Genomic DNA, 113,582 nt, shown 5'->3' with positions numbered 1-113,582 from the left:
AAAACTAATTTCACTCCCAAAGCTTAGCAAGCTGTGCAGAAAAAGCCCTTCATTTGAACACCCTCGATATCAGTTCCTTATTTCTACTTAATCCACGGCTGCAACCCCCAACTTGACGACATCAACGCTACTTAACAAGCCAGGATAAAGAAAATAAATAAAACAAATGTAAAAACATGGTTTTTTTTTAAGTCAAAGGGTGAAGTCGGCCCCAAATCCCTACTAACCCATCCCCCCCCTCCCCTCCACAAGGTTACACGCCGAGCCCGCAATGTCACCGCCCGCAAAACAGCGCAAAACGCACAGAAAAACAATAAAACAGAAACCGACACATAATCCATGCACGTAAAAAAAAAAACGGGGTCCCATCTCCCCCCCCCAAAAAAAACAAACAAAACAGGCTTTTACAAAAATCCCATCCACTTCCTTGAAAAGAGCAAACTTTTTTTTTAATCTTCTTTTGTGCCGTGAATATTAAAAAGAAAAAAAAAACACGACGGAGTCTCTCTATTTTTTCCCCCGCTGGAGGAGATCGATCCAGATTTTTTTCCCCTTTTTCAAAGAAAATTAAAAAAGTGTAAAAAATCCGAGGCGGCGCTTCTTCGTCGTCGCCGACTGCCACGTTTTTCCTCAACCATTTTTTCCTCCAACATGTCCGACTGCACCCTCCCCTCGCCAGCTCCGTGGGTGGGGGGGGGGGCAGACACGGGCATCACATGGTCACGGCCCACGGTGGGGGAGAAGGAGAGGAGGGAAAAAACCACACCGGCCAGGAAGCCATCCGCGTTTACTGTCCCGGCAACACCACGGCCAGGAAGCGCCGCACAACGTGGCAGATCCACGCGAAAAGATACCGGCCGCGAAACCCCGTGGGCCCGGGCCAGACACGCGGCCGGGCCTCTCTAGATCGAGACATGCACCTCGCTGCCATTGTGGTTTTTTATTATTATTATTGTTGTTGTTGTTTTGTTTTGTAATCCTCCGCTCTCTCCGGACATCTTGAATCCCGAACACGTCACACGCCTCGCCGGCCCTCCCCACGCCACGTGACGTGACGTGACGCTGCCCGGATTTGGCGAGGCGAAGGGAAATGGAGACGGAAAAAAAAACACAACAAAAAGTGCGCCACAGACGGAAGAGAGAAAAAAAAAACATTTTTTTGTCCTGCGACCCCGCGTGTTAATTCTCCACGGAGCGGCCGGCGATCTCTCACCCCACCCGTGTTCTTCACCCGCACCCACACCCACTCACGCACCGACACCCCCCCTCTCCGGCAATACGCGCCGGAGCTGCAGTCAGTGCGCAAACAGCGTGTGCGATTCTGAGAACTCCTCGCCCGCAGGGCTGGAACAGTGTTTACAAAATGTGAGCAGCAGGCTGTACTGTACACAGAGAGGGGTGGGGGCGGGGAACAAGCTGGATGAGCTCCTCCAGTCAGGACAGGAGGCTCTACTGTACACAGAGGGGGGCGGGGGTGGGGAACAGGCTGCCCAGCCCTGTGGTTGAAGCCGATACCCTGGCTTCTCTCCAGACACAGCTGGGTGAGCTCCTCCAGTCAGGACAGGAGGCTCTTCTGTACACAGAGAGGGGCGGGGGTGGGGAACAGGCTGCCCAGCCCTGTGGTTGAAGCCGATACCCTGGCTTCTCTCCAGACACAGCTGGGTGAGCTCCTCCAGTCAGGACAGGAGGCTCTACTCTACACAGAGGGGGGTGGGGGTGGGGAACACAGTCTAACACTACAGTCCAGAGATCACCGGTCCAGTCTGGGTCACACTGTACCCCTACAGTCCAGAGATCACTGGTCCAGTCTGGGTCACACTGTACCCCTACAGTCCAGAGATCACTGGTCCAGTCTGGGTCACACTGTACCCCTCCAGTCCAGTCTGGGTCACACTGTACCCCTCCAGTCCAGTCTGTCACACTGTACCCCTCCAGTCCAGTCTGGGTCACACTGTACCCCTCCAGTCCAGTCTGTCACACTGTACCCCTCCAGTCCAGTCCGGGTCACACTGTACCCCTACAGTCCAGAGATCACTGGTCTAGTCTGGGTCACACTGTACCCCTACAGTCCAGTCTGGGTCACACTGTACCCCTCCAGTCCAGAGATCACTGGTCCAGTCTGGGTCACACTGTACCCCTCCAGTCCAGAGATCACTGGTCCAGTCTGGGTCACACTGTACCCCTCCAGTCCAGTCTGGGTCACACTGTACCCCTCCAGTCCAGAGATCACTGGTCCAGTCTGGGTCATATTATAACCCTAGTGTGTTAATGGATTGTTGTACTATTGTATTAATGTACTAATGGATTGCTGTGTTAATTCTGGATTATTGTGTAAATGGATTGTTGTGCTGTGGGGTTATTGTGTTAATCGTTGTTGTGCTGTGGGATTGTTGTGCTGTTGGATTATTGTGTTAATGGTTGTTGTGCTGTGGGATTATTGTGTTAATCGTTGTTGTGCTGTGCGATTGTTGTGTTAATGGTTGTTGTGCTGTGGGATTGTTGTGCTGTGGGATTATTGTGTTAATGGTTGTTGTGCTGTGAGATTGTTGTGTTAATGGTTGTTGTGCTGTGGGATTGTTGTGCTGTGGGATCGTTGTGTTAATGGATTGTGCTGTTTGTGCTGTTTGTAGGGGCCGCTTCACGGAGCTGATCTGCTCTCGGCCGGGCGAGGGCGCCTGCAGGGCCGCCGCCGCGCCGCTAGATGTCGCCCTCGGCCCGGCCTCGGCGAGGGCGCGCTGTCGATCACAAGGCTGATCGACTGATCGATGACGGAGCGCCTGCTCGGGGCTCTCTGGACCCGCCCGGACCCGCCCGGACCGGAGTCCTGGATTACAGGTGAGGACATCCAGAAGGAGCTACAGGTACAGGGTGATCTACAGGTACAGGTACAGGGTGATCTACAGGTACAGGTGCAGGTACAGGGTGATCTACAGGTACAGGTACAGGTACAGGGTGATCTACAGGTACAGGTGCAGGTACAGGGTGATCTACAGGTACAGGTACAGGGTGATCTACAGGTACAGGTGCAGGTACAGGGTGATCTACAGGTACAGGTACAGGGTGATCTACAGGTACAGGTGCAGGTACAGGGTGATCTACAGGTACAGGTACAGGGTGATCTACAGGTACAGGTTCAGGTACAGGTACAGGGTGATCTACAGGTACAGGTACAGGGTGATCTACAGGTACAGGTGCTGCAGGTACAAGTACAGGCGCTCCTGGTGTTGCAGGTTCGACAGCAGTCAGGAAGAGGGGGTGCCCTTGTGCTCAGAAGAGGGGGTGTTCTTGTGCTCAGAAGAGGGGGTGCCCTTGCACTCAGAAGAGGGGGTGCCCTTGTGCTCTAGAAGAGGGGTGTTCTTGTGCTCAGAAGATGGGGTGCCCTTGCACTCAGAAGAAGGGGTGTTCTTGTGCTCAGAAGAGGGGGTGCTCTTGTGCTCTAGAAGAGGGGGTGCCCTTGCACTCAGAAGAAGGGGTGTTCTTGTGCTCAGAAGAGGGGGTGCCCTTGTGCTCTAGAAGATGGGGTGCCCTTGCACTCAGAAGAGGGGTGTTCTTGTGCTCAGAAGATGGGGTGCCCTTGCACTCAGAAGAGGGGTGTTCTTGTGCTCAGAAGATGGGGTGCCCTTGTGCTCAGAAGATGGGGTGCCCTTGCACTCAGAAGAGGGGTGTTCTTGTGCTCAGAAGAGGGGGTGCCCTTGCACTCAGAAGAGGGGTGTCCTTGTGCTCAGAAGAGGGGTGTTCTTGTGCTCAGAAGATGGGGTGCCCTTGCACTCAGAAGAGGGGTGTTCTTGTGCTCAGAAGATGGGGTGTTCTTGCCTGCAGTTGGAGGGGGTGCAGTTCCCGCTGGGCGCCACCAGGGGGCAGCCGAGCCACGCGGCTCCCAGCGGCGCCGAGCAGCGCGGGGGGGTGGGGTGGTTATTCCACGCAGAGACTCTACACACGCGTGGACGCGGCTCAGTCTGGGGGCGAGGTGGCAGCCCCAGCTCCAGGTTGGGCGACCTTGAGTCTCCCCGAAAGCACCAGGTACCAGGCGTGCGTGTGTCAGTCAGGACAGGAGGCTCTTCTGTACACAGAGGGGGGTGGGGGTGGGGAACAGGCTGGATGAGCTCCTCCAGTCAGGACAGGAGGCTCTTCTGTACACAGAGGGGGGTGGGGGTGGGGAACAGGCTGCCCAGCCCTGTGGTTGAAGCCGATACCCCGGCTTCTCTCCAGACACAGCTGGGTGAGCTCCTCCAGTCAGGACAGGAGGCTCTACTGTACACAGAGGGGGGTGGGGGTGGGGAACAAGCTGGCTGAGCTGCTCCAGTCAGGACAGTGGGGGGTGATGGGAGTTCTGGCTCAGGCTCAGACAGACCCAGGAGTCAGCTGGTTTCTCAGAAGCCTGACTCAGCCACAGCAGAACAGGACCGAAAACCAAAAGTAAAAAACGTCAGGGACTTCCCAGCATTGAGGCACGCAACTGTACACACACACACAATACACACACACTCGTAAACACACACAATACTCACACACTCATAAACACACACAATACACACACGCTCGTAAATACACACAATATACAAACACTCGTACACACACACTCAAATACAATACACACGCTCGTAAACACACACAATATACACACACTCGTACACACACACTCAAATACAATACACACGCTCGTAAACACACACAATATACACACAATTGAACAGCTCAACCCCCCCCCACTGAGGCAGAGTGAGCCGGGCACACTGGCACGCAAACACACTCTCATACACACACACACAGAGGGACGCTCTCTCAGCGGGTGTGTCCTATCTGTTGTTTTCGTCCTGGGGACTTTCACAGAGCCGTTGGAAATGAGAGTTGGAGAATCTCTGCGCGGGCCAGTCTCTGATTGTCAAAACCCCCGAACTGTTGGTCTGCTCCCCTCTATCGAACTGAAACCTGAAGCTTTCTTCACAACAGCGTCAGACTGGGCCAGAACCCCACTCTCTGACCCAGGACCCCACTCTCTGACCCAGAACCCCAGCCTCTGACCCAGGACCCCACTCTCTGACCCAGGACCCCAGTCTCTGATCCAGTTTACCCATGTCTCTGACCCAGGACCCCACTCTCTGACCCAGAACCCCAGTCTCTGACCCAGAACCCCACTCTCTGACCCAGGACCCCACTCTCTGACCCAGAACCCCAGCCTCTGACCCAGGACCCCACTCTCTGACCCAGGACCCCAGTCTCTGATCCAGTTTACCCATGTCTCTGACCCAGGACCCCACTCTCTGACCCAGAACCCCAGCCTCTGACCCAGGACCCCACTCTCTGACCCAGGACCCCAGTCTCTGATCCAGTTTACCCATGTCTCTGACCCAGGACCCCAGTCTCTGATCCAGTTTACCCATGTCTCTGACCCAGGACCCCACTCTCTGACCCAGAACCCCAGCCTCTGACCCAGGACCCCACTCTCTGACCCAGGACCCCAGCCTCTGACCCAGGACCCCACTCTCTGACCCAGAACCCCAGTCTCTGATCCAGTTTACCCATGTCTCTGACCCAGAACCCCACTCTCTGACCCAGAACCCCAGCCTCTGACCCAGGACCCCACTCTCTGACCCAGATTACCTGTGTGTCTGACCCAGAACCCCAGCCTCTGACCCAGTTTACCCATGTCTCTGACCCAGAACCCCAGTCTGACCCAGATTACCTGTGTGTCTGACCCAGAACCCCACTCTCTGACCCAGAACCCCAGTCTCTGACCCAGTTTACCTGTGTGTCTGACCCAGATCCCCAGTCTCTGACCCAGAACCCCACTACCTGACCCAGAACCCCACTCTCTGACCCGGTTTACATTTGTCTCTGACTCAGAACTTGTGACCTGGTTTACCTGAGTCTCTGACCCAGAACCTGTGACCCAGTTTACCTGAGTCTCTGACCCAGTATCTGTGACTCTGGATCTGTACCTGTGTGTCTGACCTGGTACTTGTGACTCTAGACCTGTACCTGTGTGTCTGACCCGGTACCTGTGACTCTGACCCAGTTTACCTGTGACACTGAACCTGTACCTGTGACTCTGGACCTGTACCTGTGACTCTGACCCAGTTTACCTGTGACTCTGGACCTGTACCTGTGACACTGAACCTGTACCTGTGACTCTGGATCTGTACCTGTGACTCTGACCCAGTTTACCTGTGACTCTGGACCTGTACCTGTGACTCTGACCCAGTTTACCTGTGGCTCTGGACCTGTACCTGTGACTCTGACCCAGTTTACCTGTGACTCTGGACCTGTACCAGTGACTCTCGTGCCCGGACAGCGAGCTGGTCTCTGGGCGGGCCGCCATCTTGTGCGAGGCGTGTGTGAGCTGTCTGTGTGCGAGATGGCAGCCTAGAGAGAGAGAGAGGGAGAGAGAGGGAGAGAGAGGGAGAGAGAGGGAGAGAGAGAGAGACCCGCTCCTCCTGCAGGGGGTGTGAGTGGGGCACGCCGCCAGGGGCTTTCTGCTGGGGCGGGTGGTGAACACCAGACTCCCGGCGCGTCACCCTTTGGTGACGACACCAGGCCAGGAGACTCACGTGTCCAGAGCAGAGGAGCTGGAGATCTCTCACAGCACACCTCTGTGTGGTGTTCCTGCGCCGTACTGTGTTTCTACCCTCATCTCACTGGGCTCTACTGTACTGTACTGTGTTTTTACCCTGATCTCACTGGGCTCTACTGTACTGTACTGTGTTTCTACCCTGATCTCACTGGGCTCTACTGTACTGTACTGTGTTTCTACCCTGATCTCACTGGGCTCTACTGCACCGTACTGTGTTTTTACCCTGATCTCACTGGGCTGTACTGTGTTTCTACCCTCACCTCACTGGGCTCTACTGTACTGTACTGTGTTTCTACCCTGATCTCAGTGGGCTCTACTGTACTGTACTGTGTTTTTACCCTGATCTCACTGGGCTCTACTGTACTGTACTGTGTTTCTACCCTGATCTCACTGGACTCTACTGTGTTTCTACCCTCGCCTCACTGTACTGTACTGTGTTTTTACCCTCATCTCACTGCGCTGTACTGTGTTTCTACCCTCACCTCACTGGGCTCTACTGTACTGTACTGTGTTTCTACCCTGATCTCACTGGGCTCTACTGCACCGTACTGTGTTTTTACCCTGATCTCACTGGGCTGTACTGTGTTTCTACCCTGATCTCACTGGGCTCTACTGTACTGTACTGTGTTTCTACCCTGATCTCACTGGGCTCTACTGTGTTTTACCCTCATCTCACTGGGCTCTACTGTACTGTACTGTGTTTTTACCCTGATCTCACTGGGCTCTACTGTGTTTTACCCTCATCTCACTGGGCTCTACTGTACTGTACTGTGTTTTTACCCTGATCTCACTGGGCTGTACTGTGTTTCTACCCTCACCTCACTGGGCTCTACTGTGTTTTACCCTCATCTCACTGGGCTCTACTGTACTGTACTGTGTTTCTACCCTCATCTCACTGGGCTCTACTGTGTTTTTACCCTCATCTCACTGGGCTCTACTGTACTGTACTGTGTTTTTACCCTGATCTCACTGGGCTGTACTGTGTTTCTACCCTCACCTCACTGGGCTGTACTGTGTTTTTACCCTCATCTCACTGGGCTCTACTGTGTTTTACCCTCATCTCACTGGGCTCTACTGTACTGTACTGTGTTTTTACCCTCATCTCACTGGGCTCTACTGTGTTTTTACCCTCATCTCACTGGGCTCTACTGTACTGTACTGTGTTTTTACCCTGATCTCACTGGGCTGTACTGTGTTTCTACCCTCACCTCACTGGGCTGTACTGTGTTTTTACCCTCATCTCACTGGGCTCTACTGTGTTTTACCCTCATCTCACTGGGCTCTACTGTACTGTACTGTGTTTTTACCCTCATCTCACTGGGCTCTACTGTGTTTTTACCCTCATCTCACTGGGCTCTACTGTACTGTACTGTGTTTTTACCCTCATCTCACTGGGCTCTACTGTACTGTACTGTGTTTTTACCCTGATCTCACTGGGCTTTACTGCACTGTACTGTGTTTTTACCCTCATCTCACTGGGCTCTACTGTACTGTACTGTGTTTTTACCCTCACCTCACTGGGCTCTACTGTACTGTATTGTGCTTTTATCCTCATCTCACTGGGCTATACTGTGTTTCTACCCTGATCTCAATGGGCTCTACTGCACTGTACTGTGTTTTTACCCTGATCTCACTGGGCTCTACTGCACTTTACTGTGTTTTTACCCTGATCTCACTGGGCTCTACTGTGTTTTTACCCTGATCTCAATGGGCTCTACTGTACCATACTGTGCTTTTACCCTGATCTCACTGGGCTCTACTGTGTTTTTACCCTGATCTCAATGGGCTCTACTGTACCGTACTGTGTTTTTACCCTGATCTCAATGGGCTCTACTGTACTGTACTGTGTTTTTACCCTCATCTCACTGGGCTATACTGTGTTTTTACCCTCACCTCACTGGGCTCTACTGTACTGTACTGTGTTTTTACCCTGATTTCACTGGGCTCTACTGTGTTTTTACCCTCATCTCACTGGGCTCTACTGTACTGTACTGTGTTTTTACCCTCATCTCACTGGGCTATACTGTGTTTCTACCCTGATCTCACTGGGCTGTACTGCGCTGTACTGTGTTTGTACCCTGGTCTCACTGGGTTGTACTGTGTTTTTACCCTGATCTCACTGGGCTGTACTGCAAATTTGAAAATGAAGACTATGTGGGGACCTGATTTGAAATTCTCAAACACGTTGACTGACAGTCAACCCAGCCTCCTTCTTCAGAACTGACAGTGAAATCTGAACAGGGGAATATGAGTGGAAACTACAAGGAAGGGCATTTCAAACCTAAAACAAGATGCTCTTCTGTACACAGAGGGGGGTGGGGGTGGGGAACAAGCTGCCCAGCCCTGTGGTTGAAGCCGATACCCTGGCTTCTCTCCAGACACAGCTGGGTGAGCTCCTCCAGTCAGGACAGGAGGCTCTTCTGTACACAGAGGGGGGTGGGGGTGGGGAACAAGCTGCCCAGCCCTGTGTATGAAGCCGATACCCTGGCTTCTCTCCAGACACAGCTGGGTGAGCTCCTCCAGTCAGGACAGGAGGCTCTTCTGTACACAGAGGGGGGTGGGGGTGGGGAACAGGCTGCCCAGCCCTGTGGTTGAAGCCGATACCCTGCCGATACCAAACAGGCCTCATTCTTATGCTCTTAAGGTGATGTCCCTGTGTGTCCGACGATACACACAGGGACACAGCAGGAAGAGTTCCAGGTCTGCAGGAATCAACAGAGCCGGTGACACTCCTGCCCCGTCTCTGTGTGTGTGGTGTGACTGAACAGGGTAGAGGCGTTCAGGCGGCGCTCTCTCACAGCGCCGCTGTCTCCCTGCCTAATGCTCTAATACCGCTCCCTCGATTCACGCTTTTAAGGGCGAAAACGCAAAACCTACAATGGCGATATATAAAAAAAGGACCATTTTCAGCTTTTAGAATTGTCCGGCTGTTATAATTTTCCCGGCTGTGAAGTGTCTATTTCTGTGTCTATTTTAATATTCTGTCTCCTTTTTAGTACACGTCTGGTTTCTACATAAAAACTTTTTTTTAAAAGTTATTTTCCACACAGCCGCTCCCGGTTCCCCGCGTCCTCTGTGATCCAGTTCACCTGAGTCTCTGAGCCAGTTCACCTGAGACTCTGAGCCAGTTTACCTGAATCTCTGAGCCAGTTCACCTGAGACTCTGAGCCAGTTCACCTGTGACTCTGATCCAGTTCGCATGTGACTCTGAGCCAGTTCACCTGTGACTCTGATCCAGTTCACCTGAGTCTCTGAGCCAGTTTACCTGTGACTCTGATCCAGTTCGCATGTGACTCTGATCCAGTTCACCTGAGTCTCTGAGCCAGTTTACCTGTAACGTTGATCCAGTTTATCTGTGACTCTGGCCAGATGGGGCAGACAGAGGGACACGGCTGCCACAGTATTTAACACAATCAGTGTTTTGTTTTGTTTTTGAAGATAGTATTTTTAATTCTTGTTATCTCATCGCACGCTGTACGCGCTGGGAGGTCTCTCTCTGAGATCCTCCGATCACGCCCGGGTCTGAAGCCGGCAAGAGTTTCGGTTTCGGTCCGCAGACCTGCGGGACCCAGTTTCACCCGGAGCCCCGTGACGCCGCGCGGGCGATTGGCCGGTACGCTCGCGGAAGCCTATCAGCTCATTTTGCAGGATTTGTTTTTTTTGGGGTGGCGTGTAGCACGCGGGTCACCCCCTCGTCCCGCACCGCGGTTCTCGCGCACAGTCAGACCCTGGGATCGTCTCGAGCGGGCGGGCGCCGTGACTGAGCGAGACGATCGTTAAATGAATATTAGTTATCGATACTTCGCACCCGCCGACATGCTGCCGCTGTTGCTGCTCGCCCTGTGCTGTGCGCACTCGTCCTGGGCTGGTAAGGCTCTCTGTTTTTATCGGTGTTTTTGCTTTCGCGAGTGGAAACGTTGCTCTTCGTGCTGCTCTTCGCTTTAATGGTTTCAGCCAAGTTTAAGGAAGAAACATTTCTCTGTTTTTTGCGTTTTTCATCCCTCGTTGTTTTACGTGTATTTTATATTGTATATATATTGTATAGATTCTCTAAACTCCTTCAGATCCAGACTCCAAACCCTCTTCTTCAGAAAAGCCTTTACTGAACTGGTTCCGTTCTTCACCCCTCTGCTCTTCTTAATACCATCTTCCACGGTCTCCTCTATTGGTATTGTTGTATTGTTGTAATTGTAATTGTGTCCTATCTTGTGAAATCTTCTTATTTATTGTTGTATTCTTCTTGTTTATTGTTGTTGTCATCCTGTAAAGCGCTTTGAGAAGCCACCTTTAAACGGGCTATATACAGTAAAGTTTATTATTAGTAGTAGTATTATTATTATAATACTGTAGCGTTTTGCAGGTTCTTTTTCAGAACTAAAGAACAGTGGAGACGCGATTAACCAAGCACTGGCTTTATTTTACAACCACACCAAAACCAAACACAGGATCTACACACACATGAGGAGACTGACGAACACGTACACACCTTTAGGGTGGTAATTACCTAACAACACACTCTACTTTTACAGGACTACACAGGGCACTAGAATTACTAGGACATTATTTACACAGGTAGGGTCAGCCGCTGGTCATCGTGCTGACCCTCAGACTCTTCCCGGCTACCACTCCCAGCATGCCCAGCGGTACTACGAGCGCCTGGGGCCGCTTCCTCCTCACCGCCAGGCGAGGGCGTTACACTGCCCCCACCTGAAGCGTCTGGCGTCTCGCCGACGTCGAACACCCCCCTCAGGCTGTACTCGTACTCGGCTAACTGCTGTGGAACCCTGCGTGAGCGGCCGCTGCGCCGCGGTGACGGCTGGCGATCCACGGACGCCCCACTATCGGCCGGCTCCGGCCCCGGCTGCTCCTCTGGAGCCTCCCCACACGGCTCCTCCTCCCGGGCCCGGTAGGGGGCCAGGCGGTCTCGGTGCAGGACCACCACTCTCCCCCGTGTTCGCAACCGGACACGGTAGCAGACCTCGCCCACCACCCCGAGTACCTCCCACGACGGCGCCAGCTTAGGACTGAGGCCTTTGCGGCGCTGCGGGTTGTACACCCAAACCGAGTCCCCGGGCTGGAAGGCAGGCCCCCTGCAGCGCAGGTCGTAGTACCGCTTCTGCCGGACCCCCGCCTGTGTCAGGTGGGTCCGTGCAAAGCTGTGCACCCGCTGCATCCGCTGCCGCAGGTCCCACTCGTAGTCCGGTCCAGCCGGCGGTGCCGACCCGTCTCCGGGCGGCGGGCCGAAGACCAGGTCCACCGGTGTTCGCATTTCCCGGCCCAGCATGAGCGAGGCCGGGGTGCACCCGGTGGATTCCTGGACCGCGGTCCGATACGCCCAGAGCGCAAGGGGGAGGTGGCGGTCCCAGTCCCGTTGGTGCCGGGACACCAGGGTGGCCAGCTGGGTGGCGAGCGTCCGATTAAACCGCTCTACCAACCCGTCGCTCTGGGGATGCAGCGGGGTGGTCCGCGTCTTAGTAATCCCCAGGCGCTGGCACACCCTGGCGAAGACCTGGGACTCGAAGTTACGCCCCTGGTCACTGTGTAACTCCTCCGGCACCCCCAGCCTGGCAAACATCCCGTCCAGCAGTGCATCGGCCACCGTGGGGGCACTCTGGTCCGGGAGGGCGTAGGCCTCCGGCCACTTCGTAAAGTAATCCATAGCCACCCAGACGTAGCGGTTCCCGGCCTCGGTGCGCGGAAACGGGCCCAAAACGTCCACTCCCACCCGCTCCATAGGAGCCCCCACCTGGTGTTGTTGGAGGGGGGCCCGAGAGCGCTCGGGGGGACCCTTCTGCGCCACGCACACCGCACACGTTCGGCAGTACCGCTCCACGTCCCGGTGGCAAAGACCCCAATAAAAATGGCCTCGGAGACGCTGCAGGGTTTTTTTACCGCCGAAGTGCCCCACACCCGGTTGGCCGTGCACCGCTCGGAGCACCGCCCCGCGGAGCGACCGAGGCACCACCAGCTGCCACCGTACCTCGCCACTGGAGGGTACCCGCCACCCCCGGCGCAGCACCCCGTCCTTTACCTCCAAGGCCTCCCACAGGGCGCAGAGGGCCTTGACGGACTTCGGGTGCGGGGCGAGCTCCTCTCGTGTAGGCCGCACTCCTGCTGCCCTCCAGCGGAGCACCGGGCCCACGTCAGGATCAGCTGCCTGACGCTGCGCCAGGTCTGGCAGGCCCACCCCCAGCGGCCCCTCCCGGGCCGTGGCCGCGGCGCTCACCCCCGCCACGGTGCGGACAGCCTCCTCACGCTGCTCCCGCCGGGCGCAGTGATGGCGTTCCGCGGCCTCGCAGGGGCGCCGCGAGAGAGCGTCGGCATTGAGATGGCGAGACCCCGCACGGTGCACGACAGTGAAGTCGTACTCCTGCAGGATCTCTATCCATCGCGCCATCTGTCCCTCTGGCTCCTTAAAGTGGAGCAGCCAGGTGAGGGACGCATGGTCGGTCCTCAGCCGGAACCGGGTCCCGAACAGGTACGGCCTGAAGTGGTGGACCGCCGCCATCACCGCCAGCAGCTCGCGATGGGTCACGCAGTAGTTCCGCTCAGGCCTAGTCAGAGCCCGACTATAGTAGGCCACTACGCGCTCCCCATCCGGCCCCTCCTGCGCCAACACCGCCCCCACCCCCGAGTCACTCGCGTCGGTGTCGAGAATATACGGCAACCGCGGGTCGGGGTAGGCCAGCACGGGGGCCCCCACCAGAGCTTCGCGCAACCGGCCAAAGGCAGTCTCACAGCCCGAGTCCCAGTCAAAACGGCGGCCCTTGTCGGTGAGGCGGTGCAGCGGGGCGGCGATGCTGGCAAAGTCCCGGACGAACCTCCGATAGTACGAGGCCAACCCCAGAAAGCTGCGGAGCTCCGCGACGGTGCGTGGAGTCGGCCAGCCCCTCACTGCAGCGACCTTACCTGGGTCCGTAGCCACCCCTCGCGGTCCAACAACATGTCCCAGGAAGGTCACCTCCCGCCGCAGGAGCTCGCACTTGCGGGGGTTGAGCCTCAGGCCAGCACCGCCTGGAGGTTCGTCAAGGCCTGGTCGAAACTCCGTGCATGAACCAGCAGATCGTCCAGATATAACACGCACTGGTTCCGCGGGACCGATGCCAGCACCCTCTCCATCAGCCTCTCGAACGTCGCCGGGGCATTGCACAGGCCAAAAGGCATGACAGTAAACTGCCAGAGGCCCTGGCCGATGGAAAAGGCCGTCTTCGGGCGAGCATCGGGAGCAAGCGGTACCTGCCAGTAGCCGCAGCGGAGGTCCAGGGAGCTGAACCAGGTCGACCCGGTGATGTAGTCCAGGGCGTCATCTATCCTCGGCAGGGGGTAGGAATCTTTCCGGGTGACCTCATTCAGCTTGCGGTAGTTGACGCAGAACCTCCACGAGCCGTCTTTTTTTTTAACCAGAACGGCTGGCGCCGACCACGGGCTCGCGGAGGGCTCAATCACCCCCGCTGCGGCCATCTCCCGGATCTTTTCCTCGGCGGCGGTCCGCTTGGCGTGGACCATGCGTCCTGGTGGGATGCGGATGGGCCGAGCGTCGCCGGTGTTGATCTCGTGTTGGACCAGGGCAGTGCGGGTGCAGTCCTCATCCCTCGCCGCAAAGAGGTCTTCGTTCTGGGCGAGTAGCTCCTGGAGCCGCTGCCGCTGGTCCTGATCGAGGCCCTCGCAGCTCCGCTGGAAGAGGTCCTCAACGGCACGCTTCGCTTCCACGCAACGCTCGGCCCCCGCCGCCGCCTTGTCTGGCCCCCCGGCCGACTCAGGGGCAGGATCCGGCACGCTCGCTCCCCGGCTCGCAGGCCTGGTCTGCCCCGGCGACTGACGCCGCCGCCGCCGCCGCTGCCTCTTGTTCCCCCGGCTCTGGCAAGCCCGCGTCCCTCGGCCTTCGCCGGACCTGCCCTCCACCAGGTGCAGTCGCTCCCCCTGCCACACCAACTCCTGCCGGTCCAAGTCCAACCTGGCCCCCACTCGCTGCAGTAGGTCCAGCCCCAGAATGCAGTCCTCCTGGATGGGTGCAAGGTAGCAGGGGTGGCGCACCGTCGCTGCACCCAGACGGAAGGCAAGCACCCGTTTCCCCCGGACTGCAGCGAGCTGTCCCGTCACGGTCCTCAGCCGCAGGCTGGAGGCCTCCCATCCTGGGGGGTTGGTGCCCTCGGTGTCGGGGAGGACGCCCGGCCGAAGTAGGGTCACTGATGAACCGGTGTCGAGTAGGGCCAGGCAGGGTTGGTCCTCAATCCGGCAGTGGAGGTACAGGCCCCGGCTACAGCCGACTCGCCCCACGGTGGCGTGATCGGGAGCGGGGGTTGAGGTGTTCAAGGGCGGCCTTCCCCGCGCTGAGCCGCCCCGTTCCCGTTTCCCGACGCCGATCGGGGAGAGCGAGGTTCGGGTGCCCGGCAGAACCGGGCTCGGTGTCCTCTTTTCCCGCAGCGGTCGCCAATCAGCGTGCGGGGCTGTTCCCCCGGCGGTCGCTGCACGGGCTGGCTCCTCTTCCCCCTCGCTGGATTCCTCCGTCGCCACCTCGGTCAGCCGGCAGGGCGCACTGCGTCACCCCGAACACTACCTCAGCCCGTGTAGCAAGGGCCAAGGCCTGCTCCAGCGATGTTGGCGCGGCCAGCTGCACGTGGCGCCGCAGCTCCTCGGGCGAGAGGGCCTTGAGAAAGGCCTGGAGAGCCATCTCCCGCTGCGCCTCCCGGGGGAAAGTTGGGTATCCTCGGCGGGCGAGGAACATGACATCCGCGGCGACCGGGCCCAGTCGCTCTCCTGGTCGGCGCCGCCGCAGGGCCAGCCTCTCCCGCATCAAGTCCGGCGCCTCCTCTACACCGAAGCGCAGCTGGAGGGCTGCTGCCAGCGCCGTGTAGTCGCCTCTGTCCTCCTCCGGGACGTCCAGGAGCACCTGGCAGGCCGCTCCTTCCAGCGCCGCCGCCAGGTGGCCGGCCATCTCCGCCCGGCACCAGCCATTCGTCCGGGCCGCGAGCTGGAACTGCGCCTCATAGGTCTCCCAAGGCGCCTCACCATCGTAGCGACCTGGTCGCACCCGCGCCGATGGGTGTGGGAATCGCTGATCGGCTCCGGCAGGGAGGGCATCCTCTCTCCGGGGCGGCCGCCCCAATTCTACTGGCGGGACCACTACTGGGTAGCCCTGGTAAGGGCTGTGGCCACCTGTCGCACCCAGGAGTTGCTCAGGCTCCCTATGTGCGCCGCCGATGGGTTCTGCGGCTTCCAGCGTCAGCCGGTGCTTTATGGAATCGGGTAGTGTCTGCCACAAGTTGTTCATTCTGCCCGCTTCTGACACCAATGTAACGCAACGGGGGCTCAGGCGGGCGCCCTTGCCGCATCTGGTCGGCCCAAAGTATAGGTGGCTCGAACCCGGGACTTCCGCGTCTCTCTGCAGCGACCTAGCCCCGTGAGCTAAAGAGAGATCTCTCTTTAGCTCACGGGGCTAGGTCGCTGCAGAGAGACGCGGAAGTCCCGGGTTCGAGTCTCCAGTCGGGATGGGGCCGACCAGATGCGGCAAGGGCGCCCGCCTGAGCCCCCGTTGCGTTACAATACGTTTGGTGTGTGTGTTTGGCGCTGCACTGTTATTTAATAGGAAAAAGTACATCTCTCGCTGACAACTATACTCGTGCCGGTCTGCGATAGTGTTTCTTTCTCTCCAGGAGATATCGACGTTATTGTACATCGCAAAACCTACAATGGCGATATACAAAAAAAGTACCATTTTCAGCTTTTAGAATTGTCCGGCTGTTAAAATGTTCCTGGCTGTGAAGTGTCTATTTTAATATTCTGTCTCCTTTTTTGTACACGTCTGGTTTTTACATAAAAAGGTTTTTTTAAAAAAATACTCATTTCCCACGCAGCCGCTCCCGGTTCCCCGCGTCCTCTGTGACCTGCGCGTTGCGCCGGATGCGTGTGTGGTGTAGTACTGTTTGTGTCCGCCAGGAGGCGGTGTGGAGTCCGCGCCGCTCGCCAGCCGGGAGCAAACTCCTACTGTAGGGGCGCTGAAAACTGACCCGAGTGCGCAGGGCCACAGGGCCGGTAAAAACCGCCACCTCTCAGATCGGCTCTGGGGAGGCACAGAGACCACACCGATGTGGCAAGGCGCGTCCCAAAGACAAGGAATAAGATCAGAGTGCAGCTTTGAGGAGAAAGACGTTGTCTCTGCAGTCCATGTTTACCTACCTGCTGTGGAACGGAGAGAGGTTGAGGGTCTGTGCGCAGCGGGGAGAAACGCGCAGATCCGGACTCGGGGTGCTCTTTGTGACTGCTGTCTCTCTGTCTGTGTGTTTCCAGTCACCCACTCCCTGCGCAACTTCTTCACCGGGGTCAGTGGGGTCAGGGGGTTCCCCGAGTTCACCGCCGTGGGCCTGGTGGACGGGCAGGAGTTTATCCGCTACGACAGCGACATTAAGAGGGCGGAGCCCAAGACGGAGTGGATAGAGAGGAACGTGGGGAAGGACTACTGGGACAGACAGACTCAGATTGCTGTTGGTACTCAGCCGGTTTTCAAAGCAGCTGTAGTTGACCTGCCACAGCGTTTCAACCAGTCTGCAGGTGAGTACAAACAGCCCTTTTCTTTTCAGTCTCACGCTGACGACGGCCTCTCGGGTGCTGTAGATCGATGTTTTCCAGCACCTCTCAGTGGGTGTTATTCGACGTCAGCTGGGGAGTTCATCACTGGGCTCTGACTGAGGTGTACTGAGGGTGTTCGGTGTCGGCTCACTGTCGGGGGTGAGGAATCACTACGTCACATTGGGGGCGTTATCACAATAACACATCTCCTCCTCCTCTCTGTGGAGTTGATGTTCAGCAAGGGCTCACTGTATCAGGTCAGAGCCCTTAACCTGGCTGTCTGACTGGCTGCGATTCAGCCTCTCGGAGTCCCTGAGGAGAGGGATACTCTCTGTGGGTCCTGTAACAAGGTATCGGCGCTCTGGGGTCCCTCTCTGGCAGTCAGGAGTGTATCTCAGGGCCTCGGATCAGACTTGGCTCTCGTTCCTGGGGCAGGCCAGTCCAACACAGCGCCTGAGACCAGCGGCGTCAGGGCACAGTGCCGTCCTGTGGCTCCAGAGGCGTGTGTCGGCTCTGTGCTCGACACAGAGTCAGATCTCCTGCCCTCTTTTACCGAAACTCAACTTCCACTCTTCCTCCACCTCATTAAGAACTGATCCGGGCTCCTCTCCCAGTTTCAGGATGCTGGTGTCCTGATCTATCACTCCTGCAGTCCGTGTGTCTGTGGGGTCCCGTAACCCCTTGATTTAGGTCAGGGGTCCCCCACACTGGCCCCTCCCGGCTGCTGGGTGACGCACCTCGAGGGTCACTGTCCTGGGTTATTCACAGCAGGGAGAGGAATGACCACACCGCGCCCCTCTGTCTCGTGGATTAACACCGGGAGGGGTGTGCGTTAAATCACAGTCAGCCCAGAACACGTGCTTTCTGCATCCCTAGACTTATATCTTCACAACAGCCATGGACACAGCCGATGAGAGCTGTTTCTGTGCCTCTTCTGTCAGAAATATACCAGCTCCTAATGCCACCCACGAGTGGAAAACATGCTGGATTTAATTCGCTCAATCATACAGAACACCAGCAGCACCATGGAGTTGACCCCGTGTGGCGATGCCTCGAGAGCCGGGGTGTAGGCACTGTGAGGGGACAGGGAGAGGTTGTCCCGCTGGAGAGAGACAGCGTGTGGACTGTGAGGGACAGAGAGAGGTTGTCCCGCGGAGAGAGACAGCGTGTGGACTGTGAGGGACAGGGAGAGGTTGTCCCACTGGAGAGAGACAGGGTGTGCACTGTGAAGGGACAGGGAGAGGTTGTCCCGCTGGAGAGAGACAGCATGTGGACTGTGAAGGGACAGGGAGAGGTTGTCCCGCTGGAGAGAGACAGCGTGTGGACTGTGAGGGACAGAGAGAGGTTATCCCACTGGAGAGAGACAGCCTGTGGACTGTGAAGGGACAGGGAGAGGTTGTCCCGCTGGGGAGAGACAGCGTGTGGACTGTGAGGGACAGGGAGAGGTTGTCTCGCTGGAGAGAGACAGCGTGTGGACTGTGAGGGGACAGGGAGAGGTTGTCCCGCTGGAGAGAGACAGCGTGTGGACTGTGAAGGGACAGGGAGAGGTTGTCCCGCTGGAGAGAGACAGCGTGTGGACTGTGAAGGGACAGGGAGAGGTTGTCCCGCTGGAGAGAGACAGCCTGTGGACTGTGAGGGACAGGGAGAGGTTGTCCCGCTGGAGAGAGACAGCGTGTGGACTGTGAAGGGACAGGGAGAGGTTGTCCCGCTGAAGAGAGACAGCGTGTGGACTGTGAGGGGACAGGGAGAGGTTGTCCCGCTGGAGAGAGACAGCGTGTGGACTGTGAGGGACAGGGAGAGGTTGTCCCGCTGGAGAGAGACAGCGTGTGGACTGTGAGGGGACAGGGAGAGGTTGTCCCGCTGGAGAGAGACAGCGTGTGGACTGTGAGGGACAGGGAGAGGTTGTCCCGCTGGAGAGAGACAGCGTGTGGACTGTGAGGGGACAGGGAGAGGTTGTCCCGCTGGAGAGAGACAGCGTGTGGACTGTGAAGGGACAGGGAGAGGTTGTCCCGCTGGAGAGAGACAGCCTGTGGACTGTGAGGGACAGGGAGAGGTTGTCCCGCTGGAGAGAGACAGCGTGTGGACTGTGAAGGGACAGGGAGAGGTTGTCCCGCTGGAGAGAGACAGCGTGTGGACTGTGAGGGGACAGGGAGAGGTTGTCCCGCTGGAGAGAGACAGCGTGTGGACTGTGAGGGACAGGGAGAGGTTGTCCCGCTGGAGAGAGACAGCGTGTGGACTGTGAGGGGACAGGGAGAGGTTGTCCCGCTGGAGAGAGACAGCGTGTGGACTGTGAGGGACAGGGAGAGGTTGTCCCGCTGGAGAGAGACAGCGTGTGGACTGTGAGGGGACAGGGAGAGGTTGTCCCGCTGGAGAGAGACAGCGTGTGGACTGTGAAGGGACAGGGAGAGGTTGTCCCGCTGGAGAGAGACAGCGTGTGGACTGTGAGGGACAGGGAGAGGTTGTCCCGCTGGAGAGAGACAGCGTGTGGACTGTGAAGGGACAGAGAGAGGTTGTCCCGCTGGAGAGAGACAGCGTGTGGACTGTGAGGGACAGGGAGAGGTTGTCCCGCTGGAGAGAGACAGAGTGTGGACTGTGAGGGGACAGGGAGAGGTTGTCCCGCTGGAGAGAGACAGTGTGGACTGTGAGGGACAGGGAGAGGTTGTCCCGCTGGAGAGAGACAGAGTGTGGACTGTGAGGGGACAGGGAGAGGTTGTCCCGCTGGAGAGAGACAGCGTGTGGACTGTGAAGGGACAGGGAGAGGTTGTCCCGCTGGAGAGAGACAGCGTGTGGACTGTGAGGGGACAGGGAGAGGTTGTCCTGCTGGAGAGAGAGAGCGTGTGGACTGTGAGGGACAGGGAGAGGTTGTCCCGCTGGAGAGAGACAGAGTGTGGACTGTGAGGGGACAGGGAGAGGTTGTCCCGCTGGAGAGAGACAGCGTGTGGACTGTGAGGGACAGGGAGAGGTTGTCCAGCTGGAGAGAGACAGCGTGTGGACTGTGAGGGACAGGGAGAGGTTGTCCCGCTGGAGAGAGACAGCGTGTGGACTGTGTGCAGGGTGTTGTGATATTGTAGTCCGCGGCGCAGCCCTGCCTGATCTGATGAGAGTCCCGGGTCGCTGTGGTAAGCTGTAGTGAGTGTGTTCTGGCGGCCCCGGGTTCGAGCAGCAGAAGCAGGCGGAGCTGCAGTGTGTCCTGAGGGTGTGGCGCTGTGTCCTGCAGGTGTCCATGTAGTCCAGACCATGTACGGCTGTGAGCTGGACGACGACGGCACCACTCGGGGGTTCCTGCAGTTCGGCTACGATGGGGCAGATTACATCAGCCTGGACACCAAGACCCTGACCTGGACTGCGGCCAACCAGAGGGGCATGACCACTAAGCTGAAGTGGGACTCTGAGAGAGCCTGGACTCAGCAGACAAAGGCCTACCTGGAGAACACCTGTATCGAGTGGCTGAAGAAGTACGTGGAGTACGGGCGGGAGACCCTGCTGAGGACAGGTACAGTACTGCTCTTCCTCTTCCTCAGTGCTGGGGTCTTGACACTCAGGGTGGGGTCAGTGTTGGAGAGCTGCCTGCAGTCTCTGACCCCCACCCTCCTCTCTCTCTCTCTCTCTCCAGAGCGCCCCCAGGTGTCTGTGTACTCCAGAGTCTCTGGGTCTCAGGGGCCTGAGGTGACCTGCCTGGCCACCGGCTTCTTCCCCAAGGACATCGTGGTCCACCTGCAGAGAGACGGGCAGGACCTGCAGGAGGATGTGCACAGTGGGGAGGTGCTGCCCAACGGAGATGGGAGCTTCCAGGTCAGGAAGAGTCTGAGAGTGAGAGCAGGAGAGGAGGACAAGTACTCCTGCAGAGTGGATCACAAGAGCCTGAGTCCAGGAGAGGACATCGTCAGGACCTGGGGTGAGAGAGAGGGGGTGTTCAGGGGTGTGGGGTACAGAGGAAGGGAGGTGTGTTCGGGGGCGTGGGGTACAGAGGGAGGGAGGCGTGTTCAGGGGCGTGGGGTACAGAGGGAGGGAGGCGTGTTCAGGGGTGTGGGGTACAGTCCAGAGACACTGGGGACAGTGGGCTGTGTGGGGTGGGGGGTCAGTAGAGACACTGGGGACAGCGGGCAGTGTGGGGTACAGAGACACTGGGGACAGCGGGCTGTGTGGGGTGGGGGGTCAGTAGAGACACTGGGGAAAGCGGGCTGTGTGGGGTGGGGTGTCAGTAGAGACACTGGGGACAGCGGGCTGTGTGGGGTACAGAGACACTGGGGACAGCGGGCTGTGTGGGGTGGGGGGTCAGTAGAGACACTGGGGAAAGCGGGCTGTGTGGGGTGGGGTGTCAGTAGAGACACTGGGGACAGCGGGCTGTGTGGGGTGGGAGCACTGGATCGACTCCTGGTCACCAGCAGCTGGGACCCGTGGCCTCAGCGTGTGTCCTACACCTGTCAGAGTGACTCAGGCTGGCTGTGTCTCCATCGCAGAGCCCCCCAGTTCCAGCCTGGTGCCGATCATCGCCGCTGTCTGTGCTGTTGTGGCCCTGGCTGTGATCGCTGTTGTGGCTGTGGTCCTGGTGCGCAGGAGGAAGAGCTCAGGTGAGGAGAACAGGAGTCAGCACTGTCACTGTGTGTGATCTGTACTGATCTCAGCGTTCATCATGTGTGATCTGTACTGTACTGATCTCAGCGTTCATCATGTGTGATCTGTACTGTACTGATCTCAGCGTTCATCATGTGTGATCTGTACTGTACTGATCTCAGCGTTCATTGTGTGTGTGATCTGTACTGTACTGATCTCAGCGTTCATCATGTGTGATCTGTACTGTACTGATCTCAGCGTTCATCGTGTGTGATCTGTACTGTACTGATCTCAGCGTTCATTGTGTGTGTGATCTGTACTGTACTGATCTCAGCGTTCATCATGTGTGATCTGTACTGTACTGATCTCAGCGTTCATCATGTGTGTGATCTGTACTGTACTGATCTCAGTGTTCATCATGTGTGTGATCTGTACTGATCTCAGTGTTCATAATGTGTGTGATCTGTACTGTACTGATCTCAGCGCTCATCATATGTGATCTGTACTGTACTGATCTCACTGTTCATCGTGTGTGTGATCTGTACTATACTGATCTCAGCGCTCATCATATGTGATCTGTACTGTACTGATCTCAGCGTTCATCATGTGTGTGTGATCTGTACTGTACTGATCTCAGCGTTCATCATGTGTGTGATCTGTACTGTACTGATCTCAGCGTTCATCATGTGTGTGATCTGTACTGTACTGATCTCACTGTTCATCATGTGTGTGATCTGTACTGTACTGATCTCAGCGTTCATCATGTGTGTGATCTGTACTGTACTGATCTCAGCGCTCATCATATGTGATCTGTACTGTACTGATCTCAGCGTTCATCATGTGTGATCTGTACTGTACTGATCTCACTGTTCATCATGTGTGTGATCTGTACTATACTGATCTCAGCGCTCATCATATGTGATCTGTACTGTACTGATCTCAGCGTTCATCATGTGTGTGTGATCTGTACTGTACTGATCTCAGCGTTCATCATGTGTGTGTGACCTGTACTGTACTGATCTCACTGTTCATCATGTGTGTGATCTGTACTGTACTGATCTCACTGTTCATCATGTGTGTGATCTGTACTGTACTGATCTCAGCGTTCATCATGTGTGTGATCTGTACTGTACTGATCTCAGCGTTCATCATGTGTGTGACCTGTACTGTACTGATCTCAGTGTTCATCATGTGTGATCTGTACTGTACTGATCTCAGCGTTCATCGTGTGTGTGATCTGTACTGTACTGATCTCAGCGTTCATCATGTGTGTGATCTGTACTGTACTGATCTCACTGTTCATCATGTGTGATCTGTACTGTACTGATCTCAGCGTTCATCATGTGTGTGATCTGTACTGTACTGATCTCACTGTTCATCGTGTGTGTGATCTGTACTGTACTGATCTCAGCGTTCATCGTGTGTGTGATCTGTACTGTACTGATCTCACTGTTCATCATGTGTGATCTGTACTGTACTGATCTCAGCGTTCATCGTGTGTGATCTGTACTGATCTCAGTGTTCATCATGTGTGATCTGTACTGTACTGATCTCAGTGTTCATTATATGTATGATCTACTGTACTGATCTCAGTGTTCATGATCTGTACCGATCAGTGATCATCACCTGTATTGACCACAGTGCTCATGATCTGTATTGATCACAGTGTTCATGAACTGTACTGATCTCAGTGATCATAACCTGTATTGATCACAGTGTTCATGAAGTGTGGTACTGTGGTGCTCACTCTACAGAACTACGCCTCTGTACAGAGAGGAGTCTGGGTTACTGTGTGTGAGATCTGTATTGTTCCCTGTACAGACAGAGGTGAGAATGTACTGATTCTGTGTCTTATTCACCCACAGGAGGTCAGAAGCCCATCTACAGACAGGCAGCAGGTGAGACAGTTACAGTGTGTAGTTTCTGCGACAATGACAGGTATCCAGTACCTGTCTGCGGTAGTGAGGCCGGTGTGTCAGTTCTCTGTCAGTCTCTGTGAGAATATACTGACTCAGGGGCTTAGACTGCAAGCCCAGGTATCGATCAGACGTGTTCTTGTGCTTTTCCAGGAAAGGAACCAGGTGATTCCTCTTCGAACTCCAGCGCCTGAGGTAAGAGCTGTCACTGTCTCACCCTCTCTTGTCTGTGATCTCCACTTGTGTCCCTGTCTGACTGGCCCCTCACCTGTCTGTCTGACTGGCCCCTCTCCTGTCTGTCTGACCGGCCCCTCTCCTGTCTGTGATCTCCACTTGTCTCCCTGTCTGACTGCCCCCTCTCCTGTCTGTCTGACTGCCCCCTCTCCTGTCTGTCTGACTGCCCCCTCTCCTGTCTGTGATCTCCACTTGTCTCCCTGTCTGACTGGTCCCTCTCCTGTCTGTCTGACTGGCCCCTCTCCTGTCTGTGATCTCCACTTGTGTCCCTGTCTGACTGGCCCCTCACCTGTCTGTCTGACTGGCCCCTCTCCTGTCTGTCTGACTGGCCCCTCTCCTGTCTGTGATCTCCACTTGTCTCCCTGCCTGACTGGCCCCTCTCCTGTCTGTCCACCTGCTGTACCTGTCTGTCTGACTGGCCCCTCTCCTGTCTGTCTGACTGGCCCCTCTCCTGTCTGTCTGACTGGCCCCTCTCCTGTCTGTGATCTCCACTTGTCTCCCTGTCTGACTGGCCCCTCTCCTGTCTGTCTGACTGGCCCCTCTCCTGTCTGTCTGACTGGCCCCTCTCCTGTCTGTCTGACAGGCCCCTCTCCTGTCTGTCTGACTGGCCCCTCTCCTGTCTGTGATCTCCACTTGTCTCCCTGTCTGACTGGCCCCTCTCCTGTCTGTCTGACTGGCCCCTCTCCTGTCTGTGATCTCCACTTGTCTCCCTGTCTGACTGGCCCCTCTCCTGTCTGTCTGACTGGCCCCTCTCCTGTCTGTCTGACAGGCCCCTCTCCTGTCTGTCTGACTGGCCCCTCTCCTGTCTGTGATCTCCACTTGTCTCCCTGCCTGACTGGCCCCTCTCCTGTCTGTCTGACTGGCCCCTCTCCTGTCTGTGATCTCCACTTGTCTCCCTGTCTGACTGGCCCCTCTCCTGTCTGTCTGACTGGCCCCTCTCCTGTCTGTCTGACTGGCCCCTCTCCTGTCTGTGATCTCCACTTGTCTCCCTGTCTGACTGGCCCCTCTCCTGTCTGTCTGACTGGCCCCTCTCCTGTCTGTCTGACTGGCCCCTCTCCTGTCTGTCTGACTGGCCCCTCTCCTGTCTGTCTGTCTGGCCCCTCTCCTGTCTGTGTGCGCAGTACAGTCAGTTGTTCCCCTAACCCTGTGTCACGGCTGTGTTTCTGTGTCCCCAGGAGAGACCTCATGAGCTGACGTCCGCCTGCCCAGAGGGTTGGAGCAGTTCTGTCTGTCTCACACACAATCACTCAATAAAATACTTCGCCTGACTCTCTACCTGTTATTTCACAACTCACAGCAGCAGACGAGGGAGCTGTCTCTCACACCTCACAGACACCGGCCCAGGAGGTCTGCTCCCCTCGCCAGTCCCATTAGGACCATCGTTACTGTCGATCAATCCAGTGACCACTGGTCGAGCCGCCTGGTGTCTCTGCTCCCTTGACTGTAGCTGCTCCTGTAAATATCTCTTCCGGTTTCGCTTGATGAGCTGCTGAGAATCCCTGAGGGTTTATCTGTCCTGAGAGACTCTGTCCCCTGGCGCAGTGTCCGGTGGTCAGTGGAAGGAATATTAACCCTTTCAGGTATCACCGCCCCCTACAGGGGGGGAGCTGAACACCTCCTGCAGGCCCCTGGTCTGCACAGCAGTGTCTCAGTGAAGACCAGACCGCAGGGTCTGATCTCCCAGTACTGGCCAGTCCGCTGGGGGTCTGTCGTCTCCAGGCCAAGGTGGCTGGGCTGTTCTGGGGGTCAGCAGAGGGGACAGGGTCTCAGCCCGTATTCCCGTCTGTTCACACACACGCACACACTTTACAGTCTTCATCACACATCAGCCCTGAGACCCCGGCTCAGACGCAGAGTTGAGCAGCGAACTGGAGTCAAACCGAATCCACTCCAGGTTGTGTTCACATGCGTCCCTGCAGTGCGCTTCACTGTGGACACCAGAGAGGAAGACTGTTGTGACCCCTGAGACACCTGGGGGTGTGTCCTGTGTGAGAGATTGGCAGTTGTTTTAATAATGATCTTTTTAATGTTATGAATTCTATATTTTCCATGATGTGTTTTTAAGGTTTTGCACTATTTTGTTTTAAGAAGCAAGGCTGCACTGAGAGACTGAGAGTCTGTGGAGGTAATTAGGATTGTAATTATAATAAATGGCTTTTCTGTCTTACCTGCTCTGGGTGATCTGTATGGGGAGGGTGGGCTTGTGAGTTAAATGCTTTTAACGTGGTGTGGTTTAGCTCTGGGAGGAGGTGAGGATGAGGAGCATGAGCTCCTGATGTAAATATTCACACCAATAAAAGGAGTTTGTCCTGAGCCTGTGTCTTTGTCAACTGTGTGTGCTGTATGTTCTTCCGTGTGATCATTCTGCAAACAGTAACCCCACCTGGGAGACGCAGGGGGATCACACTACGTTTAAAAGTAGGAGTTTTTCCTGTGGACACTAATAGTGTTCCGTAGCCGAGAATATTCCCAGTCTACTTCAGTACTGAGCCCTGGGATATATCTGGGGCAACAGTGGCGGTATCTGTATCCCAAGACTTTCCATTGTGGCCTGAAAACAACAGCAGTAATAATAATATAAACTGCAGTCATTAATAATAATAAAGTGCAATAATAAAACTTGTATTTTGTTTTATATCTGCCGCTTACTTGAAGTTTAACATTTGAAGTTGGCAGAAACACATTTTTCCGTTTTTAGTAGTGGTGTCGGCCTTTCCCTTGCGGGCGGCGAGTGATGACGTCATCAGGGCGCTGCGGACTGTCATGGCGGCGCCCTGCAGGCTTGTATCCTGACGGGCCGCGATCGGAGATCAGTCCGGTTACTCCTCACTTCACAGGTCTCCTCGTTTTACACTTCTCCTCTAGGCGCTGTGGGTCCAAGTCCTGCAGAACACGTAGCCTTTTTCCTTTTAACTGAAGTCTTACCAGCAGTGTCAGGTTGATAAAGATACTGGTGTTGGGTGTATCTTTGTGTGAGGTCTTGTGAGTTCAGGGTTATGTGCTCCTCCGTTGAGTGCTGTGGGTTTAAATCCTTCTGAGCCCCTAAGCCTAGTTTTCAGTTTAATTCTTGCCCACAGTAAGAGGTTGATAAGTACAGAGATGGAGGCTGAGGTGGGTGTCCCTGTGGTGTGGAGGTTAAGGCTCTCTATGAGCTGAGTGCTCTCTGCTTGTGGGCTCAGATCCTCTTGAGAGCAGCTTGCTTGTAGTTTAATTCTTGCCCACAGTAACAGGTTGACCAGGAAAGGTACTGGCGTTGTGGCTGAGAGGCTCTATAGAGTCGAGGGCTCAGGCTCTGAGCTCCTATCCCTGTAGAGGATGAAATCCCAGTTAATGCGGGAAGTTTCTTTTCACTGGTATTCTTATCAAAGCTAACGTATTGATAAACATGTATACTGGTACTTGGGGAGGCTGGGTCTATAGAGCAGAGGTCTGGGATTCTATTCCTATGTCTGGAGAGTCCTGGGTTCAAATCCTAGCTGAGGCAGTTGTGCTGTTTTCAGTTTAATTCTTCCCAACAGTTAGAGGCTGATCAGTGAACAGATTGGTACTGTGTCTGTGCAGCTCTGTAGAGCAGGGGGTTAAGTTTCTATGCTTATTGCTATAGGGTTGTGTGTTCAAGTTCTGCCAAAGTGTTTTCAATTTCTTACACCCATTAACAGGTTGATAAGTACAGAGAGTGGGGCTGTGTTGTGTGGATCTATAGAGCAGAGGGCTAAGGCTCTAGACTCATAGACACCTGGCTGTGGGTTCAAGTCTGAGAGAGACCTGTTGCTTATTTAAGTTTAATTCTTCCCCACAGTAAGAGGTTGATAAGTACAGAGAGTGGGGCTGTGTCTGTGTGGATCTATAGAGCAGAGGGCTAAGGCTCTAGACTCATAGACACCTGGCTGTGGGTTCAAGTCTGAGAGAGACCTGTTGCTTATTTAAGTTTAATTCTTCCCCACAGTAAGAGGGTGAAAAGTACAGAGACTGGGGCTGTGAGGTGTGTGTCCCTGTGGTCTGGAGGATAAAGCTGAGGACTCACAGCTCTGTGGTTGTGGGTTCAAATCCCACTAAGACTTCAGGTTTGTTTTCAGTCTCTTACCCACAGAAACAGGTTGATAAGTGAAGAGATTGAGCCTGCAGTGTGTGTGGCTCTGTGGAGTGGAGCTTAAGGCTGTGGACTCACAGCTGCAGGGTTGCAGGTTCGTGGCCTGCTTTGTCTTTAATTCTTTGTGACAGAAACGTGTTGATAAGCTGGGGGAGTTGTAAGGGTGGGTGGGAGGCCCAATAGAGGAGAGGGTAAGACACTGGCCTCCTGACTGCAAGGTCCTGGGTTCAAGCCCAGGCAGGAAGGATGCAGGGGGTCAGTGGCAGGGACAAGTAACTAGATGAAGAGAGAGAGGGGTCTGGGATTTACCTTTTACTGAAACGTTTGACACTGTTGGAATTTTTCAGTAAAAGGTAAATCCCAGACCCCTCTCTCTCTTCATCTAGTTACTTGTCCCTGCCACTGACCCCCTGCATCTCTCTCTCTCTCACACCTTCCTGCCTGGAGGCCAGTGTCTTACCCTCTCCTCTATTGGGCCTCCCACCCACCCTTACAACTCCCCCAGCTTATCAACACGTTTCTGTCGAGAAGAATTAAAGACAAAGCAGGCCAGTCTCAGCAGGACTTGAACCTGCAACCACAGAGCTGTGAGTCCACAGCCTTAAGCTCCACTCCACAGAGCCACACACACTGCAAGCTCAATCTCTTCACTTATCAACCTGTTTCTGTGGGTAAGAGACTGAAAACAAACCTGAGGTCTTACTGGGATTTGAACCCACAACCAGAGAGCTGTGAGTCCTTAGCTTTATCCTCCAGACCACAGGGACACACACCTCACAGCCCCAGTCTCTGTACTTATCAACCTGTTTCTGTGGAGAAGAATTAAATTTAAATAAGCAACATGTCTCTCTCAGACTTGAACCCACAGCCAGGTGCCTATGAGTCTAGAGACTTAGCCCTCTGCTCTATAGACCCACACAGACACAGCCCCACTCTCTGTACTTATCAACCTCTTACTGTGGGGCAGAATTAAACCCAAAACAAGCTGTAGGTCTCAGCAGGACTTGAACCCACAACCACACAGCTCTGAGCCCACAGCCCTGACCTCTTCACTACAGAGCCACACAAACTCAGACCCCACCTCTACACTTATCACCCTGTTACTGTGGATGAGTGAAGCCAAATGATTCAAGTACAATAAAAGTCTCACTCTCAGTGGGAACTGAACCCACAGCCACACAGCTCAGAGTCCACAGCATTAACCTTCACACTACAGGACACACAGTAACCAGCTCCCAGTTCTTCACTGATCAATCTATCACTGATACTAACACTGTCTTCAAAAACAAAACTCCTGATTTATTCAGATTTGAACCCACAACCACAGCCATACCAACCTGTAGCCAGATCCTCTGAACTACAGGACCAGACAGCCCACAGCCCCAATCTCTGTGTTTATCAACCTGTTACTGTGGTTAAGACTTCAACAGAGAACAGACCACCTGTCTCAGCCAGTGTTCAACCACACACCCATGTGGCCCTGACAACAGGAACTCGTATTATTTACTCTGTAGGTCGAGACACACAGAAGCCCCATATCCTTTATTTATCATCCTGCAGTTGAAATTAAATAGCACACCTTCTGCCCCAAGATCTGAACCCACAGCCCTTGAACAAGGGGGCCAGAGCGCGTCCCCCGAGCCACAGTGTCTCTGTGGGAGTGGGAGTGGGGCTCCTGTGTTTGCTTGGTCTCCAGGAGTCCTAAACCCTCCAGCTGCCTGATTCTGCTCCAGGGTGAGAAGGAGGCCTTGCTGGGAACCAGCCAGGAGACCGAGGGGCTGGGCTCCCCTCCGGCTCAGGGTTCGGAACTGAATAGACGGTCGACCGGCTCCCCTCTCTCCTGGGGCAGGGGCCTGTGGGGGAGTGGGTCAGGGGCGGAGCTCACGAGTGCGGCCCTGACTGCCGATCTCAGAGTGAAAACAGAGGTGAGAGCATCCCGGATGGGGAACAGAGTTTTCAGAGGTGGGGGAAAAGAGACATTCGAGACACAAACTAGACTTTACTGACAAGTGCAGGTTTATTCCTGCTGAAAAGAGACACCGTTTCAGCAGCACAGCTTTCTTCAGGAGCGTCTGTGCGTTTAACTGTGAACCAATCAGGAGCGTCTGTGTGTTTGTGTTTAACTGTGAACCAATCAGGAGCGTCTGTGTGTTTGTGTTTAACTGTGAACCAATCAGGAGCATCTGTGTGTTAAACTGTGAACCAATCAGGAGCGTCTGTGTGTTTGTGTTTAACTGTGAACCAATCAGGAGCGTCTGTGTGTTTAACTGTGAACCAATCAGGAGCGTCTGTGTTCCACAGCAGAAACGTTCTTTTTTGTTCTCAGCAAATAATGTTACTGGTCAGTGTCCCAAAGGTCAGGAACTAACACTGCCACCAAAGCAGAAGTCCTGCTGTCGGAGCTCAGCTTACCGTCGCCCTCTTGTGGCGACTCCTGGGTACTGCAGGCGACCAGTGGGACACCCCGCTGCAGTACAGACAGACTGGAAGACCGAAACCTCGGGCTCTGCTGATTTCCTTCCGAGACCAGCTTCCCTCAACAGGCGAATTAGAAGACTCCCTCCATCAGGCACCGGGAAACAAACACACAGCAGGGGACTCCAGTTTAACAGATGTGTGTGGGGAGGCGCCCTCTTGTGGCGACACCTGGGTACTGCAGGCGACCAGCAGGACACCCTGCTGCAGTTCAGACAGACTGTCAGTGTCGGCTGCTCCCTCCTGGGTCCTGATCCAGTCACAGGAGACTGATGGGGAAATAATCTGTGAATGGGTGAACGTCACCCCCACAGGAGTCACTGTGGTTCTAATATGAGAGATACCTGGGGCTCTACTGAGAAAACACAGACCCTCCTGACTGGTTCACAGCTAAACACACAGACGCTCCTGACTGGCTCACAGTTAAACACACAGACGCTCCTGACTGGTTCACAGTTAAACACACAGACGCTCCTGACTGGCTCACAGTTAAACACACAGACGCTCCTGATTGGCTCAGAGCTAAACACACAGACGCTCCTGATTGGTTCACAGCTAAACACACAGACGCTCCTGATTGGCTCAGAGCTAAACACACAGACGCTCCTGATTGGCTCAGAGCTAAACACATAGACATTCCTGATTGGCTCACAGTTAAACACACAGACGCTCCTGATTGGCTCAGAGCTAAACACAGCCATTCCTGATTGGCTCACAGCTAAACACACAGACGCTCCTGATTGGCTCACAGTTAAACACACAGATGCTCCTGATTGGCTCACAGTCCTGATTGACAGCTGCTTCCACAGCTGCATGCGTGGAAGCAGTACATCCCACTTCCATAAGACCACAGTGCACGGTAGGAAAACCACACTGAAAAGGGCCGAAGGAAAGCATCATATACGGCTATGGGCGTATTGTAGCGCTGAGCTAGCTTGAGAGTTTATAGACTCTGCTTCTTGAAAAATGGAATTCAAAGAAAAGGACGGAGCAAAAGTCAATCACAGCCTGACAACTCTGGGAATAAGTTAAGCTTTATTAAAAAATCTGCAGAAAGTGCAAACGTCAAAGCCAGCTCACACATGGGCAGGACGGAATTAACTGTAACTGTGAGGAGTTGATGATCCGACTCGCAAACAGTGTCTGATTACACAAAGGACACGCATGTGAGCTCGGGATAGAGACCAGCGCTGCAGTTTCTACACACACAGTGAAATAAGAAGAAGTAAAAACGGCTTTCTCTGCGAGGTGACCGATTCTGGGCCAGAGAGGCTGTGCCCTGTGGTGCTGTGCTGTTTCTCAGTCAGACACAGTCACGGACCGCGAGGGTCACTGGTCTCCGTTCTCCTCCGTGAAGAGCCGCTCCTTCAGCCTGTAGTAGCTCCCCCTGCTGGCCATCAGCTCCTGGTGCGTGCCCTGCTCCAGCACCCTCCCCCCGTCAATCACAATGATCTGATCGGCCCTCTCCACCGTCTTCAGCCTGTGAGCCACAACCAGCACTGTCCGAGAGCAGCCAGAGAGAGCCTGCTGGATCTGAGACACACACACACACAGTATTACTACATACACACACAGTATCACTGCACTGACACTGAGACACACACACAGTATCACTGCACTGACACTGAGACACACACACAGTATTACTACACACACACAGTATCACTGCACTGACACTGAGACACAACCAGCACCGTCCGAGAGCAGCCAGAGAGAGCCTGCTGGATCTGAGACACACACACACACAGTATTACTACACACACACAGTATCACTGCACTGACACTGAGACACACACACAGTATCACTGCACTGACACTGAGACACACACACAGTATTACTACATACACACACAGTATCACTGCACTGACACTGAGACACAACCAGCACCGTCCGAGAGCAGCCAGAGAGAGCCTGCTGGATCTGAGACACACACACACACAGTATTACTACACACACACACAGTATCACTGCACTGACACTGAGACACAACCAGCACCGTCCGAGAGCAGCCAGAGAGAGCCTGCTGGATCTGAGATACACATACACACACACAGTATCACTACACACACACACAGTATCACTGCACTGACACTGAGACACAACCAGCACCGTCCGAGAGCAGCCAGAGAGAGCCTGCTGGATCTGAGACACACACACAGTTTTACTACACACACAGACAGTATCACTGCACTGACACTGAGACACACACACACACAGTATTACTACACACACACACAGTATCACTGCACTGACACTGAGACACAACCAGCACCGTCCGAGAGCAGCCAGAGAGAGCCTGCTGGATCTGAGATACACATACACACACACAGTATCACTACACACACACACAGTATCACTGCACTGACACTGAGACACAACCAGCACCGTCCGAGAGCAGCCAGAGAGAGCCTGCTGGATCTGAGACACACACACAGTTTTACTACACACACAGACAGTATCACTGCACTGACACTGAGACACACACACACACAGTATTACTACACACACACACAGTATCACTGCACTGACACTGAGACACACAGAGAGACACTCGCTGTCACACAGTGGGGTCAGGACAATCACACTGACCGCGTGCTCACTGTCAGCGTCCAGACAGCTGGTGGCCTCGTCCAGGATGAGGATCTGGGGGTCTCTGATCAGAGCTCTGGCGATGGCGATGCGCTGCTTCTCTCCCCCAGAGAGCTGGGCGCCCCGATCCCCCACATCTGAAACACAGCGCAGTGGAGGTGTCAGGTGTCTACATCACTGTGTCAGTGTGTCACTGTATCTATATCAGTACAGTGTCACCTGTGTCGTAGCCCTGCTCCAGCGCAGTGAGGAGTGACTCTACATCACTGTGTCAGTGTGTTACTGTATCTATATCAGTACAGTGTCACCTGTGTCGTAGCCCTGCTCCAGCGCAGTGAGGAGTGACTCTACATCACCGTGTCAGTGTGTCACTGTATCTATATCAGTACAGTGTCACCTGTGTCGTAGCTCTGCTCCAGCGCAGTGAGGAGTGACTCTACATCACTGTGTCAGTGTGTTACTGTATCTATATCAGTACAGTGTCACCTGTGTCGTAGCCCTGCTCCAGCGCAGTGAGGAGTGACTCTACATCACCGTGTCAGTGTGTCACTGTATCTATATCAGTACAGTGTCACCTGTGTCGTAGCCCTGCTCCAGCGCAGTGAGGAGTGACTCTACATCACTGTGTCAGTGTGTTACTGTATCTATATCAGTACAGTGTCACCTGTGTCGTAGCCCTGCTCCAGCGCAGTGAGGAGTGACTCTACATCACCGTGTCAGTGTGTCACTGTATCTATATCAGTACAGTGTCACCTGTGTCGTAGCTCTGCTCCAGCGCAGTGAGGAGTGACTCTACATCACTGTGTCAGTGTGTTACTGTATCTATATCAGTACAGTGTCACCTGTGTCGTAGCCCTGCTCCAGCGCAGTGAGGAGTGACTCTACATCACTGTGTCAGTGTGTCACTGTATCTATATCAGTACAGTGTCACCTGTGTCGTAGCCCTGCTCCAGCGCAGTGAGGAGTGACTCTACATCACTGCGTCAGTGTGTTACTGTATCTATATCAGTACAGTGTCACCTGTGTCGTAGCTCTGCTCCAGCGCAGTGAGGAGTGACTCTACATCACTGCGTCAGTGTGTTACTGTATCTATATCAGTACAGTGTCACCTGTGTCGTAGCTCTGCTCCAGCGCAGTGAGGAGTGACTCTACATCACTGTGTCAGTGTGTTACTGTATCTATATCAGTACAGTGTCACCTGTGTCGTAGCCCTGCTCCAGCGCAGTGAGGAGTGACTCTACATCACTGTGTCAGTGTGTTACTGTATCTATATCAGTACAGTGTCACCTGTGTCGTAGCCCTGCTCCAGCGCAGTGAGGAGTGACTCTACATCACTGTGTCAGTGTGTTACTGTATCTATATCAGTACAGTGTCACCTGTGTCGTAGCCCTGCTCCAGCGCAGTGAGGAGTGACTCTACATCACTGTGTCAGTGTGTCACTGTATCTATATCAGTACAGTGTCACCTGTGTCGTAGCTCTGCTCCAGCGCAGTGAGGAGTGACTCTACATCACTGTGTCAGTGTGTTACTGTATCTATATCAGTACAGTGTCACCTGTGTCGTAGCCCTGCTCCAGCGCAGTGAGGAGTGACTCTACATCACCGTGTCAGTGTGTTACTGTATCTATATCAGTACAGTGTCACCTGTGTCGTAGCCCTGCTCCAGCGCAGTGAGGAGTGACTCTACATCACCGTGTCAGTGTGTCACTGTATCTATATCAGTACAGTGTCACCTGTGTCGTAGCCCTGCTCCAGCGCAGTGAGGAGTGACTCTACATCACCGTGTCAGTGTGTCACTGTATCTATATCAGTACAGTGTCACCTGTGTCGTAGCCCTGCTCCAGCGCAGTGAGGAGTGACTCTACATCACTGTGTCAGTGTGTCACTGTATCTATATCAGTACAGTGTCACCTGTGTCGTAGCCCTGCTCCAGCGCAGTGAGGAGTGACTCTGCATCACTGTGTCAGTGTGTCACTGTATCTATATCAGTACAGTGTCACCTGTGTCGTAGCCCTGCTCCAGCGCAGTGAGGAGTGACTCTACATCACCGTGTCAGTGTGTTACTGTATCTATATCAGTACAGTGTCACCTGTGTCGTAGCCCTGCTCCAGCGCAGTGAGGAGTGACTCTACATCACCGTGTCAGTGTGTTACTGTATCTATATCAGTACAGTTTCACCTGTGTCGTAGCCCTGCTCCAGCGCAGTGAGGAGTGACTCTACATCACTGTGGCAGTGTGTTACTGTATCTATATCAGTACAGTGTCACCTGTGTCGTAGCCCTGCTCCAGCGCAGTGAGGAGTGACTCTACATCACCGTGTCAGTGTGTCACTGTATCTATATCAGTACAGTGTCACCTGTGTCGTAGCCCTGCTCCAGCGCAGTGAGGAGTGACTCTACATCACCGTGTCAGTGTGTCACTGTATCTATATCAGTACAGTGTCACCTGTGTCGTAGCCCTGCTCCAGCGCAGTGAGGAGTGACTCTACATCACTGTGTCAGTGTGTCACTGTATCTATATCAGTACAGTGTCACCTGTGTAGTAGCCCTGCTCCAGCGCAGTGAGGAGTGACTCTACATCACTGTGTCAGTGTGTCACTGTATCTATATCAGTACAGTGTCACCTGTGTCGTAGATCTGCTCCAGCGCAGTGAGGAGTGACTCTACATCACTGTGTCAGTGTGTTACTGTATCTATATCAGTACAGTGTCACCTGTGTCGTAGCCCTGCTCCAGCGCAGTGAGGAGTGACTCTACATCACTGTGTCAGTGTGTCACTGTATCTATATCAGTACAGTGTCACCTGTGTCGTAGCCCTGCTCCAGCGCAGTGAGGAGTGACTCTACATCACTGTGTCAGTGTGTCACTGTATCTATATCAGTACAGTGTCACCTGTGTCGTAGCCCTGCTCCAGCGCAGTGAGGAGTGACTCTACATCACTGTGTCAGTGTGTCACTGTATCTATATCAGTACAGTGTCACCTGTGTCGTAGCCCTGCTCCAGCGCAGTGAGGAGTGACTCTACATCACTGTGTCAGTGTGTCACTGTATCTATATCAGTACAGTGTCACCTGTGTCGTAGCCCTGCTCCAGCGCAGTGAGGAGTGACTCTACATCACTGTGTCAGTGTGTCACTGTATCTATATCAGTACAGTGTCACCTGTGTCGTAGCCCTGCTCCAGCGCAGTGAGGAGTGACTCTACATCACTGTGGCAGTGTGTCACTGTATCTATATCAGTACAGTGTCACCTGTGTCGTAGCCCTGCTCCAGCGCAGTGAGGAGTGACTCTACATCACTGTGGCAGTGTGTCACTGTATCTATATCAGTACAGTGTCACCTGTGTCGTAGCCCTGCTCCAGCGCAGTGAGGAGTGACTCTACATCACTGTGTCAGTGTGTTACTGTATCTATATCAGTACAGTGTCACCTGTGTCGTAGCCCTGCTCCAGCGCAGTGAGGAGTGACTCTACATCACTGTGGCAGTGTGTCACTGTATCTATATCAGTACAGTGTCACCTGTGTCGTAGCCCTGCTCCAGCGCAGTGAAGAGTGACTCTACATCACTGTGGCAGTGTGTCACTGTATCTATATCAGTACAGTGTCACCTGTGTCGTAGCCCTGCTCCAGCGCAGTGAGGAGTGACTCTACATCACTGTGTCAGTGTGTTACTGTATCTATATCAGTACAGTGTCACCTGTGTCGTAGCCCTGCTCCAGCGCAGTGAGGAGTGACTCTGCATCACTGTGTCAGTGTGTCACTGTATCTATACCAGTCCAGTGTCACCTGTGTCGTAGCCCTGCTCCAGCGCAGTGAGGAGTGACTCTGCATCACTGTGTCAGTGTGTTACTGTATCTATATCAGTACAGTGTCACCTGTGTCGTAGCCCTGCTCCAGCGCAGAGATGAAGTTGTGTGCGTTTGCACTCTCAGCTGCTCTCTGTACTCTCTTCAGCGGACAGTCTGGGAGTCCGTAGGCAATGTTGTCCCGGATGGATCCAGAGAACAGAACCGGCTCCTGACCGACCATGGACACCTGAGAGAGAGAGAGCAGCCCTGAGTCACACTGAGGCACAAGTGTAGGACAGTGGAGTATCATTACTGTGGAATAGCACAGTACTACTACTGTCACACAGCACAGTGCAGTACAGTGTTATTACTGTAGTACAGTACAGTATCGGTACCTCGCTGTGCTGTAGTACAGTGCAGTACAGTGTTATTACTGTAGTACAGTATCGGTACCTCGCTGTGCTGTAGTACAGTGTAGTACAGTGTTATTACTGTAGTACAGTATCGGTACCTCACTGTGCTGTAGTACAGTGCAGTACAGTGTTATTACTGTAGTACAGTATCGGTGCCTCGCTGTGCTGTAGTACAGTGCAGTACAGTGTTATTACTGTAGTACAGTATCGGTACCTCGCTGTGCTGTAGTACAGTGCAGTACAGTGTTATTACTGTAGTACAGTACAGTATCGGTACCTCGCTGTGCTGTAGTACAGTGCAGTACAGTGTTATTACTGTAGTACAGTATCGGTGCCTCACTGTGCTGTAGTACAGTGCAGTACAGTGTTATTACTGCAGTACAGTGTTATTACTGTAGTACAGTATCGGTGCCTCGCTGTGCTGTAGTACAGTGCAGTACAGTGTTATTACTGTAGTACAGTACAGTATTGGTGCCTCGCTGTGCTGTAGTACAGTGCAGTACAGTGTTATTACTGCAGTACAGTGCAGAATCGGTACCTCGCTGTGCTGTAGTACAGTGCAGTACAGTGTTATTACTGTAGTACAGTATCGGTACCTCGCTGTGCTGTAGTACAGTGCAGTACAGTGTTATTACTGCAGTACAGTGCAGTATCAGTACCTTGCTGTGCTGTAGTACAGTGCAGTACAGTGTTATTACTGTAGTACAGTATCAGTACCTCGCTGTGCTGTAGTACAGTGCAGTACAGTGTTATTACTGCAGTACAGTGCAGTACAGTGTTATTACTGCAGTACAGTGCAGAATCGGTACCTCGCTGTGCTGTAGTACTGTGCAGTACAGTGTTATTACTGTAGTACAGTATCGGTACCTCGCTGTGCTGTAGTACAGTGCAGTACAGTGTTACTACTGTAGTACAGTATCGGTGCCTCGCTGTGCTGTAGTACAGTGCAGTACAGTGTTATTACTGTAGTACAGTATCAGTACCTCGCTGTGCTGTAGTACAGTGGAGTACAGTGTTATTACTGCAGTACAGTGCAGTACAGTGTTATTACTGCAGTACAGTGCAGAATCGGTACCTCGCTGTGCTGTAGTACAGTGCAGTACAGTGTTATTACTGTAGTACAGTATCGGTGCCTCACTGTGCTGTAGTACAGTGCAGTACAGTGTTATTACTGCAGTACAGTGTTATTACTGTAGTACAGTATCGGTGCCTCACTGTGCTGTAGTACAGTGCAGTACAGTGTTATTACTGTAGTACAGTGCAGTATCAGTACCTTGCTGTGCAGGTAGCTGTGCTCGTACTCCTGCAGCAGGTGTCCGTCCAGCAGGATCTCTCCCTCCTGGGGCTCGTAGAATCTCTCCAGCAGACTCACACAGGTGGTCTTTCCTCCTCCTGAGGGTCCGACCAGAGCTGTGATCTGGCCAGCCTTCAGCTCCATAGACAAGCCCTGTGAGAGCACAGAGGTCAGGGTGTCCACAGGGTGCCTGACTAGCAATGGAGTAACACTTCAGCACTGTTACACTGTTATTACACTGTTATAGACAGTATATAAAGGGTTCAGGGTTACTGGACTGATACAGACAGGAAACAATGTTCAGACTCAGTGCTATCTCTGCAGGGCTCAGCTCCTCAGTCACTGTATAATTTTTGACAGTCTGAGCAGGAAGGATGTGTTATTACATGTGTATTACACTGTTATGACTGTGTTATAGACAGTATATAAAGGGTTCAGGGTTACTGGACTGATACAGACAGGAAACACTGTTCAGACACAGTGCTCTCTCTGCAGGGCTCGGCTCCTCAGTCACTGTATTGCTGTGACAGTCTGAGCAGGAATGAGGAGTTATTACATGCGTATTACACTGGTATTACACTGTTACAGACAGTACCTGGAGGGCCGGCCGGTCGGGCCTGCTGGGGTAGGAGAAGGTGACGTTCCTGAACTGGACGTGTCCCCTCAGAGAGGGGGGCTGCAGGCTGCCCTCCGCACACACCTGGGGCCTCCTGTCCAGGTACTCGAACACCTTGCCGGCTGCGCCCACCGAGTTCAGCATGTCCCCGAAGATGTAAATCAGAGTCTGGGAGAGAATGACAGGTCACACAGGTCAGCGCCACCCGGGACGAGACACAGATCGCAGCGCGGGACTGCGGTCTCCGCCCAGCAGCTCGATTTTAGATGCAGCAAATTCCCACCGATCTCGGATCTGTCCTGGTCTGGCATCTGTGAATCTGTGGCCGTGTGTGTGTGTGTGTGTGCGTGTGTGTCGTGCGTGCGTAGTGTTGTGTTGTATGTCGTACCCTGATGTTGTCGCCCAGGTCCATCTGGTAGAGGAGGAAGGAGACCAGGTTCCCTGTAGTCATCTGTCCCGTCTGGATGAAGAGTCTCCCATAGTAGAGCATGATGACCTGCATCCCCAGAGAGACGAGCTGCAGCAGAGACACAGGGCTTAGACACACTGACTGGACACTCCAGGACATGAACACTGCACTGAGAGAGAGAGGGGTTCATACACACACACTGACTGGACACTCCAGTACATGAACACTGCACTGAGAGAGAGAGGGGTTCATACAGACACTGACTGGACAGGATGTGAGGAGGACAGCGGTCTGGACTCTACCCTGCGGAGGAGCAGGTACACAGCCCTGACGGTGTCTCTCCTGGTCTTCAGGAGGTGAGTGTCCTCCAGCCTGCTGTCGTATCTCCTGGCCTCGCCCTCCTCAGTGTTGAAGCTGCGCAGAGTCCTGATGCCCGACACGGACTCGCCCGCCGCCTCGTTCGCCCTGGCCACCGAGTCCTGCACCTCCTTCGACAGCCTCTGCAGGACACGCGACAGTGAGAGCACAGGTGAGACAGGTGGGATAGTGCCTGCCCTGGGCCGTACCTGGTAGGACAGGTGAGACAGGTGGGATAGTGCCTGCCCTGGGCCGTACCTGGTAGTACAGGTGAGACAGGTGGGATAGTGCCTGCCCTGGGCCGTACCTGGTAGTACAGGTGGGACAGGTGGGATAGTGCCTGCCCTGGGCCGTACCTGGTAGTACAGGTGAGACAGGTGGGATAGTGCCTGCCCTGGGCCGTACCTGGTAGTACAGGTAGGACAGGTGGGATAGTGCCTGCCCTGGGCCGTACCTGGTAGTAGGTGTCGTAGACGTTCTGCAGCAGGCCCGTCACGGGCGTCTCGGTCAGCATGAGCAGGGTGAGCTTCCAGGACAGGCTGACCATGAGGGCCAGCATGCCCACGGTCCTGACCAGCGTCCGGAGCAGCACGTTCACGTTCAGGGCCACCGTCATGCCCATCAGCCTGGTGTCCGTGGCCAGCCGGGAGGTCAGGTCCCCTGCAGGGCACAGCGGGGGCGGGTCAGCGCGAGAGCAGGCCCCCGAGAGCCACGGGCCTCTGTGGCCCCGACACCCCACAGCCCTACAGGTGGGATTCAGGGTTCCCCACAACCGGCTCCTGTCCAGTTACCACCTGCTCGTGCCACAGGGCAGCTCGGCCCTCGGCCCTCGGGGGTCAGAGTTCAGGGGGCTCAGGGTTCAGGGCAGCTCGGCCCTCGGGGCTCGGGGGTCAGAGTTCAGGGGGCTCAGGGCTCTGGGCAGCTCGGCCCTTATGACTCAGGGGGCTCAGAGGACTCAGGGCTCAGGGCTTAGAGAGCTCAGGAGGCTCAGGGGGCAGGGGGCAGGGGTCTCAAGGGGCAGGGGGCTCAGGGCTCCTCTCTCACCTGTTTTGGTCGTTTCGAAGAAGCCGACCTCCTGTCGCACCAGAGCGCCGAAGAGCAGCACCTTGATCCTCCGCGAGAAACCAGCGATGCAGCACATGAACAGGCCCCCACGACACCCTGCACACAGAGAGCTGTGGACACAGGGCACCCCCAGATCAGAGCACTTCTGATACACACAGACACACCCCGCACACAGAGAGCTGTGGACACAGGGCACCCCCAGATCAGAGCACTGCTGATACACACAGACACACCCCACACACAGAGAGCTCTGGACACAGGGCACCCCCAGATCAGAGCACTGCTGATACACACAGACACACCCCGCACACAGAGAGCTCTGGACACAGGGCACCCCCAGATCAGAGCACTGCTGATACACACAGACACACCCCGCACACAGAGAGCTCTGGACACAGGGCACCCCCAGATCAGAGCACTGCTGATACACACAGACACACCCCGCACACAGAGAGCTGTGGACACAGGGCACCCCCAGATCAGAGCACTGCTGATACACACAGACACACCCCGCACACAGAGAGCTGTGGACACAGGGCACCCCCAGATCAGAGCACTGCTGATACACACAGACACACCCCACACACAGAGAGCTCTGGACACAGGGCACCCCCAGATCAGAGCACTGCTGATACACACAGACACACCCCGCACACAGAGAGCTCTGGACACAGGGCACCCCCAGATCAGAGCACTGCTGATACACACAGACACACCCCGCACACAGAGAGCTCTGGACACAGGGCACCCCCAGATCAGAGCACTACTGATACACACAGACACACCCCGCACACGGAGAGCTCTGGACACAGGACACTGAGCACTGAGAGAGACAGACAGGTCTCACCTGCCAATGGAGAAGACACTGAGAGAGACAGACAGGTCTCACCTGCCCATGGAGAAGACACTGAGAGAGACAGACAGGTCTCACCTGCCAATGGAGAAGAGGCCCATGAACAGGATGGCCGTCAGGAAATTGCTCTGCTGGTACTGGGAGCCCAGGATATCGATCACCTTCCCAGTGTAGAAGGGGATAAACATCTCACCTGCCCACAGACACACAGAGTCAACACACCGAGCTGCGGGACTGTCTCCTGTCCCAGTGTTCCCAGTGTGAGAGGAGTGGAATGGGCTGTGTGTTAATCAGAAGCTCGTCAGCAGCAGTGTTCACACACTCTGTACACACACGAGCTGCTGGACTGTCTCCTGTCCCAGTGTGCCCAGTGTGAGAGGAGTGGAATGGGCTGTGTGTTAATCAGAAGCTCGTCAGCAGCAGTGTACACACACTCTGTACACACACGAGCTGCTGGACTGTCTCCTGTCCCAGTGTGCCCAGTGTGAGAGGAGTGGAATGGGCTGTGTGTTAATCAGAAGCTCATCAGCAGCAGTGTACACACACTCTGTACACACACGAGCTGCGGGACTGTCTCCTGTCCCAGTGTTCCCAGTGTGCCCAGTGTGAGAGGAGTGGAATGGGCTGTGTGTTAATCAGAAGCTCGTCAGCAGCAGTGTACACACACTCTGTACACACACGAGCTGCTGGACTGTCTCCTGTCCCAGTGTGCCCAGTGTGAGAGGAGTGGAATGGGCTGTGTGTTAATCAGAAGCTCATCAGCAGCAGTGTACACACACTCTGTACACACACGAGCTGCGGGACTGTCTCCTGTCCCAGTGTTCCCAGTGTGCCCAGTGTGAGAGGAGTGGAATGGGCTGTGTGTTAATCAGAAGCTCGTCAGCAGCAGTGTTCACACACTCTGTACACACACGAGCTGCGGGACTGTCTCCTGTCCCAGTGTGCCCAGTGTTCCCAGTGTGAGAGGAGTGGAATGGGCAGAGGCAGGACTCACAGAGCACGGCGAGGGCCAGGAAGACGAAGGCGGCGCCCATGGGCAGCAGGTCGGGCCGGTAGAGGCGCAGCACCCGCAGGAAGAGCCCCCGGGCCGCCCTCTCGCCGCCCCCCGGCGCCCCGCCCTCGGGGAAGCTGCCCTCCCAGAAGAGCGCGGCGGCGGCCGTGGCCCCCAGGCGCAGCGCGGCGAACCCGGGGCCCCCGGTGCCCAGGGGCCGCCCGCCCAGCGCCAGGCGCCCGCTCTCGTAGGCAGGGCCCAGCAGGCACAGGGCCGCCAGCCCGCGGCGCCGCGCCCCGCCCGCCAGCCGCCACAGCGCGGCCAGACGCAGGCCCGCCAGCAGCCAGAGCTGCGCCAGGCGCTCGGGGGCGAAGGGGCCCCGCGGGGCCGGCAGCAGGATGGAGGAGCCCCGCTCCAGCCCCGCCCACAGCGCCAGGTCGCAGGCCAGCAGCGCCGCCCACGCACACACACCGCGCAGGGCCTGAGGGGGGCCGGGCATCGCACCTGCGGGACAGAGAGAGAGAGAGTGAGCCTGCAGGGCCTGACGTCTACTGTCTGTGTGTGTGTGTGTGTGAGGACAGACACCCCACTGCAGGGCCTGACGTCTACTGTCTGTGTGTGTGTGTGAGGACAGACACCCCACTGCAGGGCCTGACGTCTACTGTCTGTGTGTGTGTGTGAGGACAGACACCCCACTGCAGGGCCTGACGTCTACTGTCTGTGTGTGTGTGAGGACAGACACCCCACTGCAGGGCCTGACGTCTACTGTCTGTGAGAGGACAGACATCCCACTGCAGGGCCTGACGTCTACTGTCTGTGTGTGAGGACAGACACCCCACTGCAGGGCCTGACGTCTACTGTCTGTGTGTGTGTGTGTGAGGACAGACACCCCACTGCAGGGCCTGACGTCCACTGTCTGTGTGTGTGTGAGGACAGACACCCCACTGCAGGGCCTGACGTCTACTGTCTGTGTGTGTGTGTGAGGACAGACACCCCACTGCAGGGCCTGACGTCTACTGTCTGTGTGTGTGTGTGTGAGGACAGACACCCCACTGCAGGGCCTGACGTCTACTGTCTGTGTGTGTGTGTGAGGACAGACACCCCACTGCAGGGCCTGACGTCTACTGTCTGTGTGTGTGTGTGAGGACAGACACCCCACTGCAGGGCCTGACGTCTACTGTCTGTGTGTGTGTGTGAGGACAGACACCCCACTGCAGGGCCTGACGTCTACTGTCTGTGTGTGTGTGAGGACAGACCCCACTGCAGGGCCTGACGTCTACTGTCTGTGTGTGTGTGTGGACAGACACCCCACTGCAGGGCCTGACGTCTACTGTCTGTGTGTGTGTGAGGACAGACACCCCACTGCAGGGCCTGACGTCTACTGTCTGTGTGTGAGGACAGACACCCCACTGCAGGGCCTGACGTCTACTGTCTGTGTGTGAGGACAGACACCCCACTGCAGGGCCTGACGTCTACTGTCTGTGTGTGTGTGAGGACAGACACCCCACTGCAGGGCCTGACGTCTACTGTCTGTGTGTGTGTGTGTGAGGACAGACACCCCACTGCAGGGCCTGACGTCTACTGTCTGTGAGAGGACAGACACCCCACTGCAGGGCCTGACGTCTACTGTCTGTGTGTGTGTGGACAGAACCCCCGCCTGCGGGACAGAGACAGAGACAGGTCCTGAGCCCAGTGTGTCTGTCTGTCAGTACCCATCGGTACCGGCGCCCCGGGCTGACCCGCTTTCCGCTTGCAACGACACCGACACCTACACCGAGCCGGAGCCGCCTTCCCAGCCCAGCCCACCCGCGCTCACGACACCGACACGAACACGACACACGACACACGGGAACACACACACCACCCCGGCCGCCGGGTCAGAACCGCCTCACCTGAGCTCATGTCCGCAGTCCGCTCCGGCACCAGCAGACTCTCACCCGGGTCTGACTCGGGCGCTTGCGCTTTCGCTTTCGCTCCGAGCCGACGGCGGGACTTCCCCGGGCGGAGCTGGGCGGGGGGAGGGGAGGACAGGAGCCTGTTTCAGGGCATCTCCCGGGCCCAGGCAACCGGGCCCGACCAGGACACCAGGGCCCAGGCACATCGCTGAGCTGGGGGGCTGGGAGCCGGGGTCGGGGGGCTGGGGTCAGGGGCCCGGGGGGCTGGCAGCCGGGATCAGGGGGTCTCGCTGCAGCGAGCGGCCACAGTTGCAGTCCCTCATGCGGCCACACGGTGGAGCCCCCGCGCCGCAGGTCCGCTGTGGACGCGCTTCCCGTAAACCGGCCCGCCCTGCTCCTGTTATTTACAAGAAGCCCTCCCTCCCTCTCTTCCCGCGGGGTTCACCGTGGGGATTTCCCGGGCGCCGCTGTGAGCTCGGCCGAGGCCCTGGCCTTGTCCTGCACCACGGTCTCTTCTCTCACGGCTCTGCGAATTAAACACGATTTACTGCCCCGTACTCTGCTTTTACCCTGCACTCCCTGGGCTTGGCTGCTCTTGTCCTGCGTTTCTGTACCTGAATTCGCCGGCTTTTAGTACGTTTAACCGTCGCAGACCGCAAAGGGTTTGAAAAGGTTGAAAATCGCGTCTTTAGCGACCGTGTTTGGATCCGAGCCGGAAGCTAGGACACCGTCGCCATGGCAGCCTATCGGGGGTCAGAGGTCAAGATCGCGCGCGCTTCCGCTTCCGGCGAGGCCAACCTGCCCGGCGGCTCGCTGCCCGGCAACCAGTGACGCGCCGAATCTGATTGGCTGAAAAACGAGCTCTTGCGTAGCCAATAGGAATCCCCGAAATAGGTTTTTTTTTTAATTCGGTATTTTTTGTAGAGAAGCCAGGGTATCGGCTTCAACCACAGGGCTGGGCAGCCTGTTCCCCACCCCCACCCCCCTCTGTGTACAGAAGAGCCTCCTGTCCTGACTGGAGGAGCTCACCCAGCTGTGTCTGGAGAGAAGCCAGGGTATCGGCTTCAACCACAGGGCTGGGCAGCCTGTTCCCCACCCCCACCTCCCTCTGTGTACAGAAGAGCCTCCTGTCCTGACTGGAGGAGCTCACCCAGCTGTGTCTGGAGAGAAGCCAGGGTATCGGCTTCAACCACAGGGCTGGGCAGCCTGTTCCCCACCCCCACCCCCCTCTGTGTACAGCAGAGCCTCCTGTCCTGACTGGAGGAGCTCACCCAGCTGTGTCTGGAGAGGAGCCAGGGTATCGGCTTCAACTTCTGATTCTACCGTCTGCTGGATGAGATCACCGCTTGATCAAACATTTTTTTTAAAAATAAGAACAGTCAAGGAAGCCAAGTGAAAACACACAAAAATATTTTATTCTGAAACCAGAAGAAGACGCCAGAACGATTCTGCCACAGCGGGAAGCCGATCCGGGAGCTGGGGAGGCTCCGCTCGGATCGGCCTGGACCGGGATCACGTGGAGAGACTGCAGGAGCAGGAGACCATCTGACATAACTGAGCAATAAATTACGAGTCGTGAGTGGAGCTCTCCCGCACAGCACGCTGGCACCCTCCCGTGATAATAATAATGATAATGATGATAATAATAATAATATTAATAATGATAATAATTGCTTACACTTATATAGCGCTTTTCTGGACACTCCACTCAGAGCACTTTACAGGTAATGGGGATCCCCTCCACCACCACCAGTGTGTACCCCACCTGGATGATGCGCCAGAACACTCCCCACACAGCAGCTCTCAGGGGGAGGAGAGCAGAGGGATGAGGCCAGTTCAGAGAGGGGGGTGATCAGGAGGCCAGGACTGGTAAGGGCCCATGGGAAATGTGGCCAGGACGCCGGGGTTACACCCCTACTCTTTTCGAGAAACGCCCTGGGATTTGTAATGACCACAGAGAGTCAGGATAATACAGGGAGAGTCTGCAGCTGGTACTGCTCACAGAACCGGGCCCGGTCCTGACCCACAGCACTGTGTCTGCGGCTGGTACTGCTCACAGAACCGGGCCCGGTCCTGACCCACAGCACTGTGTCTGCGGCTGGTACTGCTCACAGAACCGGGCCCGGTCCTGACCCACAGCACAGTGTCTGCAGCTGGTACTGCTCACAGAACCGGGCCCGGTCCTGAGGCGGTCCAGTGGCTCAGAGTGAGTGGGTCTGACTGGGTCCGAGTCTGGGGAGAGAGAGGGGGCGCAGCAGGAGAGCAGGTTCTGGGGTTCTGGGGTTCTGGGGTCACAGAGGGCGCTGGAACCCCTGGTTCTGCTTCTGCACCAGCCCCCAGTACACCCCCCTGCTCTCCAGCAGCTGGGCGTGGCTCCCCTGCTCCACCACCGCGCCCCCCGACAGAACCACGATGTGGTCCGCCTGCTCCACCACCGCCATCCGGTGAGCGATCAGCAGGACCGAGCAGGGCCGCGACCCGTCCAGCAGGGCCTGGTGCACCTGCAGAGAGAGAGAGGGGTTAATACACACTGTACAGAGAGAGAGAGGGGTTAATACACACTGAGAGAGAGAGGGGTTAATACACACTGAGACACTGCACAGAGAGAAAGGGGTTAATACAGACAGAGACACTGCACACAGAGAGAGAGAGGGGTTAATACAGACAGAGACACTGCACAGAGAGAGAGAGAGGGGTTAATACAGACAGAGACACTGCACAGAGAGAGAGAGGGGTTAATACAGAGACACTGCACAGAGAGAAAGGGGTTAATACACACTGAAACACTGCACACACAGAGAGAGAGGGGTTAATACAGACAGAGACACTGCACAGAGAGAGAGAGAGGGGTTAATACAGACAGAGACACTGCACAGAGAGAGAGAGAGGGGTTAATACAGACAGAGACACTGCACAGAGAGAGAGAGAGGGGTTAATACACACTGAGACACTGCACAGAGAGAAAGGGGTTAATACACACTGAAACACTGCACACAGAGAGAGAGAGGGGTTAATACAGACAGAGACACTGCAAAGAGAGAGAGACAGGTTGTGTACCAGCCCTACCATGTGTTCGCTCTCAGTGTCCAGTGAGCTGGTGGCGTCATCAAGGACGAGGACCTGCGGGTGTCTGATCAGGGCCCGGGCGATGGCAATGCGCTGTTTCTGTCCCCCAGATAGCTGTCCCCCCTTCTCCCCCGCATCTGAGACACGGAGACACAGACCAGACTGAGCCCAGCCCAGCAGAGTACACTACAGCCCAGTACAGCACACTACAGCCCAGCTCAGCAGAGTACACTACAGCCCAGTACAGCCCAGCCCAGCAGAGTACACTACAGCCCAGTACAGCCCAGTACAGCCCAGTACAGCCCAGTACAGTAGAGTACACTACAGCCCAGTACAGTAGAGTACAGTAGAGTACACTACAGCACAGCTCAGCAGAGTACACTCAGCACCCAGAGAAACAGAAACGCCTGAGGACAGACAGACGGACAGGTGGACAGGCACTCTCAGACTGGACAGACGGACGGACAGGTGGACAGGCACTCTCAGACTGGACAGACAGGTGGACAGGCACTCTCAGACGGGACAGACGGACGGACAGGTGGACAGGCACTCTCAGACCGGACAGACGGACAGACGGACAGGCACTCTTAGACTGGACAGACAGACGGACAGACGGACAGGCACTCTTAGACTGGACAGACAGACGGACAGGCACTCTTAGACTGGACAGACAGACAGACAGGCACTCTCAGACTGGACAGACAGACGGACAGGTGGACAGGTGCCCTCAGAGTGGACAGACAGACAAGTGGACAGGCCGGACCTGTGTTGTAGCCGCTCTGCAGCCCCTGGATGAAGTCGTGGGCGTTGGCCTGCCGGGCAGCGCTGGTCACGTCCTCGTCCTCGGCGTCCTCTCGTCCATAGGCGATGTTCTCCCTGACCGGGCGAGCAAACAGCACTGGCTCCTGGCTGACCACTGCGATCTGGACAGAGAGAGAGGGGACACACTGACCACTGTGATCTGGACAGGGGAAGAGCGGACACACTGACCACCGCAATCTGGACACACACAGAGTCTGGACACACTGACCACTGTAGTACAGTCCAGTATCAGTACCTCGCTGTGCTGTAGTACAGTGCAGTATAGTATTATTACTGTAGTACAGTGTAGTACAGTGTTATCACTGTAGTACAGTATCGGTGCCTCGCTGTGCTGTAGTACAGTGCAGTACAGTGTTATCACTGTAGTACAGTATCGGTGCCTCACTGTGCTGTAGTACAGTGCAGTACAGTGTTATTACTGTAGTACAGTGCAGTATCGGTACCTCGCTGTGCTGTAGTACAGTGCAGTACAGTGTTATTACTGCAGTACAGTATCGGTACCTTGCTGTGCTGTAGTACAGTGCAGTACAGTGTTATTACTGCAGTACAGTGCAGTATCGGTACCTCGCTGTGCTGTAGTACAGTGCAGTACAGTGTTATTATTGTAGTACAGTGCAGTATCGGTACCTCGCTGTGCTGTAGTACAGTGCACTACAGTGTTATTACTGCAGTACAGTATCGGTACCTCGCTGTGCTGTAGTACAGTGCAGTACAGTGTTATTACTGCAGTACAGTATCAGTGCCTCGCTGTGCTGTAGTACAGTGCAGTACAGTGTTATTATTGTAGTACAGTATCGGTACCTCGCTGTGCTGTAGTACAGTGCAGTACAGTGTTATTACTGCAGTACAGTGCAGTATCGGTACCTGGCTGTGCTGTAGTACAGTGCAGTACAGTGTTATTACTGTAGTACAGTATCAGTACCTCACTGTGCTGTAGTACAGTGCAGTACAGTATTATTACTGTAGTACAGTATCGGTGCCTCGCTGTGCTGTAGTACAGTGCAGTACAGTGTTATTACTGCAGTACAGTGCAGTATCGGTACCTCGCTGTGCTGTAGTACAGTGCAGTATAGTGTTATTACTGTAGTACAGTGCAGTATCGGTACCTCGCTGTGCTGTAGTACAGTGCAGTACAGTGTTATTACGGCAGTACAGTGCAGTACAGTGTTATTACTGTAGTACAGTATCGGTGCCTCGCTGTGCTGTAGTACAGGGCAGTACAGTGTTATTACTGTAGTACAGTATCAGTACCTTGCTGTGCTGTAGTACAGTGCAGTACAGTGTTATTACTGCAGTACAGTGCAGTATCGGTACCTCGCTGTGCTGTAGTACAGTGCAGTACAGTGTTATTACTGTAGTGCAGTATCAGTACCTTGCTGTGCTGTAGTACAGTGCAGTACAGTGTTATTACTGTAGTACAGTATCAGTACCTTGCTGTGCTGTAGTACAGTGCAGTACAGTGTTATTACTGTAGTACAGTGCAGTATCGGTACCTCGCTGTGCTGTAGTACAGTGCAGTACAGTGTTATTACTGCAGTACAGTGTTATTACTGCAGTACAGTGTCGGTGCCTCGCTGTGCTGTAGTACAGTGCAGTACAGTGTTATTACTGTAGTACAGTATCAGTACCTCGCTGTGCTGTAGTACAGTGCAGTACAGTGTTATTACTGTAGTACAGTATCGGTACCTCACTGTGCTGTAGTACAGTGCAGTACAGTGTTATTACTGTAGTACAGTGTTATTACTGTAGTACCTTGCTGTGCTGTAGTACAGTGCAGTACAGTGTTATTACTGTAGTACAGTATCGGTACCTCGCTGTGCTGTAGAACAGTGCAGTACAGTGTTATTACTGCAGTACAGTGCAGTATCGGTGCCTCGCTGTGCTGTAGTACAGTGCAGTACAGTGTTATTACTGTAGTGCAGTATCAGTACCTTGCTGTGCTGTAGTACAGTGCAGTACAGTGTTATTACTGTAGTACAGTATCAGTACCTTGCTGTGCTGTAGTACAGTGCAGTACAGTGTTATTACTGTAGTACAGTACAGTATCGGTGCCTCGCTGTGCTGTAGTACAGTGCAGTACAGTGTTATTACTGTAGTACAGTATCGGTGCCTCACTGTGCTGTAGTACAGTGCAGTACAGTGTTATTACTGCAGTACAGTGTTATTACTGCAGTACAGTATCGGTGCCTCGCTGTGCTGTAGTACAGTGCAGTACAGTGTTATTACTGCAGTACAGTATCGGTGCCTCGCTGTGCTGTAGTACAGTGCAGTACAGTGTTATTACTGTAGTGCAGTATCAGTACCTTGCTGTGCTGTAGTACAGTGCAGTACAGTGTTATTACTGTAGTACAGTATCGGTACCTCGCTGTGCTGTAGTATAGTGCAGTACAGTGTTATTACTGTAGTACAGTATCGGTACCTCGCTGTGCTGTAGTACAGTGCAGTACAGTGTTATTACTGTAGTACAGTATCGGTACCTCGCTGTGCTGTAGTACAGTGCAGTACAGTGTTATTACTGCAGTACAGTAAAGTATCAGTACCTTGCTGTGCTGTAGTACAGTGCAGTACAGTGTTATTACTGTAGTACAGTATCGGTACCTCGCTGTGCTGTAGTACAGTGCAGTACAGTGTTATTACTGCAGTACAGTACAGTATCGGTGCCTCGCTGTGCTGTAGTACAGTGCAGTACAGTGTTATTACTGTAGTGCAGTATCAGTACCTTGCTGTGCTGTAGTACAGTGCAGTACAGTGTTATTACTGTAGTACAGTATCGGTACCTCGCTGTGCTGTAGTACAGTGCAGTACACTGTTATTACTGCAGTACAGTGCAGTATCGGTACCTTGCTGTGCTGTAGTACAGTGCAGTACAGTGTTATTAATGTAGTACAGTATCGGTACCTCACTGTGCTGTAGTACAGTGCAGTACAGTGTTATTACTGTAGTACAGTATCGGTACCTCGCTGTGCTGTAGTACAGTGCAGTACACTGTTATTACTGCAGTACAGTACAGTATCGGTGCCTCGCTGTGCTGTAGTACAGTGCAGTACAGTGTTATTACTGTAGTACAGTATCGGTGCCTCACTGTGCTGTAGTACAGTGCAGTACAGTGTTATTACTGTAGTACAGTATCGGTACCTCGCTGTGCTGTAGTACAGTGCAGTACAGTGTTATTACTGTAGTGCAGTATCAGTACCTTGCTGTGCTGTAGTACAGTGCAGTACAGTGTTATTACTGTAGTACAGTATCGGTACCTCGCTGTGCTGTAGTACAGTGCAGTACACTGTTATTACTGCAGTACAGTGCAGTATCGGTACCTTGCTGTGCTGTAGTACAGTGCAGTACAGTGTTATTACTGTAGTACAGTATCAGTACCTCGCTGTGCTGTAGTACAGTGCAGTACAGTGTTATTACTGCAGTACAGTGCAGTATCGGTACCTTGCTGTGCAGGTAGCTGTGCTCGTACTCCTGTAGCAGGTGTCCGTCCAGCAGGATCTCTCCCTCCTGGGGCTCGTAGAATCTCTCCAGCAGACTCACACAGGTGGTCTTTCCTCCTCCGGAGGGTCCGACCAGAGCGGTGATCTGGCCAGGCCTCAGCTCCAGAGAAACATTCTGCAGTAACACAGATTGAAGAGTTATATCTTTATTACAGTGCTGTGACTAAGCCATCAGCCTCATGGTGGATGAAAATGTAACAGCAGTGTCATTAATTAGAAATCACTCCCTGTGCTATTACACTGCTCCTCCACTACTGCAGTATATCACTATAATTCCTGCCTTCAATACCGCTGTCTAGTATGTTTGTGTTGCTAAAACACTGCTGTGCAGCGTGTACCGCGCATACAGTCTTGTAACAAGGTTATTACATTATTATTACAAGCGTCCGCAGTGTTATTACCAACGTGTGGAAACAACGCTGTCATGCAGTGTGTCTCACACACTATTGTGGCAATTTTATTACACTGTTATTATTATATGAATAATAATATATTGTTATTATATTGTTATTTATAGTGTCATTACCACCTTCAGTATCATTCTCGTGTATGTTTGTACTACAGTAATTGTGTCACGCAGTGTGTCCGCATGTGTGTGAGCCAGTGTGTTATTACAGTGTTACTGCATGTGTGTGCGGTGTTATTACACTGTTATCACTACCTTCAGCCCCAAGGTGTCCAGCAACAACGCCGTCGTGCAGGATGTGTATGACAAGAGTATTGCAGAAATGTTATTACACTGTTATTACCTGTGTCTGCAGTGTTCATACTATGTTCAGTATCACCGTCTGCTAAGTTTGTGCTCAGTAACTGTCACACAGTGTGTCAGTATGTAGGGAGCCAGTATGTTATTACAATCTTATTCCACGCAGTTGTAGTATTATTACAGTGTTATTACTACCTTCAGCTTTAAGGCGTAAGGGTATAACGCTGTCGTGTAGTGTGTGTGTGTGACAGTATTATAGCAACGTTATTACACTTTTATTACATGAGTCTGCTGTTCTATTACCCATCTTCTGTACCACTGCCTGGTAAGTTTGTGCTCAGTAACTGCGTCACGCAGCGTGTCAGCATGTGTGTTTTTGAGCCCGTATGTTATTACAGTGTTATTGCCCGTGTCCGCAGTGTTATTACACTGTTATTACTACCTTCAGCACCAGGGTGTCGGGCCTGCTCTGGTAGGCGAAGCTGACGTTCCTGAACACCACGTGGCCGTTCAGGGCGCGGGGCGCCAGGGTGCCACTGGGGGGCGTGAGAGGGGTCCTGTCCACGTACTCGAAGATCTTCTCCGATGCCCCGATGGCCTTCTTAACGTGGGGGAAGTAATTCAGCATCACCTGGGGCGAAGACGGGCAGGCAGAGTGGGTGACAGCGCCCCCCCGGAAGGGTGACCCCACCACCGTCGTCACGGGAACCCTACCTCGACAGCGGAGGAGAACTGCAGCTCGTACAGCACGAAGGACACCAGATCCCCACTGCTCACATCACCCCGCGTCACCAGCCGACCGCCGTAGTACAGAATACTGACCTTCAGGGCCAGACTGGACAGCTGGGAGAGAGAGAGAGACGCACTGTCACACACACACTCCTGTACAGACTGCAGGACAGGACACAGACTGGACAGCTGGGAGAGAGAGAGAGACACTGTCACACACACACTCCTGTACAGACTGCAGGACAGGACACAGACTGGACAGCTGGGAGAGAGAGAGACACACTGTCACACACACACTGCTGTACAGACTGCAGGACAGGACACAGACTGGACAGCTGGGAGAGAGAGAGAGACACTGTCACACACACACTCCTGTACAGACTGCAGGACAGGACACAGACTGGACAGCTGGGAGAGAGAGAGACACACTGTCACACACACACTGCTGTACAGACTGCAGGACAGGACACAGACTGGACAGCTGGGAGAGAGAGAGAGACACTGTCACACACACACTCCTGTACAGACTGCAGGACAGGACACAGACTGGACAGCTGGGAGAGAGAGAGAGAGAGACACACTGTCACACACACACTCCTGTACAGACTGCAGGACAGGACACAGACTGGACAGCTGGGAGAGAGAGAGACACACTGTCACACACACACTGCTGTACAGACTGCAGGACAGGACACAGACTGGACAGCTGGGAGAGAGAGAGAGACACTGTCACACACACACTCCTGTACAGACTGCAGGACAGGACACAGACTGGACAGCTGGGAGAGAGAGAGAGAGAGACACACTGTCACACACACACTCCTGTACAGACTGCAGGACAGGACACAGACTGGACAGCAGGGAGAGAGAGAGAGAGACACACTGTCACACACACACTCCTGTACAGACTGCAGGACAGGACACAGACTGGACAGCTGGGAGAGAGAGAGAGACACACACTGTCACACACACACTCCTGTACAGACTGCAGGACAGGACACAGACTGGACAGCTGGGAGAGAGAGAGAGACACACTGTCACACACACACTCCTGTACAGACTGCAGGACAGGACACAGACTGGACAGCTGGGAGAGAGAGAGAGAGACACACTGTCACACACACACTCCTGTACAGACTGCAGGACAGGACACAGACTGGACAGCTGGGAGAGAGAGAGAGACACACACTGTCACACACACACTCCTGTACAGACTGCAGGACAGGACACAGACTGGACAGCTGGGAGAGAGAGAGAGACACACTGTCACACACACACTCCTGTACAGACTGCAGGACAGGACACAGACTGGACAGCTGGGAGAGAGAGAGAGAGACACACTGTCACACACACACTCCTGTACAGACTGCAGGACAGGACACAGACTGGACAGCTGGGAGAGAGAGAGACACACACACTGTCACACACACACTCCTGTACAGACTGCAGGACAGGACACAGACTGGAGAGCTGGGAGAGAGAGAGAGAGAGACACACTGTCACACACACACTCCTGTACAGACTGCAGGACAGGACACAGACTGGACAGCTGGGAGAGAGAGAGAGAGAGACACACTGTCACACACACACTCCTGTACAGACTGCAGGACAGGACACAGACTGGACAGCAGGGAGAGAGAGAGAGACACACACTGTCACACACACACTCCTGTACAGACTGCAGGACAGGACACAGACTGGACAGCTGGGAGAGAGAGAGAGACACACACTGTCACACACACACTCCTGTACAGACTGCAGGACAGGACACAGACTGGACAGCTGGGAGAGAGAGACACTGTCACACACACACACTCCTGTACAGACTGCAGGACAGGACACAGACTGGACAGCTGGGAGAGAGAGAGAGAGAGACACTGTCACACACACACACTCCTGTACAGACTGCAGGACAGGACACAGACTGGACAGCTGGGAGAGAGAGACACTGTCACACACACACACACACACACACACAGACAGCCGGTCACTCACGCTGTTGGTCCAGGTGGACAGCGCGTACGCTGCAGCCTCGATGCGGTTGAGGCGATAGGTGTCGTCCAGACGCTGGGCGTAGCGCCGGGCCTCGCCCTGCTCGTTGGCGAAGCTGCGCACGGTCTTCATGGAGGAGAAGGCCTGCAGGGCGATGTGGTTGGCCTTGGCCAGGGACTCCTGCACCCTCACCGACAGGGACTGCGGAGAGAGACGGGGGACAGGGGCTGGTGAGGACAGCAGGACAGACTGAGGACAGAGAGGGACATTGGGAGTCTGACTGACAGCACTGTCACACCTGGAGCGGATCAGACCGCTGCACTGTCACACCTGGAGCGGATCAGACCGCTGCACACTGGGAGTCTGACAGCACTGTCACACCTGGAGCGGATCAGACTGCTGCGCACTGGGAGTCTGACAGCACTGTCACACCTGGAGCGGATCAGACTGCTGCACACTGGGAGTCTGACTGACAGCACTGTCACACCTGGAGCGGATCAGACTGCTGCGCACTGGGAGTCTGACTGACTGCACTGTCACACCTGGAGTGGATCAGACTGCTGCGCACTGGGAGTCTGACTGACAGCACTGTCACACCTGGAGCGGATCAGACTGCTGCGCACTGGGAGTCTGACTGACAGCACTGTCACACCTGGAGCGGATCAGACTGCTGCGCACTGGGAGTCTGACTGACAGCACTGTCACACCTGGAGCGGATCAGACTGCTGCGCACTGGGAGTCTGACTGACAGCACTGTCACACCTGGAGCGGATCAGACTGCTGCACACTGGGAGTCTGACAGCACTGTCACACCTGGAGCGGATCAGACTGCTGCACTGTCACACCTGGAGCAGATCAGACTGCTGCACTGTCACACCTGGAGCAGATCAGACTGCTGCGCACTGGGAGTCTGACTGACAGCACTGTCACACCTGGAGCGGATCAGACTGCTGCACACTGGGAGTCTGACTGACAGCACTGTCACACCTGGAGCGGATCAGACTGCTGCACACTGGGAGTCTGACTGACAGCACTGTCACACCTGGAGCGGATCAGACCGCTGCACTGTCACACCTGGAGCGGATCAGACCGCTGCACTGTCACACCTGGAGCGGATCAGACCGCTCTGGCTGTACCTGGTAGAACTTGCCGGAGATCTCGGGGACGACCCAGATGACGGGCAGCCCCAGCGCGGTGAAGGCGGACAGCCGCCAGGACAGCCCCAGCATGAAGGAGAAGAGGAAGACAACGCGCATGAAGTACCACATGAGCAGGCTGAGCTTCTCGCTCAGGGACTCCGTCATGGTGTTGGTGTCGGTGGTGATCCGGGACACGATGTCACCTGGGGCAGGGGCAGAGGGCGTGCATACTCGTGTGAGTCCAATGTGTGTACAGCATCAGACAGAGTGAGCAGGGTTTGAGTACAGTATGAGAGAATGATCAGGGGGTGAGTACACTGTGTGTGTACGGTATGATCAGTGTGAGTACAGTATCAGACAGGGTGAGTAGGGGGTGAGTACAGTGTGAGTACACTGTGTGTACAGTATGATCAGTGTGAGACAGTATCAGAGTGAGTAGAGGGTGAGTACAGTGTGAGTACACTGTGTGTACAGTATGATCAGTGTGAGTACAGTATCAGACAGGGTGAGTAGGGGGTGAGTACAGTGTGAGTACCACTGTGTGTACAGTATGATCAGTGTGAGACAGTATCAGACAGGGTGAGTACAGTGTGAGTACACTGTGTGTACAGTATGATCAGTGTGAGACAGTATCAGAGTGAGTAGGGGGTGAGTACAGTGTGAGTACACTGTGTGTACAGTATGATCAGTGTGAGTACAGTATCAGACAGAGTGAGTAGGGGGTGAGCACAGTGTGAGTACACTGTGTGTACAGTATGATCAGTGTGAGACAGTATCAGACAGCGTGAGTACAGTGTGAGTACACTGTGTGTACAGTATGATCAGTGTGAGACAGTATCAGACAGAGTGAGTAGGGGGTGAGTACAGTGTGAGTACCACTGTGTGTACAGTATGATCAGTGTGAGTACAGTATCAGACAGAGTGAGTAGGGGGTGAGTACAGTGTGAGTACCACTGTGTGTACAGTATGATCAGTGTGACAGTATCAGACAGAGTGAGCAGGGTTTGAGTACAGTATGAGAGAATGATCAGGGGGTGAGTACACTGTGTGTGTACAGTATGATCAGTGTGAGTACAGTATCAGACAGGGTGAGTAGGGGGTGAGTACAGTGCGAGTACCACTGTGTGTACAGTATGATCAGTGTGAGACAGTATCAGACAGCGTGAGTACAGCGTGAGTACACTGTGTGTACAGTATGATCAGTGTGAGACAGTATCAGACAGCGTGAGTACAGCGTGAGTACACTGTGTGTACAGTATGATCAGTGTGAGTACAGTATCAGACAGAGTGAGTAGGGGGTGAGTACAGTGTGAGTACACTGTGTGTGTACAGTATGATCAGTGTGAGACAGTATCAGACAGAGTGAGTAGGGGGTGAGTACAGTGCGAGTACCACTGTGTGTACAGTATGATCAGTGTGAGACAGTATCAGACAGAGTGAGTAGGGGGTGAGTACAGTGCGAGTACCACTGTGTGTACAGTATGATCAGTGTGAGACAGTATCAGACAGCGTGAGTACAGTGTGAGTACACTGTGTGTACAGTATGATCAGTGTGAGACAGTATCAGACAGCGTGAGTACAGTGCAAGTACCACTGTGTGTACAGTATGATCAGTGTGAGTAAGATGTGAGTACAGTATAATCACAGTGCGAGTACGGTGTGAGTACAGTGCGAGTACCAGTTTGCTCCTTGTCGAAGAACGCAATCTCCTGCTTCAGGACGGAGCGGAAAACCAGGCTCTGGATTCTGGTGTGGATCCGGCTCATGGTCACGTTGTAGATCAGGTCGCAGACGAACTCGCACACCGCACTGAGAGGCACAGAGACACAGGGAGACAGGGAGACAGGGAGACAGGGAGACAGGGATCTGTAGTCCTGCGACAGCCCACTGGAACACACAGCGTACACACTGGGCCCTCTGTGTGTCAGGAGTATGCGAGTGTGTACGTGTGTGTGTGCCTGTGTGTCAGGTGTGTGCCTGTGCCTGTGTGTGTCAGGATCACACTCACCTCATGGCGGTCAGCAGGGTCATGGCAGTGATGGCGTGGGTGAAGGCCTCAGGGGCGTCCTCGTTCATGATCCAGTCCGTCATGCGTCCAGTGTAGTAGGGCATGGCCATCTCACCTGAGCACACACACCCCAGACACTCCTCAATCCACTGTCACACCTGGAGCGGATCAGACTGCTGCACACTGGGAGTCTGACAGCACTGTCACACCTGGAGCGGATCAGACTGCTGCACTGTCACACCTGGAGCAGATCAGACTGCTGCGCACTGGGAGTCTGACAGCACTGTCACACCTGGACTGGATCAGACTGCTGCGCACTGGGAGTCTGACTGACAGCACTGTCACACCTGGAGCGGATCAGACTGCTGCGCACTGGGAGTCTGACAGCACTGTCACACCTGGAGCGGATCAGACTGCTGCGCACTGGGAGTCTGACTGACTGCACTGTCACACCTGGAGCGGATCAGACTGCTGCGCACTGGGAGTCTGACTGACAGCACTGTCACACCTGGAGCGGATCAGACTGCTGCGCACTGGGAGTCTGACTGACAGCACTGTCACACCTGGAGCGGATCAGACTGCTGCACTGTCACACCTGGAGCGGATCAGACTGCTGCACTGACACACCTGGAGCGGATCAGACTGCTGCATTGTCACACCTGGAGCGGATCAGACTGCTGCGCACTGGGAGTCTGACTGACAGCACTGTCACACCTGGAGCAGATCAGACTGCTGCGCACTGGGAGTCTGACAGCACTGTCACACCTGGAGCAGATCAGACTGCTGCACACTGGGAGTCTGACAGCACTGTCACACCTGGAGCGGATCAGACTGCTGCGCACTGGGAGTCTGACTGACAGCACTGTCACACCTGGAGCGGATCAGACTGCTGCGCACTGGGAGTCTGACAGCACTGTCACACCTGGAGCGGATCAGACTGCTGCACACTGGGAGTCTGACTGACAGCACTGTCACACCTGGAGCGGATCAGACTGCTGCGCACTGGGAGTCTGACAGCACTGTCACACCTGGAGTGGATCAGACTGCTGCACACTGGGAGTCTGACTGACAGCACTGTCACACCTGGAGCGGATCAGACTGCTGCACACTGGGAGTCTGACAGCACTGTCACACCTGGAGCGGATCAGACTGCTGCACACTGGGAGTCTGACTGACAGCACTGTCACACCTGGAGCGGATCAGACTGCTGCGCACTGGGAGTCTGACTGACAGCACTGTCACACCTGGAGCGGATCAGACTGCTGCGCACTGGGAGTCTGACTGACAGCACTGTCACACCTGGAGCGGATCAGACTGCTGCGCACTGGGAGTCTGACAGCACTGTCACACCTGGAGCGGATCAGACTGCTGCACACTGGGAGTCTGACAGCACTGTCACACCTGGAGCGGATCAGACTGCTGCGCACTGGGAGTCTGACTGACAGCACTGTCACACCTGGAGCGGATCAGACTGCTGCGCACTGGGAGTCTGACAGCACTGTCACACCTGGAGCGGATCAGACTGCTGCACACTGGGAGTCTGACTGACAGCACTGTCACACCTGGAGCGGATCAGACTGCTGCGCACTGGGAGTCTGACTGACAGCACTGTCACACCTGGAGCGGATCAGACTGCTGCGCACTGGGAGTCTGTAAAACCCGGGGCGGACCAGTACTCACCCAGAGAGGAGACGATGAGGAAGACCATCACGCACACGAACTGCTTGGCGTTGGGGCGCATGTACCCCAGCAGCCTGTGCAGAGAGGGGCCGGGTCTGGGGGGGCCCCTGGAGGGCCCCGGGGCCGAGGAGGGCCCGTAGCGCTGCCAGAGCAGCGAGCTCACGGCCAGCGCGGCGTAGCCCTGCGCCAGGCCGCCCCAGGAGTGCCAGCCCCAGAGCAGGTCCAGCGCGGGGTCGCCCGCCGCGCGGCGCAGGGTGGCGTGTGCGGGGGGCAGCAGGGCCAGGACCGCCACCCCAGCGCCCGCGCCCCGCGGCCCCGACAGCGCGGGCAGGGCCAGCAGCGCCCCCAGCAGGGCCGCGCGCAGCGCGCCGGCCCCCCACACCGCCCACAGCGGGCTCAGGCCCAGCCCGGGGCCCAGCTGGAGCCAGCGCAGAGTCCGGACCGCACACAGGTCAGCGCCGAGCAGCACACAGAGAGACACCAGCGCCGGCATGGCCCTGAACACACACAGAGAGAGAGAGAGAGAGAGAGAGGGGTTAATCCACTCCAGGACACTGAACACTGAGAGAGAGGGGTTAATCCACTCCAGGACCCTGAACACTGAGAGAGAGAGAGGATAATCCACTCCAGGACACTGAACACACAGAGAGAGAGAGGGGTTAATCCACTCCAGGACACTGAACACAGAGAGGGGGGTTAATCCACTCCAGGACACTGAACACTGAGAGAGAGAGGGGGGTTAATCCACTCCAGGACACTGAACACAGAGAGGGGGGTTAATCCACTCCAGGACCCTGAACACTGAGAGAGAGGGGTTATTCCACTCCAGGACACTGAACACTGAGAGAGAGGGGTTATTCCACTCCAGGACACTGAACACTGAGAGAGAGAGGGGACAATACACTCCAGGACACTGAACACTGAGAGAGAGAGTACATTCGTGTTCAGCAGTAACGATGCGAGTCTCCTCACGCACGCTGTGAGGAAACCCCCTCCCCTGCTGGTCTGACTTTCACTTTCCCGTCCGCGCTCACCCGCCCAGAACCGACAGCCGGGCCAGGGGCGGCGGCGAACGGGCCGCGGCGTGGAAAAACCCCACAGAACTCCCGGATTATTTCACGACGCGCGGTTTTAGTCGATGTTGATGTTGTCGTCGTCTCACCTGCCTTCTCGCTGGCTCCTGGACTCGGCGGCGGCTTGGGCGTCACGCAGCGCGCTGTGCTTGAGCCTGTGGGCCGTGCGGGTCGGGGTGCCGGTTCCGGTGTCGGTTCGGGGGAGAGAGAGAGAGACAGAGACTCCTGGAGACGCCGTGTCCAGTGGACTGCGGGGTCGACCGGCTGCGCTGTTGCCTTTACAGCCTCCCGCGAAACCGAAAGTAGGTTTGAGAGGAAGTGGTAACCGAGACAGAATCACAGACACACCCCCCACGCACACACACACTCTCTCTCTGCACACGGACCCGGAAGCCCGCGGCGCGCTCTGCAGCTCCAGTTCCAGCACCAGGACCAGAGAGACGGTGAACTGACCCCACTCCCCACTCCCACTCGCGGACTCTCCACTTGCCGGGCAGAGCCTCGTCCGTGGACAAGAAACACGCGACACGGTCGTGACCGGGCCGGGAGCAGGCCGGACGCACAGCCGGGTAAGACTCCCGGGCCCCCGCGCAGGCCGCGCCGGGCAGGGCGTCCACGCGTGTGGGGGCCGCGCCGTGTGACAGAACCAGGGCACAGGTCAGGCGTCAGGCCCTGCAGTGGGGTGTCTGTCCTCACACACAGACAGTAGACGTCAGGCCCTGCAGTGGGGTGTCTGTCCTCACACACACACACAGACAGTAGACGTCAGGCCCTGCAGTGGGGTGTCTGTCCTCACACACACACACAGACAGTAGACGTCAGGCCCTGCAGTGGGGTGTCTGTCCTCACACACAGACAGTAGACGTCAGGCCCTGCAGTGGGGTGTCTGTCCTCACACACACACACAGACAGTAGACGTCAGGCCCTGCAGTGGGGTGTCTGTCCTCACACACACACACAGACAGTAGACGTCAGGCCCTGCAGGCTCACTCTCTCTCTCTGTCCCGCAGGTGCGATGCCCGGCCTCCCTCAGGCCCTGCGCGGTGTGTGTGCGTGGGCGGCGCTGCTGGCCTGCGACCTGGCGCTGTGGGCGGGGCTGGAGCGGGGCTCCTCCCTCCTGCTGCCGGCCCCGCGGGGCCCCTTCGCCCCCGAGCGCCTGGCGCGGCTCTGGCTGCTGGCGGGCCTGCGTCTGGCCGCGCTGTGGCGGCTGGCGGGCGGGGCGCGGCGCCGCGGGCTGGCGGCCCTGTGCCTGCTGGGCCCGGCCTACGAGAGCGGGCGCCTGGCGCTGGGCGGGCGGCCCCTGGGCACCGGGGGCCCCGGGTTCGCCGCGCTGCGCCTGGGGGCCACAGCCGCCGCCGCGCTCTTCTGGGAGGGCAGCTTCCCCGAGGGCGGGGCGCCGGGGGGCGGCGAGAGGGCGGCCCGGGGGCTCTTCCTGCGCGTGCTGCGCCTCTACCGGCCCGACCTGCTGCCCATGGGCGCCGCCTTCGTCTTCCTGGCCCTCGCCGTGCTCTGTGAGTCCTGCCTCTGCCCATTCCACTCCTCTCACACTGGGAACACTGGGCACACTGGGCACACTGGGACAGGAGACAGTCCCGCAGCTCGTGTGTGTACAGAGTGTGTGAACACTGCTGCTGACGAGCTTCTGATTAACACAGCCCATTCCACTCCTCTCACACTGGGCACACTGGGAACACTGGGACAGGAGACAGTCCAGCAGCTCGTGTGTGTACAGAGTGTGTGTACACTGCTGCTGACGAGCTTCTGATTAACACACAGCCCATTCCACTCCTCTCACACTGGGCACACTGGGACAGGAGACAGTCCAGCAGCTCGTGTGTGTACAGAGTGTGTGAACACTGCTGCTGACGAGCTTCTGATTAACACACAGCCCATTCCACTCCTCTCACACTGGGCACACTGGGCACACTGGGACAGGAGACAGTCCCGCAGCTCGTGTGTGTACAGAGTGTGTGTACACTGCTGCTGACAAGCTTCTGATTAACACACAGCCCATTCCACTCCTCTCACACTGGGCACACTGGGAACACTGGGACAGGAGACAGTCCAGCAGCTCGTGTGTGTACAGAGTGTGTGAACACTGCTGCTGACGAGCTTCTGATTAACACAGCCCATTCCACTCCTCTCACACTGGGCACACTGGGAACACTGGGACAGGAGACAGTCCAGCAGCTCGTGTGTGTACAGAGTGTGTGTACACTGCTGCTGACGAGCTTCTGATTAACACACAGCCCATTCCACTCCTCTCACACTGGGCACACTGGGACAGGAGACAGTCCAGCAGCTCGTGTGTGTACAGAGTGTGTGAACACTGCTGCTGACGAGCTTCTGATTAACACACAGCCCATTCCACTCCTCTCACACTGGGCACACTGGGACAGGAGACAGTCCAGCAGCTCGTGTGTGTACAGAGTGTGTGTACACTGCTGCTGACGAGCTTCTGATTAACACACAGCCCATTCCACTCCTCTCACACTGGGCACACTGGGACAGGAGACAGTCCCGCAGCTCGTGTGTGTACAGAGTGTGTGAACACTGCTGCTGACGAGCTTCTGATTAACACACAGCCCATTCCAGTCCTCTCACACTGGGCACACTGGGACAGGAGACAGTCCAGCAGCTCGTGTGTGTACAGAGTGTGTGTACACTGCTGCTGACGAGCTTCTGATTAACACACAGCCCATTCCACTCCTCTCACACTGGGCACACTGGGACAGGAGACAGTCCAGCAGCTCGTGTGTGTACACTGCTGCTGACGAGCTTCTGATTAACACACAGCCCATTCCACTCCTCTCACACTGGGAACACTGGGCACACTGGGACAGGAGACAGTCCCGCAGCTCGTGTGTGTACAGAGTGTGTGAACACTGCTGCTGACGAGCTTCTGATTAACACACAGCCCATTCCACTCCTCTCACACTGGGCACACTGGGACAGGAGACAGTCCAGCAGCTCGTGTGTGTACAGAGTGTGTGTACACTGCTGCTGACGAGCTTCTGATTAACACACAGCCCATTCCACTCCTCTCACACTGGGCACACTGGGACAGGAGACAGTCCCGCAGCTCGTGTGTGTACAGAGTGTGTGAACACTGCTGCTGACGAGCTTCTGATTAACACATAGCCCATTCCACTCCTCTCACACTGGGCACACTGGGACAGGAGACAGTCCAGCAGCTCGTGTGTGTTGACTCTGTGTGTCTGTGGGCAGGTGAGATGTTTATCCCCTTCTACACTGGGAAGGTGATCGACATCCTGGGCTCCCAGTACCAGCAGAGCAATTTCCTGACGGCCATCCTGTTCATGGGCCTCTTCTCCATTGGCAGGTGAGACCTGTCTGTCTCTCTCAGTGTCTTCTCCATGGGCAGGTGAGACCTGTCTGTCTCTCTCAGTGCTCAGTGTCCTGTGTCCAGAGCTCTCTGTGTGCGGGGTGTGTCTGTGTGTATCAGCAGTGCTCTGATCTGGGGGTGCCCTGTGTCCAGAGCTCTCTGTGTGCGGGGTGTGTCTGTGTGTATCAGCAGTGCTCTGATCTGGGGGTGCCCTGTGTCCACAGCTCTCTGTGTGCGGGGTGTGTCTGTGTGTATCAGCAGTGCTCTGATCTGGGGGTGCCCTGTGTCCAGAGCTCTCTGTGTGCGGGGTGTGTCTGTGTGTATCAGCAGTGCTCTGATCTGGGGGTGTCCTGTGTCCACAGCTCTCTGTGTGCGGGGTGTGTCTTTGTGTATCAGCAGTGCTCTGATCTGGGGGTGCCCTGTGTCCACAGCTCTCTGTGTGCGGGGTGTGTCTGTGTGTATCAGCAGTGCTCTGATCTGGGGGTGCCCTGTGTCCAGAGCTCTCTGTGTGCGGGGTGTGTCTGTGTGTATCAGCAGTGCTCTGATCTGGGGGTGCCCTGTGTCCACAGCTCTCTGTGTGCGGGGTGTCGTGGGGGCCTGTTCATGTGCTGCATCGCTGGTTTCTCGCGGAGGATCAAGGTGCTGCTCTTCGGCGCTCTGGTGCGACAGGAGGTCGGCTTCTTCGAAACGACCAAAACAGGTGAGAGAGGAGCCCTGAGTCCCCTGCCCCCTGAGACCCCTGAGCCCCCTGCCCCCTGAGTCATAAGGGTCGAGCTGCCCAGAGCCCTGAGCCCCCTGAACTCTGACCCCCGAGCCCCGAGGGCCGAGCTGCCCTGTGGCACGAGCAGGTGGTAACTGGACAGGAGCCGGTTGTGGGGAACCCTGAATCCCACCTGTAGGGCTGTGGGGTGTCGGGGCCACAGAGGCCCGTGGCTCTCGGGGGCCTGCTCTCGCGCTGACCCGCCCCCGCTGTGCCCTGCAGGGGACCTGACCTCCCGGCTGGCCACTGACACCAGGCTGATGGGCATGACGGTGGCCCTGAACGTGAACGTGCTGCTCCGGACGCTGGTCAGGACCGTGGGCATGCTGGCCCTCATGGTCAGCCTGTTCTGGAAGCTCACCCTGCTCATGCTGACCGAGACGCCCGTGACGGGCCTGCTGCAGAACGTCTACGACACCTACTACCAGGTACGGCCCAGGGCAGGCACTATCCCACCTGTCCCACCTGTCCCACCTGTCCTACCAGGTACGGCCCAGGGCAGGCACTATCCCACCTGTCTCACCTGTGCTCTCACTGTCGCGTGTCCTGCAGAGGCTGTCGAAGGAGGTGCAGGACTCGGTGGCCAGGGCGAACGAGGCGGCGGGCGAGTCAGTGTCGGGCATCAGGACTCTGCGCAGCTTCAACACTGAGGAGAGCGAGGCCAGGAGATACGACAGCAGGCTGGAGGACACTCACCTCCTGAAGACCAGGAGAGACACCGTCAGGGCTGTGTACCTGCTCCTCCGCAGGGTAGAGTCCAGACCGCTGTCCTCCTCACATCCTGTCCAGTCAGGGTGTCTGTCTGAACCCCTCTCTCTCTCAGTGCAGTGTTCATGTACTGGAGTGTCCAGTCAGTGTGTGTGTGAACCCCTCTCTCTCTCAGTGCAGTGTTCATGTACTGGAGTGTCCAGTCAGTGTGTGTCTGTATGAACCCCTCTCTCTCTCAGTGCAGTGTTCATGTACTGGAGTGTCCAGTCAGTGTGTGTGTGAACCCCTCTCTCTCTCAGTGCAGTGTTCATGTACTGGAGTGTCCAGTCAGTGTGTGTGTATGAACCCCTCTCTCTCAGTGCAGTGTCAGTGTACTGGAGTGTCCAGTCAGTGTGTGTCTGTATGAACCCCTCTCTCTCTCAGTGCAGTGTTCATGTACTGGAGTGTCCAGTCAGTGTGTCTGTGTGAACCCCTCTCTCTCTCAGTGCAGTGTTCATGTACTGGAGTGTCCAGTCAGTGTGTCTGTGTGAACCCCTCTCTCTCTCAGTGCAGTGTTCATGTACTGGAGTGTCCAGTCAGTGTGTGTGTATGAACCCCTCTCTCTCAGTGCAGTGTCAGTGTACTGGAGTGTCCAGTCAGTGTGTATAAGCTCTGTGTCTCTGCTGCAGCTCGTCTCTCTGGGGATGCAGGTCATCATGCTCTACTTTGGGAGACTCTTCATCCAGACAGGACAGATGACCACAGGGAACCTGGTCTCCTTCCTCCTCTACCAGAAGGACCTGGGGAGAAATATTAGGGTGTGTCTGTGTTCCTAGTTGCCTTGGTTTGTATTCAACAGCATAGATTTAAGGACAAATGTATTTAAATTTTTAAGCAGAACATGTATCAGAATGAAATACTACTCACTTAAATCTAGTGAATATCATTTTATAAATTGAATATAATTCTTGAAGAATTATAAGTAGTGACTATTGTCTTTTCAGTACTTGTACATTTTTCTCATTTAAAATTTACAGCACTATAATCACGTTACATTATCCTCACTTCACATCACAGCATCACTATCAGATTCCAAAATTCACTTCAGTTTTGTTATTCTTTCATGATATTCAAGAGAGCCGGAAAGTTTTACTTGAGAAGTTCACTTCTGTTGCTGTAATAGTCATTGATCAGTTTGAGTAGGGAGCTGCGTCAGCATGGGTAGGCTGCAAAGGAACAAGTACAGGTTTATTCCTGCTGAAGAGAGGTTTGTGTTTCCTTCTCTTTTCAGCCTGGGATAAACCTTTACGTGTTCCGTAGTAATGACTCTTTTCACTAAACTGGATGATATGGCCTTCAAACTATTTAAAAATACAAACTAAAAGCAAACAATCCTGACAAGATTTCTTGCTAAAACGTTTGCTCCCGGTCTGTGTTTATGGATTTCATCCCAGACTCTGATTTACGTCTTCGGGGACATGCTGAACTCGGTGGGCGCGGCCGGCAAGGTGTTCGAGTACCTGGACAGGAGGCCCCAGGTGTGTGCGGAGGGCAGCCTGCAGCCCCCCTCTCTGAGAGGACACGTCCAGTTCAGGAACGTCACCTTCTCCTACCCCAGCAGGCCCGACCGGCCGGCCCTCCAGGTACTGTCTGTAACAGTGTAATACCAGTGTAATACGCGTGTAGTAACACCTCCTTCCTGCTCAGACTGTCAGCAATACAGTGACTGAGGAGCTGAGTCCTGCAGAGAGAGCACTGTGTCTGAACAGTGTTTCCTGTCTGTATCAGTCTAGTAACCCTGAACCCTTTATATACTGTCTATAACACAGTCATAACAGTGTAATACACGTGTAATAACACCTCCTTCCTGCTCAGACTGTCAAAAATTATACAGTGACTTAGGAGCTGAGCCCTGCAGAGACAGCACTGTGTCTGAACATTGTTTCCTGTCTGTATCAGTCCAGTAACCCTGAACCCTTTATATACTGTCTATAACAGTGTAATACCAGTGTAACAGTGCTGAAGTGTTACTCCATTGCTAGTCAGGCACCCTGTGGACACCCTGACCTCTGTGCTCTCACAGGGCTTGTCTCTGGAGCTGAAGGCTGGCCAGATCACCGCTCTGGTCGGACCCTCAGGAGGAGGAAAGACCACCTGTGTGAGTCTGCTGGAGAGATTCTACGAGCCCCAGGAGGGAGAGATCCTGCTGGACGGACACCTGCTGCAGGAGTACGAGCACAGCTACCTGCACAGCAAGGTACCGATACTGCACTGTACTGCAGTAATAACACTGTACCGCACTGTACTACAGCACAGTGAGGTACCGATACTGTACTACAGTAATAACACTGTACTGCACTGTACTACAGCACAGCGAGGCACCGATACTGTACTACAGTAATAACACTGTACTGCACTGTACTACAGCACAGCGAGGTACCGATACTGCACTGTACTACAGTAATAACACTGTACTGCACTGTACTACAGCACAGCGAGGTACCGATACTGTACTACAGAAATAACACTGTACTGCACTGTACTACAGCACAGCAAGGTACCGATACTGCACTGTACTGCAGTAATAACACTGTACTGCACTGTACTACAGCACAGTGAGGCACCGATACTGCACTGTACTGCAGTAATAACACTGTACTGCACTGTACTACAGCACAGTGAGGCACCGATACTGTACTGTACTACAGTAATAACACTGTACTGCACTGTACTACAGCACAGCGAGGTACTGATACTGTACTACAGAAATAACACTGTACTGCACTGTACTACAGCACAGCGAGGCACCGATACTGTACTACAGTAATAACACTGTACTACAGTAATAACACTGTACTGCACGGTACTACAGCACAGCGAGGTACCGATACTGTACTGTACTACAGTAATAACACTGTACTGCACTGTGCTGTGTGACAGTAGTAATACTGTGCTATTCCACAGTAATGATACTCCACTGTCCTACACTTGCGCCTCAGTGTGACTCAGGGCTGCTCTCTCTCTCTCAGGTGTCCATGGTCGGTCAGGAGCCGGTTCTGTTCTCTGGATCCATCCGGGACAACATTGCCTACGGACTCCCAGACTGTCCGCTGGAGAGAGTACAGAGAGCAGCTGAGAGTGCAAACGCACACAACTTCATCTCTGCGCTGGAGCAGGGCTACGACACAGGTGACACTGGACTGATATAGATACAGTAACACACTGACACAGTGATGTAGAGTCACTCCTCACTGCGCTGGAGCAGAGCTACGACACAGGTGACACTGTACTGATATAGATACAGTGACACACTGACACAGTGATGTAGAGTCACTCCTCACTGCGCTGGAGCAGGGCTACGACACAGGTGACACTGTACTGATATAGATACAGTGACACACTGACACAGTGATGTAGAGTCACTCCTCACTGCGCTGGAGCAGGGCTACGACACAGGTGACACTGTACTGATATAGATACAGTGACACACTGACACAGTGATGTAGAGTCACTCCTCACTGCGCTGGAGCAGGGCTACGACACAGGTGACACTGTACTGATATAGATACAGTAACACACTGACACAGTGATGTAGAGTCACTCCTCACTGCGCTGGAGCAGGGCTACGACACAGGTGACACTGTACTGATATAGATACAGTAACACACTGACACAGTGATGTAGAGTCACTCCTCACTGCGCTGGAGCAGGGCTACGACACAGGTGACACTGTACTGATATAGATACAGTAACACACTGACACAGTGATGTAGAGTCACTCCTCACTGCGCTGGAGCAGGGCTACGACACAGGTGACACTGTACTGATATAGATACAGTGACACACTGACACAGTGATGTAGAGTCACTCCTCACTGCGCTGGAGCAGGGCTACGACACAGGTGAGACTGGACTGATATAGATACAGTGACACACTGACACAGTGATGCAGAGTCACTCCTCACTGCGCTGGAGCAGGGCTACGACACAGGTGACACTGTACTGATATAGATACAGTGACACACTGACACAGTGATGTAGAGTCACTCCTCACTGCGCTGGAGCAGGGCTACGACACAGGTGAGACTGGACTGATATAGATACAGTGACACACTGACACAGTGATGCAGAGTCACTCCTCACTGCGCTGGAGCAGGGCTACGACACAGGTGACACTGTACTGATATAGATACAGTGACACACTGACACAGTGATGTAGAGTCACTCCTCACTGCGCTGGAGCAGGGCTACGACACAGGTGACACTGTACTGATATAGATACAGTGACACACTGACACAGTGATGTAGAGTCACTCCTCACTGCGCTGGAGCAGGGCTACGACACAGGTGACACTGTACTGATATAGATACAGTGACACACTGACACAGTGATGTAGAGTCACTCCTCACTGCGCTGGAGCAGGGCTACGACACAGGTGATACTGTACTGATATAGATACAGTGACACACTGACACAGTGATGTAGAGTCACTCCTCACTGCGCTGGAGCAGGGCTACGACACAGGTGACACTGTACTGATATAGATACAGTAACACACTGACACAGTGATGTAGAGTCACTCCTCACTGCGCTGGAGCAGGGCTACGACACAGGTGACACTGTACTGATATAGATACAGTAACACACTGACACAGTGATGTAGAGTCACTCCTCACTGCGCTGGAGCAGGGCTACGACACAGGTGACACTGTACTGATATAGATACAGTAACACACTGACACGGTGATGTAGAGTCACTCCTCACTGCGCTGGAGCAGGGCTACGACACAGGTGACACTGTACTGATATAGATACAGTAACACACTGACACGGTGATGTAGAGTCACTCCTCACTGCGCTGGAATAGGGCTACGACACAGGTGACACTGTACTGATATAGATACAGTGACACACTGACACGGTGATGTAGAGTCACTCCTCACTGCGCTGGAGCAGGGCTACGACACAGGTGACACTGTACTGATATAGATACAGTGACACACTGACACGGTGATGTAGAGTCACTCCTCACTGCGCTGGAGCAGGGCTACGACACAGGTGACACTGTACTGATATAGATACAGTAACACACTGACACAGTGATGCAGAGTCACTCCTCACTGCGCTGGAGCAGGGCTACGACACAGGTGACACTGTACTGATATAGATACAGTAACACACTGACACAGTGATGTAGAGTCACTCCTCACTGCGCTGGAGCAGAGCTACGACACAGGTGACACTGTACTGATATAGATACAGTAACACACTGACACAGTGATGTAGAGTCACTCCTCACTGCGCTGGAGCAGGGCTACGACACAGGTGACACTGTACTGATATAGATACCGTGACACACTGACACAGTGATGTAGAGTCACTCCTCACTGCGCTGGAGCAGGGCTACGACACAGGTGACACTGTACTGATATAGATACAGTGACACACTGACACAGTGATGTAGAGTCACTCCTCACTGCGCTGGAGCAGGGCTACGACACAGGTGACACTGTACTGGTATAGATACAGTAACACACTGACACAGTGATGTAGAGTCACTCCTCACTGCGCTGGAGCAGGGCTACGACACAGGTGACACTGTACTGATATAGATACAGTGACACACTGACACGGTGATGTAGAGTCACTCCTCACTGCGCTGGAGCAGGGCTACGACACAGGTGACACTGTACTGATATAGATACAGTGACACACTGACACAGTGATGTAGAGTCACTCCTCACTGCGCTGGAGCAGAGCTACGACACAGGTGACACTGTACTGATATAGATACAGTGACACACTGACACGGTGATGTAGAGTCACTCCTCACTGCGCTGGAGCAGGGCTACGACACAGGTGACACTGTACTGATATAGATACAGTGACACACTGACACGGTGATGTAGAGTCACTCCTCACTGCGCTGGAGCAGGGCTACGACACAGGTGACACTGTACTGATATAGATACAGTAACACACTGACACGGTGATGTAGAGTCACTCCTCACTGCGCTGGAGCAGGGCTACGACACAGGTGACACTGTACTGATATAGATACAGTAACACACTGACACGGTGATGCAGAGTCACTCCTCACTGCGCTGGAGCAGGGCTACGACACAGGTGACACTGTACTGATATAGATACAGTGACACACTGACACAGTGATGTAGAGTCACTCCTCACTGCGCTGGAGCAGGGCTACGACACAGGTGACACTGTACTGATATAGATACAGTGACACACTGACACGGTGATGTAGAGTCACTCCTCACTGCGCTGGAGCAGGGCTACGACACAGGTGACACTGTACTGATATAGATACAGTGACACACTGACACGGTGATGTAGAGTCACTCCTCACTGCGCTGGAGCAGGGCTACGACACAGGTGACACTGTACTGATATAGATACAGTAACACACTGACACGGTGATGTAGAGTCACTCCTCACTGCGCTGGAGCAGGGCTACGACACAGGTGACACTGTACTGATATAGATACAGTAACACACTGACACGGTGATGTAGAGTCACTCCTCACTGCGCTGGAGCAGAGCTACGACACAGGTGACACTGTACTGATATAGATACAGTGACACACTGACACAGTGATGTAGAGTCACTCCTCACTGCGCTGGAGCAGGGCTACGACACAGGTGACACTGTACTGATATAGATACAGTAACACACTGACACAGTGATGTAGAGTCACTCCTCACTGCGCTGGAGCAGGGCTACGACACAGGTGACACTGTACTGATATAGATACAGTAACACACTGACACAGTGATGTAGAGTCACTCCTCACTGCGCTGGAGCAGGGCTACGACACAGGTGACACTGTACTGATATAGATACAGTAACACACTGACACAGTGATGTAGAGTCACTCCTCACTGCGCTGGAGCAGAGCTACGACACAGGTGACACTGTACTGATATAGATACAGTAACACACTGACGCAGTGATGTAGAGTCACTCCTCACTGCGCTGGAGCAGAGCTACGACACAGGTGACACTGTACTGATATAGATACAGTAACACACTGACGCAGTGATGTAGAGTCACTCCTCACTGCGCTGGAGCAGGGCTACGACACAGGTGACACTGTACTGATATAGATACAGTGACACACTGACACAGTGATGTAGAGTCACTCCTCACTGCGCTGGAGCAGGGCTACGACACAGGTGACACTGTACTGATATAGATACAGTAACACACTGACACAGTGATGTAGAGTCACTCCTCACTGCGCTGGAGCAGAGCTACGACACAGGTGACACTGTACTGATATAGATACAGTGACACACTGACACGGTGATGTAGAGTCACTCCTCACTGCGCTGGAGCAGGGCTACGACACAGGTGACACTGTACTGATATAGATACAGTAACACACTGACACAGTGATGTAGAGTCACTCCTCACTGCGCTGGAGCAGGGCTACGACACAGGTGACACTGTACTGATATAGATACAGTGACACACTGACACGGTGATGTAGAGTCACTCCTCACTGCGCTGGAGCAGGGCTACGACACAGGTGACACTGTACTGATATAGATACAGTAACACACTGACACAGTGATGTAGAGTCACTCCTCACTGCGCTGGAGCAGAGCTACGACACAGGTGACACTGTACTGATATAGATACAGTGACACACTGACACGGTGATGTAGAGTCACTCCTCACTGCGCTGGAGCAGGGCTACGACACAGGTGACACTGTACTGATATAGATACAGTAACACACTGACACAGTGATGTAGAGTCACTCCTCACTGCGCTGGAGCAGGGCTACGACACAGGTGACACTGTACTGATATAGATACAGTGACACACTGACACAGTGATGTAGAGTCACTCCTCACTGCGCTGGAGCAGGGCTACGACACAGGTGACACTGTACTGATATAGATACAGTGACACACTGACACGGTGATGTAGAGTCACTCCTCACTGCGCTGGAGCAGGGCTACGACACAGGTGACACTGTACTGATATAGATACAGTGACACACTGACACAGTGATGTAGACACCTGACACCTCCACTGCGCTGTGTTTCAGATGTGGGGGATCGGGGCGCCCAGCTCTCTGGGGGAGAGAAGCAGCGCATCGCCATCGCCAGAGCTCTGATCAGAGACCCCCAGATCCTCATCCTGGACGAGGCCACCAGCTGTCTGGACGCTGACAGTGAGCACGCGGTCAGTGTGATTGTCCTGACCCCACTGTGTGACAGCGAGTGTCTCTCTGTGTGTCTCAGTGTCAGTGCAGTGATACTGTGTGTGTGTGTAGTAATACTGTGTGTGTGTCTCAGTGTCAGTGATCCTGTGTGTGTGTGTCTCAGTGTCAGTGATCCTGTGTGTGTGTGTCTCAGTGTCAGTGCAGTGATACTGTGTGTGTAGTAATACTGTGTGTGTGTGTCTCAGTGTCAGTGCAGTGATACTGTGTGTGTGTGTCTCTGTGTCAGTGCAGTGATCCTGTGTGTGTGTAGTAATACTGTGTGTGTGTGTCTCAGATCCAGCAGGCTCTCTCTGGCTGCTCTCGGACAGTGCTAGTTGTGTCTCAGTGTCAGTGCAGTGATACTGTGTGTGTGTCTCAGTGTCAGTGCAGTGATACTGTGTGTGTGTAGTAATACTGTGTGTGTGTGTCTCAGATCCAGCAGGCTCTCTCTGGCTGCTCTCGGACAGTGCTGGTTGTGTCTCAGTGTCAGTGCAGTGATACTGTGTGTGTGTAGTAATACTGTGTGTGTGTTTCAGTGTCAGTGCAGTGATACTGTGTGTGTGTAGTAATACTGTGTGTGTGTCTCAGTGTCAGTGCAGTGATACTGTGTGTGTGTAGTAATACTGTGTGTGTGTCTCAGTGTCAGTGCAGTGATACTGTGTGTGTGTGTAGTAATACTGTGTGTGTGTGTCTCAGATCCAGCAGGCTCTCTCTGGCTGCTCTCGGACAGTGCTGGTTGTGGCTCACAGGCTGAAGACGGTGGAGAGGGCCGATCAGATCATTGTGATTGACGGAGGGAGGGTGCTGGAGCAGGGCACGCACCAGGAGCTGATGGCCAGCAGGGGGAGCTACTACAGGCTGAGGGAGCGGCTCTTCACCGAGGAGAACGGTGACCAGTGACCACATGGATGCAACAGCCTCCTGTCCAACACAATAGATTCATAACAGGACAAGAGTATCAATATAAATCGGCCCTGTGGTTGAAGCCGATACCCTGGCTTCTCTCCAGACACAGCTGGGAGAGCTCCTCCAGTCAGGACAGGAGGCTCTACTGTACACAGAGGGGGGTGGGGGTGGGGAACAAGCTGCCCAGCCCTGTGGTTGAAGCCGATACCCTGGCTTCTCTCCAGACACAGCTGGGTGAGCTCCTCCAGTCAGGACAGGAGGCTCTACTGTACACAGAGAGGGGTGGGGGTGGGGAACAGGCTGCCCAGCCCTGTGGTTGAAGCCGATACCCTGGCTTCTCTCCAGACACAGCTGGGTGAGCTCCTCCAGTCAGGACAGGAGGCTCTGCTGTACACAGTGGGGGGTGGGGGTGGGGAACAAGCTGGGTGAGCTCCTCCAGTCAGGACAGGAGGCTCTGCTGTACACAGAGGGGGGTGGGGGTGGGGAACAAGCTGCCCAGCCCTGTGGTTGAAGCCGATACCCTGGCTTCTCTCCAGACACAGCTGGGTGAGCTCCTCCAGTCAGGACAGGAGGCTCTGCTGTACACAGAGGGGGGTGGGGGTGGGGAACAGGCTGCCCAGCCCTGTGGTTGAAGCCGATACCCCAGCTTCTCTACAGACACAGCTGGGTGAGCTCCTCCAGTCAGGACAGGAGGCTCTTCTGTAGGACCTTAGGGTTATTTACCTACTAATGAGCAAATGAATTATGTTCTTAAGGGAGACCACACTACACTGGGGTGATGTGACGCCTAAAGAAACTGGAATTAAGCCTGTCTTGTTCCTTTACGGTAAAACTGCTGCAGGTAGGGGTGAAAGGATTGGGGTGTCACTAAAAATACTGCATTAAAGAAAAAACCTATTTCGGGATTCCTATTGGCTACGGGAGAGCTCGTTTTTCAGCCAATCAGCGTCGCCGCGTCACTGGTCGCCGGGCAGCGAGCCGCCGGGCAGGTTGGCCTCGCCGGAAACGCCGAGTTTAACCTCTGACCCCGCCCGGCTGCCATGGTGACGGTGTCGTCCTTTCCGGTTCGGCTACAAACTTCCTAGACGCGGTAGATTAAGACTCCATTACCCAACGATTTAAAATTAATATAGATGACAAATGTGTTTTTTGTGACAATAGCCCCGAAACTATTCAGCATTTGTTTTGGTTATGTCCCAGGGTAAAAATGTTCTGGACTAAGCTGCAGAATTATTTAAAAGAAGAGACGAATATTGATATTTGTTTTGTTGAAAAAGATATTATGTTAAGTTTCAGCCCCAGTGAAAACAATATAAACATTTCTTTTGTAATACATTTAATTATTATATTGGCACGTTATCACATACATAAAATGAAGTGGTCTGGGAGGTACCCTGTGTTTGAGCATTTTAAAATGGAAGTTAAGGGGTATTTGCAGACTATTTCAAAATGCAAAAAAAAGGAAAGCGGTGCGGACATTATTTTTACTTAATTTGTTTAATCTTTTTTCATAACTTGAATTGATGTAGTAGTATGTACCCCTGACGATATTTTTGTTTGGAATTGTTATATGTACTCTTGTTTGTATTGTAATGTTTGTTGTTTTGTTAAGCATAAATAAATAAAAAATCTTTAAAAAAAGACTCTCTGCAGGTGTTAAATCTGGATCATTCAAATTCAAGCAGCAGGTGAAGCGCACGTTAGCGGAATTGTTGCCAAGTCACATAAACGGATACAGTTCAATTCCGCTTCCTGAGCTTTGTCAATGTTTACATAAATTATCCGATTAACTTTGTGGGCTCGCTTTGTGAAGTTGCCACCACCACACTCTGCTAATAAATAATAATGTTCAATCGAACTTGCGTTTTGTTTTGTATTTGGCGTTTACAGTTTTATTTCGCAGAAACCCGCAAACTTTAACTTAACATTTTATTGGTGATATTTGCGCTATCCAGGCGGGCGGTGAGTGATGACGTCATCAGGGCGCTGCGGACTGTCATGGCGGCGCCCTGCAGGCTTGTATCCATACTGGCCGCGATCGGAGAACTAGGGGGTTTGTCTTGTGGTTTCTGGAGTGTTGTGTGCTGCACTGTGAATAAAGAGCCCTGTGTTTCCTTACCTTGTGGCTGTGAGTGAGTCTGTCCTGAGAGCTGCAGAGGGGGGCTGGGGTTGTCAACTAGGCCCAGATCTGCTGGACATGGGGACAGGACAGGCCTGCTGTCCTCTCTGAGCTGAAACACTGCTGGGTTCAGCTTCTGGTCAGCCAGCGACTCTGCTGCCTGGGGCTCAGAACAGCTGATCCTCCTGACTGACTCCTCTCCCCCTGGCAGGAGTGTGGAGTGACAGAGCAGCAGCAGGTTCTTCCCACTCTGTTTCACTAGGGATAAGAACTAGAGTGCAAACAAACTACTCCAGACTGTTGAAATGATGCCTAAAGCTAAACAAACAGCTCCTGCTGAACTGGGCTCAATTCTGAGGGAGATGAAATGCTGGTCTTGCCTTGTGTGCAGGAGAGTGGTGGGCTTTGCTGTGAAACCAGTTCAAACCCACAACCTTTCTTCTCCATCTGCTCCTTCTTCCACTGGCTCTCCCAGCTCCAGCAGGTCTCTGCTCCATCTGCAGTAACACTGGGAGACTCCACTTCCTGCTTTTTAAATCCTAGCCGACCAATCGCCTTTCTCCACCTGGTCAGCTGACTGAAGGCAGTAGTCAGTGCCTTCTGGGTAATGTAGTTCTGGGTAATGAAGAATCTGTACTGAGAGCAGCTGCAGAAGGTGACTCCTGAAAATGGGATGTAAATTCTGAAAAGAAACCAGGGCCTGAGACAACAGGCATTCTTTTTAATAAAAAGGCACCTTATTTTCTGGTGAGGAACACAGACTCTTAACTGTCGACTCTCTGCAGCCACAAACCGAACCTCCTTATCTTTAATGATCAGCCTGTTCCTGTCTTATTTATCAAGTACCTTTAACTAGCAATCTGTCAGTGTGGGAGACTCCCTTCAGACTGAAGAGACTCAGTTCCCTCAGCCTGTCAGTGTGGGACACTCCCTTCAGACTGAAGAGACTCAGTTCCTCCAGCCTGTCAGTGTGGGACACTCCCTTCAGACTGAAGAGACTCAGTTCCCCCAGCCTGTCAGTGTGGGACACTCCCTTCAGACTGAAGAGACTCGGTTCCCTCAGCCTGTCAGTGTGGGACACTCCCTTCAGACTGAAGAGACTCAGTTCCTCCAGCCTGTCAGTGTGGGACCCTCCCTTCAGACTGAAGAGACTCAGTTCCCCCAGCCTGTCAGTGTGGGACACTCCCTTCAGACTGAAGAGACTCAGTTCCCCCAGCCTGTCAGTGTGGGACACTCCCTTCAGACTGAAGAGACTCAGTTCCCCCAGCCTGTCAGTGTGGGACACTCCCTTCAGACTGAAGAGACTCAGTTCCCCCAGCCTGTCAGTGCGGGACACTCCCTTCAGACTGAAGAGACTCAGATTTGCACCAGAACAAGAGTTACCGTGTCAAAACTTAATGAGCGGTGATCATATATACTGTTTTAAGTATGTATATTAATGTAAAGCTGTCTATTTTGTGATTCCCTGTATTAATTTGTGAAAAGAAAATAAAGTTCTTAAAAAATCAAATCTGCTCTGTTCTTTACCCCTCTGCTCCTGCTGTACTACAGTCATCTACAGTCTCCTCTATCTGTGTATTCTCATTGTGCATATCTTGTGTATTTGTTATTGTTGTTGTCATTCTATAAAGCTCTGTGAGAAGCCACCTTTAAAGGTCCTATATAAAATAAAGTTTTTATTATGTTGTTGTTACTTCTGTACACAGAGGGGGGTGGGGGTGGGGAACAAGCTACCCAGCCCTGTGGTTGAAGCCGATACCCTGGCTTCTCTCCAGACACAGCTGGGTGAGCTCCTCCAGTCAGGACAGGAGGCTCTACTGTACACAGAGGGGGGTGGGGGTGGGGAACAAGCTGCCCAGCCCTGTGGTTGAAGCCGATACCCTGGCTTCTCTCCAGACACAGCTGGGTGAGCTCCCCCAGTCAGGACAGGAGGCTCTTCTGTACACAGAGAGTGGTGGGGGTGGGGAACAAGCTGCCCAGCCCTGTGGTTGAAGCCGATACCCTGGCTTCTCTCCAGACACAGCTGGGTGAGCTCCTCCAGTCAGGACAGGAGGCTCTACTGTACACAGAGGGTGGTGGAGGTGTGGAACAAGCTGCACAGGTATCTTTAGCATGGAACTTACTTGATCGCCGGTCCACAAAGCTATAATTACTGCTACAACTGATCGAGCTGCAGCCGGGAGCTGGAGCGCTCTCCGTGACGACAACGACAACGACAACGACAACGGTGCTGTGCTGAACGGTTTCGGTTTCGGTTTCGGTCCCCAAGCTGCAGGGCGCCGCTCTGCCCGGAGTCTGGTGACGCGGCCGCTGCTACTGGCGGAGCGCCTCTCGGAGCTGAGGGCTGTACCGAGCCGACACCGCCCTTCACATCCAGACTCTTCACAACTGAGGAACAGGGCAGAAAAAAAAGAACAGAGTTCCCTGTCCTGGCTGCGGGCTACGTGACGCAAAAGACCATGTTTCCGGTTCTGGTCCTGGTTCTGGCGCTGTGCAGAGTCCAGGCCGCCTCTGCGGGTGAGTTGGAGCGGAACGGGGTCTGTGAACGGTGTTGTTGCTAATCGCGGTGTCGGAGCTGCCGGAGCGCAAGATGGCGTTTTGTGTTTCCTCAAAGAGCTGAACTCGCAGACCGTCCTGAACCTGAAGAAAACCTGATGTGGACGTGTCCGCTGTGACGGTCGTGAGGGGTGTTGTGTGTCTGGGTTTTGTCTGAGAATTACTTGGGGAAAGTCTGCTGTTGAAGCTGTTGGTGTGCAGTAAACGCAGGGGCGCAGTTATAGTTTTGACGCACTTGACTGGTACAAGCAGGAAGTATGAAGAGCTGTATCCTGAGGGTCTCCTGGTGATCACAGTTTGGACCCACATCTCGTTTGGAAACGAGCGTTTTTCTCACAGCTGCCCTGTGGCCGGTATCCTGTCCAGAGTTACAGATTAGTGCCAGACCAGCTGTCTTATTCTGTCCACAGGAAAGGTTATAATGTTGTAATGTTCTTGTAAAGTAGTTGTGGATCTCAGCTGGGGCTCTCTCAGGGACACAACAGCTGTGCCACCTCCTGGGATTTGAACCCAGGAGTCCTGAGACCCAGACTGCTGCTCAGGAAGGCAGCGTGAGCTTGTTTCTGACAGAATTTCGAATCCCACTGCTAATGTCTCAAGCTTAGCAATTGCTAATAACAATTAATAACCAGCTCTACTTGTATTCAAGAAGGGTGGGACGTCTCTAGCCTACAATACAGCACAATAAATCCTGTTGATTGATGTTTGTGTAATACTGACAGTATCTTGACCTATAAATAAATAACATTTTAAATTTTATTGGATTTTCTATATGCTGTTCTGTTTTATTGTATTTAAGTAAAATGCCTTGAGATTGCTCTTTCTGAAAAGTTGCTGTATAATAATAAAAGTGATTGATTGACATATTGATGAAGACATTAATGGCCGTGCTAATTCTCTGCCCACAGTCACCCACTCCCTGCGCTACTTCTACACCGGGGTCACTGGGGCCAGTGGATTTCCTGAGTACACTGCTGTGGGCCTGGTGGACGGGCAGGAGTTTGTCCACTACGACAGCGACATCAAGAGGGCTGAGCCAAAGACGGAGTGGATAGAGAGGAACGTGGGGAAGGACTACTGGGACACAGTGACTCAGATAAACACTGGAACATCACAGGTTTTCAAAGCAGATTTACAAATTGCAATGCAGCGCTTCAACCAGACTGGGGGTGAGTACACATACAGTACTGTACAGCTCTCAGCTCTGTCTCTCAGCCTTGTCAGCAGCCAGCTTTAAACACATTCACACCCTGCGCTTCAAGTCTGTAAGATTCGTTGTCAGCAGTTGGGGGGTTCTCACTGCTTGGGAATGTGAGCCCCTAAAACACATTTGGACGCTGTGTTTGGACACCCTGAAGCCAGTGCAGTATTGAAGATCTGTATCGCAGATCTACATTTCCACAGTCCTCTTGCTGTGCAGCTGGGGTGAGACTGCGCCTATGTCCCTCCTCAGAGACCGCACACTCCAGGAACAGCCTCCTGGATTCCCCTGTCTGTAAGGAAACTTAATATTGTTGTAACAGAAGGAATAAGGTTCTGGATCCCGAGATGAAGTTAAACAGATGAGTTTATTGCATGCAAGGAACAATAAAGCCGAAGTCTTGTTTCCCGCAAGAAACAACAAAACCGAAATATTGTTCAAAGTGCTGGTACAAACGTTTAGGTTATATATCCTTTCCTTTCCGTTATTATGGTAAAGGGGGGAGGTCACGTGTTTGGCCGGTTTACTGCTTTTTGGCCAAATGGTCAGGGATTAAATCCCCAGGGAGTTTCCTACAGTAGCTGGCATCTGGAATCCTTATCAGTTAACCCCCTTTCCTGCCATAAACCCCTGCTGCTTAGAAGTCTAATCTTCCGGCAGAACGGACTTAAGTTATTAACCCTTTCACATCTTGTGTCTTACGTCAATATCAAGGTGAGAACCTGTGTTGTTCTTGCTTCCCTTACCCCAGGAAACTCAGCTTGCTCTGAGTCTACGAGGGAAGGTGTTTCAGTTTCCTCTCACTCCCTCTGAGCAAGAACCCCGTCACTGACTCAGACTCGCAGTCTCTCATTCTGTTTCCAGTGATCTGCAAGTCACTGCTCCTGCCTTGCCATGCATGCTGCCTCAGCTCTAGTTCCGAGGTCATGCTAGAGGATATACTGGCCCTGTTGGACATTACTCAGGCCCCTGATGCTTATCAGTACACAGATCTCCCCCTGGGTGTGTTTGTTCCCATTCCAGGGGGACAAGTTGGACACCCCTGGACTACTCTTACGTAAGAGAATGTCAACAGCCCTCCTGCAGCAGTCTGGTGCTTGAGCAGTTTCATTTTCATGTGTTACTGCAGGTGTCCACACTTTCCAGAAGATGTATGGATGTGAGTGGGACGAGGAGACCGGAGCCACAGGAGGGTTCCAGCAGTACGGATACGATGGGAGAGACTGGCTTGTGTTCGACCTGAAGACACTGAGCTGGACGGCCCCAGTGCCACAGGCCTTCCAGAGCAAACTGAAGTGGGACGCTAACAGAGCTTTCAATGAGGGGAGTAAGACCTACCTGACCCAGGAGTGTATCGAGTGGCTGAAGAAGTATGTGGACTACGGCAGAGAGACTCTGGAGAGAGGAGGTATCGCCAGTCTTTCTTTTACTGATAAATCATAAAACAAAAGTCATCAGGCCTTTCTATCTAGGTAAAGAGTTGTCCTTGCACCAATGCAGGTGAAGAGCTCCAGATCAACCAGTACACAACCACACACCCCCCCAGGCTTAGGAATACAGAATACACACAATGTGACACCGTGAGGGGCCAAGTCCTCAATGCAGGGACTTTTCTTGTGGACTCATCTTTTTTCAAAGCTTTCCCCTGCCTTAGGTGGTGACACGTAGCTCCCAGGGAGTGAGACTCCAGCAGTCACTGGAGCCGGCGTGAGCTGTGCATCCTGCTCTGGTCTGTGAGGCAGAGCCCTGGTATAGAAGGGACTGTAGTCCAGCCTCAGCTGGGCGGCTCCTATAAAGGCACACTGGACACCCCTGGAAGGGGAGTATCTCTTCACTGGCAGTCCTGGAGGGGATTGTATCTGCCTAGGGCATTGTTTGCCTGTCCCATCACTTATTTTCACACACTCAGCTCTTGTTTAGTTCTTGCCTGACGCCCTGCTCACCAGACTGGACCTTGTTAAGTAGGGCACGCCCAGCCTGGAGGTCACGAGGCACCGCGGTACACTTGCTTTTTGCTTTTTGTTAATTTTTTTCACCACTTTTTGTGTTTTTTTTTTGTTTGGTCTCTGCTAACCTCACACCGGTGCTCCTGTCCCCTCACCCAGGGCGTTGACTTCTTACCTGTGCACAAACAGGTCAACCAACTTACTATACCAGTCTCCAGGCTGAGGGTTTTTTCTTATTTTCTTCCCACTGCTACACTCCAGCTCCAGGCTGCTGAGCAGCTCTGCTGCTTGTGTACCCGGTTTTCTGCTTCAGCGCTGGCTGCTTATTTTTTCTGAGCTTCAAAAGCTGACATATTTCCCATTTTGGCCATTTTTAGACGGCCTTGGCCATAGCACAGGCTGTCGAAATATATTATTCATAAAAACAGGAGGGCTGGAAGCAACAGCTTCTCATACTTGGGCTTAGTAATAAATTCTAATATGGGTTTCCCCACGTCTGGGATCTACCACACTGGAAGAAAATAGTGATGAAGCAGTGGGGTCAGGGTCAGATGAAGAGCCCTGCAGGGTTTATAGAGACCTGAGCCCCTCACTGACGGTACAGTACAGATTAGTTCTGCCATCTTTGAGATCTGAGGTTGAGTGAAAAGGTGCTTGTTGCTCCTGGAGGTCTGTCACCTCACATGTGGGAAGAAATGCTCTATTTGACCAAGGCTGTTCAGTAGATCAGCCAGTAAAGATATGAAAGACTAAAACTTACGAGCCTACAAGCGACTGCAGGTTCGCAGGACTAGAGGGTCGTCTGTCAGTCACACATCGCTTTTACCTGTGTTCCCTCCCCAGTGCAGCCCGATGTGTCCGTCTTCCAGAGGCCCTCTTCCTTTAGGACAGAGCTCACCTGCCTGGCCACCGGCTTCTTCCCCAGAGACATCGTGGTGTCCTGGTGGAGAGACAGACAGGAGCTGCACGAGGATGTGGAGAGTGGGGAGGTGGTTCCCAATATGGATGGGACCTTCCAGATCAGGAAGAGTCTGACAGTGAAGAGAGAGGAGCTAGACAAACACCAGTACTCCTGCCGTGTGGATCACAAGAGCCTCGACAGGCCCATATCTGTCTCCTATGACAAGACAGGAAGACACAGAGAAGGGGGTAAGAGAGACAGAGACTGCTTGGAGTGAGAGGAGAGGTCCAGTCACTGACCAGGACAGGCAGTGTTGATTGTTCTGTATATATGACAAAGCCCAGGATGAGTCTAGACCTGTGTCCAGTACTGAAGAAGTGTGTGGACTACAGGAGAGACTCTGGACAGGAGAGGGACTGTCACTGACCAGGACAGGCAGTGTTGATTGTTCTGTATATATGACAAAGCCCAGGATGAGTCTAGACCTGTGTCCAGTACTGAAGAAGTGTGTGGACTACAGGAGAGACTCTGGACAGGAGAGGTACTGTCACTGACCAGGACAGGCAGTGTTGATTGTTCTGTATATATGACAAAGCCCAGGATGAGTCTAGACCTGTGTCCAGTACAGAAGAAGTGTGTGGACTACAGGAGAGACTCTGGACAGGAGAGGGACTGTCACTGACCAGGACAGGCAGTGTGGATTGTTCTGTATATATGACAAAGCCCAGGATGAGTCTAGACCTGTGTCCAGTACTGAAGAAGTGTGTGGACTACAGGAGAGACTCTGGACAGACTCTAGACTGGGGGTGGGGTGACACTGGGGTGATGGGGTGTCTGTGTGTGACTCTAGACTGAGGGTGGGGTGACACTGGGGTGATGGGGTGTCTGTGTGTGAGTCTAGACTGAGATTGGGGTGAGACTGGGGTGATGGGGTGTCTGTGTGTGACTCTAGACTGAGGGTGGGGTGACACTGGGGAGATGGGGGGTCTGTGTGTGACGACTGAGGGTGGGGTGATCTTCTCATTGGGGTGACACTGGGGTGTCTGTGTGTGACTCTAGACTGAGGGTGGGGTGACACTGGGGTGATGGGGTGTCTGTGACTCTAGACTGAGAGTGGGGTGACACTGGGGTGATGGGGTGTCTGTGTGTGACTCTAGACTGAGGGTGGGGTGACACTGGGGTGATGGGGTGTCTGTGTGTGACTCTAGACTGAGGGTGGGGTGACACTGGGGTGATGGGGTGTCTGTGTGTGACTCTAAACTGAGGGTGGGGTGATCTTCACACTGTGGTGATGGGGTGTCTGTGTGTGACTCTAGACTGAGGGTGGGGTGACACTGGGGTGATGGGGTGTCTGTGTGTGACTCTAGACTGAGGGTGGGGTGACACTGGGGTGATGGGGTGTCTGTGTGTGACTCTAGACTGAGGGTGGGGTGACACTGGGGTGATGGGGTGTCTATGTGTGACTCTAGACTGAGGGTGGGGTGACACTGGGGTGACGGGGTGTCTGTGTGTGATTACAGAGCCCAAGGGTGGTTTTCCCGTTGGGATCATCGTTGTAGTTGGAGTCCTGGTTCTCATCGCTGTCGTTGGGATTGTCATCTGGAGGAAGAGACAGACAGGTGAGTGAGGGGAACTGGACTACACACACACTGCTATACACATTGGACTACACACACACACCGCTATATACAAACACACTGGACTACACACACTACCACACACACACTGCTATACACAATGGACTACACACACACTGTACTAAACACACTGCTATACACACTGTACTACACACACAACCACACTGTACTCAGCACTAACTGTCTCTCTCTTGTGTTTCAGGATATGGCAAAGCTTCAAGTGAGTATAGATCACCTCTGTCTCTGAATTACTGTGTGAAATAACAGGACTGTGAGTATAAACTCACCTGTAGACACAGTCATTAGTGTTTCAGGATATGGAGACTCTCAGTGAGTATAGGTCACCTCTCTCTCTGAATTACTGTGTGAAATAACAGGACTGTGAGTATAAACTCACCTGTAGACACAGTCATTAGTGTTTCAGGATATGGAGACTCTCAGTGAGTATAGATCACCTCTCTCTCTGAATTACTGTGTGAAATAACAGCACTGTGAGTATAAACTCACCTGTAGACACAGTCATTAGTGTTTCAGGATATGGAGACTCTCAGTGAGTATAGATCACCTCTCTCTCTGAATTACTGTGTGAAATAACAGGACTGTGAGTATAAACTCACCTGTAGACACAGTCATTAGTGTTTCAGGATATGGAGACTCTCAGTGAGTATAGATCACCTCTCTCTCTGAATTACTGTGTGAAATAACAGCACTGTGAGTATAAACTCACCTGTAGACACAGTCATTAGTGTTTCAGGATATGGAGACTCTCAGTGAGTATAGATCACCTCTCTCTCTGAATTACTGTGTGAAATAACAGCACTGTGAGTATAAACTCACCTGTAGACACAGTGATGATGTCCAGGCTTTAGGGGTGAGAGAGTGGAGAGTCATCAGGACTCACACACTCCTCTGTGTTACAGTGACACACTGTGAGTGTTGGTGTGTTGTGGAGTGTGTGTCCTAACAGGATGTGTTGTGTCATTGTAGCTTCTGACAGCGACTCCAACTCCTCCAACAACCCCCCAGCTAAAGCATGAAGATCCATCTGAGGTACCTGCTCTCACCTCTGTACATAATCTGTATTCACACACATACACCTGTGTGAGACACCTGTACCACACACTACTGACACACACACACCTGTCTGAGACACCTGTACACACACTCTAATCACACACACACACACATGCACACCTGTCTGAGACACCTGTACACACACTCTAATCACACACACACACCTGTCAGAGACACCTGTACACACACTCTAGTCACACACACACACCTGTGTGAGACACCTGTACACTGTGTCACTGCCGTGTTTCTGTATTTCCAGGAGAGACATCATCTTCTGAGACTGCACAAGGAGATGGAGCCATACTGTATGTCTAACACACATAATCACTCAGTGAAATACTTCACTTACATTATACAAGTCGCAGCAGCAGACAACCTGTCTCAGGAGCCCGGCCCTTCACTCCTCATAGATACTGTACCAGGAGATTTTTTTAAAAATTGGCATTGATCTGGAAACCAGTAATTGAACTGGTTGGTTTCGAACTTTGTGGGTCTGTTTTCTTGTCTATCGCTAGTTCTAGAAAAATATTTTGTGTGTGTGTGTCTCTTTTTCTGACTTATGTCAATGGATTGACTCCTTAAAATAACTTCCTGGATTTTGGGAGTCCAAGACACTGTGAAATTATGCTATATGATCATTAGTCTGTAATACTTCTCTCTTTCTATGATTAATGGATTTAACAGGCTGTTACATTGTATAGATTGTTACAGTGTATAGATTATGTTTTGTGATATAACGCTGGCTTCTGTTATTCAGGGTTCGGGAGTTTATAGGGTATTGATTTTTTTCATGGTTGATCCACTGAGGTGGGTATTTATTGAATCTCAATAAATAAATGATGAGTTGCAGGGTGATATGGCCAGCAGCCATATCACCCTGCAACTCACAACTTGCAACGCACTGAAGCTCAGCAGGTGTGAGCCTGGTCAGTACCTGGATGGGAGACCTCCTGGGAAAAACTAAGGTTGCTGCTGGAAGAGGTGTTAGTGGGGCCAGCAGGGGGCGCTCACCCTGCGGTCCATGTGGGTCCTAATGCCCCAGTATAGTGACAGGGACACTATACTGTAAACAGGCGCCTTCCTTCGGATGAGACGTAAAACCGAGGTCCTGACTCTCTGTGGTCATTAAAAATCCCAGGGCGCTTCTCGAAAAAGAGTAGGGGTGTAACCCCAGTGTCCTGGCCACATTTCCCATTGGCCCTTACCAATCATGGCCTCCTAATAATCCCCCTCTATGAACTGGCTCCATCCCTCTGCTCTCCTCCCCACTGAGAGCTGGTGTGTGGTGAGCGTTCTGGCGCACTATGGCTGCTGTCGCATCATCCAGGTGGGGCTGCACACTGGTGGTGGTGGAGAGGATCCCCATTACCTGTAAAGCACTCTGAGTGGAGTGTCCAGAAAAGTGCTATAAAAGTGTAAGCAATTATTATTATTATAAATGAATGACTATATTATGTAAATACTTTGAATATAAAGTTTTAAATACTGTGTTTTAAATAAAAAAATGAATTCAATTCTCATCGACACCGATTTGGAATCCATTTACTTCCTTTTTCTTAAGGTCCTTAGGTGGACTTGTCTTTCAAGGATGCGACAACATTACAGAAAGCCCTTCGCAGAGGAGGTACTGGAAACAGGCACCAGGTTTCAATTCGTGAGGAATGAGAGGGGATGTGAAAACGAGTGAGGAAGAGGAGAGGGTGATGTGTGGAACAGTATATAACTGAACTGAGGTGATCAAGTGAGGATTGTGTGTTGCTCAAATAGTTCGGCTGAGCTCCTGAACTTTCATTAGAACGCCATGAGATAACTGTAATGAGCACATCTTTTTGGGGTCACCATTTACCTGCTGCTGCTTACATGACACCCCTGGAGCACATCAAACAAATTGTAACTGAGTTCAAAAAGACATTCCAGTGAAGGACTTCACAGCCCAGTGTGCTCGAGAGACCCTTGCAGTCGGCACACGTCGGTACATTCCCAGAGACTGTCCCGAAAGCAGGAACTGAGACAGCCCCGCCTCCCTCAGCTTTGTGAAATGATGATTTTAAGGGAACAGACGGATTTTGTCTTCAGGCAGCAGTGGATCCGGTCATTTTCGGAAGTCAGAAGGCCCATCTCAGAAGCATTTTTATAAGATCAGAAGAAATCCTCCTGGATGACAGAAGAACGTGCAAGCTCCACACAGAATGTGCTCCCCGTTGAAATCAACTCACACCTAGAATCCTAAGTTATGTGCTGCCCTGGGGAGACTGGAACAGCGTTTCCATGTTCCCTCAAATGTCGGTGCAGAGAGTCTTCTGATGCCCAGTACTGAACTCAGGTCTGAATGGAAGGACTTCTAGAATTCCTTGTATTTCTACAGAAAGAATTTGCTGCTCCAGTTGGATTCAGAAGACAGACTGAACAACCCAGAGCTCATGTCCTGACCCGTTTGATACTTTCAGAACCACGTGTCTCTGATCGGAATTAAATTTACATTGATTTAAACTTTTTTGAGCTACAGGAACCGTGGCGAAATATGTATCTGCGACTAGTACATTTAAGTGTAAAGACACTTCAGTGCACTCGGATAATTATTATTGCACCAGCAGAATGTTTTCAATGTAGTCGGTCAAACCTGCATGTTGATTTATATTTGATTAAATTAAAATTAAAGTTGGCAGAAACACATTTACATGTTATCAGGAGTGTTGGTGCTTTCCAGGCGGGCGGCGAGTGATGACGTCATCAGGGCGCTGCCGTGCAGGCTTGTATAAGGACTGGCCGCGATCAAGAATCAGTTCGTTTACTCTTCATTTCACACCTTCATGAATGCACAGAGCCCTCGTCAGGCTTGTGGAGAGACAACCCGGGACACCAAGAGCCCGCAGGCTGAGGACCGAGGTCAGTGTCGGCCATTACTGGGCTAATTAGAGTAATAGACCCAGACGTAGAAAGTCTCCGTGTGTATTAACCTCTCAGTGCAGTGTTAATGAACTGGAGTGTCCAGTCTATCTGTATTATTTTTTTCCTGTGACCTGAACAGGTTTAGGCGTCATCAGTAAAAATTTTAATAAAAAGGAAAAACTGCTTCTTCACCTCAAATTGCAGACTTGTTAGTAAAGAGAATCATTTCCACAGGGAAGACAAGTAAATTATCTGTGAAAGGCTTAGTTTGTTACAGGACAATGTGACTTCAATTTGAATCAAGTTCAAATAAGAGTGATCAATTCATGCACTGGCTCGGCTGGGGAGTAGTTTTTCTGTGGTGGGCTGTGGGTTTGAGAAGGGTTTTTGATGTTTATTCAGGTGTTAAATACAGGATTTGACCCCTCCAGAGAGCACCTGCCTGTGAGTCTTGTACAAGTCGCTGTGTTAGCCTGTGTAGAATCTGCATGGAGGCCTTCATTTCATTCGTGGAAAACGATTTTTTATTAAAGGTTCACTGTGATCATTAGACCTTGTATTCACACTCAGATGATCAGTCACAGTTTATTGATCAGATGCACAATGATACAGCGTGCAGCAGTAACTGCTGCCAGTGAAATGTCTTTTCTGCTCACCAGGGGGAAATAAAAAGTTACAGAATAAAAATTAAACTTAAAATAACATACAACCTCAGAAAAGCTATCAAAATAGCTAAATACAATCAGAGTCATATTATTAGGCTGCAACACTCTGAACATGTGGTCTGATGACACCAGACTCCAGAGTGAATAAAAGGCTTGTGCAGATGTTTGGGAGATTAGAAACCAGCCTCGTTTTCCTAAGGGGTTGAGCTCCAAGCCCCACAGCGGGTCAGGAGGCCTGCTCTCTTCAGCCTCACCTGTACCGTGTTGTCACTTCTCCACCGGGGGACAGTGTGCGTCTGGGAGCAGAAGCCTACTGCGCAGATCCTCCCCTCCAGCTTCTCCGCCCTGCTGTGCCACATTCAATCTGGTTGTCGAGCAGAGTTACTGATCCACTCCAGCTTGTATTCCGTTATACGACAGTGTGATACAATATAGAGTAAGGCAGAGGGTGAGTATACTGGTGTAAGGGAGGGTTAAAGCTTCCACCATCTGCACCTTTCCTACTGGGACTGTCCTGCTGCGGACCCTCATCAACTACATTTCCCAGCAGGCCATGGGGGGGAGAAGGGTGGCCAACGGACAGCCTCCCCTGGGTTGAGGAGGGACAGGTGCTGTCAGTTCAAGCCTGCAGCCAGTGTGGAGAATGAGGGTGGATGTCAGAGCTCAGTCGTTCTGCTTGGGAGAAGAAAAGAAGTCCTAGTTGCATAGAAGCTGTTATGAAGAAAGACATGAAGAAGCTGCTTTTAATAAAACAGGAACAATCCTGCCACCTCAGGACTCCATTTTAAGAATTTAAAGCATCTCATTACACACCCTCCCACCTGCAATCCCATACATTCTGTGTCTTTTTCAGTTCATAGTGTGAATCTTTGGTGTCTCTATGACATTACCCAGAAGGCAGTGCTGGAGTAGCTCACTAATAAGGATCAGCTGTTCTGAGCCCCAGGCAGCAGAGTCGCTGGCTGACCAGAAGCTGAACCCAGCAGTGTTTCAGCTCAGAGAGGACAGCAGGCCTGTCCTGTCCCCGTGTCCAGCAGATCTGGGCCTAGTTGACAACCCCAGCCCCCCTCTGCAGCTCTCAGGACAGACTCACTCACAGCCACAAGGTAAGGAAACACAGGGCTCTTTATTCACAGTGCGGCACACAAGACTCCAGAAACCACAAGACAAACCCCTAGTTCGTACCTGAGCTCTAGCTGGACGTGCAGCCAGCTTCACCAGACCTCCTCCCCCTGACACAGCTCAGCTCTGCAGCTCTTCCCTCCTGCTCTGCTCAGCACAACTGCTCTCTGTCCCCAGCAGCACCAGACTGAAGGCCTCCCCTCCTGCCTTTTAACTGTCTCCCCACCAATCGTCTTCCAGCAGTGAGGCAGGGAATTGTGGGGGCAGACTGTTCCGCTCGGCCTTCTGGGGAATGTAGTTCAGACAAGAGCCGCTGTCTCGCCTGGACCTGCGGCCCTCTTACAGTGTGGACAGGGAGTGGTGCAGGAGAGCTGTGAGACCAGATTGTTGAGCTGTTTTGTGGTCTTTCTGACTTGAGATGAAAAGCAGAGGGGTAATGGATTAATCTTCCTGGATGGCAAGACAAATCAATTTACTTATTGATGAGTGAAGAGACTGGGGCTGTGAGCTGTCTGGTCCTGTAGTTCAGAGGATCTGGCTACAGGTTAGTATGGCTGTGGTTGTGGGTTCAAATCTGAATAAATCAGGAGTTTTGTTTTTGAAGACAGTGTTAGTATCAGTGATAGATTGATCAGTGAAGAACTGGGAGCTGGTTACTGTGTGTCCTGTAGTGTGAAGGTTAATGCTGTGGACTCTGAGCTGTGTGGCTGTGGGTTCAGTTCCCACTGAGAGTGAGACTCTTATTGTGCTTGAATCATTTGGCTTCACTCATCCACAGTAACAGGGTGATAAGTGTAGAGGTGGGGTCTGTGTTTGTGTGGCTCTGTAGTGAAGAGGTCAGGGCTGTGGGCTCAGAGCGGTGTGGTTGTGGGTTCAAGTCCTGTTGAGACCTACAGCTTGTTTTGGGTTTAATTCTTCCCCACAGTAAGAGGTTGATAAGTACAGAGACTGAGGCTCTGTCTGTGAAGAATCTCTAGAGCAGAGGGCTAAGTCTCTAGACTCATAGACACCTGGCTGTGGGTTCAAGTCTGAGAGAGACCTGTTGCTTATTTAAGTTTAATTCTTCCCCACAGTAAGAGGGTGATAAGTACAGAGACTGGGGCTGTGAGGTGTGTGTCCCTGTGGTCTGGAGGATAAAGCTGAAAACTCACAACTCTCTGGTTGTGGGTTCAAATCCCAGTAAGACCTCAGGTTTGTTTTCAGTCTCTTACCCACAGAAACAGGTTGATAAGTGAAGAGATTGAGCTTGCAGTGTGTGTGGCTCTGTGGAGTGGAGCTTAAGGCTGTGGACTCACAGCTGCAAGGTTGCAGGTTCAAGTCCTGCTGAGACTTGCCTGCTTTGTCTTTAATTCTTCTCGACAGAAACGTGTTGATAAGCTGGGGGAGTTGTAAGGGTGGGTGGGAGGCCCAATAGAGGAGAGGGTAAGACACTGGCCTCCCGACTGCAAGGTCCTGGGTTCAAGCCCAGGCAGGAAGGATGCAGGGGGTCAGTGGCAGGGACAAGTAACTAGATGAAGAGAGAGAGGGGTCTGGGATTTACCTTTTACTGAAACGTTTGACACTGTTGGAATTTTTCAGTAAAAGGTAAATCCCAGACTCCTCTCTCTCTTCATCTAGTTACTTGTCTCTGCCACTGACCCCCTGCATCTCTCTCTCTCTCTCACACCTTCCTGCCTGGGCTTGAACCCAGGACCTTGCAGTCGGGAGGCCAGTGTCTTACCCTCTCCTCTATTGGGCCTCCCACCCACCCTTACAACTCCCCCAGCTTATCAACACGTTTCTGTCGAGAAGAATTAAAGACAAAGCAGGCCAGTCTCAGCAGGACTTGAACCTGCAACCCTGCAGCTGTGAGTCCACAGCCTTAAGCTCCACTCCACAGAGCCCCACACACTGCAGGATCAATCTCTTCACTTATCAACCTGTTTCTGTGGGTAAGAAACTGAAAACAAACCTGAGGTCTTACTGGGATTTGAACCCACAACCAGAGAGCTGTGAGTCCTCAGCTTTATTCTCCAGACCACAGGGACACACACCTCACAGCCCCAGTCTCTGTACTTATCAACCTGTTTCTGTGGGGAAGAATTAAACCCAAAACAAGCTGTAGGTCTCAGCAGTACTTGAACCCACAACCAGAGAGCTGTGAGTCCTCAGCTTTATCCTCCAGACCACAGGGACACACACCTAACAGCCCCAGTCTCTGTACTTATCAACCTGTTTCTGTGGGGAAGAATTAAACTTAAATAAGCAACAGGTCTCTCTGAGACTTGAACCCACAACCAGGTGTCTATGAGTCTAGAGCCTTAGCCCTCTGCTCTACAGACCCACACAGACACAGCCCCACTCTCTGTACTTATCAACCTCTTACTGTGAGGAAGAATTAAACCCAAAACAACCTGCAGGTCTCAGCAGGACTTGAACCTGCAACCCTGCAGCTGTGAGTCCACAGCCTTAAGCTCCACTCCACAGAGCCACACACACTGCAAGATCAATCTCTTCACTTATCAACCTGTTTCTGTGGGTAAGAAACTGAAAACAAACCTGAGGTCTTACTGGGATTTGAACCCACAACCAGAGAGTTGTGAGTCCTCAGCTTTATCCTCCAGACCACAGGGACACACACCTCACAGCCCCACTCTCTGTACTTATCACCCTCTTACTGTGGGGAAGAATTAAACTTAAATAAGCAACAGGTCTCTCTCAGACTTGAACCCACAACCAGGTGTCTATGAGTCTGGAGCCTTAGCCCTCTGCTCTATAGATCCACACAGACACAGCCCCACTCTCTGTACTTATCACCCTCTTACTGTGGGGAAGAATTAAACCCAAAACAAGCTGTAGGTCTCAGCAGGACTTGAACCCACAACCACTCAGCTCTGACCCCACAGCCCTGACCTCTGCACTACAGAGCCACACAAACACAGACCCCACCTCTACACTTATCACCCTGTTACTGTGGATGAGTGAAGCCAAATGCATCTCTCTCTCTCTCTCTCTCTCTCTCTCTCTCTCTCTCTCTCTCTCTCTCTCTCTGCCATTGAAGTACAATAAAAGTCTCACTCTCATCGGGAACTGAACCCACAACCACACAGCTTGTGAGTCCACAGCATTAACCTTCACACTACAGGACACACAGCGACCAGCTCCCAGTTCTTCACTGATCAATCTATCACTGATACTAACACTGTCTTCAAAAACAAAACTACTGATTCATTCAGATTTGAACCCACAACCACAGACATACAAGCTTGTGGCCAGATCCTCTGAACTACAGGACCAGACAGCCCCAATCCCTTCACTCATCAATAAGTACATTGATTTGTCTTGCCATCCAGGAAGATTAATCCATTACCCCTCTGCTTTTCATCTCAAGTCAGAAAGACCACAAAACAGCTCAACAATCTGGTCTCACAGCTCTCCTGCACCACTCCCTGTCCACACTGTAAGAGGGCCGCAGGTCCAGGCGAGACAGCGGCTCTTGTCTGAACTACATTCCCCAGAAGGCCGAGCGGAACAGTCTGCCCCCCACAATCACCTGCCTCACTGCTGGAAGACGATTGGTGGGGAGACAGTTAAAAGGCAGGAGGGGAGGCCTTCAGTCTGGTGCTGCTGGGGACAGAGAGCAGTTGTGCTGAGCAGAGCAGGAGGGAAGAGCTGCAGAGCTGAGCTGTGTCAGGGGGAGGAGGTCTGGTGAAGCTGGCTGCACGTCCAGCTAGAGCTCAGGTACGAACTAGGGGTTTGTCTTGTGGTTTCTGGAGTCTTGTGTGCTGCACTGTGAATAAAGAGCCCTGTGTTTCCTTACCTTGTGGCTGTGAGTGAGTCTGTCCTGAGAGCTGCAGAGGGGGGCTGGGGTTGTCAACTAGGCCCAGATCTGCTGGACTCGGGGACAGGACAGGCCTGCTGTCCTCTCTGAGCTGAAACACTGCTGGGTTCAGCTTCTGGTCAGCCAGCGACTCTGCTGCCTGGGGATCAGAACAGCTGATCCTTATTAGTGAGCTACTCCAGCTCTGTGCTGTCAGTCAGACTCCCAGTGCGCAGCAGTCTGATCCGCTCCAGGTGTGACAGTGCAGCAGTCTGATCCGCTCCAGGTGTGACAGTGCTGTCAGACTCCCAGTGCGCAGCAGTCTGATCCGCTCCAGGTGTGACAGTGCTGTCAGACTCCCAGTGCGCAGCAGTCTGATCCGCTCCAGGTGTGACAGTGCTGTCAGTCAGACTCCCAGTGCGCAGCAGTCTGATCCGCTCCAGGTGTGACAGTGCTGTCAGACTCCCAGTGCGCAGCAGTCTGATCCGCTCCAGGTGTGACAGTGCTGTCAGACTCCCAGTGCGCAGCAGTCTGATCCGCTCCAGGTGTGACAGTGCTGTCAGACTCCCAGTGCGCAGCAGTCTGATCTGCTCCAGGTGTGACAGTGCTGTCAGACTCCCAGTGCGCAGCAGTCTGATCCGCTCCAGGTGTGACAGTGCTGTCAGTCAGACTCCCAGTGCGCAGCAGTCTGATCCGCTCCAGGTGTGACAGTGCTGTCAGACTCCCAGTGCGCAGCAGTCTGATCCGCTCCAGGTGTGACAGTGCTGTCAGTCAGACTCCCAGTGCGCAGCAGTCTGATCCGCTCCAGGTGTGACAGTGCTGTCAGACTCCCAGTGCGCAGCAGTCTGATCCGCTCCAGGTGTGACAGTGCTGTCAGACTCCCAGTGCGCAGCAGTCTGATCTGCTCCAGGTGTGACAGTGCTGTCAGACTCCCAGTGCGCAGCAGTCTGATCCGCTCCAGGTGTGACAGTGCTGTCAGTCAGACTCCCAGTGCGCAGCAGTCTGATCCGCTCCAGGTTTTGCAGTGGAGGATGGGAGTCTGCTCTTTGCTGGCTGCAGCAGGGGTGACACCAGAGACCCAGCCCTTCTTGACTGGCCAGTGTGAGAAAAACAATCTCTGATCGTCTCTGCCTGTGTTTCCCTGAGCTCGTACCCGACCAACACAAGACAAGACCACACAACACCGCAGAGCTACACACAACACTTCCTAAGCTCCCGCCCGCCCACGAGCTGCAGACCGGTTTTCCCTCAACCGTCTGTCGCTCCGAGCCGCCACACGAAACTCTCCCCGAGTCTCCAGACTCGCTGCTGCAGGGCTCGTCTCCCTCCCTCGGACCCCAGACATGCACACCTGCAGCCCCACTTCCTGCTTCTGCACTGGTCACCTGACCAGCTGCCCCTCTGCCTTCTGGGGAACGTGGTCCCGGTCACCTGACCAGCTGCCCCTCTGCCTTCTGGGGAATGTGGTCCAGGTTGGGACTCAGCTCAAGGCGTTATTTTACACTTTATATTAAACTTATTTACCGCAGTGTCCTGTGGTTTTACTCTGATTACTGCGGTATGGCAGTCGAACACAGGGAGCGAGGGGGTGGGTAGAGAAACAGTTTTGTGAAAAATCGTTTTTATTTCTGCAACCACGACACAAGCACAACGCTGCCCCAGGCGCTGTCCCCGCCCCCTCCCCCTCATTGGGTGAAGAAGGTGGGCAGCTCATTTCCCAGGATGCACTGCTCCTCGGCGCCGTGGGCGTCGATGGTGACCAGGTAGGCCACGCCCCCACTGGAGCCGTCTCGCGCCATGGCCAGAGACAGGGCTGGGGAGAGAGAACAACAACACTGGTAACACAACACCACACACTGACACACCTGGCCAGAGACAGGGCTGGGGAGAGAGAACAACAACACTTAACACAACACCACACACTGACACACAACACTGACACACCTGGCCAGAGACAGGGCTGGGGAGAGAGAACAACAACACTTAACACAACACCACACACTGACACACCTGGCCAGAGACAGGGCTGGGGAGAGAGAACAACAACACTTAACACAACACCACACACTGACACACAACACACTGACACACCTGGCCAGAGACAGGGCTGGGGAGAGAGAACAACAACACTTAACACAACACCACACACTGACACACCTGGCCAGAGACAGGGCTGGGGAGAGAGAACAACAACACTTAACACAACACCACACACTGACACACCTGGCCAGAGACAGGGCTGGGGAGAGAGAACAACAACACTTAACACAACACCACACACTGACACACTGACACACCTGGCCAGAGACAGGGCTGGGGAGAGAGAACAACAACCCTGGTAACACAACACCACACACTGACACACCTGGCCAGAGACAGGGCTGGGGAGAGAGAGAGTGTACAATAACACAACACACTGACACAGTGATGCACTCAGGACACAAACACACCTGCCAGAGACACACAGCGCTGAGGAGAGACACGAAGAAGAAGGGCAGCGAGGGGACCAGGCGAGGAAGAGGAAGGCTGGCGAGGAGGAGGAGCAGGAGGAAGGGCAGCGAGGGGATGAGGCGAGGAAGATGAAGGCTGGCGAGGAGGAGGAGCAGGAGGAAGGACAGCGAGCGGATGATGTGGGGAAGAGGAGGAGGAAGGACAGCGAGGGGACGAGGTGAGGAGGAGGAGGAGGAAGCTCACTGTTGACCACGAAGCGCTGACTCTCCTCTCGGCTCATCCCCCTCCGGAACTCCGCGTCCACGAATCCGTACACGTAGAAACTTCCAGAGCCGCCCACGGCGAAGGGCTGTCTGGCCAGCAGTCCGTCCAGCGTCACGTAGACCTGGGGGAGACGGGCACGGTGTCCACTGTCCACTGTCCACTGACCACAGACACTCCCACTGATCACTGACCACTCCCACTGACTGACTGACACTCCCACTGACCACAGACACTCCCACTGTCCACTCCCACTGATCACTGACCACTGACCACAGACACTCCCACTGATCACTGAGCACCTACACTCCCACTGACTGACTGACACTCCCACTGACCACTAACCACTGACCACAGACACTCCCACTGATCACTGACCACTGCCACCCCCACTGACTGACACTCCCACTGTCCACTGTCCACTGACCACAGACACTCCCACTGTCCACTGTCCACTGACCACAGACACTCCCACTGTCCACTGACCACTCCCACTGACTGACTGACACTCCCACTGTCCACTGACCACTGCCACTCCCACTGACTGACTGACACTCCCACTGTCCACTGTCCACAGACACTCCCACTGTCCACTCCCACTGATCACTGACCACTGCCACTCCCACTGACTGACTGACACTCCCACTGTCCACTGACCACAGACACTCCCACTGTCCACTCCCACTGATCACTGACCACTGCCACTCCCACTGACTGACTGACACTCCCACTGTCCACTGACCACAGACACTCACACTGTCCGCTCCCACTGATCACTGACCACTGCCACTCCCACTGACTGACTGACACTCCCACCGTCCACTGTCCACTGACCAGACACTCCCACTGATCACTGTCCACTCCCACTGACTGACTGACACTCCCACTGTCCACTGACCACTCCCACTGACTGACACTCCCACTGTCCACTGACCACTCCCACTGTCCACTGACCACAGACACTCACACTGATCACTGACCACTGCCACTCCCACTGACTGACTGACACTCCCACTGTCCACTGACCACAGACACTCACACTTGTCCACTCCCACTGATCACTGACCACTCCCACTGACTGACACTCCCACTGTCCACTGACTGACTGACACTCCCACTGTCCACTGACCACAGACACTCACACTGTCCACTCCCACTGATCACTGTCCGCTGTCCACCCCACTGACCGACACTCCCGCTGACACCGTCCACTCTCACTGTCCACTGACCACTCCCTCTGCCGCTGTCCGCTGTCCACCCCACTGACCTGCCCCCCGGCCCTGCGGTCCCAGCCGGCCACGATCAGGTGAGCCGACAGCTCCTCCTTGTACTTGTAGGAGATGTTCTTCACCAGACTGGCCGCAGCGCGGACCAGGGGCTCCTCTCCTATCTCCATACTGAGAGAGAGAGACGGGTTAGTAACAACAACCCCGTCTCCATACTGAGAGAGAGAGACGGGTTAATAACAACAACCCCGTCACCATACTGAGAGAGAGAGATGGGTTAATAACAACAACCCCGTCTCCATACTGAGAGAGAGAGACGGGTTAATAACAACAACCCCGTCTCCATACTGAGAGAGAGAGACGGGTTAATAACAACAACCCCGTCTCCATACTGAGAGAGAGAGACGGGTTAATAACAACAACCCCGTCTCCATACTGAGAGAGAGAGGGGTTCATACAGACACACTGACTGGACACTCCAGTACATGAACACTGCACTGAGAGAGAGGGGTTCATACAGACACACTGACTGGACACTCCAGTACATGAACACTGCACTGAGAGAGAGAGGGGTTCACACACACACACTGACTGGACACTCCAGTACATGAACACTGCACTGAGAGAGAGAGGGGTTCATACACACACACTGACTGGACACTCCAGTACATGAACACTGCACTGAGAGAGAGAGGGGTTCATACAGACACACTGACTGGACACTCCAGTACATGAACACTGCACTGAGAGAGAGAGGGGTTCATACACACACACTGACTGGACACTCCAGTACATGAACACTGCACTGAGAGAGGGAGGGGTTCATACACACACCCTGACTGGACACACCAGTACATGAACACTGCACTGAGAGAGAGAGGGGTTCATACAGACACACTGACTGGACACTCCAGTACATGAACACTGCACTGAGAGAGAGAGGGGTTCACACACACACACTGACTGGACACTCCAGTACATGAACGCTGCACTGAGAGAGAGAGGGGTTCATACAGACACACTGACTGGACACTCCAGGACATGAACACTGCACTGAGAGAGAGAGGGGTTCATACAGACACACTGACTGGACACTCCAGGACATGAACACTGCACTGAGAGAGAGAGGGGTTCATACACACACACTGACTGGACAGTCCAGTACGGACACCAGCTCAGGAAGTGACTGACCTGTGGACATCCAGCTGGTAGTTGACGATCTCGGCGATGGTCTGGGCGTCAGCCGCAGAGCCGGACAGAGCGCAGTAGATCTTGTCGTGCAGTGGAGACAGCTTGTTCATCACCCTGTTCACCACTGTCTCCCTGAGAGACACGCAGGGCACAGCTCTGAGTGTGTGTGGACAGCAACAGAGCTGACCGGGCTGTGTGTGTGTGTGTGTGTGGACAGTAACAGAGCTGACCGGGCTGTGTGTGTGTGTGTGTGGACAGTAACAGAGCTTTCCGGTCTCTGTGTGTGTGTGTGGACAGCAACAGAGCTGACCGGGCTGTGTGTGTGTGTGTGGACAGTAAAGGAGACTCACCCTGCGGACACACGAGAGTCTGACCCCAGGACGACCCCTCCATCAAACTCGATAGCGATGATGGTCGTCTAGAAAAAGAACCGACCATTACACATCGTCTCAAACACACACACTAATCTTCACTCACACACACCTTCACACACACTGTGGACTGGATATCTTAACACACACACACACTAATCTTCACTCACACTCACACACACCTTCACACACACACACACTAATCTTCACTCACACTCACACACACCTTCACACACACACACTAATCTTCACTCACACTCTCACACACACACACACACTGTGGACTGAATATCTTCACACACACACACACACTAATCTTCACACACACACACCTTCACTCTCACACACACACTAATCTTCACTCACTCTCGCACACACACTGTGGACTGGATATCTTCACACACACACACACTAATCTTCACTCACACTCATCTTCACACTCACACACACCTGGGGAGTACAGCTCCTGAGCTCTGGGGGGGGGCACCAGGAGAAGCCCCGTCACCCACCCCCACGGGGCCCCGCTAACACGCGTGTCGCGGCGTGGAGCCCCCTGCCGGAGAGCAGGCCGAGGCAGGCGCCTGGTCCCGGGTTCGCGTCACGGTTCGACACGCACAGGTGCTCACACACACACACACACTTCATCTTCACCATCCTCACCCTCACCCCCGTCTCGCCCACGCCCGTGTCCCGGACTCACCCCTGTCTTCACCTCCCCCGACTGCCAGCCGGGCGCCGCGCCCTCCATGCTCTCCTGACGGCCGTGGGTACGAGTGGGAGAAGGGCTCCTGCTTTTATAGGTCAGGCGCTTCCTGGGTCCGACGCGGACACGCCACGCCACGCCAAGCGGTCACCTAACACCTGGGCGGGACGCGCAGCTCCTGTCGAGCGGACGGGACGGGACGGGACGGGACTGAGCGGCGCGGCTCCTCTCCGGAGTGAAAGTGAAAGTGAAGTCAGCGGCTCCTCTTGCGTGTCTGTGAACACGAGAGGGAGACAGAGAGGGCAGGGCCGATTCCGCCAATGAGACGACGACAACAACAAAATTCAATTCCATTAAAACCCCTCTTGTTTCCTATGGTGGGGGGAGGGTGATACTTTTAAATAGATATATTACACACGTTATATCTCTCGCTGCCCACCGGAGTCGCCCCCAGACTCGCAGTCCACGCAACCCACCTCACACCCACGGGAGCCGCCATCACTAAAGCGCCGTGTTTGGGTCCGCGGGCTCAGGAAAAATCCGCGGGAGCAATTCAAGAGCTTCGTCGCCTTCAAACCGCGTCACCGGCGCGACGGCCGGGCGGTGGCGCAGAATGAGCGCGTCAGAGAGTGTAAACTGAGGTTAAATTGAAATACAGCGGGGACACACCGGGGCACACAGCTTCGCCCTTCTCCCTCTCTCTTTCCATGAACTTTCTTACCGTGGAGCTTCAGAGCCCAGAGAGCCTGAGAGTGCTCTGATACAAGGCACGTCTTTACACAAAGGGCTGTGGGTGTCTGCAGCAAGCTGGCCTGCCCTGGAGACAGGTCACTAACGACAGGAGGCATCTGGGCTGTTTGGCAGCTGGGAGTTAATTGATCCGAGGAGCTCGTCCAGCTGTGTGTGGAGAGAAGCCAGGGTATCGGCTTCAACCACAGGGCTGGGCAGCTGGTTCCACACCCCCACCCCCCTCTGTGTACAGAAGAGCCTCCTGTCCTGACTGGAGGAGCTCACCCAGCTGTGTCTGGAGAGAAGCCAGGGTATCGGGTTCAACCACAGGGCTGGGCAGCCTGTTCCCCACCCCCACCCCCCTCTGTGTACAGTAGAGCCTCCTGTCCTGACTGGAGGAGCTCACCCAGCTGTGTCTGGAGAGAAGCCAGGGTATCGGCTTCAACCACAGGGCTGGGCAGCCTGTTCCCCACCCCCACCCCCCTCTGTGTACAGAAGAGCCTCCTGCCCTGACTGGAGGAGCTCACCCAGCTGTGTCTGGAGAGAAGCCAGGGTATCGGCTTCAACCACAGGGCTGGGCAGCTTGTTCCCCACCCCCACCCCCCTCTGTGTACAGAAGAGCCTCCTGTCCTGACTGGAGGAGCTCATCCAGCCTGTTCCCAGCCCCCACCCCCCTCTGTGTACAGCTGCGTCGCGGTCAGTGTGTGCGGCGGTGTGGTGCAGCAGGCTGGACACAGGGACACAGTGGACTTCAGCTTCAATATTCCCTTTATTGACAGTGACCGGACGCACAGACACACACACACACAGCATCTACAACACCGGCCCAGCAGGCTGTCCGGGTCTCGGAGATCCGGGCGGTCCGACGGGCAGGGGGGGGTGGGGGCGCCGGCCCGCCTACTCGTCGTGGAATGTGGGCAGCTTGTCTCCCGGGACGACGATGTGCTCCACCCCCTTCTCCGTGATCACAGCCAGGTGAACCACACCCCCGCTGACGTTATCCCTGCCCATCGCCAGGGCCAGAGCTGGACAGGAGACAGGAGACAGGTCACAGGTCAGAGGTCAGAGGTCACAGGCAGCTCCTGTCCGCTGCCCGAAGGGAAATCCATACGATCACAGAGAAACCGGGCCCTACCGTTAGTGGCAAAGGTGACGCACTCGTCCTTCGTCATGTCGGGTCTGAATTTGGAGTCAACGTAGCCGTAGATGTAGGTGCTGCCTGAGCCCCCGATGGTGAAGGGCTGACTGAGCAGCATCCCGCCCAGAGAGACCGAGTACACCTGAGAGAGAGGAGACACACTGAGCACCCTGAGAGAGAGGAGACACACTGAGCAGCATCCCGCCCAGAGAGACCGAGTACACCTGAGAGAGAGGAGACACACTGAGGACCCTGAGAGAGAGGAGACACACTGAGGACCCTGAGAGAGGAGACACACTGAGCCCCCCTGAGAGAGAGGAGACACACTGAGCAGCCGTCGCCCAGCGAGAGTGGCCGGAGACGGGAGGCACAGCCGTCGCCCAGCGAGAGCGGCCGGAGACGGGAGGCACACCTGCGGGCCCTTCCTCCTGTCCCAGCCAGCAGTGATGAAGCCGGCCTGCAGGTCCTCCTTGTTCTTGTAGCACAGCTCCCTCATGACTGAGGCTGCAGCCTTGACCAGGGGGGGCTCCCCCATCTGGACACTGGGGTACCCCAAGGGTACAGCCGCAGAGAGGGAGGAGAGAGGGAGAGGAGAGAAAGGAAAGAGGGGAGAGAGAGAGGGAGAGGAGAGAGAGAAAAGAGGGGAGAGAGAGGGGAGGGAGGAGAGGGGAAGGAGAGAGAGGGGAGAGAGGAGAGAGAGGAGAGTTATTCTGTTGTATCATGTGCCTGATTCAGTTTCAGCTACACTCATCTCACTGACAAGACACAACACCCCGGAGAGACAGGAGAGGAGGGAGGAGGGAGAGGAGGGTACCTGTGGAAGGAGATCTGGAACTTGGCAGCCCGCGTGATGGCCTGGGCATCAGCCAGGGAGCCGGAGATGCAGCAGAAGATCCGATCATGAACCTGGATCAGCTTGTTAATCATCTTGGAGGAAACATAGGAGCTGGAACACAGAGAGAGAGAGAGTTTCCACACCTGCCAGAATCCCAACGGGTCCCGATCCTACTGGGAGAGGGAGGAGGGAACTCAGCTGAAGTGGCAGACCAGTGTGTGATCTCCTGTCACAGCCTGAGGAACAGTGAGTCTGTCTCCCAATAATGCTCCTTCTGTCTACAGTATATGTCAATATTTTATGAGATGTCTTTGTTGTAAATGTCTGTAACATGTCTGTAGATTTTATTTTACTTCTATTTTACATTTTGTTCCATGTTAATATTATTATTTTTATTTGCTTTGGCAACACTGATTGTACCCATCGGTCATGCTAATAAAGCACCTTGAGTTCAATTGAGTTGAGAGAGGAGTGACTCTGGACTGACACAGGCACAGTGTGAACACCCTGTTACTGACACAGGAGCTGGAGCGCACACACACACACAGAGAGAGAGAGAGAGAGAGAGAGGAGTGACTCCGGACTGACACAGGCACAGTGTGAACACCCTGTTACTGACACAGGAGCTGGAGCGCACACACACACACAGAGAGAGAGAGAGGAGTGACTCCGGACTGATACAGGCACAGTGTGAACACACAGCGACCTCTCACCCGCCGATAGACGCCCGCGAATCGGAGCCGATCAGTACTCCCCCGTTGAACTTCACCGCCAGGATGGTGGTCTGGAAAACAGGGGCAGCGGTCAGTGCGGTCAGCGGTCAGTCCAGAGACGAGCTGGAGACCCTGTGCTGGACTCTGCCTCCCCTCTGTCCACCCCTGAGCCCTTTCTAGTGTAACAGCAAGGGCTGGACTCTGGGCTGACCCTGGTCTGCTGACCCCTGTCCGCAGGAGCTGCCCAGCACTGACCCCAGACCAGACCAGAGTGACCAGAGACCACTGAGGCCAGCAGACCAGGGTCACAGCCCAGCACTGACCCCAGACCAGAGTGACCAGAGACCACTGAGGCCAGCAGTCCAGTGTCACAGCCCAGCACTGACCCCAGACCAGAGTGACCAGAGACCACTGAGGTCAGCAGACCAGGGTCACAGCCCAGCACTGAGCCCAGACCAGAGTGACCAGAGACCACTGAGGCCAGCAGTCCAGTGTCCCAGCCCAGGGGGGACCCCAGACCAGAGTGACCAGAGACCACTGAGGCCAGCAGTCCAGTGTCACAGCCCAGCACTGACCCCAGACCAGAGTGACCAGAGACCACTGAGGCCAGCAGTCCAGTGTCACAGCCCAGCACTGACCCCAGACCAGAGTGACCAGAGACCACTGAGGCCAGCAGACCAGGGTCACAGCCCAGCACTGAGCCCAGACCAGAGTGACCAGAGACCACTGAGGCCAGCAGACCAGGGCCACAGCCCAGCACTGACCCCAGACCAGAGTGACCAGAGACCACTGAGGCCAGCAGACCAGGGTCACAGCCCAGCACTGACCCCAGACCAGAGTGACCAGAGACCACTGAGGCCAGAGTCCAGTGTCCCAGCCCAGGGGGGACCCCAGACCAGAGTGACCAGGGCCACAGCCCAGGGGGGACCCCAGATCAGACCCGGGTACCCCGCCAAGCCACGTTGTTCCGCGACTCCCCCGCCGGACAGAAAGTGAAAGTAAACTCTTGCTCCTCCGACAGAGACCGGGCCCGCTCTCCCGGCCCGGCCGCCATCTCAAATCGCCCGGCTGAGGCGCGGAGAGTCCGGTCGGGCCCGGTCCGGCCCGGCTCGACCCGGGGGAGCACTCAAGAGCCCAAACTCCGGGCCGGTTCTGAGGGAGCCGGAGCCGGACCCGTCCGCCGAGCTCCGCGCCGCCTCCCCTCCCCCTGCCCCGGCCCGCCTCCCCCCGACTGCAGGGGTCTCCCTCGCTCGCTCTTACCCCGGTGCTGACGCCCTTGACCCTGTCGTCCATCGCCGAGCCGAGCCGAGCCGAGCAGTGCTGGGTGCTGGGTGCGGAGAGTCGGGGTGTCTGCGCTGCCGGCCAGCGGGGAAACAGCGGCGCCCGGCGGCTGGCGGCGGAACTGCACCCCACCCCCGGCTCTCCCGAAACCGAAAGCTGAGCGGAATTAACTCACTTTCGCATTTAAAAATATATTTAAAGCAGATATTATTTACCGAGACGGTGATTTTTCTTTCTTGCAATAGGTCACCGTTTACAAAACCTGCGCAAGTAGCCGAACCTGAACTTGAACCTTTTATTAATAATAAAAACGGAAACGATCTTCCGGTGTTTCACAGCGGGCAATAACCTGCGCGCGCGCGGGCGGGGTCTGCGGGGACACGTGACCGGCCCGTCTCGCTCTCCGGCAACCCAGCGCTCGCGACCGGACCATGGCTTCGCCCTTCGTGCTCGAGGCGCCCGCGAGCGGGTTCAGCTTCCAGAACTCCGGCAGGTGAGGACCGGCGCGACCCCCCTCTCTCCCCCCGGGGTCACCCCGAGCGCGCCCGGGCGATACTCCTGAAAGTGAAAGTGAGGATCGGGGACGAGCGCAGGAACCCCGAGACTGAGAGAGTGAGACAGTGAGAGAGACAGAGAGTGAGACAGGGAGAGAGTGACAGAGACAGAGACTGGGAGAGAGACAGAGAGTGAGACAGGGAGAGAGTGACAGAGACAGAGACTGAGTGAGACAGGGAGAGAGACAGAGAGTGAGAGAGTGATCGAGACTGGGAGAGACAGAGAGTGAGACAGTGAGAGAGTGAGACACTGGGAGAGAGACAGAGAGTGAGACAGGGAGAGAGTGACAGAGACTGAGTGAGACAGTGAGAGAGACTGGGAGAGAGAGACAGAGAGTGAGTGAGTGATCGAGACTGGGAGAGACAGTGAGACAGTGAGAGAGTGAGACATTGACAGAGTGAGAGAGAAAGAGAGTGAGACAGTGAGAGAGACAGAGACTGAGAGAGACAGTGAGAGAGACAGAGACTGAGAGAGTGATCGAGACTGGGAGAGACAGAGAGTGATACAGGGAGAGAGACTGGGAGACAGTGAGAGAGTGAGACATTGACAGAGTGAGAGAGAAAGAGAGTGAGACAGTGATCGAGACTGGGAGAGAGTGAGAGAGTGAGAGAGTGTTGATGTCCGGATCTGGGAAAGAGCTGGTTATCATTATTACTGTAGTAAGTATTCTCACTGACTCGCATCATTCTTCTGACAGTACTCTGACTTACTCTGAATTAACACATTATTACTGCTGTGAGTATCCTCACACACTCAGAAACACCAGCCTGTCCTTCTGTAAGTGTTCTGAAAGAAGAGGCCGTTCCTCAGTACTCTGACACACAAATAACACATTATTACTGCTGTGAGTATCCTCACACACTCAGAAACACCAGCCTGTTCTTCTGTAAGTGTTCTGAAAGAAGAGGCCGTTCCTCAGTCCTCTGACACACAAATAACACATTATTACTGCTGTGAGTATCCTCACACACTCAGAAACACCAGCCTGTCCTTCTGTAAGTGTTCTGAAAGAAGAGGCCGTTCCTCAGTACTCTGACACACAAATAACACATTATTACTGGTGTGAGTATCCTCACACACTCAGAAACACCAGCCTGTTCTTCTGTAAGTGTTCTGAAAGAAGAGGCCGTTCCTCAGTACTCTGACACACAAATAACACATTATTACTGCTGTGAGTATCCTCACACACTCAGAAACACCAGCCTGTTCTTCTGTAAGTGTTCTGAAAGAAGAGGCCGTTCCTCAGTCCTCTGACACACAAATAACACATTATTACTGCTGTGAGTATCCTCACACACTCAGAAACACCAGCCTGTTCTTCTGTAAGTGTTCTGAAAGAAGAGGCCGTTCCTCAGTACTCTGACACACAAATAACACATTATTACTGCTGTGAGTATCCTCACACACTCAGAAACACCAGCCTGTTCTTCTGTAAGTGTTCTGAAAGAAGAGGCCGTTCCTCAGTCCTCTGACACACAAATAACACATTATTACTGCTGTGAGTATCCTCACACACTCAGAAACACCAGCCTGTTCTTCTGTAAGTGTTCTGAAAGAAGAGGCCGTTCCTCAGTCCTCTGACACACAAATAACACATTATTACTGCTGTGAGTATCCTCACACACTCAGAAACACCAGCCTGTCCTTCTGTAAGTGTTCTGAAAGAAGAGGCCGTTCCTCAGTACTCTGACACACAAATAACACATTATTACTGCTGTGAGTATCCTCACACACTCAGAAACACCAGCCTGTCCTTCTGTAAGTGTTCTGAAAGAAGAGGCCGTTCCTCAGTCCTCTGACACACAAATAACACATTACTACTGCTGTGAGTATCCTCACACACTCAGAAACACCAGCCTGTCCTTCTGTAAGTGTTCTGAAAGAAGAGGCCGTTCCTCAGTCCTCTGACACACAAATAACACATTATTACTGGTGTGAGTATCCTCACACACTCAGAAACACCAGCCTGTCCTTCTGTAAGTGTTCTGAAAGAAGAGGCCGTTCCTCAGTACTCTGACACACAAATAACACATTACTACTGCTGTGAGTATCCTCACACACTCAGAAACACCAGCCTGTTCTTCTGTAAGTGTTCTGAAAGAAGAGGCCGTTCCTCAGTACTCTGACACACAAATAACACATTATTACTGGTGTGAGTATCCTCACACACTCAGAAACACCAGCCTGTTCTTCTGTAAGTGTTCTGAAAGAAGAGGCCGTTCCTCAGTACTCTGACACACAAATAACACATTATTCCTGCTGTGAGTATCCTCACACACTCAGAAACACCAGCCTGTCCTTCTGTAAGTGTTCTGAAAGAAGAGGCCGTTCCTCAGTACTCTGACACACAAATAACACATTATTACTGCTGTGAGTATCCTCACACACTCAGAAACACCAGCCTGTTCTTCTGTAAGTGTTCTGAAAGAAGAGGCCGTTCCTCAGTACTCTGACACACAAATAACACATTATTACTGCTGTGAGTATCCTCACACACTCAGAAACACCAGCCTATTCTTCTGTAAGTGTTCTTACTCAGAAATAAGACTATTAGAAATAATTTAATGACAGTGACAGTTCTGTTACTGCAGTGACACCTGTAACAGTATCCACACAGTGTGACTTTACTGTACCTGTGTGCACAGAGCTGTAGGAATAATATCATTACAGTGACAGTTCTGTTACAGCAGTGACACCTGTAACAGTATCCACAGTGTGACTTAACTGTATCTGTGTGCACAGAGCTGTAGGAATAATATCATTACAGTGACACCTGTAACAGTATCCACACAGCGTGACTTTACTGTATCTGTGTGCACAGAGCTGTAGGAATAATATCATTACAGTGACAGTTCTGTTACTGCAGTGACACCTGTAACAGTATCCACACAGCGTGACTTTACTGTATCTGTGTGCGCAGAGCTGTAGGAATAATATCATTACAGTGACAGTTCTGTTACAGCAGTGACACCTGTAACAGTATCCACACAGTGTGACTTTACTGTATCTGTGTGCGCAGAGCTGTAGGAATAATATCATTACAGTGACAGTTCTGTTACAGCAGTGACACCTGTAACAGTATCCACACAGCGTGACTTTACTGTATCTGTGTGCACAGAGCTGTAGGAATAATATCATTACAGTGACAGTTCTGTTACAGCAGTGACACCTGTAACAGTATCCACACAGCGTGACTTTACTGTATCTGTGTGCACAGAGCTGTAGGAATAATATCATTACAGTGACAGTTCTGTTACAGCAGTGACACCTGTAACAGTATCCACACAGCGTGACTTTACTGTATCTGTGTGCACAGAGCTGTAGGAATAATATCATTACAGTGACAGTTCTGTTACTGCAGTGACACCTGTAACAGTATCCACACAGTGTGACTTTACTGTATCTGTGTGCACAGAGCTGTAGGAATAATATCATTACAGTGACAGTTCTGTTACAGCAGTGACACCTGTAACAGTATCCACACAGCGTGACTTTACTGTATCTGTGTGCACAGAGCTGTAGGAATAATATCATTACAGTGACACCTGTAACAGTATCCACACAGTGTGACTTTACTGTATCTGTGTGCACAGAGCTGTAGGAATAATATCATTACAGTGACAGTTCTGTTACAGCAGTGACACCTGTAACAGTATCCACACAGCGTGACTTTACTGTATCTGTGTGCACAGAGCTGTAGGAATAATATCATTACAGTGACACCTGTAACAGTATCCACACAGTGTGACTTTACTGTATCTGTGTGCACAGAGCTGTAGGAATAATATCATTACAGTGACAGTTCTGTTACAGCAGTGACACCTGTAACAGTATCCACACAGCGTGACTTTACTGTATCTGTGTGCACAGAGCTGTAGGAATAATATCATTACAGTGACAGTTCTGTTACAGCAGTGACACCTGTAACAGTATCCACACAGTGTGACTTTACTGTATCTGTGTGCGCAGAGCTGTAGGAATAATATCATTACAGTGACAGTTCTGTTACAGCAGTGACACCTGTAACAGTATCCACACAGCGTGACTTTACTGTATCTGTGTGCACAGAGCTGTAGGAATAATATCATTACAGTGACAGTTCTGTTACAGCAGTGACACCTGTAACAGTATCCACACAGCGTGACTTTACTGTATCTGTGTGCACAGAGCTGTAGGAATATCATCTTTTTCCCTGTTTTCCAGAAATGTGGCTTTCGAGCAGGCCCTGGGGGGTGTCAGGTCGAGGCGCCCCACACCCATGAAGACTGGAACCACTATAGCAGGCCTGGTGTTCAAGGTACAGCTGCATAGCCCCGTGTCTCTGGGTACCCCGGTGTCAGGTGTGTGTGTATTGACGTCCCTGTGTCTCTCAGGATGGCGTTGTGCTGGGCGCCGACACCAGGGCCACCTCCAGTGACGTCGTTGCTGATAAGGTCTGTTCCAAGATCCACTACATCGCGCCCAACATCTAGTGAGTACCTGTCACCACGGCGACGCCGGGCCGCGAGGCGGGGGTCCGGTCCGGTCCGGACTAACGGGTCCCCCCCCCTGTCTGTGTCCAGCTGCTGCGGCGCCGGGACGGCGGCAGACACCGAGAAGACCACCGAGCTGCTGTCCTCCAACCTGTCCATCTTCTCCCTGAACAGCGGGCGCAACCCCAGGGTCGTCATGGCCACCAGCATCCTGCAGGACATGCTCTTCAGGTCAGTGTGTGTGTGTGTGTGTGTGTGTGTGAACCCCAGGGTCGTCATGGCCACCAGCATCCTGCAGGACATGCTCTTCAGGTCAGTGTGTGTGTGTGTGTGTGTGTGTGAACCCCAGGGTGGTCATGGCCACCAGCATCCTGCAGGACATGCTCTTCAGGTCAGTGTGTGTGTGTGTGTGTTTGTGTGTGTGTTCATGTGTGTGTGTGTGTGTGTGAACCCCAGGGTGGTCATGGCCACCAGCATCCTGCAGGACATGCTCTTCAGGTCAGTGTGTGTGTGTGTGTGTGTGTGTGAACCCCAGGGTGGTCATGGCCACCAGCATCCTGCAGGACATGCTCTTCAGGTCAGTGTGTGTGTGTGTGTGTGTGAGTGTGTGTGTGTGTGAAGCCCAGAGTCGTCATGGCCACCAGCATCCTGCAGGACATGCTCTTCAGGTCAGTGTGTGTGTGTGTGTGAGTGTGTGTGTGTGAAGCCCAGGGTCGTCATGGCCACCAGCATCCTGCAGGACATGCTCTTCAGGTCAGTGTGTGTGTGTGTGTGTGTGTGTGAACCCCAGGGTGGTCATGGCCACCAGCATCCTGCAGGACATGCTCTTCAGGTCAGTGTGTGTGTGTGTGTGTGTGTGAACCCCAGGGTGGTCATGGCCACCAGCATCCTGCAGGACATGCTCTTCAGGTCAGTGTGTGTGTGTGTGTGTGAACCCCAGGGTGGTCATGGCCACCAGCATCCTGCAGGACATGCTCTTCAGGTCAGTGTGTGTGTGTGTGTGAAGCCCAGGGTGACTCAGGGTGGACGATCTGAGTCAGGGTGTGTCTGTGTGTCCAGGTACCGCGGTCAGATCGGGGCGTACCTGCTGCTGGGCGGAGTGGACGTCACTGGAGCTCACCTGTACACAGTGGGGCCGTACGGGAGTGTCGACAACATGCCCTTCAAGGCCATGGGTGAGCATCCGGTCAGCCGGCTCTGTGTGCGTGCGTGTGTGTGTGTGTGTGCGTACCTGCAGGACTCCTCCTGACTCGGACTCAGCTGTGCTGCAGTGATGAACGAGGCCCAGAGGGTGACAGGGAGAACTGACCGCTTCTGATAGACTGACCACTCCTGACCGACTGACTGACCGCCCCAGTCTGACTGACTGACCACCCCAGACTGACTGACCGCTCCTGACTGACTGACTGACTGACTGACTGACTGCCTGCCCCAGACTGACTGACCGCTCCTGACTGACTGACTGACTGACCGCCCCAGGCCGACTGACCGCTCGGTGCTGTCCACAGGCTCGGGGGACCTGCCCGCGATGGGGGTGCTGGAGGACGGCTTCAGGACCGACATGGAGGTGAGTTTGAGGACGAGTCCACCCCCAGCCTACAGTCCAGCCCAGTGAGAGCAGGGTAAAAACACAGTCCAGCTCAGTGAGATCAGAGTAAAAACACAGTCCAGCGCAGTAAAGCCCAGTGAGAGCAGGGTAAAAACACAGTACAGTGCAGTAGAGCCCAGTGAGATCAGGGTAAAAACACAGTACAGCCCGGAGAAATCAGGGTAAAAACAATGTACAGCGCAGAACAGCCCAGTGAGATCAGGGTAAAAACCCAGTACAGCCCAGTACAGCCCAGTGAGATCAGATGCAGATGGAGGTCAGACGTGTCGGCCGTCAGTAAGACTGCTGCTCTCTGCAGCTGGACGATGCCAAGCGCCTGGTCAGAGACGCCGTCCACGCAGGGGTCATGAGTGACCTGGGCTCGGGCAGCAACATCGACCTGTGTGTCATCACCCGGGCAGGAGTGGAGTACCTGCGGCCCTACGAGGAGTCCCAGTACAAGGACACCAGGTACTGGCTCAGAGCAGTGTCTGTATGAACCCCTCTCTCTCTCAGTGTGTCTGTGTGAACCCCTCTCTCTCTCAGTGTGTCTGTGTGAACCCCTCTCTCTCTCAGTGCAGTGTTCATGTACTGGAGTGTCCAGTCAGTGTGTGTGTATGAACCCCTCTCTCTCTCAGTGCAGTGTTCATGTACTGGAGTGTCCAGTCAGTGTGTCTGTATGAACCCCTCTCTCTCTCAGTGCAGTGTTCATGTACTGGAGTGTCCAGTCAGTGTGTGTGTATGAACCCCTCTCTCTCTCAGTGCAGTGTTCATGTACTGGAGTGTCCAGTCAGTGTGTGTGTATGAACCCCTCTCTCTCTCAGTGCAGTGTTCATGTACTGGAGTGT

At 53.7% G+C, this 113,582-nt stretch overlaps 6 protein-coding genes and 1 pseudogene across 12 annotated transcripts in view; 4 read left to right on the top strand and 3 right to left on the bottom strand.

Annotated features, from left to right (window-relative positions):
• Positions 1-10,234: 10,234 nt before the first annotated feature.
• On the top strand, positions 10,235-88,269 carry LOC107076259 (BOLA class I histocompatibility antigen, alpha chain BL3-7-like). Of its 3 annotated transcripts, none has more exons than XM_069199005.1 (8): positions 10,235-10,439; positions 80,895-81,155; positions 82,317-82,595; positions 83,977-84,282; positions 85,555-85,653; positions 85,874-85,891; positions 86,659-86,721; positions 87,005-88,269. In XM_069199005.1, the coding sequence occupies exons 1-7, from the start codon at positions 10,352-10,354 to the stop codon at positions 86,706-86,708; spliced, it is 1,101 nt and encodes a 366-aa protein (XP_069055106.1). In that variant the 5' UTR covers positions 10,235-10,351; the 3' UTR covers positions 86,709-86,721; positions 87,005-88,269. The 3 variants fall into 3 exon arrangements, with proteins under 3 accessions (XP_069055106.1, XP_069055107.1, XP_069055108.1); XM_069199006.1 differs by lacking the exons at positions 80,895-81,155; positions 82,317-82,595; positions 83,977-84,282 and adding exons at positions 16,859-17,119; positions 20,355-20,630; positions 20,751-21,032 and having other exon boundaries at positions 10,256-10,439; XM_069199007.1 differs by lacking the exon at positions 10,235-10,439 and adding an exon at positions 79,759-79,947.
• On the top strand, positions 21,438-26,154 carry LOC102687323 (class I histocompatibility antigen, Gogo-B*0101 alpha chain-like; the record flags this gene model as incomplete). The annotated part of the gene is made up of 4 exons (XM_069198940.1): positions 21,438-21,708; positions 23,557-23,589; positions 23,761-23,802; positions 25,017-26,154. Coding segments are annotated over 3 exons (345 nt in total), but the record flags the coding sequence as incomplete, so codon positions are not given.
• LOC138243374 (uncharacterized) lies at positions 31,423-61,677 on the bottom strand (annotated as a pseudogene).
• tap2a (transporter associated with antigen processing, subunit type a) lies at positions 62,390-77,429 on the top strand. 3 transcript variants are annotated; one of them, XM_069198975.1, is made up of 11 exons: positions 62,390-62,890; positions 64,608-64,722; positions 65,295-65,425; positions 65,708-65,913; positions 66,038-66,235; positions 66,862-66,990; positions 67,627-67,815; positions 68,256-68,429; positions 69,202-69,361; positions 74,250-74,386; positions 75,102-77,429. In XM_069198975.1, exons 1-11 carry the CDS (start codon positions 62,395-62,397, stop codon positions 75,303-75,305), a joined length of 2,139 nt encoding a protein of 712 aa, XP_069055076.1. In that variant the 5' UTR covers positions 62,390-62,394; the 3' UTR covers positions 75,306-77,429. The 3 variants fall into 3 exon arrangements, with proteins under 3 accessions (XP_069055076.1, XP_069055078.1, XP_069055077.1); XM_069198977.1 differs by lacking the exon at positions 75,102-77,429 and adding an exon at positions 74,839-74,934; XM_069198976.1 differs by lacking the exon at positions 75,102-77,429 and adding an exon at positions 74,701-74,828.
• An 8,555-nt stretch (positions 88,270-96,824) lies between the features above and the next one.
• Positions 96,825-101,998, bottom strand: psmb9a (proteasome 20S subunit beta 9a). 2 transcript variants are annotated; one of them, XM_069199010.1, is made up of 8 exons: positions 101,900-101,998; positions 101,421-101,697; positions 100,700-100,767; positions 100,350-100,481; positions 99,200-99,329; positions 97,915-98,056; positions 97,571-97,601; positions 97,110-97,443 (listed from the first exon to the last, which is right to left on the bottom strand). In XM_069199010.1, exons 2-8 carry the CDS (start codon positions 101,466-101,468, stop codon positions 97,125-97,127), a joined length of 870 nt encoding a protein of 289 aa, XP_069055111.1. In that variant the 5' UTR covers positions 101,469-101,697; positions 101,900-101,998; the 3' UTR covers positions 97,110-97,124. The 2 variants fall into 2 exon arrangements, with proteins under 2 accessions (XP_069055112.1, XP_069055111.1); XM_069199011.1 differs by lacking the exons at positions 97,110-97,443; positions 97,571-97,601 and adding an exon at positions 96,825-97,033 and having other exon boundaries at positions 101,900-101,990.
• Positions 101,999-102,902: 904 nt separating this feature from the next.
• The window catches only part of psmb12 (proteasome 20S subunit beta 12), an 88,981-nt gene continuing 78,301 nt past the window's right edge, over positions 102,903-113,582 (bottom strand). Inside the window, exons 2-7 of one of the 2 annotated variants that reach the window (XM_069199020.1) lie at positions 106,099-106,173; positions 104,839-104,909; positions 104,105-104,236; positions 103,703-103,832; positions 103,288-103,432; positions 102,903-103,177 (exon numbers count right to left, since the gene is read on the bottom strand). In XM_069199020.1, the coding sequence (XP_069055121.1) occupies positions 103,050-103,177; positions 103,288-103,432; positions 103,703-103,832; positions 104,105-104,236; positions 104,839-104,909; positions 106,099-106,131 (639 nt within the window). In that variant the 5' untranslated portion in view covers positions 106,132-106,173 and the 3' untranslated portion in view covers positions 102,903-103,049. Of the gene's footprint in view, positions 103,178-103,287; positions 103,433-103,702; positions 103,833-104,104; positions 104,237-104,838; positions 104,910-106,098; positions 106,233-113,582 lie in introns of those variants that run through there. The other variant, XM_069199019.1, reaches the window with a different exon arrangement.
• psmb13a (proteasome 20S subunit beta 13a) overlaps positions 106,450-113,582 on the top strand; it is an 8,131-nt gene continuing 998 nt past the window's right edge. The window contains exons 1-7 of the mRNA XM_069199012.1: positions 106,450-106,612; positions 110,878-110,971; positions 111,048-111,145; positions 111,237-111,377; positions 112,206-112,321; positions 112,655-112,713; positions 113,054-113,205. Of these exons, the coding sequence (XP_069055113.1) occupies positions 106,551-106,612; positions 110,878-110,971; positions 111,048-111,145; positions 111,237-111,377; positions 112,206-112,321; positions 112,655-112,713; positions 113,054-113,205 (722 nt within the window). The 5' untranslated portion in view covers positions 106,450-106,550. The remainder of the gene's footprint in view (positions 106,613-110,877; positions 110,972-111,047; positions 111,146-111,236; positions 111,378-112,205; positions 112,322-112,654; positions 112,714-113,053; positions 113,206-113,582) is intronic.

Source organism: Lepisosteus oculatus, chromosome 14, assembly GCF_040954835.1.
Source record: "Lepisosteus oculatus isolate fLepOcu1 chromosome 14, fLepOcu1.hap2, whole genome shotgun sequence".
NCBI lineage: Eukaryota > Metazoa > Chordata > Actinopteri > Semionotiformes > Lepisosteidae > Lepisosteus > Lepisosteus oculatus.
This window is presented reverse-complemented; position numbering and strand designations above follow the sequence as displayed.

Bases quoted from the DNA above. Each gene is read 5' to 3' on its own strand.
- LOC107076259 (XM_069199005.1), top strand. From the start codon at position 10,352: ATGAATATTAGTTATCGATACTTCGCACCCGCCGACATGCTGCCGCTG. The intron at 10,440-80,894 runs GTAAGGCTCTCT...CTCTGCCCACAG, and splicing joins TGCGCACTCGTCCTGGGCTG to TCACCCACTCCCTGCGCTAC. The intron at 84,283-85,554 runs GTAAGAGAGACA...GTGTGATTACAG, and splicing joins AGGAAGACACAGAGAAGGGG to AGCCCAAGGGTGGTTTTCCC.
- tap2a (XM_069198975.1), top strand. From the start codon at position 62,395: ATGCCCGGCCTCCCTCAGGCCCTGCGCGGTGTGTGTGCGTGGGCGGCG. The intron at 62,891-64,607 runs GTGAGTCCTGCC...GTCTGTGGGCAG, and splicing joins CCTGGCCCTCGCCGTGCTCT to GTGAGATGTTTATCCCCTTC. The intron at 65,914-66,037 runs GTACGGCCCAGG...CGTGTCCTGCAG, and splicing joins TCTACGACACCTACTACCAG to AGGCTGTCGAAGGAGGTGCA.
- psmb9a (XM_069199010.1), bottom strand. From the start codon at position 101,468: ATGGAGGGCGCGGCGCCCGGCTGGCAGTCGGGGGAGGTGAAGACAGGG. The intron at 99,330-100,349 runs GTCAGTCACTTC...TCTCTCTCTCAG, and splicing joins TACCAGCTGGATGTCCACAG to TATGGAGATAGGAGAGGAGC. The intron at 98,057-99,199 runs GTCAGTGGGGTG...CGTCTCCCCCAG, and splicing joins ACCGCAGGGCCGGGGGGCAG to GTCTACGTGACGCTGGACGG.